The 142377-nt window shown below is 51.0% G+C and overlaps 1 protein-coding gene and 1 pseudogene across 2 annotated transcripts; one reads left to right on the top strand and one right to left on the bottom strand.

The window, feature by feature from the left end:
- Positions 1-5979: 5979 nt before the first annotated feature.
- LOC141580699 (glyceraldehyde-3-phosphate dehydrogenase pseudogene) lies at positions 5980-13492 on the bottom strand (annotated as a pseudogene).
- An 18863-nt stretch (positions 13493-32355) lies between these two features.
- Positions 32356-102710, top strand: SBK1 (SH3 domain binding kinase 1). 2 transcript variants are annotated; one of them, XM_039478432.2, is made up of 4 exons: positions 32356-33163; positions 95942-96174; positions 97840-98042; positions 98919-102710. In XM_039478432.2, exons 1-4 carry the CDS (start codon positions 33069-33071, stop codon positions 99762-99764), a joined length of 1377 nt encoding a protein of 458 aa, XP_039334366.1. In that variant the 5' UTR covers positions 32356-33068; the 3' UTR covers positions 99765-102710. The 2 variants fall into 2 exon arrangements, with proteins under 2 accessions (XP_039334366.1, XP_039334367.1); XM_039478433.2 differs by lacking the exon at positions 32356-33163 and adding an exon at positions 69757-70661.
- Positions 102711-142377: the final 39667 nt, after the last annotated feature.

The raw sequence follows: 142377 nt of genomic DNA, 5'->3' as shown, positions 1-142377 counted from the left end.
TTTATGCTGTTGACTTGCCCTTTCAATGGTAAGTCTGTCATTCCATGAGTTCTGATTTTCTTTTGCCTTTGTCAGCAGCATTTTAAAGTTTCCTTCATACATATTTTATGCATTTCTTGTTAAATCTATTCTTAGGTCTTTCATCTTTTGTGTTGCTATTGTAAATGGGGTCACTCCTTCCATTTCATCCCGTAAGTGGTTGGTGTTGATATAAATAAGGAAGCAATTGATTTCCTTTTTTTAAATCTCGGACCCAGCTAACTAACTGAATATTTTTATCATTTGTTTTGCAACAGATTTGCTTGGGTTTTCCAGGTATAAGGCTGTATCACTTGTAAATCATGTTCATTTTATCTCCCTTTTTCCATTTTCTTTTTAAAATTTTTTTTTAAAATGTATAGAATAGATATGGGGTCTTGCTCTGTTGCCCAGGCTGGTCTCAAACTTTTGACCTCAAAGGATCCTCCCATTTCAACCTCCCAAAGTGCCTACAGGCCTGAGCCCCAACACCTAGCCACTTTTTTTTTTTTAGATGGAGTCTCACTCTGTCACCTGGCTGGAATGCAGTGGTGCAATCTCGGCTCACTGCAACCTCCGCCTCCCGGGGTCAAGCAATTCTCTTGCCTCAGCCTCCTGAGTAGCTGGGATTACAGGCGGGCACCACCACGCCTGGCTAATTTTGTGTGTGTTTTTAGTAGAGATGGAGTTTCACCACCTTGAGCAGCCTGGTTTTCGAACTCCTGACCTTGTGATCCCCCTGCCTCGGCCTCCCAAAGTGCTGGGATTGCAGGCGTGATCCACCACTCCTGGCCCACACCTAGCCACTTTTTCCATTTCCCAGAGGTGAATAAAAATGGAAAGCTTCAGCCCTGCACATTCAGTGAGGAAGAAAAGGAGAGAAATGTGCATTTATTGTAGCACTTCCTATTACACATGTCCTTCTCTTCGCTGTCCCTCGATTGATTGATTGATTGATTGATTGATTGGCTGGTTGATTGATTTGACTGAGACAAGCTCTTGCTCTGTCACCCAGCCTGGAGCACAGTGGCAAAATTATAATTCTGCAACCTCTGGCTCCTGAGTTCAAGTGAGTCTCCCACCTCAGCCTCCCAAAGAGCTAGGACTTACAGGCATGTGCCACCACATCTGACTAATTTATATATATGTGTATATATAAATTTTAGTGTATATATATATATATATATATGTATATATACACTAAAATTAGTCTATATACATGGAGAGAGAGAGAGTGAGAGAGTGTGCAATGGCACAATCTCGACTCTTTACAACCTCTGCCTCCAGGTTCAGGCAATTCTTCCTCAGCCTCCCAAGCAGCTGGGATTGCAGGCACCGACCACCACGCCCAGATACTTTTTTGTATTTTTAGTAAAGAAGAGGTTTCGCCATGTTGGCCAGGGTAGTCTGGGACTCCTGATCTCAGATGATCCATCCGCCTCAGCCTCCCAAAGTGCTGGGATTACAGGCATGAGTCGCTGCGCCCGGTCCCACTCTTTTTACACAGTATTATTATCCCTGTCACTCTTCACACCCGGTGTGTTTCCTCTGGGAAGTTCTCCTTGATCTCTCAGCTCATGTGAGTCTGGCTGGCTGGTACTTCTCCATCGTGGAGATCACTCTGGTTCACGTAGCACTTTTGCGGGAGCCTGTGATTACTATGGGCCTCCCAAGGCTGAAGGCTGTAAAAGGGAAGAAAGGGCAGCACTTGTTTCCGGCCTGCCCAACATCCAACTCCCATTCAATTTCCTTTTGAAGTTTTCCTCCTCTCATCAAATACACTTAGAAGGCTGGGCGCCATGGCTTCTGTAATCCCAGCACTTTGGGAGGCCGAGGCAGGCAGATCACCTAAAGTCAGGAGTTCGAGACCAGCTTGGCCAACATGGTGAAACCCCGTCTCTACTAAAAATACAAAAATTAGCCAAGCACGGTGGTGGAAGTCTGTAGTCCCAACTACTTGGGAGGCTGAGGCAGCTAATTACTTGATCCTGGGAGGTGGAGATTGCAGTGAGCAGAGATCTCACCACAAATAAATAAATGAATAAATAAATACAGTTAGTAGGGATTGAAATCAAAGGCCTGCTATCCTCCAGCCAAGGGGAGGGGCATATGATCAAAACTAGGCCAGATAAATCCTCCCTTCTGGATTTTTTTTTTTTTTTTTTTTTTTTTTTTGAGGCAGAGTCTCATTCTGTCACCCAAGGTGGTGTGCAGTGGCGTGATCTCAGCTCACTGCAACCTCCGCCTCTGGGTTCAAGCGATTCTCCTGTCTCAGCCTCCCAAATAGCTGGGACTACAGGCACGTGCCACCATGCCCAGTTAATTTTTATATTTTTAGTAGAGATGGGGTTTCACCATATTGGTCAGGCTAGTCTCAAACTCCTGACCTCAGGTGATCTGCCTGCCTCAGCCTCCCAAAGTGCTGGGATTACAGGTGTGAGTCACTGGATCCGGCCAAAGTGTATCTTTTTAAAAAGTTTTTTAATAAAAATAAAAAAAAATAGAGACAGGGTCTTGCTTTGTTGCCCAGGCTGGTCTTGAACTTCTAGCCTCAAACAATCCTTTGACCTGAGCCTCCTAAAGTGCTGGGATTACAGGCATGAACCTCCATGCCCAGCCAACCAAAGTATATCTTAATTTATACACTCACCATTGTATTTTCAGTCTGTAGCCCCATGCCTGACATAGAATGCGTACTCAAAAAATATTGAATAAATAGAGCTGGGGGCAGTGGCTCGTGCCTGTAATCCCATCACTGTGGGAGGCCGAGGCGGGCAGATCACCTGAGGTCGATAGTTCAAGACCAGCCCGACCAACATGGGGAAACTGCATGTCTACTAAAATTTAAAAAAATACAAAATTAGCTGTGCGTGCTGGCAGACACCTGTAATCCTAGCTACTTGGGAGGCTGAGGCAGGAGAATTGCTTGAACCTGGGAGGCAGAAGTCGTGAGCTGAGATCGCGCCATTACACTCCAGCCTGGGCGACAAGAGTGAAACTCTATCTCAAAAAGTAAATAGATAAATAAAATTGATTGAATAAACAAATCTTGATTGAACAAACAATTGAATGACATGTCCCTATGGTCTGAATGTCTGCATCTCCCCCTGATTCATATTTTGAAATCCTAACTCCCAATGTGATGTTAGGAGGTGCAGTCTGGGAGGTGACGGGGTAATGGAAGTGGTGTTCGCGTGACTGGGATAAGTGCTCTTTTAAAAGAGGTCCCAGAAAACTGCCTTCCTTGCCTTTTCTGCCATGTGAGGGCACAGCTGGAAGGTCCCATGTAAGAAATAGAAAGCAGGCCCTCACCAGGCTGAACCTTCCAGCACCTTGATCTTGGACTTGCCAGCCTCCAGAGCTGTGAGCAATAAATTTCTGTTGTTTGTAAGCCACCTAGTTTATGTCCCCTTTTTTTTGGAGATGGAATCTTGCTCCATCGCCCAGGCTGGAGTGCAGTGGCGTGATCTCAGCTCACTGCAACCTCCACCTCCCAGGCTCAAGCTATTCTCCTGCCTTAGCCTCCCAAGTAGCTGAGATTACCGGCACCTATCACCACACCTGGCTAACTTTTTGTATTTTTAGTAGAGACAAGGTTTCACCATGTTGGCCAGGCTGGTCTCAAACTCCTGACCTCAGGTGATCAGCCTGCCTCGGCCTCCCAAAGTGGCGGGATTACAGGCCTGAGACACGGCGCCCAGCGTTTATGATCTCTTGTTATCGAAACGTGAATGGAATAAGGCACATGTTATGGTATTTAGTCTTCACAGCAATTCTCATAGGGCTCAGAATACTTCACTAACTTGTTGAAGGTCATCCATCTAGTAAGTGGCAGAGCCAGGATGCAAGACCAGCGTTCCTTCCATCATCCCATGCTGCCACAAAAAGTCCAATGTGCTAAGCCCTGTGCTAAGAGCTACGTGGAAAAATTACATCAATAAGAGCCAGCCACTGGTCTGGAGGAGTTACCACCAAAAGAGAAAAGTTGAAGAGCAGCCCAAGTTTGCCAAGATTTAAAGACCATCTCAGGACAATAACAGATGAGATGGCACGTACTTCAGTGCCAAATGTACTGCACTGGCAAACGTGGAGAAGAGAGAGATGCAATTTGGGCTGAACCCAATGGTCTTGGAAATCCTCAGAGACAAGGCAGAGTACAAACATCAGGAAAAGGTACGAGCACACAAATTCTCCGCGGGAGACCTTCGATTCAGACTCTGGTCAATCAGTGCACGGAAATGGATCTGACCGCAGGCAATTTGGGCTTTCAGCCTAGCTGCCTGCATGCCACAATGTTCGTCATGGGCTGAAATTCTCGAGACTTTTTTTCTTTTTAGAGAGAAAAGCAATTCCAGTTGGCTTTAACAAAACAGGGATCCACACTTGAGGCCAGGAGTTTGAGTCCAGACTGGAGAACATGGAGTAAACTCCATCTCTACTAAAAATACCAAAAAAAAACAAAAAAAAAATTAGCCTGGTGTGGGGGCACATGCCTGTAATCCCAGCTACTTGGGAGGCTAAGACAGGAGAATTGCTCGAACCTGGGAGACAGAGGTTTTGATGAGCCAAGATGGCGCCACTTCACTCCAGCCTGGGCAACACAGACTCCATCTAAAAAAAAAAAAACAAAAAGAAGAATAGGGGCCCTGAGCCTGGCACCACCCCTTGGAGCAGTCAGGAACCTTCCCAGTACATCATGACTGTCTCAGTCCATTCAGGTTGCTATGACAACATACACTGGGTATTTACCAACAACAGGTATCTATTGTTCATAGTTTTGGAGGCTGGGAAGTCCAACATCAAGGCACCGGGCGATTTGGTGTCTAGTGAAGGCCTGTTCCTCATAGATACGACCTTGTTACTGTGTCCTCACATGGAAGAAGTGGCAAACAGGCTCTCTCAAACCTTTTGTGTGTGTGTGTGTGTGTGTGTGTGTGTGTGTGTGTGTGACAAACCCTCACTCTGTTGCCCAGGCTGGAGTGCAGTGGCGAGATCTCAGCTCACTACAACCTCCGCCTCCCAGTTGAAAGGGTTCTCCTGCCTCAGCCTCCCAAGTAGTTGAGACTACAAGTGCCCACCACCACGGCCAGCTAATTTTTTTGTGTATTTTTAGTAGAAACGGGGTTTCGCCATGTTAGCCAGGATGGTCTGAATCTCCTGACCTCATGGTCTGTCCGCCTCGGCCTTCCAAAGTACCAAGATTACAGGCATGAGCCACCATGCCTGGCCACCTTGTTTTTGTTTTTGTTTTTGAGACAGGGTCTCACTCTGTCACCCAGGCTGGAGTGCAGTAGCGTGATCTCGGCTCACTACAGCCTCCACCTCCCAGGCTCAAACGATTCTCCTGCCTCAGCCTCCTGAGTAGCCAGCATTACAGGTGTGTGCCACTACGGTGAGGCAAATTTTTTGTATTTTTAGTAGAGACGGGGTTTCACCATGTTGGCCAGGCTGGTCTTGAACTCATGACCTCAAATGACCTACCCGCCTTGGCCTCCCAAAGTGCTGAGATTAAAGGGGTGAGCCACCATGCCCGGCCCCACTGCAGTCTTGACCTCCCAGGCTCAGGCCATCCTCCCACCTCTGCCTCCTGAGTAGCTGGGACTACAGGCATGCACCATCACACCCAGCTAATTTGTAGCGACAGGGTTTTGCTATGTTGCCCAGACTGACCTTGAACTCCTGGGCTCAAGCAATCCACTGCCTCAGCCTCCCAAAGTGCGGGGATTACAGGTGTGAGCCACCACACCAAGCCCAAACCTCTTTTATAAGGACCCGAATCCCATTCACAAGGGCAGAGCCCTCATGACCTAGTGACCTCCCAAAGGCCCCGACTCATAATGCTATCACCACAGGGGCTAGGTTTTAACATGTGAATTTTGGAGGGACACAAACATTCAGACCATAGCAATGACACCGCCTGTAGAAGACTTCTAGTAGATAGGTCCGGACTTGACTCAAATGCTAGTGTATGAGGTCTGCTGCAGAGAAACGGGCCAAGGCGAGGTCGTAGGTCCTCAGGTTGACAGTAATTGGAGGACTGTCTCCATCCTGCATCCTGTGTGAAGGATCAAGTTTCCACGCAGTCCGCCCTGAGCATTATCTTACACACATGACCCACTCTGAAAAACAGAGGCTGGCATGGGCACTCTCAGGACAGAACTGGTGGCAGGACCTGGGCTGAGCAAGATGGAGGGATGGTTAGAAATTGTCTTGCGTCCATGTGGTTCAGAGTTCAAGACGCGAGCCTGAGGAGGAAATCACTTGAAACCAGGAGGCAGGTTGCAGTGAGCCAAGATCATACCATTGCACTCCAGCCTGAGTAACAGAATGAGACTCCATCTCAAAACAAAAAAAATTCAAGATACCTGTCACTGTTACTGTCCCCGGCATAGTTTGTGACAATCAAGAGAAAAGCATTTGTGCTAATTTAATACTGTATCTATATTAAGAATGCTTTCAGCCGGGCGTGGTGGCTCAAGCCTGTAATCCCAGCACTTTGGGAGGCCGAGGCGGGTGGATCACAAGGTCGAGAGATCGAGACCATCCTGGTCAACATGGTGAAACCCCGTCTCTACTAAAAATACAAAAAATTAGGTGGGCGTGGTGGCGCGTGCCTGTAATCCCAGCTACTCAGGAGGCTGAGGCAGGAGAATTGCCTGAACCCAGGAGGCGGAGGTTGTGGTGAGCTGAGATCGCGCCATTGCACTCCAGCCTGGGTAATAAGAGTGAAACTCTGTCTCAAAAAAAAAAAAAAAAAAAATTAAGAATGCTTTCGCCGGGCGCGGTGGCTCAAGCCTGTAATCCCAGCACTTTGGGAGGCCGAGGCGGCTGGATCACGAGGTCAAGAGATCAAGACCATCCTGGTTAACATGGTGAAACCTCGTCTCTACTAAAAATACAAAAAATTAGCTGGGCATGGTGGCGCATGCCTGTAGTCCCAGCTACTCAGGAGGCAGAGGTTGCGGTGAGCTGAGATCGCACCATTGCACTCCAGCCTGGGTAACAAGAGTGAAACTCTGTCTCAAAAAAAAAAAAAAAAAAAGAATGCTTTCAGGGCAGGGCCTGGTGGCTCTCGCCTATAATCCCAACACTTTGGGAGGCTGAGGCAGGTGGATCACCTGAGGTCAACAGTTCGAGACCACTCTGACCAATATGGTGAAACCCTGTCTCTACTAAAAATACAAAAATTAGCAAGGTGTAGTGGCAGATGCCTGTAATTCCAGCTACTTGGGAGGCTGAGGCAGGAGAATCACTTGAATCCAGGAGGCGGAGGTTGCAGTGAGCCAAGGTCATGCCACTGCACTCCAGCCGGGGTGACAGAGCAAGACTCCATCTCAAAAAAAGAAAAGGAATGCATTCAGCAGCAAATAACAAAAGTCCAGAAGTCTAGATGTAGGTGGCTTTTGGGCATAGCCTGATCCAGGGGCTCCTACCATGTCCTGGGATTATTTTTATTTAAAAACAGAGATTTTTCTTGCTTAATAGTAAATAAATGATACTATATAGATACAGCTGCTTATGGTGCCATGGCATCTGTATGATTCTCTTAGCTTGTCCTCATGGTAGCAAAATGACTGCTGCAGTTTCAGGCATTGTGCTCACTTTTTTTTTTTTTTTTTTTTTTTTTTTTTGGTGAGACTAAGTTTTGCTCTCGTTGCCCAAGCTGGAGTGCAATGGTGCAATCTTGGCTCACTGCAACCTCCGCCTCCTGGGTTCAAGTGATTCTCCTGACTCAGCCTCCCAAGTGTTTGGGATTACAGCCGTGCACCACCACACCCAGCTAATTTTTTTATTTTTAGTAGAAATAGGGTTTCACCATGTTAGCCAGGCTGGTCTCGAACTCCTGACCTCAGGTGACCTGCCCGCCTCAGTCTCCCAAAGTTCTGGGATTACAGGCATGAGTCACCATACCCAGTAGTGTTCACATTCAAGTAGGAAGCAGAAGGAAAGAAATGATGCCAGCCACATCTGTCTCCTCTCCAGTTTTTTGTCGACCAAAGTCCAAGCTTTCCTGTAAACCTTGAACAGCCTTCTGCTCCTATCTTATTGACCAGGAAATACCACCTTGCTAAGCGTCAAGAGAGTCTGGGAAAGGGGAAATTTAGCTTTTCTAGACTCTATAGTGGCAACAGCAACAGAAAGGGAAGTGAGGAATGCCAAACAGTGCTGACCACAGGACACTTTGTTGTAAATATGGCAGGATCACATTTTTTGAGACGTGGATTTACATTTTATTTAATTTCCTGATTTTGAAAAACGTTTACTATTATTATTATTACTATTTGTAGAGACGGAGTCTTGCTATGTTGCCCAGACTGGTCTCAAATTTCTGGGCTCAAATGATCCTTCCACTTTGGCCTGCCAAAGTGCTGAGATTACAGGTGTGAGCCACCACGTCCAGCCTGATATTTTATTTTCTTTTTCCTTCCCAACTGTTTTTTTTTTTTTTTTTGGACGGAGTTTTGCTCTTGTTACCCAGGCTGGAGTGCAATGGCACGATCTCGGCTCACCGCAACCTCCGCCTCCTGGGTTCAGGCAATTCTCCTTCCTCAGCCTCCTGAGTAGCTGGGATTACAGGCACGCACCACCATGCCCAGCTAATGTTTTGTATTTTTAGTAGAGACGGGGTTTCACCATGTTGACCAGGATGGTCTCGATCTCTTGACCTCGTGATCCACCCGCCTCAGCCTCCCAAAGTGCTGGGATTACAGGCTTGAGCCACCGCGCCCGGCTCCAACTGTTAATTTAAAACCTGTCTTTGTCTCACATTCAGGAGAGAAATAGGAGAGGGTGAAAAGCAGGTAAAATCCATGAGTTTTGGACTTTTGTAACCCGATAGTTGTGATTTTTTTTTTTTTTTTTTTTTTTTTTTTTTTGAGATGGAGTTTCACTCTTGTTGCCCAGGCTGGAGTACAATGGCATGATCTCGCCCCACCATAACCTCCCCCTCCCAGGTTCAAGCAATTCTCCTGCCTCAGCCTCCTGAGTAGCTGGGACTACAGGCCCCACCACACCTGCTAATTTTGTATTAATCTTTTAAATAGAGACGGGGTTTCTCCATGTTGGTCAGGCTGGTCTCAAACTCCCGACCTCAGGTGATCTGCTCGTCTTGGCCCCCCAAAGTGATGGGATAACAGGTGTGAGCCACCGTGCCCAGGCTCCAATAGCTTAAGTCCTTATTGGAGAAAGATAAAGGCCAAAAATAGGGCTTGTCCCTTTCAGATGCCCCTGAAGAGGGGGAAAAGAAAAAGGTAGAGGGGAAGTAATGGGAAAAGAGAGAGAGAGAGTTTGGGAAATCTCAGATGGAGAAGCTCTGAACTCTACTTCTTGGGTAAAAACTGATGAGACCCCAGAGGGGCACTTGAGAAAGGTCAGAGCAGATGGGACCTGGCACAGCAGCTCACGTCTGTAATCCCAGACATTTGGGAAGCCAAGGCAGGAGGATCGCTTGAGCCCAGAAATTGGAGACCAGCCTGGGCAGCATGGCAAAACCCCATCTCTACAAAACAAACAAACAAAAAAAATACAAAAGTAAGCCAGACAAGGTGGCACATACCTCTCCCAGCTACTCAGGAGGCTGAAATAAGCGGATTGCTAGAACACAGGAGGTGGATGCTGCAGTGAGCCATGATACACCACTGCACTCCAGCTTAAGGAGTAGAGCCAGATCCTGTCACAAAAAAAAAAGAGCAGTGGGGAGACTGCTTCACACAATGCCTTGTTTCTTTGTGGGTACGAGAGTAGTTGAACATTCTCTGAGCCTTAAGCATGGTCCCGAGAGACCAAAATAGCTACACAGACAGAAACAAGGCAGCCTGTGTAAGCTGAGAGCCAGGAGGCTGCGGGGTGATGCCTCAGGCACACGTGCATGGACAGACACTGCCCACCATGGCTTGGCACTTCAAAAGTTACCAAGAAATATAAACGCTCACATAGAAAGGTGGAAGTGCCATCCTAACTTGCAGTAGAAATTATTCTGAGTGGCTGAGGATGGTGGCTTATGCCTGTAATCTCAGCACTTTGGGAGGCCAGGGCAGGTGGATCACCTGAGGTCAGGAGTTTGAGACCAGTCTGGCCAACATGGTGAAATCCCATCTCTACTAAAAATACAAAAATTAGCCGGGCATGGTGGCGTGTGCTTGTAATCTCAGCTACTTGGGAGGCTAAGGCAGGAGAATCACTTGGGAGGTGGAGGTTGCAGGGAATTGAGATTGCACCACTGCACTCCAACCTGGGCAACACAGCAAGACTCTGTCTGAAAAAAAAAAAAAAAAGAAAGAAAGAAAAGAAATTATGCTGACTTACGGAAAAAGTAAGAAAGTTCTTCATGCCTTCTAGAGTATGTGGTCTGAGATCACAGTCTGTGGCAGAGACCACCGGGTGCCTCTCCCAGCATTCTCTCCCTCCTCCTTAGGAATAAACTTTTACTTCTAGCTGGGCTCCCAGCCTCCCTTGCAACTAGGTGTCATCATGTGACTAAGCAGTGGCCAATACGATGTAAGCAAAATGGCTCTATGGGACTTGTAGGAAGTTGCCTTAAAAGGAAGGATCAGGCTGGGCACAGTGGCTCATGCCTATAATCCCAGCACTTTGGGAGGCTGAAACGGGTGGATCACCTGAGTGGAGTTCGAGACCAGCCTGACCAACACGGAGAAACCCCATCTCTACTACAAATAAAAAATTAGTAAGGCATGGTGGTGCATGCCTGTAATCCCAACTACTCAGGAGGCTGAGACAGGAGAATTGCTTGAACCTGGGAGGCGGAGGTTGCTGTGAGCCCAGATCACGCCATTGAACTCCAACCTGGGCAGCAGAGAGAGACTCCGCCTCAGAAAAAGAAAAAAAAAAAAAAACTGTAATAAAAAATAACAACTCTGGCTGGCAGTCTCCACCTGTAATCCCAGCACTTTGGGAGAGTGAGGCAGGTGGATCACAAGGTCAAGAGATCGAGACCATCCTGGCCAACATAGTGAAACCCCGTCTCTCCTAAAAACACAAAAATTAGCTGGGCATGGTGGTGCGCACCTGTAATCCCAGCTACTCAGGAGGCTGAGGCAGGAGAATCACTTGAACCCAGGAGGCACAGATTGCAGTGAGCCAAGATCATGCCACTACACTTTAGCCTGGTGACAGAGCAAGGCTTCATCTCCAAAAAAAAATTAGCTGGGCATGGTAGCACACACCTATAGTCCCAGCTACTCTGGAGGATGAGGTGGGAGGATCAACTGAGCCCAGGAGTTCAGGGCTGCAGTGAGCTATGATCACACCACTGCACTCCAGCCTGGACAACCGAGAAGACCCTGTCTCTAAAAAAATGAAATACAATACAATAAAATACAAACAAAAAAAAATACAGTAGAGCCACTCTTTACATAGCATTTGCATTGATTTAAGTTTTCTAAGTAACCTAGAGAGATTTAAAGTATACTGCATAGATTATTTTCAAATAATATACCATTTTATATGAAGACATGAACATCTGCCAGTTTTGATATGTGAGTTCCTGGAACCAATCCTCGTGGACACTGAGGAACAGCTACATCTCAGACTAGGAGGTTTGAACAAGGAGACAATGATTTTCTCACAATTGTGGAGACTAGATGTCCAAGATCAAGGCGTCAACAGGGTTGGTTTCTTCTGAGGCCTCTCTCCTTGGCTTATTGACGGTCTTTTTTTTTTTTTTTTTTTTTTTTGAGATGTAATCTGGCTCTGTCGCCCAGGCTGGAGTGCAATGGTGCGATCTCGGCTCGCTGCAACCTCCACCTCCCAGGTTCAAGCGATTCTCCTGCCTCAGCCTCCCGAGTAGCTGGAATTACAGGCACCTGCCACCACGCCTGGCTAATTTTTGTATTTTTAGTAGAGACGGGGTTTCACCATGTTGGTCAAACTGGTCTTGAACTCCTGACTTTGCGACCTGCCCACTTCAACCTCCCAAAGTGCTGGGATTACAAGCATAAGCCACCATGCCCAGCTGATGGTCATCTTTTTTTAAATTTCAATTTCTAAAAATTTTTTTTGGCTGAGTGCAGGGGATTTTATTGATGGTACACAACAAGGTGGGGCTCCGTAGGCCCCTCCCTCTTCAGGGGGTCTGCATGGAAACTGTGAGGAAGGAACATTCTCAGTGTGGTGGGGGACTGGAGTATGGCAGGGACCCCCCCCAGCAGTGAGGTTCTCTCTCTTCCCATTGTGCTCTTGTTGGGGCTGGTGGTCCGGGGGTCTTACCCCTTGGAGACCAGGTGGGACATGAAGTTCACCACCCCGTGGCTATAGCCAAATTCATTGCCATACCGGGAGATGGGCTTGGCAAAGTGGTCATTGAGGGCAGTGCTGGCTCCAGCATCGAAGGTGGAAGGGTGCATGTCGCTATTGAAGTTGGAGGAGACTACCTGGTGCCCCGTGTGGCCCAGGAAGTGAGGGGCTCTCCGATGCTGCTTCATCATCTTTTTTTTTTTTTTTTTTTTTTTTTTGAGGCAGAGTCTTGCTCTTGTCTCCCAGGCCGGAGTGCAGTGGCACAAACTCGGTTCACTGCAGCGTCTGCCTCCCGGGTTCAAGTGACTCTCTTGCCTCAGCCTCCCAAGAATCTGGGATTATAGGTGCCCGACACCATGCCCAGCTAATTTTTGTATTTTTAGTAGAGACGAGGTTTTGCCATGTTGGCCAGGCTGGTCTCAAACTCCTGACCTCGTGATCTGCCCGCCTCAGCCTCCTAAAGTGCTGGGATTACAGGCATGAGCCACCGCGCCCGGCCCATTCACCACCTTCTTGATCTCATTGTATTTGACAGGTTTTTCCTGAAGGCAGGTCAGGTCCACGACCAACACGTTGGCAGTAGGACACGGAAGGCCATGCAAGTGAGCTTCCCGATCAGGTCAGGGATGGCCTTGCCGGCAGCCTTAGCAGCACCAGCAGAGTCAGGGATGTCTTCTGGGTGCAGTGATGGTGTGGACTGTAGGCATGAGTCCTTCCACAATACCAAGCTGTCACGGATGACCCTGGGTGCTGAGCAGTTGGTGGTGCAGGAGGCATTGCGGAAGAACTTGAGGCTATTGTCATATTTCTTACGGTTCACGCCCATCACGAACATGGGGGCATCAGCAGAGGGGGCAGAGGGGATGATCCTTTTGACTACCGCCTGCAAGTGAGCCCCAGCCTTCCCCATGGCGATGAAGACGCTGGTGGACTCCACTATGTACTCAGCACCAGCATTGCCCCTGTTGATTTTGGAGGGATCGCGAGCCTGGAAGATGGTGATGGGATTTCCATTAATGACAAGCTTCTCATTCTCAGCCTTGACGGTGCCATGGAATTTGCTATGGGCAGAATCATAGTGAAACCTGTAGACCATGTAGTCGAGGTCAATGAAGGGGTCATTGATGGTAACAGTATCCACTTTAGCAGAGTTAAAAGCAGCCCCGGTGACCAGGTGCCCAATACGACCAAATTCATTGACTCCCATCTTCACCTTCGCCATGGTGTCTCAGGGATGCTAGAGAAGATGCAGCTGTCTGTCCAGTGGGAGGAGCAGAGAGCCAATTTTAAGAGACGGGCTCAGCCGGGCATGGTGGCTCACATCTGTAATCCCAGCACTTTGGGAGGCCAAGGCAGGTGGATCACCTGAGGTCAGGGTACAAGACCAGCCTTGTCAACACAGTGAAACCCCATCTTTACTAAAAATACAAAAATTAGCCGAGCATGGTGGCTCACGCCTGTAGTCTTAGCTACTCGGGAGGCTGAGGCAGGAGAATTGCTTGAACCTGGGAGGCGGAGGTTGCAGTGAGCTGAGATAGTGCCACTGTACTCCAGCGGGGGCAACAGAGTGAGACTCGGTCTCAAAAAAATAAAAGTGAGACAGGCTCTCATTGTGTTGCTAATGCTGGCCTCAAACTCCTGGCCTCGAGCAATCCTCCTGCCTTGGCCTCCCAAAGTGTTGGGATTATAGGTTTGAGCCGCCACAGTGGGCCTTAGATGGCCATCTTCTTCCTGTATCTTCATAGGGTCTTCCCTCTGTGTGTCTGTATTCTACTCTTCTTTTTTTTTTTTTCCTTTTTTTGAGACAGAGTCTTGCTCTGTCACCCAGGCTGGAGTGCAGTGGCACAATCTCGGCCATTGCAACCTCCACCTCCTGGATTCAAGCAATTCACCTGCCTCAGCCTTCCAAGTAGCTGGGATTACGGGCACTTGCCACCATGCCCAGCCAATTTTTTTCTTGAGACAGAGTTGCTCTGTCACCCAGGCTGGAGTGCAAACGTGTGATCTCGGCTCACTGCAACCTCCACCTCCCGGGTTCAAGTAATTGTCCTGTTTCAGCCTCCCAAGTAGCTGGGACTACAGGCACATGCCACCATGCCTGGCAATTTTTTTTTAGTAGAGATGGGGTTTCACCATATTGAGCAGGCTGGTCTCAAACTCCTGACCTCAGGTGATCGTCCACTTTGGCCTCCCAAAGTGCTGGAATTATAGTCGTGAGCTACCATACTCGGTGGCAGTCCGGCTAATTCTTGTATTTTTCGTAGAGACAGGATTTCACCATGTTGCCCAGGCTAGTCTTGAGCTCCTGACCTCAAGCGATCCACCTGCCTCAGCCTCCCAAAGTGCTGAGATTACAGACGTGAGCCACCACACCTGGCCCTAATCTCCTTTTCTTAAGAGGACACCAGTGATATTGGATAGGGACCCGCCCTAATGACCTCATTTTCACTTAATTACCTCTTTAAAGACCCTATCTCCAGACACAGTCACATTCTGAGGCACTGGGAATTAGGACTTCAACATATGCCTTCAGAGGGGGACACATTCCAGCCCATAATACACACTCGTTAGCAGGAGTCAGGCCTACCCTGCCGCAGCTCTGGATACACCCCCCCTCCCCCTCCCCCGCCGCCCTTTCTCAGCCTGTTTCCCCTTTACAAACCAGGGGCTCCCACTGACGGTGATCATGGCTGCTGTTGCGCACTGTGCTTCGTGAAAGTTCCTTCCGGGGCTGATGTTTAGCTAAATTTAGGGCCAATCTGTCCCCATCGTGGGCTTGGTGGAGCTGAAGAAGGGTGTGGGTGGACTTACAGAGAGATGGCTCCAGGCCCGAAGGTTCCCCTCCTCCGGCTTTGCTAAAGGTCTCCCTTCCTCTCCTGTGATGAGGCTCAGGCCCTCCTCTGGCCTCCGATGGTCATCCAGGCTGCACTTGGAGGAGCCGTGCACAAGGCCTGTTCCCAAGGCCAGCCTCTGCCTGGTGGCCCCAATGCCAGTCTGCCCTGGACCTCAGCAAAGGGATGAGTTTACATTTGACAAAGGACAGTGCTAGGTGCCTTTCACGGTTAGCTCGATAACCCCCATTTTGTGAATGGAGAAACTGAGGCAGGGTCGGGCACTGTGGCTCACACCTGTAATCCCAGCACTTTGGGAGGCTGAGGCAGGCAGATCACTTGAGATCAGGAGTTTGAGACCAGCCTGGCCAACACAGTGAAACCCCATCTCTACTAGAAATACAAAATTTAACCAGGTGTGGCAGCAGGTGCCTGTAATCCAAGCTACTCAGGAGGCTGTGGCAGGAGAATCACTTGAACCTGGGAGGCAGAGGCTGCAGGGAGCTGAGATCATGCCACTGCACTTCAGACCGGACGACAGAGTGAGATTCTGTCTCAAAAAGAAAACGAAAAAGAAACTGGGGGCTGCATGCGATGGCTCAAGCCTGTAATCCCAGCACTTCGGGAGGCCAGGGTGGGCAGATCATGAGGACGCAAGATCGAGACCATCCTGACCAACATGGTGAAACCCGGTCTCTGCTAAAAATACAAAAATTAGCTGGGCATGGTGGCGCCTGCCTGTAATCCCAGCTTTTTGGGAGGCTGAGGCAGGAGAATCGCTTGAACCAGGAAGTTTGAGGTTGCAGTGAGCCGAGATTGCACCGCTGTACTCTAGCCTGGTGACAGAGCGAGACTCTGTCTCGGAAAAGAAAGAAGAAAGAAAGAAAAGAAAAGAAAAAAAGAAAGAGAAAAGAAAAGAAAAGGAAAGGGAAAGAAAATAAAGGAAAGAGAAAAGAAAGAAAGAAACTGGGGTAAATACCCACACTTACACCTGCCCTTCGATCCCAGCCACTCCCACCTTCTCAGGAACTTCTCATTTCTGTATCTCAATCACTTTCAATTGCGTCCATCTCATTAATGTTTTTTTAATTTACTTATGATTTGTAGAGATGTGGGGTTGGGGGGGTTGTCTCCCTATGTTGCCCAGGCTGGTCTTGAACTCCTGGACTTTCAAGCGATCCGCCTGCCTCGGCCTCCCAAAGTGCTGGGATTACAGGGGTGAGCCACTGTGCTTGGTCAAGAATTCTGTATATTAGGTAGAATAGCCCTTCATTTGTGATATGAATTGCAAATATTTTTTCCTAGTTCGTCATTTTCCTTTTGACTCTATTGAGGTGAAGGAGACGTATGCTCTTAGTACATTTCTGATGGCTCGTGCAGACTGGTACCACTCCCATGATTGACAATTTGGCATTATCTATCAAAACTGCAAATGCATTTATCCTTTGACTCAGCCATCTCATTTCTGGGAATTTTTTTTCCTGATCAGATAGCTCATATTTTCTTTTCTTTCCCTTTTTTTTCTTTTTTGAGACAGAGTCTCACACTGTTGCCTGGGCTGGAGTGCAATGGTGTGATCTCAGCTCACTGCAACCCCTGCCTCCCAGATTCAAGCGATTTTCCTGCCTCAGCCTCCCAAGTAGCTGAGACTGCAGACACATGCCACCATGCCCGGGTACTTTTTTGTATTTTCAATAGAGACAGGGTTTCACTATGTTGACAGGGTTTTACTAGCCACTATGGCTAGGCTGGTTGCGAACTCCTGACCTGATGATCCACCTGCCTCGGTCTCCCAAAGTGCGGGGATTACAGGCATGAGCCACTGCGCCTGGCCTCTTTTTTCTTTTATTTGTTTTTTCTGAACACTTCTGCTGCTTGAGAAGAATGAAAATGTGTGTGTGTGTGCTCGTGCGTGCATATGTGTGTGTCCTTGTGTGTGCATGCGTGTGTGCCTGTATGCATGTGTGCACGTGCACATGTGCGCATGTGTGTGCACACATGTGTGCGTGCGTGTGCATGTGTTGCTTGGTATTGTTGACTTTCTTTGTAGAAGGTTGGAAACAGCCTAGGAAATCAATAGGAAACTGATGAAACAAACTATGGTAAATCCATAAAATGGAATATTTTGTTGCCATAACATAATGAAGAAAGCTTCTATGTACTGTAATGAAAAGAGTTCTAGGATATACCGTCAAGTGTAAAAAGCAAGGAGCTGGTCAAGTGGATCTCACTTGTAATTCCAGCACTTCTGGAGGTCGAGGCGAGCAGATTGCTTGAGCCCAGGAGTTTCAGACCAGCCTGGGTAACATGGCAAAACCCATCTGTCCAAAAAATACAAAAATACAAAAAAATTAGTCCCAGCTACTTGGGAGGCTGAGGTGAAAGGATTACTTGAGCCCGAGAGTTCAAGGCTGCAGTGAGCCATGATTGTACTACTGCACTCCAGCCTAGGTGACAGTGAGACCCTGCCTCAAAAGAAAGAAAGAACTATGTAATGTAATGCCGCTGCCTCCATTTGCATGCCTACTCAGACACAATGCCAAAGCAGGGTCTCCCAACCAGGGCAATTTTGCCCACCAAGGGATGTTAGGCAACATCCAGAAGCAATTTTTAAAACTAGGGATCGGGTGGGTGCAGTGGCTCATGCGTATAATCCCACCACTTTGGGAGACCGAGACGGGCAGATCACCTGATGTCAAGAGTTCGAGACCAGCCTGACCAACACGGAGACAACCCATCTCTACTAAAAATACAAAAATGAGCTGGATATGGTGGCTTGTGCCTGTAGTCCCAGCTACTTAGGAGACTGAGACAGTAGAATAGCTTGAACCTGGGAGGCGGAAGTTGCAGTGAGCCAAGACGGCGCCATCGCACTCCAGCCTGGGTGACAGACCAAGACTCTGCCTAAAAAAAAAAAAAAAAAAAATCTAGGGATGGGGTGCTACTAGCGTCTAGTGAGTGAAGGCCAGGAAGGCTGCTAATACCCTAGAAAGCACAGGACAGCCCACTATGACCCAGCATCATCCAGCCCAAATGTCGACAGTGACAAAGTAAAGAGACCCTGGATGAGGATTGTCTCTGACATCAATGTTAAATCCAGTGGACTTTTGTTTTGAAGTCTTCACTTTGTTTTGAAGTCTTCATTGATCGTGGCCTCTCAAGGAGCATTCAGCGTCATCGACTCTCCTTCCTTCACGCAAAGCCGAATCCTGTGACTTCTGTGATGCTGGCTCTCCTTCCTTCATCCACTTTGTGGGCTCATTCCCCTAAGTGGCAGTTAAATATCGGAGCTCCTCGAGGCGGGTCCTACGTTCTCTTTTTGCCTCAGTCCACACTGACCCCCATAGATTCCACCCACTTTGACTTTGTATTTTGTTTGTTTCAATAGAGATGGGGTTTCGCCATGTTGCCCAGGCTGGTCTCAAACTCCTGGCCTCAAGCAATCCTCCAGCCTCCGCCTCCCAAAGTGCTGGGATTGTAAGTGTGAGGCAACCAACCCAGCCACACCTTGGACTTTGGTTACCATCTCTACACCAATGAGTCCCGCATTATATCCACAGCCCAAACCTCACCTTGGAGTCAATTTCATACATCTGACTTCCTGCTCCACAATCTCCCCTAGATATTTCCAAGGCCCCTGGGGCTCATCAGGAGGACAGGCTTGACTTCAGGGCCCTCCATACCCAATCCTCTTTTGGTGTCCCTATTTCAGCGACTGGAAAAACCATCCATCTAGATCCACAAGCAAGAAGCCTAGAAGTCAGCCAGGCGCGGTGGCTCATGCGTATAATGCCAGCACTTTGGGAGGCCGAGGCAGGCAGACTACTTGAGGCCAGGAGTTCATAACCAGCCTGACCAACATGGTGAAACCCCATATCTACTAAAAATACAAATAAATTAGCCAGGCATGGTGGTGGGCGCCTGTAATCCCAGCTACTGCGGAGGCTGAGGCAAGAGAGTCACTCGAACCCAGGAGGCAGAAGTTGCAGTGAGCTGAGATCGCACCACTGCACTCCAGGCTGAGCAACAGAGTGAGACTCCATCTCAAAACAAACAAACAAAAAAAACCCATAAAAATTTTGCTTTTTGTGAGCCACTGCACCCAGCCATAATAGCCCTTAGATTCTTGAGTAACACAGAACTGAAGAAATTGAGTGGAAGTTACTGTTGCAACCTAGGGAAGGAGGGTCACAGGTAAAGGCGCAGAACGTGCAAAGAACCTTTAGCAATGAGGGAAGATGAGTATCGTTCCCCACATACTTACTGGCGTGTTTGTTTGTTTTGAGATGGAGTCTTGGTCTGTCATTAGACTGGAGTACAATGACACGATCTTGGCTCACTGCAACCTCCAACTCCCTGGTTCAAGCGATTCTCCTGCCTTAGCCTCCTGAATAGCCTGTAATCCCAGTGGCTGGTCTTGAACTCCTGGGCTCAAGCAATCCTTTCACCTCAGTCTTCCAAAGTGCTGGGACTACAGATGTGAGCCCAGCCTGCTCTTTTTCCTATTGGGTTCACAGTCCTTTTCTTTCTGATTTGCGAGAGCTAATTTTGGTTTATGGATATTACCCCTAATCTGTCCTTTGCATCACATACTTTTAAAATCATTCGCTACTTGTGTTTATTTTGCATATGTTAGTTTTTGCTGCATAGACAATTTTCTATATTTTTCTACTCAATTTTTTTTTTTTTTTTTTTTTGAGACAGAATCTCACTCTGTTGCCCAGGTTGGAGTGCAGTGATGTGATCTCAGCTCACTGCAATGTTCACCTCACGAGTAAAAGTGAATCTCCTGCCTCAGCCTCCTGAGTAGCTGGGATAACAGGCGCCCGCCACCATGCCTGGCAAATTTTTGTATTTTAGTAGGGATGGGGTTTCACCATGCTGGCCAGGCTGGTCTCAAACGCCTGACCTCAAGTGATCTGTCCGCCTCGGCCTCCCAAAGTGCTGGGATTACAGGCGTGAGCCACCATGCCCAGAGCTTTTGCAGTCAAATCTATGATTTCTGAACTTGGATTCTCACCTGGAAAAGCCTTTTGCATTGAGGTTTTTTTTTTTTTTTTTTATCATTTACATTTTATTCCAATTCTTCTATAACTTTATTTTTAACTTTGAAATCTCTGATCCATCTGTTGTTTCTGAGGGTTTAAAGAGTAAGGTATCTAGTAACTGAGAATATAGCTTTATATTTCTCAAAGACTATTCAATAGCTTGTCTTTTCCTCACTAACTGGCTTTGTTTTGTATTTTGTTTTAGAGACAAGGTCTTGCTCTGTCACCCAGGCTGGAGTGCACTGGTACTGGAGCTCAGTGCAGCCTCAAACTCTTGGGCTCAAGCAATCCTCCCGCTTCAGCCTCTGGAGTAGCTGGGACTACAGGTACATGCCACCATGCCCAGCTACTTTAAAAAATTTTTTTTTATTTTTTAACATTTATTTATTTATTTATTTAGAGACGGAGTTTTGCTCTTATTACCCAGGCTGGAGTGCAATGGCACGATCTCGGCTCACCGCAACTTCCACCTCCTGGGTTCAAGTGATTCTCCTGCCTCAGCCTTCCTAGTGGCTGGAATTACAGGCATGTGCTACCACATTCGACTAATTTTGTATTTTTAGTAGAGACAGGATTTCTTCATGTTGGTCAGGTTGGCCTCGAACTCCCGACCTCAGGTGATCCACCCACCTCTGCCTCCCAAAGTGCTGGGATTATAGGTATGAGCCACCGTGCCTGGCCTTTTTTTTTTTTTTTTTTGAGACGGAGTTTCGCTCTTGTTACCCAGGCTGGAGTGCAATGGCACGATCTCGGCTCACCGCAACCTCCGCCTCCTGGGTTCAGGCAATTCTCCTGCCTCAGCCTCCTGAGTAGCTGGGATTACAGGCACGCGCCACCATGCCCAGCTAATGTTTTGTATTTTTAGTAGAGATGGGGTTTCACCATGTTGACCAGGATGGTCTCGATCTCTTGACCTCGTGATCCACCCGCCTCGGCCTCCCAAAGTGCTGGGATTACAGGCTTGAGCCACCGCGCCCGGCCGTGCCTGGCCTTTTAAATTTTTTAGAGACCAGGTTTTGCCATGTTGCCCAGGCGAGTCTCAAACTCCTGGGCTCAATTGGTCCTCTGGTCTTGGCCGCGAAAATGCTGGGGTTACAGATGTGAGCGCCACACCTGGCCCTTCTCATGATTTGACATGCCCGGTGTCAGGTATTAACTTCAAATCTACCCCTTTCATAATCACCTTTGCAATGCTGAGGCTGTAACTGTGCAAACCACTGTAGCCACTCCCTGCTAGACTCTGTCCGGGGGGGGTGCTAGACGTGGACTTCAAGGCTCAGGGCGTGAGGACACCAGAGTCCTTCCTGTTCCAGTGACCCTGGGGCAATGGTGATGCTACTGGGTGACTTGGGGGACTTCAGCCCTCCCACCACTTACTCTTCTGTCCCCCCACCCCCCGCCAAGTATTCCCAACAAGCATACTCTAAGACAGGCGTGGCGGCTCACACCTGTCATCCCGGAACTTTGGGACCCCAAGGCGGATGGATCACCTGAGGTCAGGAGTTCAAGACCAGCCTGGCCAACATGTTGAAACCCTGTCTCTACTAAAAAAATACAAAAGTTAGCTGAGCATGGTGGCAGTTGCCTGTAATTCCAGTTACTAAGGAGGCTGAGGCAGGAGACTCACTTAAACCCAGGAGACAGAAGTTGCAGTGAGCTGAGATCGCGCCACTGCACTGCAGCCTGGGCAACAGAGTGATACTCTGTCTCAAAAATAATAACAATAAAATAAAATAAACATACCTGGAGTGAAACAGCACATCTGTCTGCCAATGCTGCCTTGAAACAAACTCCTCAGCTCTCCTCTTCCCCTTCCAATCAGATTGCCATCCTAAACACATCTACAGAGAAATTCTGAAACAAATCTTGCTCTCTCTAATGAGAGCTGAAGCTGGGCATGGGGGCTCACACCTGCAATCTCATCACTCTGGGAGGCTGAGGCAGGAGGAGATCACCTGAGCCTAGGAGTTCAAGACAACCTTGGGCAACATAAGGAGACTCCCATCTCTGTGAAAAAGTAAAATAAAATAAAAAATAAAAAAATGAAGGAGAGCTGACAACGGCCTAAGAGGGCTGATCTCACATATCTCACCTTGCTGAGATCTGCACACAGCTTGCCCAAGCCTCCAAGTATGCTGACCCTAAGATGGCACTCCCAGCCCCTGCTTCCTCCTCCCCACCACACTCCTCTCCAGAATAAGGACCCAGACCAGGGGGCAGAGTCCCCTGTGGCTAGGGACTGACTCTGCTGGGCTAGGCATATGAGGCCACCAGGGAGCCACCATAGTTGTTTAACCAGCTCCATCTCAACACAGGGCCACGTGGCTGGGACAGATCTCTTGCCGGCCTTTGATGGAACGGCTGCAGTGCGTGGGAGAGGGATTCTACCTGCTGTGCGTGTGATCCCCAAGGACAGACCAAGGGCCAGGAGGTGGAAGGTACAGGGAACCTGTGATGGTTAATATTGAGTGTCAACTTGATTGGGTTGAAGGATGCAAAATACTGTTCCCAGGTGTGTCTGTGAGGGTGTTGCCAAAGGAGATGAACATTCGAGTCAGTGGATTGGGAGAGACAGAACCCCCGCCTCCATCTGGGTGGGCACCATGTAATCAGCTACCAGGGCAGCTAGGATAAACGCAGACGGAGGGACATGGAAGGACTGGACTGGCTGAGCCTTCTGGCCTCCATCTCTCTCCCGTGCTGGGTGCTTCCTGTCTTTGAACATCTCTTGGACAGAGCAGTTGTTTGCCAGGGGCTCTCAAGCCTTTGGCCACAGACTGAAGGCTGCGCTATGGGCTCCCCTTTTGAAGTTTTGACATGCAGACTGGCTTCCTGACTCCTCAGCTTCACTTGTTATCGTGTGAGTTAATTCTCCTAATAAACTCCCCTTCAAACATTCATCTATTTTATTAGTTCTGTCCCTTTAGAGAACTCGGATTAATAAAGAGCCCTTTTAATTGCCTGCAGCTCTGTGGGAGGTAGTGAGTTTCCCATCGGTGTTCCTTTCCCTGGACTGCTCTTCCCACAAGGATTTGCAGAGCTCGCTACTCATCCCCTTCAGGTCTATGCCGCTCAAGTGTTGCTTTAACAGCGAGGCCATCTGCGGCCACCCACCTAACATCGCAGACCTCCCGCTCCATCGTCTTTTGCCCCACTTTCTTCATCACTTATCATGACCATCCACTTTTATTAATTTATCTTTTTCTCCCCTCCTTCCTTCTTTCCTTCCTTCCTTCTCTCTCTCTCTCTCTTTCTTTCTTCACGAAATCTCACTCTGTCGCCCACACTGGAGTGCAGTGGTGCAATCTCAGCTCACTGCAACCTCTGCCTCTCGGATTCAAGCAATTCTTCTGCCTCAGCCTCCTGAGTAGCTGGGATTACAGAGGCATACTACCACACCTGGCCAATTTTTGTATTTGTAGTAGAGTTGGGGTTTTAACACGTTGGCAGGCTGATCTTGAACTCCCAGCCTCAAGTGATCCTCCTCCTGCCTCAGCCTCCTAAATGGCTGAGATTACTAGCATAAGCCACCACATCTGGCCCATTTTTATTAATTTATCTTATTTATTATCTGTCTCTGGCCACAAAAATATAACTCCACAAAGACAGCGACTTAGATCAGTTTTGTTCATTCCCGAATTCTCTGTGTCTAGAATATAAGTGCACATAGTAGGTACTGTAAATATCTTTTTCATCATCATTTCATAGCTACAGAAACTGAGGTGCATAGAGGTGAAATTACCGGCTTTTGCAGCACCTCTGAGTTTTCAATTCTAGGCCTTCTGTGCCCTTAACCCTGCACTACATTGTGGCTGGAAAATGCTTATTGTAGCACTGTGTGTAATAGAAGCAAGCTGTAAACAGCCGCTTTTCCCATCAATAGGGTAGTAGTTAAACAAATCACAATACCACATATCCTGTAATTGCCTATAAAAGCAACCTATAAATGAATTAAGCAGATCTATATGGAAAATACCCTCCCAAGTAGTCAGGGTTCAGACATGCACCAGCTAATTTTTTGTATTTAGTAGAGATGGGGTTTCACCTCGTTGGTCGGGCTGGTCTGGAACTCCTGACTTCAGGTGATCCACCCGCCTTGGCCTCCCAAAGTGCTGGAATTACAGGTGTGAGCCACCGTTCCTGGCTGCAACATTCTGATAAGCTTTAATTCAAATAAGACTTCTAGGAAACCAGGGGCCCAGTGAGGTGCTCATGCCTGTAATCCTAGCACTTTGGGAGGCCGAGTTGGGTGAATTGCCTGAGTTCAGGAGTTCAAGACCAGCCTGGGTAACGTGGTGAAATCCCATCTCTACTAAAATATACAAAAAAGTAGCCAGACATGGTGACTTGTGCCTGTGGTCCCGGCTACTTGGGAGGCTGAGGCATGAGAATCGCTGGAATCTCGGAGGTAGAGATTGCAGTGAGCCGAGATCACACCACTGCACTCCAGCCTGGGCGACAGAGCAAGACACTCTCAGAAAATAATAGCAATAATAATAATTGGGCATGAATGATGATGTGTTCCTGCAGTCCCAGCTACTCAGGAGGCTGAGGCATGAGGATCTCTTGAGCCCGGGAATTCAAGTTTGCACTGAGCTGTGATCTCGCCACTGCACTCTTGCCTGAGCGACAGAGAGAGACCTTGTCTCAAAAAAAACAGAAAAAGCAGGCCGGGCACGGTGGCTCAAACCTGTAATCCCAGCACTTTGGGAGGCCGAGGCGGGTGGATCACGAGGTCGAGAGTTCGAGACCATCCTGGTCGACATGGTAAAACCCTATCTCTACTAAAAATACAAAAAATCAGCTGGGCATGGTGGCGCGTGCCTGTAATCCCAGCTACTCAGGAGGCTGAGGCAGGAGAATTGCCTGAACCCAGGAGGCGGAGGTTGCAGTGAGCCGAGATCGTGCCATTGCACTCCAGCCTGGGTAACAAGAGCGAAACTCCGTCTCAAAAAATAAATAAAAAAACAAACAAACAAACAAAAAACAGAAAAACCAACACAACAACAAAAAGCATCATCTTCTCTCATGGCAAATCTGAAATAAAACTTGGCATTTGTTCTTAAGTAATTACTTTTTTTTTTTTTTAAGATGGAGACATGTTGGCTTTAACATCCACAATGAACACAAATGGGTTGTTGTCCAAAAAAAAAAAAAAAAAAAAAGATGGAGACTCACTCCGTCACCAGGCTGGAGTGCAGTGGTGTGACTTCGGCTCACTGCAACCTCCACCTCCCAGGTTCAAGCAGTTCTCCCACCTCAGCCTCCCGAGTAGCTGAGACTGCAGGTGCAGGCCACGCCCAGCTAATTTTTAGTAGAGACGGGGTTTCACTGTTTTGGCCAGGATGGTCTCAATCTCTTGACCTTGTGATCCGCCCACCTCGGCCTCCCAAAGTGCTAGGATAACAGGTGTGCGTCACTACGTCCAGCCTGCTCTTGAGTAATTTCTGAGAAGGCTGGTTTGAGCCACAGTGATGTGGGCCTCTTTGTTATGGCAGCTTCCCTGTACCCAACTTAATACAAAAGGAAGGGCCATTTTCCCTTACCTTCACTGGACAGAGAACTCCCACAGCAGGGAGCCTTTCCTCTCCAGCCTGCCTGGACCCCACATCCACTGCCAGGCATTGGCCTGACCCGGAGTGTACATGCAGCCATTACTGAACTTGAAGTGGGAGTTAGTTATGTCCACACTGTCCTCTCCCTTAGTCTAGGAGCATGTCAGATTCTCTCCCAGGGGTTCACTCGGGTCTTTAGTGAAGGATTTTGAAAAACACCAGCCATGCTTGGGCATGACAAAGGGGAAGGAGTTTTGTGCCAGCCTCAAAAGCCCCTGGAAGGCAGGGCACAGTGGCTCAAGCTTGTAATTCCAGCACTTTGGGAGGCCAAGGCAGGTGGATCACTTTAAGTCAGGAGTTCAAGATCAGCCTGGGCAACAGGACAAAACCCCGTCTCTACTAAAAATACAAAAATTCGCTAGGCATAGTTGCAGATGCCTGTAATCTCAGCTGCTTGGGAGGCTGAGGCAGTAGATACGCTTGAACCTGGGAGGCGGAGGTTGCAGTGAGCCGAGATCTCACGGCTGCACTCCAGCCTGCCTCAAAACAAAACAGAAAAGCCCCTGAGGGAGAGAACCACCCAAGGAGATGGTCTGGGACCTTCGCCTGACTAGTCACTGTGTTCGAGGGGCCTCCTAAGCATTTCACATGCTATGGCTCATAGAATTCTCCCAATGATCCCATGAGGTGGGTATTTGGAACTCTCATCTCCCCAGCAGCCATGGGAATAAAGGGAAATATACACATGAATTGGCCCAGTGCAGTGGCTCATATCTACCCAGCATTTTGGGAGGCCAAAGGAAGATCATTTCAGGCCAGGAGTTTGAGACCAACCTAGGCAACACAGCGAGACCCTATCTCTACAAAAAAAAAAACAAAAAACAAAAAAAAATTAAATTACCTGAGCCGGGCATGGTGGCTCACGCTTGTAATTCCAGCACTTTAGGAGGCTGAGGCAGGCAGATCACCTGAGGTCGGGAGCTCAGAATGAGCCTGATCAACATGGAGAAATGCCATCTCTACTTAAAAAATACAAAATTAGCCAGGCGTGGTGGGGCATGCCTGTAATACCAGCTACTCGGGAGGCTCAGGAAGAAGAATTACTTGAACCCAAGAGACGGAGGTTGTAGTGAGCCAAGATCTTGCCATTGCACTCCAGCCTGGGCAACAAGAGTGAAACTCCATCTCAGAACTGAAAATATGTAATAAATTACCCAGGCAAAGTGATGCACACCTGTGGTACTCACTACTTAGGAGGCTGAGGCAGAAGGATTGCTTGAACCCAGGGATTCGAGGCTGCAGTGAACTAAGGTCATGTCACTCTGTATTCCAGCCTAGGTGACAGAGCAAACTCTGCCTCTTAAAAAAAAAAAAAAAAGAGAGAGAGAGAGAGAGAGAGAGAGAGGTGCAGTGGTTCACTCTTAAAAAAAAAAAAAAAAAGAGAGAGAGAGAGAGAGAGAGAGGTGCAGCACTTTGGGAAGCCGAGGCAGGCGGATCACCTGAGGTCAGGTCGAGACCAGCCTGACTAACATGGAGAAACTCCATCTCTACTAAAAATACAAAAAAAAAAAAAAAAAGCCGGGCATGGTGGCACATGCCTGTAATCCCAGCTACTCAGGAGGCTGAGGCTGGAGAATTGCTTGAACCCGGGCAACGGAGGTTGTGGTGAGCCAAAGTTACACCATTGCACTCCAGCCTGGGCAACAACAGCAAAACTCCGACTAAAAAAAAAAAAAAAAAGAAAGAAAGAAAAGATAGGAATAGCTTTAGCTAGGCCCGCACAGTAACTGGAATTGAATATGCAATCCCAGCTATTAGGGAGGCTAACGCTGCAGGATCGCTTAAGGCCAGAAGTTTGAAACTGAACCAGCCTGGGCAACATAGCAAGACCCCATCTCTCTATATAAATAAAGATAGATAGATAAATAAAGATCAAGATAGGCCGGGCGCGGTGGCTCAAGCCTGTAATCCCAGCACTTTGGGAGGCTGAGGCGGGTGGATCACGAGGTCAAGAGATCAAGACCATCCTGGTCAACATGGTGAAACCCCGTCTCTACTAAAGATACAAAAAATTAGCTGGGCATGGTGGCACGTGCCTGTAATCCCAGCTACTCAGGAGGCTGAGGCAGGAGAATTGCTTGAACCCAGGAGGCGGAGGTTGCAGTGAGCCGAGATCACGCCATTGCACTCCAGCCTGGGTAACAAGAGCGAAACTCCATCTCAAAAAGAAAAAAAAAAAAAAAAATCAAGATAAAAACAGGAAGGGCCCTGCATGGACCAGTAGTGACAATGTGTTGTGAACTGAAGGAACTGACGAAGAGGATTCACTCAGCCCTCCACCCAGCTGCGTGCACATCTGGAAAACCAAGGCTCACAGATCTTCACTGCTGGAGGGGACTCAAGCCAGGTCTGCCCCACTGTGAAGTCCACATCCCAAAAGCTCTTTGTCTGATGTCTACCGGGCCCTGGGTGGGCAGAGCAAATGAAGCCTGGCAGATGCCATTCTCTGAGCCCTGGGTCCTGGGTTCTAGACAGCTACAGTGCTAGGTGAGGGCCCCAGCAGACAGGTCCTCTAAACGGCCTGAGCATTTCCAGCCACCCAGGGGTGGGCCCCGGCTTCATCAGGAAGGGCGTGGGTCCACCAAGAAGCAGGCAGGGCCTCCTCAAGGTGGAGGTATCTCAGGCTTCTTCCATTTCTGGAGACTCATCGTGTGTTTGAAACATTAAAAAAATACCAAAAACAGCTGCTGCTTGGAATTCTTAGTTGGTCGGAAAAAAAAAATACCAAAAACAGCATTATGAAAACCACGGTGTATCTTAAATGTTTTCATCTGCCTCATGAACACTCTTGTTTTGGTTTGATTTGGTTGGTTGGTTGGTTTGAGATGGAGTTGAGCTCTGTCGCCCAGGCTGGAGTGCAGTAGCATGACTTTGGCTCACTGCAACCTCTGCCTCCCGGGTTCAAGCGATTCTCCTAGCTCAGCCTCCCAAGTAGCTGGGACTTCAGGTGCCTGCCACCATGCCCAGCTAATTTTTGTATTTTTGGTAAAGACGGGGTTTCACCATGTTGCCCAGGCTGTTCTCGAACTCCTGATCTCAGGCGATCCACCTGCCTTGGCCTCCCAAAGTGCTGGGATTACAGGCATGAGCCACCAAGCCTGGCCAAGTCTACATACGAGGTTCTTCAGGAATGTGGGGACCGGGCCAGATTCTCCTAACTCCTCAAGACAGGTCTGTGAGCCAGATCTGTAACCAGGAGGATGAGCAGGGCTGACCCTGAGTGGTGAGAGGAAAACTCCCCCGCACCCTAAAGCAGCAGAGCCAAGGGCTACAGGCCTGGCTCTGGCACCAGAAGTTTGTGACATGGCCCTCTGGCCTTTGGTATGGCCCATAGATCTGGCTCGGGGGCCAGGAGGGACTGGGGAAGGCAGGAGGAACCCCTCTGGGAGGGGTGGCCAATGGCTGAGATAGAAGGGGTCAGACTCTCCAAGATGTTAGGGGCAGCGTCTGGAGCCTCAGGCTGACTCTAATCCTCCTTCCTTATGCTGTCATCAGAAGAGAGTGGGGTTGGGAGAGGGAAAGGTGGAGTCTCAGGCTCTTGTGAGCTGCGTCTGAGCCTTCACCCGCTACCTCCAGCCGAAGAGCCAGGCCCAGTCACCCAAACAGGAGGCAGACGCAGCTTCACAGCCACTAAGAATTAAGACCTATTGATTTTCCCCATTAGCCAGAGAACGCCATCAAAGTGCATTAAAACCAGGCAAAGCGGCAGCACCATGAATAATTAACATCTGCAAATGACAACCCCATGGGGCTAGGGGGAGGCGGAAAGGGGCTTCTAGAGGCCTGGGGCATCCTGACCCCTTCTGACCCCCACCCCAGGGAGCCATCGTCTAGGCTGCCCTGCCCTCCCTGCCTTTTGTCCCCTCTCATTCCTTGTGCTCTCCTTAAAGAAACGCCGAGTCCACAGCGCAGCCAGCGACCTAAGCTGATGCTGGAGCAGGGAGGATAGAGCACTGAGACAAGAGTCAGGGGTGGCAGCTTGGCTGTGTGTCACTGTGTGACCTCAGCAAAGGTGCTGCCTCTTTCTGGGTTCATTCACCGCCTCTGTGCAGCGCAGCGATTGGCCCAGCGGGCCTCTTGCTTAGTCTCTGAGCAAGAGAGACAGTGACCCCCAAAGTTACACAGCAGGTCCGTAGCAGAGTCTGTGTCGCTGGGGCATCTTCCCTAGTCCAGTCTATGGGAGCCTTTTGCGGCAATCAGAAAAAAAGCACCCCCTTTGGGTAGACCAAGTGGAAAAGGCCACATCTTTGAGTGGACCGATTTGAAAACGAATGCACACCCTCTGAATAGATCAATTAGAAAAAAAGCACTCTTCTAGGGAGACTAATTTTTCCTTTTTTTTCCTTTTTCTTGAGATAGAGTCTCATTCTGTTACCCAAGCTGCAGTGCAGTGGTGTAATCTCAGCTCACCGCAACCTCCATCTCCGGGGTTCAGGCGATTCTTCTGCCTCAGCCTCCCGAGTAGCTGGGATTACAGGTGTGTGCCACCACGCCCAGCTAATATTTGCATTTTTAGTAGAGACAGAGTTTCACCAGGTTGGCCAGGCTGGTCTTGAACTCCTCAGGCAATCCACCCTCCTTGGCCTCCCAAAGTGCTGGGATTACACGTGTGAGCAACAGTGTTTCACCTGAGGGGACTAATTTTTTAAAGGCCCCCTCCAGACTAATCAATAAGGAAAAAGCACTCTTTTGGGTGGACCAATAAGAAAAAGGCAACTCCCCATGCTGTCACAGTTGAAAATTGCAAGTCTTGGCAGAGCAGAGGTAGGGCTGGATACCAGCCCCACAACCATCTCTCCCCTCCCCTCCCCTCTCCCCAACTCCCCACCGTCTCCTATCTTCCAGGGTGTCCTTGTGCAGTATGTACCACCTAAACAACTGTACATGGCCACTCTGTTCCCAGCCACCCCCTTCTCTGGGCCAAGGAGGCCCAGACCCGTTCTTCCAGCCACGTATATCGATGGCTCCTTCCAAGCCTTTCTGTGTCCCCACCACCAAACTCCTCAGCCCTCAGCTGACCCGAGTTCCCACTTCCGTTTTCCTCCCACCCACCCTACCTCCTCAGAGCCCTGGGTGGGCAGCTCTGGAACAGTCCCTCCTGCACCTCCAGCTGCCTCACCTCTGCCTTCTGGCTGCCTTGCAGAGCCCCGTCCATACCGTCCATGCCTCAGAGGCTTCGCGTACTCTATTCTCTCTGCCGGTAATGCCTCCTCTCTTGAGCTACCTGGAAAACTCGACTCACTCTTCAAGGCCCAGCTTAAAGATCTCTGCTTCTCACTCTCCTCCTCACACGCCAGCTAGTTCTTGCCTCTGGGCTTCTGTACCTCTTCCTAGAATGTTCTCCCTCCAGATCTGGCTGGTTCCTCCTCCTTCTTCCTCCTCCTCCTCCTCGTCCTCATCCTGTGGGTTTCGGCTCCAGTGTTCCCTCCTTGGGAGGTGTTCCCTGAACACCCCATATAACTACCTCCCCATCAGCCTCTGTCACATGTCCCTGTTTTATTTTTTTCATAGCACTTTGGACAATCTGAAAGTATTCTCCCTTTGTTTATGGGTGCTTCCAGAGCCGCTGTGAATGGCGGTGCGTGTTGTCAATTGCAGAGGTGAGTGGGTTGAAACCCAGCCTGGGTCAACACGACAAGCTGGTGCTGGGGCTGTACCTGCTTGGAGGGAAGCACCTTTCCCTAATGCACGTGATGGCACTATGCAAGCAAGCTGCAGCCCTGCCGGTGTCACCTCCTGCAGTGACACGCAAAACCCACCAGAGGAATGGCACCTGCCCACTTCACTGCTTCGTGCTCATGCCCAGCCCAGTGCCTGGCACCATGCAGGTGCTCAGTAAACGTTTCCAAGCCTGGTGCAATGGCATGCACCTGTAATCCCAGCTACTTGGGAGGCTGAGAAGGGAGGATCACTTGAGCCCAGGAGTTTGAGATCCGCCTGGGCAGCATAGCGAGACCCTATCTCAAAAAAAAAAAAAAAAATCAGGCAAACAAATTCTATTCTGATTCTCCCACTCCCATCCTCCTCCCATACTCCTCAATGAAGTACGCTAGGCGCTGTGGCTGCTTCATCGCTGGGTCTCACTGAAGCCAACCCCAGAACTGGGCTCAGGGTTGGCAAAGGTGACTTTTAAGGGAACATGGGAGGACCCAGGGAGTTGAGGGGTGAGTGTGAATTTGGGAGCCCTGAGGATGCTCCCTGAAGCTCTGAGCCTTGTCTATCCCAAAGACACTTCCCTGAGCCCCCAGGGTCCCCCCCCTCCAAGGCCCCCCAGCTCCCTGGAGGTGTGCATGAAGGAGTCAGGTGGTCCACACACTCCCAAACCCCTGGAGCCCAGCTCGGCACAGAGACTCTTGGGAAGGAGGTGGCACTGAGGGTCCTGCTGCGACAGCTAGGCTCATAGCGGGGGTGGGATCAAGGCACCACCCTTCCCTCTGCTCCCCAAAGCCACTTTGCCAGGCTGCCTGGCCGTACCCGCCCGCCCCGCCAGCCTCCCCAGCTCTGGCAGGGAAGGAGTTAACCTCCAGCCTTCTCAGTGTGAATGTGGAGCTATTAATACCCACAGCCCAGCCAGTCTGCCAGAGAAGCCACTGGAGCTGGGGAGAGCAGGGAGCCGGGGAAGCCGCCAGTCGCAGCTGAGCCGGAACCGGGACTCCAGGGGTCAAAACTTTTCACGAGGACGACGTGGGCACCGTGCCAGCCTCACCTGACCCTTGCCCATCTTTCAGCTGCAGGTCCCAACCCTCTCTCCTGGAGGCCACCCGTGCCACCCACCCCAGCCGACAACAAACTTTCTTTAGGAAGCCACCTCTGCGGCCGTGCTGGCTGGACAGGGAGGAGCAGACGACTGGACAGACAGGGGGGCTGGGGTACAGGACACTGTAAGCCTGTCCTCCCAGGCCTGCCTCTGACAGACAGCCACAGAGTGGGCAGCTGGGAGGCCTCGGGCTCCACAGGGGCAGTGGGGGGCCCTGCCGAACCTCCGTCCACCCGCCAGCCACCTTGGAGTCCAGGAAGCTGGACACTGCTTCCCAGGGCCCAGCCTTGTGGCTGGAACATCCTCGGGTCAAGACAGGAGCCCCTCCCCAGACAGAGCCCCCTCGGCTCCTCCACCCACCGAGGCGACGGGCAACCTTAGCGAGAAGGCACAGGTGGCGGGCGGGCAGGTGCGGAGCCCCGAAGCCGACGGGCTGCTGACCCTGGAGCGCCCTGGCTCAGGGACTTCTGCCCAGGCTGGGGACGATGCTGTGGAAGCCACCCCCGGCCACCCCTGCCCTGTCCTGGAGCTGCCTCCGGCCTGGCCCATGGGCTGCGGAGTCAATGATGTACCGGCCTTCTGCTTCATCTGCTTCCACAGGGAGGAGGAGGAGGAGCTGCTGGAAGAAGTCCCGCTGCGGAGGTCAGTGCCCGTGGGTGGCCAGTGGGTGGGCAGCGGGTGGGCACAGCGCTCGACCTGGGGTGCCTCTGGGCCTGGCAGTCTTGCTTTAAGTCTATCTCTCTGTCCACTGCTTACCACCCACTGCCACTTCCTGCTTCAGGATCTCAGATCTCTTACCTGGTTGTTGCCACAGCCTCCTCCCTATCTCTCCCACCCTGGCCCCAGAGTGGCTTTCCCATCCTCTCCCACAGTGAGCATGTCCCCCACCTGCTCAGAGCCCTCCATGGCTCCCACCTCCCGGGAGATGAAGTTGACACTCTGCTGGGCATTCAAGGCCTGTGTGATCGGGGCCGACACTCTCCACTTCATCTCACTCTGTTCCCCTATATGCACCTCCAGTGAAACTGCCCAGACTTCTCTTCCCCAGTTCTCCTCCATCCAGGCCCAACTGCAACGCTTCCTCCTTCAGGAAGCCCTCCTGGATGTCCCTGTCCCACCCCAATCTGAGAGCCACCTTTCCATCCTGCACTGCAGTGGCAGCTAACAGGTGTTCCATCTTTGTTGAATTCATAAGTGAAAATGTGTGCATGTGTATTTGCTCGTGTGTGTGTGTGTGTGTGTGTGTGTAAAAGAGAGAGGGAGAGAGAAAATGAAGGTTTGTGAGGCTGCCTGACGGGGTATTGGGGGCGAGTGTGTGTGACTGCGAGCGTGTGTACGTATTTGTGGGTGCAAGTGCGAGTTCTGCATACCTATGTGGAGGGAAGGGCTGTGCCGTGAACCCCCAGTGGGAGTGCGTGCCCTAGAGACCATTGTTCCTTTAGCCAGCTCTCCCCACCCCCACCTGCAGGGAAACCCAGGCTCCAGCCAAGTGCATTATCCAAGCCGTGACCACAGGCTCTGGGAGTGATCTGCAGGGGAGACAGGGGTCACCTCTGCTCTGGCCCTGCCTGCCCGTGCCTCCATCACTGCCTGAGTCAGCACTGCCCTGCCCTGGGTCAGGAGAGGCGAGGCATGAGCCAAGCCAGGTTTCCCCTCCAGGATGCTTGGAAGATGAGAGGGCCGGGGGTGGACTCCTGCAGCCTATGCCGGGTTCCTCCCTGACTCTCTCTGTTGGACCCTGGGTCCACAGTTCCCGCTCCATGGGCCTCTGTCTTCTCATCTGTGAAATGGGAGGATGTTCTCTACTATGGTTGTCAGTTTAACATTCAACACAGAGACTGGCCACCCACAGATGGCCAGGGCCTGGGCTGGGGACTGGAACCCAGCTCACAGGGTCACTGCCTGCTAGGAGAGACAGAGGAGAAGACAGGTCAGTTCCGCACAGAGAAGTGGGCATCTTGATGGGCATGGGTGCAGAGTGCCTAGGAAATCAGCAGGGAAAGATGGACCATCTCCACCCACAGGAGCCATCAGAGGCCACCAGGTCTGTCTTAACATCCAAGTGCCCTCCCAGGGCCGAGAGAGGCTGAGGAAAGGGCATCACAGGCAGCGGGAACGGCAGGAGCAACGGCTCGGTGCACACAAGAAATGAAGTGTGGACGGTGCGGGTGTGGCTGGCAGGAACGGGGCCAGATCACCGAGGGCCTGGATGCCGGGCCGGGGACCTGACCCATAGGTGCTGGAGCAAGCAACGGGGAGGGCTCGAGGCAAAACAGGGGCAAGTGAGGAGAAGCAAGAGGATAATAGGTGCCGAGGGCATCTCAAACTCCAAAGCCACAGACTCATGATAGAAACCCATGTTCACAGTGGACGCTCAAAATGCTTGTTGAATGAATAAATGAATGAACGAACAAACGAATATGACATTGAAAGATAGGGCATCAGGCTGGGTATGCTGCCTCACACCTGTAACCCCAGCCAAGGCAGGTGGATTGCTTGAGCTCAGGAGTTTGAGACCAGCCTGGGCAACATAGTGAGATCACCATCTATACACACACACACACACACACACACACACACACACACACCCCAATTAGCCAGGCATGGTGGCATGTACCTGTAGTCCCAGCTACTCCAGAGGCTGAAGCAAGAGGATCCCTTGAGCTCAGTATTTCGAGGCTGCACTGAGCTATGATCGTGCCCCTGCACTCCAGCCTAGGCGACAGGTGAGACCCTGTCTCAAAAAAGAGAGAGAGACAGAGAGAGAGGGCATGGGAATAATCTGAGTTGATTGTTAAAACATACCACACTCCCAGGCTCTGCCTTGATTTTGCAGCTTCAGGTCTTAGGATGGATGTGTGATGTTGATCAGTTTCCTCCTAGTGAATAATTTAAGCAAAGCAGCATTTGGGAAGCCCCAGAAAGAGACAGGCACAGCCCCCAGGGTTGGCAGCCGTGAAATCCTGCCCCCTCCTCCCTCATCCCTTCATCTCCCACCTCTGATTCTGGGGACTCTCTGTAGGGCACGTGTCTGCCTTCTTTTCTGGGAGTATGGTAGCCTATGTTTGCAGGAGCTGGTCTCTTTTCTAGCCGGTGGGTTCTGGCCCTTTAAGACCTGGGAGGGGATAGGGCCAGGCTGGGCAGAGACAGTGACCACAGGTGCCAGGTGGTGAAGCTAAAAATACTGAGTGATGCGTCCGCCCAGGCTGCGGGAGCCAGTGCTGGCTGGGGAGGGTGGGGCGGAAGGCGCTGGAGTGTTTCTTTGCTGCTGGAGGAGGGGCAGTGGGGCAGTGGGGCTGGGTGGGGTCACCTTGGGGGCTTAGAGGAATCTGTGGCTGCCCCCGCCCAACCCCACCGCGCCTCTCCCAGCCTTGCTCCAGCCCCTGGAAGGCTCCAGGATTCACTCCTAGAATAGCCAGCCGGCTGCCACGTTTAGCAGCCCTGGGCAGGCTAATTCTGGTGCATCCCGCTTCTGTGTGATCCTGGGGAAGTCACTTCTTCTCATTGGGTATCTGTAAAATTAAAGAATTGGACTTTCTCAGGCATTTGTAGGGAAAGAAAGGCAACAAATGGGGGCAGGCCAGTTCACTCCTTTGTGGATTCAGTACATTTCCCCTGGGGACTGGATGCTGAGTCCACTGCACGAATGTGACACAGCCACGTCCCTGGAGGGGCTCGTAGCCTAGCGAAGACAAAACAACACATCCTGCAACAGACAGTGCCACAGGCTATACTAAAGGTGTGAGCACCGTGCCCTCGGCTTCTGTTGTGGGACGATGCCAGAGACAGCCCCACAGAAAACACATCTGCATTTGATGAAAATTTGTCAGCAAACTCATCACCCACAGTGATGTTCACCAGCCACCTACATATGGTTTTTTGATGTATTAATTAAGGTGAGGTAAGCTGTTGGAATAAATAAGCTTGGCGATCATAATGGCTCAACACAGAAAAGACTTATGTTCTGGGTGTGTGTTGCGGGGGTGGTGATGGAAGAGACTCTGCTCCATGTGATCTTTCAGGGATCCAGGTTCCTCTCATCTCGTGACTCCATCATCACCCACAACCACTGCATGCAGCTTACAGATGAAGAAAAAGAGTGGGGAATCACACATGAGGTTTTTATGAACCAAAGCTGGAAGTGGTCTCCTTCATTTCTGCCCACAAGCACTGGCCAGAACAGCTCTTTGCAAGAAAAGCTGGGAAACGCAGTCCAGTCTACATGAAAGCATCCAGCACATAAGAGATGCTCAATGTGCTCATTTATTCACTCACTCAGTAAATTTCGTTGCATACCTTTCGTGGGCTAGCACCAGAAACTGGACTGAAAATACCATTCCTGCCCTCAAGGGGTTTATGTCTAAAGAGGGAGTCAAACAAAACACAAGTGAACAGATCAGATCATCAAGATTCAAAACCCACTGTGAAGGCAATTACCAGGGATGGTGGAGACAGCTGCTTTGCCTACGGTAAACAGAGAGGTACGGACAGACGGACGTTTCATCTGAGACCTAGAGAATGAGAAGGAGCCAGCAGTGGAGAGAGGGGTGGTAACAGCAGCTCAGGCAAAGCAAACTGAGAGCAACGGGTAGGCAGAAGCACAAGGAGGGCGAGGGATAACGCGTCTGTGTGGCCGAGGCAGAGCAAATGACAGGGACAGTGACAAGAAGAGGGCCAGGAGGTACAGGAACAGCTAGGCCACGCAGGCCTTGGCATCCATGACGAGGAGAATGGATTTCGTTCCAGATGGACTTGGGAAGCCTTTGAGAGCTCTTCAATGGGGGAAGTTGTAGAATATGATTGACGTTTTAAAGGATATTTCAGGCTATGCTCGGGAGAATCCGCGGTGATGGGCCAGAACCGACAGAGGACGCCAATGTGGAGGTCACGGTGGTGGGCGGCTTTGGGGACAGGGAAGTCGGAAAGTGCTTTCTGAACATATTTGGGAGACTGGGCACAGTGGTTCATGCCTGTAATCCCAGCACTTTGGGGCACCAAGTTGGGAGGATGGCCTGAGCCCACGACGTCCAGACCAGCCTGGGCAACAGAATGAGACCCTGTCCCTACAAAAGCAACATTTAAAAATTAGCCAGGCATGGTGCCATGGGCCTGTAGTCCCAGCTACTCAGGAGGCTGAGGTGGGAGGATCGCTTGAACCCAGAAGTCTGAGGCTGCAGTGAGCTGTGATCATGTCACTGCACTTCAGTCTAGGTGACACAGCAAAACCCTGTCTCTAAATAAATAAATAAAAGCAAACATTGGCGATAAATCCACAGCATTTTCTGGTGGGTTAGAGGAAGAAGGGAATCCCGGGTGAATCTGGGCTTTGGGGATTGCAGAGATGCATGGATGATGGGCAGATTCGAGGTAGGGAAGAGGCTTGGTGAGAAGAACATCAAGAATCCTGGCCAGGCGCACTGGCTTATGCCTGTAATCCCAGCACTTTGGGAGACAGAGGCAGGAAGATCACTTGAGGTCAGGAGTTTGAGACCAGCCTGGCCAAACTGGTGAAGCCTTGTCTCTACTAAAAATACAAAAATTAGCCAGGCATGGTGGCACACAGCTGTAGTCCCAGCTACTAGGGAGGCTGAGGCAGGAAAATCGCTTGAACCCGGGAAGCAGAGGTTGCAGTGAGCGGAGATTGCGCCGCTGCATTCCAGCCTGGGCAACAGAGTGAGACTCCATCTCAAAAAAAAAAAATACTGCCACGGATAGAAGCAGGTGAGGTGTGCCAATGAAGATGTCAAGAGAGGACTTCGTAATGAGAGTCTGGCATTCAGAAGAGGAACCTCTCGTCATTGGCAAAAACATGGCATTGTGAGCCATGAGATCACTCGGGAGAGAGGGGAGGGAAAAGGCTACAGGGCGGGGCCCTGAGGACTCCACGGTATTGAGAGCATGTGGAGGAGAAGCCAGTGAGGGAGGCAGAGAAGGAGCAGCTGGGAAAGTGGGAGGGAAACTGAGAGCATGTTCAGTCACAGAAACCAGGGAAGTGTCGGGAGGAGAGGGGGCGTGGTCCACCAGCTTCAAAGATGGGAACAGTCCAGAGAAACGAGGTTAGATTCAGCTGCCAGATGCATTGGCGCACACATGCAATCCCAGCGCTTCGGGAGGCTGAGGCAGGAGGATTGCTTGAACCCAGGAGTTCGAGACCAGCCAGGGCAGCATAGGGAGATCCCATCTCTACAAAAAGTGAGAAAAGAAAATAGGGCTGGTGTGGTGGCTCACACCTGTAATCCCAGCACTTGAGGAGGCAGAGGCAGGAGGATCACTTAAGGCCAGGAGTTTGAGAACAGCCTGGGCAACATAATAAGACCCTATCTCTATTAAAAGAAAAAGAAAGAAAGAAAGAAAAGAAAAAAACTGGACATCGTGGCGCATGTCTGTAGTTCCAGTTACTCAGGAGGCTGAGGTGGGACGGTTGCTTGAGCTTGGGAGGTTAAGGCTACAGCGAGCCATGATGGTACCACTGCACTCCAGTCTGGGAGGCAGAGCGAGACTCTGTCTCATAAATAAGTAAATACATAGCCAGGTATGGCGGCCTGCACCCATAGTCCTAGCTACTCGGGAGGAGGCTAAGATGGGAGGATTGCTTGAGCCCAGGAGTTCAAAGTTACAGTGACTGCACCACTGCACTCCAGCCCGGGCAACAGAGGAAGACTCTATCTCTAAAAAATACAAAAATAAACATTAAAAACATAAATAATTTTTTTTAATGATTAGATTTAGTGATACAGAGGTCGAGAGCGACTTCGATAAGAAAGCATCATGAGATCGGGCATGGTGGCTCACACCTGCAATCCCAGCACTTTGGGAGGTGGAGGCAGGCGGATCACTTGAGGTCAGGAGTTCGAGACCAGCCTGGCCAACATGATGAAACCCCGTCTCTGCTAAAAATACAAAAATTAGCCCACCATGGTGGTGCATACCTGTAATCGCAGCTACTTTGAAGGCTGAGGCAGGAGAATTGCTTGAACCTGGGAGGTGGAAGTTGCAGTGAACCAAGATCACACCACTGCACACAGCGAGACTTTGTCTCAATTAAAAAAAAAAAATGCATCATGAAGCAGTGGAAATAAAATCAGGTTTGATGCAGTTAGAGAAGGTAGATTAACACACACATGTAGCTTCTCCATATCCTAAAGCCCCATTGAAAGGATAGTGAGTGGCCGGGCTCGGTGGCTCAAGCCTGTAATCCCAGCACTTTGGGAGGCCGAGGCGGGTGGATCACGAGGTCGAGAGATCGAGACCATCTTGGTCAACATAGTGAAACCCCGTCTCTACTAAAAATACAAAAAACTAGCTGGGCGTGGTGGCGTGTGCCTGTAATCCCAGCTACTCAGGAGGCTGAGGCAGGAGAATTGCCTGAACCCAGGAGGCGGAGGTTACGGTGAGCCGAGATCGCGCCATTGCACTCCAGCCTGGGTAACGAGAGCGAAACTCCGTCTCAAAAAAAAAAAAAAAAAAAAAAAAAAAGAAAGGATAGTGAGGCTTGGTGAAGTGGCTCATGATTGTAATCCAACACCTTGGAAGGCTGAGGCAGGAGGATCACTGGAGCCCAGGAGTTCAACACCAGCCTGGGCAACATAGCAAGACAACATTGCACTTCTGGGCTATAGAGCGAGACCCTGCTGAAAAAAAAAAAGGGGGATGTGATGAGACATCTGAGATGCTACTGCCTTGCTGGAGGGAGTAGCATCTCCCTGTCTCTACAAAAAATTTTTGAAAATTCACTGGGTGTAGTGGCACGTGCTGGTAGTCCCAGCTACTGAGGAGGCTGAGGTGGGAGGATTGCCTGAGCCCAGGAGTTTAAGGCTGCAGTGAGCTATGATTATAGCACTGTACTCCAGCCTAGGTGACAGAGGGAGACCCTCTCTCTTAAAAAAAAAAAAGGATAGTGAGAGGATTTTTTTTTTTTTTTTTTGAGACAGAGGCTCGCTCTGTCGGCCAGGCAGGAGCGCAGTGGTGCGATCTTGGCTCACTGCAACCTCCACCTCCCAGGTTCAAACACTTCTGCCTCAGCCTCTCAAGTAGCTGAGACTACAGGCGCACACTGCAATGCCTGGCTAATTATTTTATATATTTAGTAGAGACGGGTTTTCACCGTGTTGCCTGGGCTGATTTCAAACTCCTGAGCTCAGGCAGTCTACCCACCTTGGCCTCCCAAAGTGCTAGGATTAATAGGCGTGAGCCACCACGCCTGGCTGTGAGTGATTTTTTTTTTTTTTTTTTTTTTGTGAGGCAGAGTCTTGCTCAGTCGCCCAGGCTGGAGTGCAATGACTATCTCTGCTCACTGCAACCTCCACCTCCTGGGTTCAAGCGATTCTCCCACCTCAGCCTCCTAAGTAGCTGGGATTAGGCACCCGCCATCATGTCCAGCTAATTTTTGTATTTTTGTAGAGATGTGGTTTCACCACGTTGGCCATGCTGGTCTCAAACTCCTGACCTCAGGTGATCCACCCGCCTCGGCCTCCCAAAGTGCTGGAATTACAGGCGTGAGCCACCACGCTTGGCTTGTGAATGGATTTTTTAAAGGTGTGCACATCAGTCTTTTATTGCTTCTGTAACAAACTGGCATAAACTTAGTTGCCTAAAACCAAACGAATTAATTTTATAGTTTTATATGTTAGAACTGACCCAGGTCTCACTGAGCTGAAATCAACGTGTTGACAGGACCGCTCTAGGCAGCTCTTCCTGGAAGGACTTTCTGGATGCTACAGGGAGCATTTCTTTGACTTTTCTAGCTTCCAGAGGGTACCTGCATGCCTTGCCCCATGGCCTCCTCCCTCCAGCAAGGCAGTAGCATCTCAGATGTCTCATCACATCCCTTTTTTTTTTTTCAGCAGGGTCTTGCTCTATAGCCCAGGCAGAAGTGCAATGGGCCAATCAGGCTTGCTGCAGCCTTGACCTCCTGGGCTCAAGTGGTCCTCCCACCTCCAGCTGCCAAGTCGCTGGGACTACAGACATGCGCCACCACACCCCAGCTAATTTTTACTTTTTATGAAGATTGGCGAGAGTTGGGACGGGAGTCTCACAATGTGGCCAAGGCTGGTCTCCAGCTCCTGCACTTAAATGATCCTCCTGCCTCGGTTTCCCGAAGTGCTGGGATTACAGCCATGAGCCACTGTTGGTGACCACATCACTTTCTCTGACCACACCTGGGAAAGGTTTTCACAATTCATGTGATTAGATTGAGCTCACCTGAATTATCCAGACTAATCTCCCCTGCTCAAGGTTCTTAACCTTAATCACATTTGCAAAGTCCCTTTGGCCACGGAAGGTAACATGTTCACCGCTCTGGAGATTAGGACGTGGACATTTGCAGGGGGCCGTTGTTCTGCCTAATGCAGCATGAAGCAGCAAGAGTGAATCAATTGAGTAAGGAGAACATAGCAACACTATTTTGGAATCTGGAAGGTAAATGAACGCTTGGTTAAAAACGGACTTAGCAAGCTGAGGAATTTGCACTTTAAGTGAACTGGGGTTACGACAGGCCACAGAGCATAATTCACACCACAAAATCCCCCAAAGGTGCCGGCATTAATAGCCTAAGTACCTCTGGAAATGAGAGTAAAGCTGGGGCTGAACCCCAGGAGGACTGGGGTAAGAAGGGCTTAAATCCTCAAATGTCCTTGAGGCCAGGTGCAGTGGCTCATGCCTGTAATCTCAGCACTTTGGGAGGCTGAACTGGGAGAATCGCTTGAGGCCAGGAGTTCAAGACCAGCCTGAGCCACAGAGCAAGACCTTGTCTCTAAAAAAATGAAAAATTGGCGGGGGCACAGTGGCTCATACCTGTAATCCCAGCTCTTTAGGAGACCAAAATGGGCAGATCACCTGAGGTCAAAAGTTCAAGACCAGTCTGACCAACTTGGTGAAACCCCATCTCTACTAAAATACAAAAGTAGCCGGGCATGGTGGCACACGCCTGTAATCCCAGCTACTGGGGAGTCTGAGGGAGGAGAGAATCACTTGAATTCGGTAGGTGGAGGTTGCTGTGAGCCAAGATCATGCAATTGCACTCCAGCCTGGGCAACAAGGGCAAAATTCCATTTTGGAAAAAAAAAATTAAAAATTAACGAGCCGCCGGGCACGGTGGCTCAAGCCTGTAATCCCAGCACTTTGGGAGGCCGAGGCGGGTGGATCACAAGGTCAAGAGATCGAGACCATCCTGGTCAACATGGTGAAACCCCGTCTCTACTAAAAATACAAAACATTAGCTGGGCATGGTGGCGCGTGCCTGTAATCCCAGCTACTCAGGAGGCTGAGGCAGGAGCATTGCCTGAACCCAGGAGGTGGAGGTTGCGGTGAGCCGAGATCGCGCCATTGCACTCCAGCCTGGGTAACAAGAGCGAAACTCCGTCTCAAAAAAAAAAAAAAAAAATTAACGAGCCATAGTGGTATGTACCTGTAGTCCCAGCTACTTGGGAGGCCGAGGCAGGAGGATCCCTTGATCCTAGAAGTTTGAGACCAGCCTGGGCAACATAGTGAGATCCTATCTACAAAACAGTTTTGTTCTGTTCATTCCTGGAGGTCCCTCCCCCTGGCAAATAGCATCTAGCTTTTGTTTCATAGTTGTAGTGTATTTTCTTAAATATCTAAATACAGTAGTAAGAGTTCTGCGGGTTTTTTGGGTTTGGTTCTTGTTTAGAGACAGAGTTTCACTCTGTTGACTAGGCTGGAGTACAGTGCTGGGATCATGGCTCACTGTAGCCTCCACCTCCAGGGCTTAAGCAATCCCCCCACCTCAGCTTCCTGAGCAGTTGGGACCATAGGCGTGTGCACCTGGCTAATTTAAAAAAAAAAATTTTTTTTTTTTTTTTCTAAAGACAGGGTCTCTATTTTGCCCAGAAATCAAGACTATTGGCCGGGCGTGGTTGCTCACACCTATAATCCCAGCACTTTGGGAGGGTGAGGCGGGGGGATCACCTGAGGTCAGGAATTTGAGACCAGCCTGGTCAACATGGCAAAACTCTGTTTCTACTCAAAATACAAAAATTACCCGGGCGTGGTGGCACATGCCTGTAATCCCAGCTACTTGGGAGGCTGAGACAGGAGAATCACTTGAACCCGGGTGGCGGAGGTCACAGTGAGCCAAGATCGTGCCACTGCACTCCAGCCTGGGCAACAGAGCGAGACTCCATCTCAAAAAGAAAAGAAAAAAGAAAGCAAAGAAGGGGGAAAAAGCTAGGCAGCGACTTTGATGTCGATCCAGTAGTCTTGCCCAACCCATGGAGGAGCTCAAGAGCAAACATCGCCCAGGAGAGGAGCCCTAAGTTGGACAGAAATGACCAGGCCCAGTGTCCCCACTGTCCCCACTGTTCTCAGTCATTGGCTGGAGCTGCCCAACAAGACCTTAGTCTTGGCTCAAATGCCGTGGCAGATCTCAAAGCCACCGTAGGTGAAGGCGGTCAGCCAACTGCAATCCTCAAAGTCAAAGAGCAGGTGCTTTCTTGAAGGGAGAACCAAGCAGGCACCTCCATGACTACTACAGATGGGAAACAGGAAAGAAAGGGCACAGAGATTAGATGACCCGTGCAGGCATCTCGCATTTGCACAAAGGAGCGCTAGAAAGACAGTAGAGGCGAAGAAATAGTTAATGAAATGTTTCCAATATTTCTTAGAACTGAAGGGCCTGAGTTTCCTGATTAAAAGTCTATGGATTGACCACCCAAAGGATAAAAATAAGCCAGGCACAGTGGCTCACACCTGTAATCCCAGCACTAAGGGAGGCCGAGGCAGGAGGATCGCTTGAGATCAAGAGTTTGAAACCAGCTTGGCCTATATGGTGAAACCCCCGTCTCTATTAAAAACACAAAAAAATTAGCCAGACATGGTGGCACGCGCCTGTAGTCTCAGCTACTCTGGAGGCTGAAACACGAGAATCACTTGAACCCGGGAAGTGTAGGTTGCAGTGAGCCGAGATTGCACCACTGCACTACAGCCTGGGCAACAGATGGAGACTCTGTCTCAAACAAACAACAACAAAGGATAAAAAAAAGACCCATGCCAAAGCCAATCGTCAGTAAATTTCAGAACACAGGGACAAGAAGAAAATTCTCCAAAATTATATAGAGTATCAATAATCATAATGGCACCAGACTTCTCCACAGCCATCCTGGAAACCAGAAGACAGTGGAACTATGTTTTCAAAAGTAGAAAAGAAAATTATTTTCAGCCTAGAATTATTATTATTATTTTTTTGAGACAGAGTCTTGCTCTATTGCCAAGCTGGGGTGCAGTGACATAGTCTCAGCTCACTGCAACCTCCGCCACCTGGGTTCAAGCGATTCCACTGCCTCAGCCTCCGGAGTAGCTGGGACCACAGGCGTGCGCCACCACACCCAGCTAATTTGTGTTTGTTTGTCTGCTTGTTTGTATCTTAGTACGGATGAGTTTTCACCATGTTGGTCAGGAAGGTCTCGATCTCCTGACCTCGTGATTGACCCGCCTTGGTCTCCCAAAGTGCTGGGATTACAGACGTGAGCCACTGTGCCTGGCCTTTTTTTTTTTTTTTTTTTTTTAAAGATGGGTTTTGCTCTGTCACCCAGGCTACAGTGCAGTGGCACAATCGTGTCTCACTGCAGTCTCAACCTCCTGGACCCAAGTGTCCTCCTATCTCAGCTTCCTGGGTAGCTGGGACCACAGGCATGTGCGACCATACCTGGCTAATTTTTAAATTTTTGTAGAAACAGGGTTTTGCCATGTTTTCCAGGCTGGTCTTGAACTCTTGGATCAAGTGATCCTCCCATCTTGGCCTCCCTAAGTGCTGGGATTTGAGGCATGAGCCACCATGCCCAGACTCAGCATAGAATTCAATATTTAGCAAAACACGTTCATATTTGCAAAGCTCCTCTGCAGTCTTTCTTAAGAAAGCTACTGGAGGATGTACCCCAGTAAATAAAGGAGTGAACCAAGTAAAACAAGAAATAGTAAACAACAAAAACAAGAAAGAGTAAGACCTGGGTCAGGCACGGTGGCTCACGCCTGTAATCCCAGCACTTTGGGAGGCTGAGGCGGGCGGATCACCTGATGTCAGGAGTTTCAGACCAGCCTGGCCAACACGGTGAAACCCTGTCTCTACCAAAAAAAAAAAAAGAAAAAAAATTTGCTGGGCGTGGGTGGCACATGCCTGTAATCCCAACTACTCAGGAGGCTGAGACAGGAGAATCACTTTAATCTGGGAAGCAGAGGTTGCAGTGAACCAAGATCACGCCACTGCACTCCAGGCTGGGTGACAGAGTGAGATTGTCTCAAAAAAAAAAAAAAAAAAAAAAAAAGAGTAACACCTGGACTCCAGGAAACAGAAATTGAACATAAGAGAGAAGAGAAGGAAATCTCCCAGATGAGAGCAAAAGGGCGATCCCAGCACAGCTTCTCTGGACAGCAGGCCTAGACGGCAAGCAGCTCACACTGAAATAAGTCAGAAGTTTCTAAAAGAGAGTTCTTCAAGGAGATGAAATTGATAAAATACCTAATGCCTTTGAATTTTCGAGACATTGACACAAGTAGCAGAGAATATGGGTTGAATGATATATAAACACATAGGTAAACAGGTACTTCCTCTCTAAAAAATGTTATCAAACCCAAGAAAACCAAAACTTTCGTGCAGAGAAGGGAAAGAAAGGGCTGGGCACGGTGGCTCATGCCTGTAATCCCAACACTTTGGGAGGCCGAAGAAGGTGGATCACCTGAGGTCAGGAGTTCGAAACCAGCCTGGCCAACACAGTGAAACCCCGTCTCTGCTAAAAGTGCAAAAATTAGCCGGCTGTGGTGGCAGGTGCCTGTAATCTCAGCTACTCGGGAGGCTGAGGCAGGAGAATTGCTGGAACCAGGAGGTGGCAGTGAGCCAAGATGACGCCATTGCTCTCCAGCCTGGGTGACAACTGCGAGACTCCTTCTCAAAAAGAAAAAGAAAGAAACAAAAAGGGAAAGAAATTAAAATGAACATTTCTGCCCTGCAAAAGACATAGCCAAGAGAACGTGAAGAGAAGCCATAGAATGGCAGAAAATACCACGTGTTCCTTGGTATTTACCCAAATAAGCTGAAACCTTATGCCCACAAAAACCTGCACATGAATGTTTGCTTGTTTTATTTGACTGCAGTAAGAACACTTAACATGAGATTTGTCCTCTTAACATATTTTAAAATGTACAATACATGGTTGTTTTATTGGAGACATGGTCTTACTGGGTACAATCAGAGCTCACTGCAGCCTCCATCTCCTGGGTTCAAGAGATCCTCCCACCTCGGCCTCCAGAGTAGCTGGGATTCCAGATGTGTGCCACCACATCTGGCTAATTTTTAAATGTTTTGGAGAGACGGGGTCTCTACGTTATCCAGGCTGATCTCGAACTCCTGGGCTCAAGCAGTCCTCCAGCTTCCGCCTCCCAAAGTGCTGGGATTACAGGCATGAGCCACTGCACCCGGCCTGTTGTCGAACATTTTTCAAGCTTAATAGTAGTAAACAGTTGTAAGTATAGATCACATTTTTCTGATCCATTCAACCCATTTGAATGGGTTTCTACATTTGGCTATTGTGAATATTGTCGTAATGAACACAGGAGTACTCATATCATTTTGAGATTTTTTTTTTCTTTTTTTAAAGACAGGGTCTCTTGAACTCATGGCCTCAAGAAATCCCCCCACTTTGAACTCCCAAAATGCTGGATTAAAGGTGTGAGCCACCATACCTGGCCTCTCTTTCAGATTTTTTCTTTTCCTTTTTTTTTTTTTTTTTTTTGAGACGGAGTTTTTCTTGTTCCCCAGGCTGGAGTGCGATGGGGCAATCTCAGCTCACTGCAACTTCTACCTCCCAAGTTCAAGCAATTCTCCTGCCCCAGACTCCCAAATAGCTGGGATTACAGGCACCCCCTCCATGCCCAGCTAATTCTTGTATTTTTAGTAAAGACGAGGTTTCATCATGTTGGCCAGGCTAGTCTCGAACTCACGACCTCAGGTGATCTGCTCACCTCAGCCTCCCAAAGTGTTGGGATTAGAAGTGTGAGCCATCACGCTCACACTCAGTCATAAGTTGTCTTTTCCCTATGTAGATTGTTTGTTTGTTTGTTTTTCTAAGCAGAAGTTTTTAACTTTGTTATAGTCCCACTTGCTTATTTCTTTCTTTCTTTCTTTCTTTTTTTTTTTTTTTTTTTTTGTAGAAATGGGGTTTTGCTGCATTGCCCAGGCTGGTCTTGAACTCCTGAGCTCAAGCAGTCCACCCACCTCTGCCTCCCATGGTGCTGGGATTCCAGGCGAGAGCCCCTGTGCCCAGCCCCACTTGTCTATTCTTGCTTTTGTTGCCTGTGTTTTTGGTGTCATATCTGCATATGAATATTCATATCAGCTTTATTCATAATTGCCAAAACTTGTAAGAAACCACAATATCAATGCCCTTCCATAGGTACATCCATACAATGGAATATGCAGTGATAAAATGAGCCATCAAACCACCCAAAAGACGTGGAGGAACCTTAGATGTGTATCACTACGTGAAAAAAGCAAGTCTGGAAAGTACTGTCTGACTCCAGGAATATGACATTCTAGAACAGCCAAAACTAAAGAGACAGTAAAAAGATCGGTGGTTGCCAGGGACCTGGCGGGAGAGAGGGAGGGATGAAGAGCTGGAGCACGGTGGATTTTTAAGGCAGTGAAACTATTCTGTATGATACCGAGAGGGTGCCCCTAAACGTGTATTTGTTAAACCCCATGGAATTCTACAATACAAAGAGTGAGCCCCGGTGATGTAACATACAAACTTTAGTTAGTAACCATGTGTCTACCTTGGTTCATTTATTTTAACAAGTGCACCACACCGATACAAGATATTAGTGGTGGGAGAAATTTGGTGGGAGTAGAGGAAGTATACTATAAAACGGAAAGTCTCTTTCTTGGTCATTCAAACATGTTCTGCTCAGGCAGACAGCAGTGGCTCACGCCTGTAATCCTAACCCTGTGAGAGGCCAAAGCAGCAAGAGCACCTGAGGTCAGGAGTTCGAGACCAGCCTGGCCAACATGGCGAAACCCCCATCTCTACTAAAAACGCAAAAAAAAATTAGCCAGGCGAGGTGGTGGGTGCCTGTCCCATCTACTTGGGAGGCTGAGGCAAGAGAATCGCTTGAACCCAGGAGGCAGAGGTTGCAGTGAGCTGAGATTCCTGCCACTGCACTCCAGCCTGGGCGACAGAGCGAGACTCCATCTAAAAAAAAAATAAAACAAATATGTTCTGCTCAATTGTTCTGTAAGCCTAAAACTGCTCTAAAATGTAAAGCCTATTATAGGAAGAAAGAGAAAGGAGTCACAGCCTTCCACACAGAGCTGTAAATAAGGCTTCCACAATATGTAAACATTTCCAGTCTTACCAATGTTATGATGCCACTGTAATGTGAGTGGGACAGGATGTGGGAGTGGGAGGGAGAGGGAGTGGAGGGACATAAGGAGCTAAATCCTCTTCCCCCAAAGTGGGAGGTTGGTAGGGAATGCCTAAAACTGGAAAAGAAGCAATGTAAACATGTTATGTAGGAAACGCGGAGGTAAAAATGACTAATCACGAGCTAAAAGAGTTGAGATGGTTGTCCTTATGAAGTGGGAAATGGGGCCGGGCGTGGTGGCTCACGCTGTAACCCCAGCACTATGGGAGGCCGAGGCAGGAGGATCTCTTGAGGCCTCAAGTTTGAGACCAGCCTGGGCAATACAGTGAGACCCCCTCATCTCGACAACAAATTACAAATTAGCCAAGCGTGGGGCTTGTGCCTGTGGTCCCAGCTACACAGGAGGCTGAGGCAGGAGGATCACTACAGTGAACCGTGATTACACCAACGAACTCCAGCCTCCGTAACAGAGCGAGACCCCATCTCTTAAAAAAAAAAAAAAAAAAAGTGAAAGGCCAGGCGCAGTGGCCCACACCTGTAATCCCACACTTTGGGAGGCTGAGGTGGGCGGACCACCTGAGGCTGGGAGTTCAAGACCAGCCTGACCAACATGGAGAAACCCCCATCTCCACCAACAATACAAAATTAGCCAGATGCGGTGGTGCGTGCCTGTAATCCCAGCTATTTGGGAGGCTGAGGCTGGAGAATTGCTTTTACCTTGGGAGGTGGAGGTTGCAATGAGCTGAGATCGTGCCATTGCACTCTAGCCTGGGCAACAAGAGTGAAACTAACAAAACTCAAAAAAACAAAGCCAGTGAGAAATGGGGGTGAGGCTGCCCCCGTGTGTTGATTCTAAGCAATGGGCATATCTAACGAATAAAAATTAAAAGTATATTTACTCTATGTATATAAGAAATGCAGAGATAATAAGAACAAATGAAAGAGACCGGAAGTTGCAGAGCAGAGAGGAGGAAGCCAATTCCATCAAGAAGCTTTGTTCAGGGGCTCAGAAATGGCTCAACATGTGGGTCAGGAGGAGACGCCAGAGTCTCGAAGCCCATGAGAAAGTCCTGGAAAAGGAATGGGGGCTCTGGCGCAGTGGCTCATGTCTGTAATTCCAGCACTTTGGGAGGCCAAAGTAGGTGAATCGCTAGAGCCCAGGAGTTCACGACCGGTCTTGGCAGCATGACGAAACCCCGAGTCTATAAAAAAAATAAGAAAATTAGTCAACCATGGTGGATGCCTGTAGTACCAGCTACTCGGGAGGCTGAGGTGGGAGGATTGCTCAAGTCCAGGAGTGCGAGGCTGCGGAGAGCTACGATTGCCCCACTGCACTCTAGCACTCCAGCCTGGGTGACAGAGGAAGACCCTGTCTCAAAAAAGAAAGAAAGAACGAACGAACGAGGGGGATGGAGCCGGGAGGAAGGGAATCTCCGAAGAAACGGGATCCTTGCAGCCTCTCGTGGGGAAGGTCCTTCTGCCACTGAAGCGATGGAAGAGGAGGAGGAGGAGGGAGGCTGGAGGAGGGCTGTGGTTTGACGGCGGAGGCAGTGGAAATGTATCTGATCCATCTGTTTCCTTGGCGAAGTGGGAGCCACGGTTTGTTTGAGGAGAGAGGAGGAGGTGGGAAGTCATCCCAGACCTTGCTACAGAGTGGGCTCCACAGACAGCGGCGTCTGCACCCCTGGTGGCTGGCAGGTGGACGTGAGGAATCTCAGGCCTCACCATGACCCCTAGGAGACTCACAGGCGAATTACAGTTTCAGAAGCTGCTCAGACAGGGCAGTAGAAAGCAAGTGGAGCCGGGCACGGTGGCTCAAGCCTGTAATCCCAGCACTTTGGGAGGCCGAGGCGGGTGGATCACGAGGTCAAGAGATCGAGACCATCCTGGTCAACATGGTGAAACCCCGTCTCTACTAAAAAATACAAAAAATCAGCTGGGCATGGTGGTGTGTGCCTGTAATCCCAGCTACTCAGGAGGCTGAGGCAGGAGAATTGCCTGAACCCAGGAGGCGGAGGTTGCGGTGAGCCGAGATCGCGCCATTGCACTCCAGCCTGGGTAACAAGAGCGAAACTCCGTCTCAAAAAAAAAAAAAAAAAAAAAAAATTGAAAGCAAGTGGAAAGCCTAGCGGGGGCGGGGGTTGGGGGCGCCATGCAGACTGACCGTCCGAGACCCGTGTCCCTGAACGAGAAAGGGCACCGGCAGCTCCGGGTGACCCTCCGGGGCAGTGCTGGTTTACTTGGTGCAGGCGAAGAGCAGATGCCTGGCGAGCGATGTGCCCAGTGAGCGATCCACCTACCTTGGCCTCCCAAAGTGCTGGAATTACAGACATAAGCCACTGTGCCAGCGCCCCCATTCCTTTTCCAGGACTTTCTCATGGGCTTCGAGACTTCCAGGCCAGTCCTACAGCAGGACAGGTGGGCATGGGAGTGGGCGTGTTTTCCAGGAGGCCATCCTGGTGGTGGCAGAAGGGGGCTTCGGGGTAGTGAGAAAGTGCTGCAGGCAGTGGATTGAAGTTGATGCCTGCAGGTACCAGGGCAAGCGAGAAGAGGATGGAGGGGTAGAGCAGAGAGGGAAGTGCCTGAAGCAGTGAACTCAGAGTGGGTGAGATGTGGGGTCATTACGCAGGCTGGGGTGTGGGCCTGGGAGCACTGACCACAGCCTTGCAGAGGAGAGGGTGGAAGGCGACGGGAGGAGGTCAGTGAGCTGAGAGGCTGCTGAGAGCTACTCTGTCCTCTGAGGTTTGTACCCCACAAACCTAAAGATGGTGAGAGGAGACAGATTCATTTGCTCTGGGGTGTGGCTGGGACTTTTCAAAGCTCTCTGGAGTTTGAGAACCACGGGGTGAACATAGAGACAGATTTAAAAAAAAAAAAGACAATAGGGAGTAGCAAGAAGGCACCCTAAGGCGGGAAAATGTAGCTCATGCCTGTAATCCCAGTGCTTTTGGAGGCCCAGATGGGAAGATTGCTTGAGATCAGGAGTTCGAGACCAGCCTGGGCAATACAGTGAGACCCTCATCTCTACAAAAATTAAATTAGCCGGGTGTGGTAGTGCTCGCCTGCAGTCCTGAGGCGAGAGGATCGCATGAGCCCAGGAGGTAGAGGCTGCAGGGAGCCATGATCAAACCAACCACTGCCCTCTAGCCTGGGCGACAGTGAGACTTTCTCCAAAATAAAAATTTACAAATGTTACTCTGGGACTGGTACAGACCATGGAGCCTGAATCAGGCACAAGGGCCTCGAGCGGACCAGCTGGGTAGAGGATTCATGTCCTGGGTTGTGGGCGAGCAGAAGCTGGAAATGTCGTGTTCTTCCTCCCGAGAACCAGAGCGAGCGCGCGCCGCGGTCTCTCGGATCGTCCCGCACTGCGGCGGAACGGCCACTAGAGGGCGCGCGGTGCTCACACATGCGGACGGGCCCGGCGGGCGGCGGATTCCTCCGACAACTTTTCTGTTCAAAGATCCAATTGGAGACCCCTGAGCTTGGCCCCAGACCCGCTACGCCCAGGCCATGTAGCCTCGGCCAGGTTACACAAAAGCTCTGTGACCCGGTTTGGGCAGCACAGCGACAGGTCTGACCTTCTTAGGTGGTTGGAGGATGCAGGAGAGGCCACGGCCTCCGACTCTCTCGGTTCCTCCCGCAGGCCAATCCCCTCTCCCCGCGCCCCCAAAGCCCTGTCCTGCCCGGGTCAGATGCTGGTCCCGGTCCGGTCCCGGGAGAGAGACTGAGGTTGACTTCTGGGGCGGGGGAGAATAGGGGGAGGTAGGCGGTCTCTAGGACAGGGAAAGAGAGGAGGCAGCCACCTCCCCCACCCTCACCCCCGCCCCACTCGACCCCGCCTTTGTTTTAGACCCTGCTCTGTCACCCAGGTTGGAGTGCAGTGTCCCGATCGCGGCTCACTGCATCCTCAGTGACCCTCCTGCCTCAGCCTTCTGAGTAGCTGGGACTACAGGCAGATGCCACCACGCCCAAGAAATTTTTTATTTATTTATTTATTTATTTATTTATTTATTCATTTATTCTTTTAGACAGCCTCACTCCATCACCCAGGCTTGAGTTCAATGGTGCAATCTCAGCTCACTACAACCTCCGCCGCCGGGGGCTCAAGTGATTCTCATGCCTCAGGCTTCCAAGTAGCTGGTACTTCAGGTGCGTCCCACCACGCCCAGCTAATTTTTTTGTATTTTTAGTAGAGACGGGGGTTTTACCAGGTTGGCCAGGCTGGTCTCGAACTCATGATCTCAGGTGATCCACCTGCCTCAGCCTCCCAAAGTGCTAGGATTCCAGGTGTAAGCCACCGAACCCGTACCTATATTTATTTTTACTTTATTTCTTTTTTGAGGCAGGGTCTTGCTTCATTGCCCAGGCTGGAGTGCAGGGGTGCATTCATAACTCATTGCAGCTTCAATCTCCTGGCCTCAAGAGATCCTCCCGCCTCAGCTTCTCAAGTAGCTGGGATCACAGATGCATATTATCATGGCCAGCTTGAAATTCTATTTTTTTTTTTTTTTTTTTTTTTTTTTTTTTTTTTGGAGACAGAGTCTCACTTAGTTGCCCAGGCTGGAGTGCAATTGTGCAATCTTGGCTCACTGCATCCCTGGTTCAATCCGTCCTCGTGCCTTAGCCTCCCAAGTAGATGGGATTACAGGCGTGTGCCACTATAGCTGGCTAATTTTTGTATTTTTATTAGAGATGGGTTTTTGCCATGTTGGCCAGGCTGGTCTCGAACTCCTGGCTTCAAGCAATCCACCCGCCTCAGCTTCCAAAGCGCTGGGATTACAGGGTGAACCACCTCGCCCGGCCCAAGTTTGAAATTCTTTTTTTTTTTTTTTTTTTTTGAGACAGAGTTTCGCTCTTGTTACCCAGGCTGGAGTGCAATGGCACGATCTCGGCTCACTGCAACCTCCGCCTCCTGGGTTCAGGCGATTCTCCTGCCTCAGCCTCCTGAGTAGCTGGGATTACAGGCACGCGCCACTACGCCCAGCTAGTTTTTTGTATTTTTAGTAGAGACGGGGTTTCACCATGTTGACCAGGATGGTCTCGATCTCTTGACCTCGTGATCCACCCGCCTCAGCCTCCTAAAGTGCTGGGATGACAGGCTTGAGCCACCACGCCCAGCCGGTTTGAAATTCTTAATAATTTCATCTTTGGATTTGTAAGTGGGGTCTGCTGGGCCAGTGGAGTGTGTCCAGGACTGCAGCCTCCACCTCATACCACGCATGATCAGACCCTGACCACTCCTGTAGAAAGATTCTCAGCCAACCACTCCCCCTGACAACAGTCACTACTGCTGCCCTTTGTCCCCAGCCAGGGGTCTGGGTGAGGGCAGGGTTGGTGTCAGGTGTGCATCAAGGTGGCCCCAGGCACCTGTGAGGTCTTCATGTGCCCCACTAACTTTCCTGTGCCCAAGGGAGCATGACATTAAAAAGGAAATAAGGCCAAGGATGATGGCTCACACCTGTAATCCCAACACTTTGGGAGGCCAAGGTGGGGAGATCACTTGAGGTCAGGAGTTCAAGACCAGCCTGACCAACATGGTGAAACCCTGTCTCTACTAAAAATACAGAAATTAGCCAGGTGTGGTGGTACGCACCTGTAATCCCAGCTACTCAGGAAGCTGAGGCAGGAGAATTGCTTGAATGCAGGAGGTAGAGGTTGCAGTGAGCCGAGATGGAGCCATTGCATTCCAGCCTGGGCGACAGAGTGAGACTCCATCTCAAAAAAAAAAAAAAGGAAATAAAACACACCACTACACAGTCAAGCACAGTGGCTCATGCCTGTGGTCCCAGCACTTTGGGAAGCTGAGGTGGGAGGATCGTTTGAGCCTCAAAGTTCGAGGCTGCAGTGAGGTATGACGGTGCCACTGCACTCCAGCCAGAGTAAGGCCTGGCCTCTAAACAGCCAACAGAGCAAGATCTGGTCTCTAAAAAACCAATCTCCACCCCGCCCCCCCAAAAAAACCCACTATCATAGACAGGGAGAGAGAGAGACGGGAGAAAGGAAAAAGCTTTTGCTTCTGCTTTCGGAATAAGAGGCCCCTCGTTTAGATTTCTGTCGTGGCCACAGGGTCAAGTTCTTACACCTGGAAAATTGCTAGTGCTCCATCATGGGAGTGTGGTTATTTAGGAGCCTGTGATTAGAGAGAAACGGGGCAAGCAAGACAAGCCTGGGAGCCCAGGGGACGAGTGGTGGCCTTCGAGGTGACTGATGCCAGGCCTGGAGACCGCAGTCCCCTGCCCTCCCCAGGGCCCTGCCTCCAGGGTCTGCACTGAGGGTAGTGGGCTGGGGATGAGCCCCTTCCTCCCTGGACCTCAGTTGTCCCACTGTGCACGGGGAGCCAGCTGGCCTCCAGCAGGGACAGCGGGCGAGGACATCTGTGTGAACTGAAGCACAGGGGGACATGTAGGGAGCAGCGATGGTCCCTGACCTGCCAGAGATTGCCATGGCCTCAGGCAGTCTTCCTGCCTTGGGCTCTCAAAATGCTGGGATTATAGGCATGAGCCACCATGCCCAGCCCAGGACTCCATTTTTACCTCCATCCCTTTAGATGGCCAAAGGGGATCCAGCTTTAACCCCATAAGGATGGCTGACAAGGGATGGGGCATCAGTGGTGACTTCAGGCCCAGGTGTCAATATCCTCTATGGACCTACTGTGAGGCCCTGACCTTAACTTCATTTTTATTTTATTTCTGATTTTTTTTTTTTTTTTTTTTTTGAGACAGGATCTCACTCTGTCGCCCAGGCTGGAGTGCAATGGCACAATCTCGGCTCACTGCAACCTCCGCTTCCCAGGTTCAAGTCATTCTCCTGCCTCAGCCTCCCAAGTAACTGGGACTACACCCAGCTAATTTTTGTATTTGTGGTAGAGACAGGGTTTTGCCATGTTGCCCAGGCTGGTCTCGAACTCCTGACCTCAAGCGATCCGCCTGCCTCGGCCTCCCAAAGTGCTGGGATTACAAGCGTGACCCACTGTGCCGAACCCCTGACTACAACTTCAAACCAGACTTGTGAGGTAGCTACAGGTCTTGGTAGTGACCTCAGTAGCCTCAGACCCCAGTGGTGACCTTGGTGGCCTCAGACCTTGGTGGTGTCCTCAGACAGACAGACCCTGGTGACCCCAGGGAGGCACCTGGCATCTCATTCCCCCTCCCTCACTCCTGGCTGAGCCTCCGTCTCTCCCCAGCCACTAGGATTTGAGCCATCCCTCTGGATCCACTTAATTAGCCAAGCTCATTAACTCCCACAAGACTTCTCCGCCCCTCCTAATTAACTGACATAATTAGGGCTTGCAGGCCCCGCTCCTCCCAACCCCCTCCTGCTCCTCCGGGCCCGGCTCAGCCAAGCCTCCCTCAGCCTGGGAATGGAGCCAGGTGTGGTCTGGGCCCCTCTAGCACCCAGGCCTCCACCCTGTGTCCCTCCCAGAGTCCCGAGTCCCGGAGCACCACCTTTCCCAGGCAGCAATTCAGAGGCAGGAGTGGAAATGGGGACGGGAGGTGGATGGAGAGCAGGATGGAATCAGGATAAAATGGAATCGGGTGGGAGGAGGAGGTGAGGCTGGCAGTTGACGGGCGGGCTGGGTGGCCGAGTGGTTAGGGCCTGGCCTCAGGAGCCCTCGTGGGTTCCAGTCCCAGCGAAGGTGTGCACTTCCGCAAACGTCTCAGCCTCTCTGTGTTCCTGATAGATGATGCTAGCGTCCACACCGCTGGGGTGGTGGAGAGGTTTAAATGAGTTCATTTGTGTAAAAGGCTTAGAACTCAGCCTGGCACAAATCTGTGCTTGTTAAATAAGTGGGTGAACATGAACAGAGGCCCCCTGAGGGTGAGGAGCTGGAGGAGAAAAGGTAACAGCCAGGGGGGCACCCCAGGCAGGCTTGGTGGGGGGGCGGGAGTTGCCACAAATGGACCGGGCTGGGAAGAGCCCTGGCCTGGGAGAAGTTAAAGGGGTAAGAAGTGGGCTGGAAGAACTCAGGCCTCAGTATCCTGTTCCTCCTCCAGGGGGTGGAAGAAGCTAGCCTTGTTGGTTCATTACTTATGCCCTCTGTGCCTCAGTTTCCTCATCTGGGGGATGGCCCTAGCCTTGTGAAAGTACCTGGCATATCCCAGATGCCTGATCAAAATCCAGACTCATCTCTGAGATGGGAGGTGACCCAAAAAAGCATTCGGAGGAAGGTGACCTTCACCTCCCCTGGGACCCAAGCAAGGAATGTTCACTGTGCAGGCAGCAGGCCGGATGCAGGTTAGACACCAGGCGGGACTTACCAGAGTTAAGGGGTGCAAGATCTCAGGGGAAAGGAGGAAGAGGTGTCTAAGCTTCTGGGTGGGCTCTGGGGAGAGATGAAGGGACACTCATACTGAGGGGAAGGGGAGAAGGGGCCTGAGCACCGGCCGGCTCTCAGCTAGCTCAACTCCTGATCAGCCCTCAGATCTCGGTGACCATGCCTTCCTCTGGGAAGCCCCTGACCTTTGTCTCTCCTTGGTACCCGGGTCTTGGTAGGAATTTTACATTTACTGACATGATTACTGCAGTGTCTCCCTCACTGGGCTGGGAGCTCCTAAAGGTGAGGACTGAGCTTTTAGTCCACCTTTTTCTTTCTTTCTTTCTTTTTTTTTTTTTTTTTTAAGAGTGTTTCCCTCCTGTTGCCCAAACTGGAGTGCAAGGACACGATCTCAGCTCACTGCAACCTCTGCCTCCCAGGTTCAAGCGATTCTCCTGCCTCAGCCTCAGCCTCAGCCTCCCAAGTAGGGGCGTGTGCCACTATGCCTGGCTAATTTTTTATATTTGTAGTAGAAATGGGGTTTCACCATGTTGGCCAGGCTGGTCTTGAACTCTTGACCTTAGGTGATCTGCCCGCCTCTGCCTCCCAAAGTTCTGGGATTACAGGCGTGACTACTGCACCCAGCCGAGCCAACCCTTTTATCCCGTGGTCTTCACCTTAAAGGTGCCGGGGGAACAAGTGTGAATGAATGAGTGAAGGAGGGAGGGAGGAAGGAAGGAAGGAAGGCAGGCAGGCAGGCAAGCATGCCTTGGCCCAGAGGTTCCTAGAGCAGCCCGGGCACCTACGAACCCACCCAGCTCTTCACATGGCCCCAAGAACAACCATTCTTTGAGGGCAGGCGCTGGACTCTGAGGGCCCAAACCCCTGATCTGGAGCAGGCCGAGCTTCCTCTGAGAATCCCCAGCACACCCGGGAGTGCTGAGGAAATATAGTGACATTGTGGGACAGAAGAGATGGTATTTAATTACTCCCGCATTTTTAAGCGCTTTTTTCCTTTTCTTTTTGTAATTTTAGATTCAGGGGCTACACGTGCAGGTTTGCTACACAGGTGTATTGCGTGGCACAAGTTTGTGCTTCTATCGACCCCATCACCCAAATAGTGAACATAGTACCTAATAGGTACTATGTTCTACTAATAGGTAGTTTAAACACTTTAGAGGCTGGGCAAGTGGCTCACGCCTGTAATTCCAGCACGTGTGAGACTGAGGCGGGCAGGTCACTTGAGGTCACTGAGTTCGAGACCAGCCTGGCCAACATGGTGAAACCCTATCTCTACGGTTTTTTGTTTGTTTGTTTTTTGTTTTTTTAGACAGAATTTCACTCTCTTTCACCCAGGTTGGAGTTAAGTAGCACAATCTCAGCTCAGTGCAACCTCCACCCACCCCTGGGTTCAAGCGATTCTCCTGCCTCAGCCCCCCAAGTAGCTGGCACCTACCACCATGCCCAACTAATTTTTGTATTTTTAGTAGAGACGCAGTTTGGCCATGTTGGCCAGGCTGGTCTCGAACTCCTGACCTCAGGTGATTCTTCCACCTTAACCTCCCAAAGTGCTGGGATTACAGGCAGGAGCCACCACCTGCTTGGGAAGCTGAGGCATGAGAATCACTCGAACTTGGAAGATAGAGGTTGCAGGTCAAGGTTATTATGCCACTGCCCTCTAGCCTTGGCGACAGAGCAAGCTTCTGTCTAAACAAAAACAAAAACAAACAAACAAAAAAAACTTTAGAAGCCCACATTTACACATAATGTAAAGAATTTGGGGTTGTAAGTGACAGAGACCCAAGTTCAACTGGCTTAAGCACAGCAAGGACTTGATTGGGTCATGTAACCGAAAAGTTCAAGATTTCAGGCATGGCTAGATCAAGGGGATCAAATGATGACAAGGATTCTCTGTTTACCTTCCTTGGCTCTTCGGTCTGCTGTGTTGGCCTCCTGCTCTAAGCGGTTCCCCCTGCTCATGGCAACTCCAGGCTTACATCCTTTTCAGCACTGTAGAAAGACAGCTTCTATCCTACTGGCCTGGCTCGGGGAACAGACCAATCTCCAAAATGATCGCTAAGGCCGTGGGGATGTTAGACACTGATCAAAGGGGGCTGGGTCCCAAGTCCCTCCCTAGAGTCCAACAGGTGAATGCCACCATCAGAACCCCTAATGGGTAGGGAAGGATGTATCAGAGAATGTGGGTTCCCAGAGGAAACTGGGGTTCTGTTACCAGGTGGAGGTCAGATGCTATGTAACAGAGGAATACGTGGGCATCACGGCAGACCCAGCCAGGCACCGTTCTGAGTGCTAGAAATTGGTGGCAGACACGCCAGCGCCCTCATCTCTTTTCCCCGGGGCCTTCTCTTGCCCAAGCCCGCTCTGCTGGCATCCAGAGCACTGCCTCCCCTTCTCCCCGCTGCCCCGGCAGCTCTCCCGAATGACTGACAGGTGGAGTATCAATACCCCAGCTCCTTTGCCTTTGGATGCAGTAACCCTGAGCAGTGTGTTGTATCCTGTCTCTGTGAGTTCCCCGGTGGGGTTCACCTCCAGTTGCCCAGGGTGGTGACTGAGTTGGTAAATACACCGCTTGTCACTGTCTTCCTGTCTCGCCCCTCCCCCCATCCCCCACCACCCCGGTCATCACTACTCACTCCACTATCTGTGATCACCGACCAAACAAACTACTTGTTCTAGAATCTGTTTCTGAGAAACCCAAACTAGGACATCATTAAAGCCAGCCCCCTAGGGATGTGTTCCAGACAGCGCTTGTTTCCTGCCAAATATCTACAGTTCCTAGGGCTGGCTTTGGCGACCCATGCCTGTGAAGGAGCTGGGGCCCAGCCAGCTCTGAGAATCCTGTCTCCGTTCTGGAAATTCCAGGGGACGCCCCTGCTCCCCCAGCACACACCCCCATGGGCATGGGCAGGGTCGGGACCCATCAGACTCTTGCTGCACAGCTTCCAGGGGCAATGGCCTCATTGCAGCCCTAACAAGCCCAGCACCCAGAGCCATCGTGAGCAGGAGATCAGGGTGGCGAGGATCAGGGGGCCAAACTTGCTGCCTAAGCCTAGCGCTTCTCAGAGTGTGAGAGAGGAGGGCATTTCCGAGTGTCCTCAGGCCAGGCTTTAGAAAACACAAATGGGCCGGGCACAGTGGTTCATGCCTGTAATCCCAGCACTTCCGGAGGCCACGGCGGGTGGATCAGTTGAGGTCAGGAGTTCGAGAAAACAGAATCACATCGTGGAAAGGTTCTTTTTCCTTCTTCTTTTTCTCTTCCTTGTTTTTAAGACCCCATTTTAAAACACTTCCATGGAATAGTTTTTAATTATTTTGGAAAAAGTGAAAGAATTTACACAAAACTGCAGACTATGCATACCCGCGGCTATCATAGAAACAATGTCAACATTTCATCACATTTGTGTCCGATTTTTTTTCTTTTTAGAGATGGGGTCTCGCTTTGTCGCCCAGGCTGGAGTGCAGTGCCACGGTCATAGCTCACTGCAGCCCCGACTTCACGAGCCTCAGTAATCCTGCCTCAGCCTACCGAGTAGCTGGAACTACAGGTGTGTGCCACCATATCTGGCTACATTTTGTATTTTTTGTAGAGACAGAGGTCTTACCATGTTGGCCAGGCTAATCTGGAACTCCTGGCCTCAAGTAATTCTCCTCCTCAGCCTCCCAAAGTACTGGGATTATAGGTGTGAGCCACTGCACCTGGCCCTGGTGTCAGATTTTCTTTTTTTTTTTTTTTTTTGAGACGGAGTTTCGCTCTTGTTACCCAGGCTGGAGTGCAATGGCGCGATCTCGGCTCACTGCAACCTCCGCCTCCTGCGTTCAGGCAATTCTCCTGCCTCAGCCTCCTGAGTAGCTGGGATTACAGGCACGTGCCACCATGCCTAGCTAATTTTTTGTATTTTTAGTAGAGACGGGGTTTCACCATGTTGACCAGGATGGTCTCGATCTCTCGACCTCGTGATCCACCCGCCTCGGCCTCCCAAAGTGCTGGGATTACAGGCTTGAGCCACCGCGCCCGGCCGGTGTCAGATATTTTTAACTTTAAAAAAGACAAAGCAGCCGGGCGCAGTGGCTCACGCCTATAATCCCAGCACTTTGGGAGGCCGAGGCAGACAGATCACAAGGTCAGGAGTTCAAGACCAGACTCGCCAACACGGTGAAACCCCATCTCTACTAGAAAATACAAAAATTAGCTGGGCATGGTGGCTTGTGCCTGTAATCCCAGCTATTTGGGAGCCTGAGGTAGGAGAATTGCTTGAACCGGGACCCAGGAGTTGGATATTGCAATGAGCCAAGATCATGCCACTGCATTCTAGCCTGGGCTACAGAGCAAGACTTCATCTCAAAAAAAAAAGAGAGAGAAAGCATGGCAGATAAAGATGAATTCCTATTATACTCGCCCACCATCCCCAGAGACAACCACTCTCATGATTTTAGGGTTGTTCTTCTCATTACTTTTATTTTCTGTAGAGACAGCACCCCACTGTCGCCCAGGCTGGCGTCAAGCGGATCCTCCTGTCTCAGCCTTCCAAAGTGTTGGCGAGAACCGCCTCATGCGGACCTACAGCTGTTCTTCTCACATGGAATTGGCACACTTTCAGCTGCAAAAAAGCCAGAATTCCCAACTCAAAGTGGCTCCAAGTTCAAGTGGCTCAGCAGCTCCGCGATGTCCCAAAGAAGCAAGTTCTTTCCCTGGGCACCGTCACACTGTGTTTCCCTTTGTCAGTGGCTTCCTGCTGGCCGTGGCCACAGAGTTGCATTTCGGAGTGGCAGTGGAGAGCTCATCAGTGCTCGCGCTGGGACACTGTTTCTCACTGCAGAACGTACACTCCAAAAAGGGAAGGAGAGATTCCAGGATCTATCATCACCTCCAGTGCTGCGCGTCCCGGGCGCCTGTGCCATCTTCCATCCGATCCATCTCGAGTTCCGGCGGACCTCTTGGTTTTCCTATCAGCAATAATTTGGCCTGTGTCTTCCAGTGGTCTTGGGGAGGGGTTCGCCTCTACAAAGCACCATTGTGCCTGGCACAGTGGCTCACACTTGGAGTCCCAGCTACTCAGGAGGCTGAGGCGGGAGGATCTCTTGAGCTCAGGAGTTCAAAACCAACCTGGGAAACATAGCGAGACCCCTTCTTAAAAAAAAAAAAAAAAAAAAAAAAATCACAGGCCAATTGCAGTGGCTCATGCCTGTAATCCCAGCCCTTTGGGAGGTGAAGGCTGGTGGATCACCTGAGGTCAGGATTTTGAGACCACCCTGGCCAACATGGTGAAACCCTATCTCTTCTAAAAATACGAAAATTATCCGGGCATGATGGCACATGTCTGTAATCCCAGCTAGTCGGGAGGCTGAGGCAGAAGAATTGCTTGAACTCGGGAAATGGAGGTTGCAATGAGCCAAGATTGCACCACTGCACTCCAGCCTGGGCGACAGGGCGAGACTCCATCTGGAAAAAAAATAATAAAGAAAACCCATAAATGCTGACCAACAAGCCAGGAATGCCTTTTCCCTCTCATGACCGGAGACACGAGGAATCAAGAGCATCGCAGGACATGCTGGGGAAATCCCCAAATGCCATCAGTTTCCCAAAGCATGGAGTCTGTCAGTATGACCAGCGGGACTCTGGCTCACACCTGTAATCCCAACACTTTGGGAGTCTCAGGAGGGAGGATCGCTTAAGCCCAGGAGTTCAAGACCAGCCTGGGCAACATAGCAAGACCCTGTCTCTATTTTAAAAAAATTAAATATAGGCCGGGCGCGGTGGCTCAAGCCTGTAATCCCAGCACTTTGGGAAGCCGAGGCAGGTGGATCACGAGGTCAAGAGATCGAGACCATCCTGGTCAACATGGTGAAACCCCGTCTCTACTAAAAATACAAAAAATTAGCTGGGCATGGTGGCGGATGCCTGTAATCCCAGCTACTCAGGAGGCTGAGGCAGGAGAATTGCCTGAACCCAGGAGGCGGAGGTTGCGGTGAGCCGAGATCGCGCCATTGCACTCCAGCCTGGGTAACAAGAGCGAAACTCCGTCTCAAAAAAAAAAAAAAATTAAATATATGGCCAATACTATTAATAGATGACTTTCAGTGCAGCTAGTAGAGCTACCCAAACTCATACAGTTTAAAATGTTACAATGTATAGATTCTAGAGAACAGGAAAAGACTCTTGAAGTTCTTTCCCTGTTTCCTCCCAAAGCAGCAGAAGCTTCTGACACATCAGTGACTATAAAATGCAGCCTAGGCCGGGCGCGGTGGCTCAAGCCTGTAATCCCAGCACTTTGGGAGGCCGAGGCGGGTGGATCACAAGGTCAAGAGATCGAGACCAACCTTGGTCAACAAGGTGAAACCCCGTCTCTACTAAAAATACAAAAATTAGCTGGGCATGGTGGTGCATGCCTGTAATCCCAGCTACTCAGGAGGCTGAGACAGGAGAATTGCCTGAACCCAGGAGGCGGAGGTTGCGGTGAGCCGAGATCGCGCCATTGCACTCCAGCCTGGGTAACAAGAGCGAAACTCTGTCTCAAAAAAAAAAAAAAAAAAAAAAAAATGCAGCCTAAGGAAGGGGCATAATCATCAAAAGTCCCTGGGGTCCTTGGACTCAAGTGTCTCCTTGCACAGGGAGCGACTAACTGCCGAGGAGGACAAAGAGGTGTCATCATCGAAGAGGCTGTGGGCTCTGAGCAGAGGAAATCTGAATGGAGATCCCTATTTTCCTGTGTTTCTTCTGTGTTGCTAAGAAAACCGCGGCCAGGCAGGACACAGTGGCTCACGCCTGTAATCCCAACATTGTGGGAGGCTGAGACAGGAGAACTACTTGAGAGTTCGAGGCTGCAGTGAGTTATGATTGTGCCACTGCACTCCAGCCTGGACCGCAGAGCGAGACCCTGTCTCAAAAATAAAATTAGGCCAGGCACAGTGGCTCATGCCTGTAATACCAGCACTTTGTGAGGCTGGGGCCAGCGGATCACCTGAGGTCAGGAGTTCAAGACCAGCCTGGTCAACATGGCAAAACCCTGTCTCTTATTAGCTGGGCGTGGTGGCAGGCACCCATAGTCCTAGCTGCTCAGGAGGCTGAGGCAGGAGAACTGCTTGAAGCTGGGAGGCAAAGGTTGCAGTGAGCTGAGATTGTACCATTGCACTCCAGCCTGGGGGACAAGAGTGAGACTCCTTGAACCCCACCTCCCAAAAAAAAGAGTGAGACTCCATCTCAAAATAAATACAAATTAAATTAAATTAAATTAGAAAAGAAGAGAGACCGGGCACAGTGGCTCACGCCTGTCATCCCACCACTTTGGGAGGCCAAGGTGGGCAGATCACGAGGTCAGGAGTTTGAGACCAGCCTGTCCAACATGGTGAAACTCCGTCTCTACTATTAAAAAAAAATTAGCTGGGTATGGTGGTGGGTGCCTGTAGTCCTACCTACTTGGGAGGCTGAGGCAGGAGAATCGCTTGAACCCGGGAGGCAGAGGTTGCAGTAAGCGGAGATTGTGCCATTGCACTTCAGCCTGGGTGACAGAGCAAGACTGAATCGCAAAAAGAAAATAAAAGAAAATCATGGACAAGTTTTATCTTTTTTTTTTTTTTTTTTTTTTTGAGACGGAGTTTCGCTCTTGTTACCCAGGCTGGAGTGCAATGGCACGAACTCGGCTCACCACAACCTCCGCCTCCTGGGTTCAGGCAATTCTCCTGCCTCAGCCTCCTGAGTAGCTGGGATTACAGGCACGCGCCACCATGCCCAGCTAATTTTTAGTATTTTTAGTAGAGACGGGGTTTCACCATGTTGACTAGGATGGTCTCAATCTCTTGACCTCGTGATCCACCCGCCTCGGCCTCCCAAAGTGCTGGGATTACAGGCTTGAGCCACTGCGCCCGGCCCCAAGTTTTATCTTTATGTTCTGCTATCCATCAAGACCCTCTCTGGAGAGGTGGCCCCTTTGAGCTGGCAGGAATGGCTTATCCCTAGGTGTCAAGGACAAAGGACTGCAGCATTACAGGCTGGCACTTTTTTTTCGAGCAAGTTTCACTTCATCACTCAGACTGGAGTGCAATGTTGCAATCTTGGCTCATTGCAACCTCTGCCTCTCCAGTTCAAGCGATTCTTGCACCTCAGCTTCCCAAGTAGCCGGGATTACAGGTTTCCGCCACCATGCCCAGCTAATTTTTGTATTTTTAGTAGAGATGGAGTTTCACCATGTTAGCCCAGGCTGGTCTTGAACTCCTGACCTCAGGTGATCCACCCACCTTGGCCTCCCAAAGTCACCACTTCTGTTTGTCTCTTCAGATGTGTTGTGTTGGTTCCAAAGCAGGCAAGGTGGGCCAGGTGTGCAAACGATTTATTGAGGAAAACCCTTGGGAGGGAACAGGAGGGAGGGAAGAAGAGGAGGCTGGGAAGATCATCAGACCATCCTCGACCTAACGCGTGGAAGAGAGAGACAGAAGGAAGGACGATGGGATAGGAAGAGTCTTGGACTGAAGTGCCGTGAGAAAGTTTCTACAAAGTCAAAGGGGAGTCCTTGATCCCAAGCTGCCCATTCGAGGAGTCCTGTGTCTCCACAAGCAGATACGCCTTCATTCTTTGGCTGGGATCGGCTCGTGGGAAGCAACCCGGAGCCTCCTCTGTGAACCACAGATGGATTTCACAGCTGCTGCCCTTGGTCAATGACTTTTCCTGAAGTCAGAGGTCTGAGTGGCACATTTTCAGGGCTGCCACATTCATTCCTTGCACTGCTCAGCTCTACCATGGATCCTGTGAGCCTCTTTCTACGGGAAAACTTTGAAGAGAGAGATTAGTAAAACACGCTAGAGGCCCCGCCCACTTGCTGCAATTATCCAGAGGCCATAACCAGCACTGGTTCTTTCTTTCTTCACTATCCATTCTAAATTATCCACAGCTGCGTGGATCACGATGTCAAGAGTTCGAGACCAGCCTAGCCAATATGGTGAAACCCCATCTCTACTAAAAATACACAAATCGGCTGAGCATGGTGGTGCGCGCCTGTGGTCCCAGCTGCTCTGGAGGCTGAGGCAGGAGAATCACTTGAACCCAGGAGGCAGAGGTTATAGTGAGCTGCGATAGCACCACTGCATTCCAGCCTGGGCAACATAGACTCCATCTCAAAAAAAAAAAGTAAAATAAAATTATTCACACTCTCCACTGTCAGCTTGGCAGGTCTTGATGGGTTACCTGGTGATGTGACCCAACCCTTCAGTCCTGAGGGACCTAAATTATTGGTTATTGTAACCAGTGGATCACTAGAATCCCACATATTCCTCCTTGTTCTCCCGCTGTAAAAGCAGGCCTGCCCTCTTTGCTGACCAGGGTCAGTTAGTCCAGGTATGATGGTGCCTTCTCTTCCCACCTGCTGGTCACATAACACATGAAGTCTAAAGTTTCCTGGCAGTGGCCATAGCTTAAATTTAATGGGTTCCATGCTGTGTCCCCTGGCTAGAGTGTACCCTCTTTGGGGACCAGGACTTCCCACCCTGTAGAGCCAGGAGGGAGTCGGGACAGGGACTTGATTACCTACAATGCATCCTGGCAAACCTTTACTAACTGCACTTCGGGTAATTAAAGCCCCAGATGAGGAATCGGGGCAGGTTCTGCAGAAGGTGGCCCTGAACTGGGCAACCCTTGATAACTGTGACTAGGGGCACTGCAAGGCTTGCTTCGACGACTCCCCTCACTAGATCTCTTTCCTCCTCTGTAAAAAGAGGAAAGTGCTCTCTAAGTGCTAATGTCCTGAAACTCAGCTTTTAGACACAGGAAGATGTGTGCTTCCTGCTTTCTCCCTCTCCAGCCCCCTCTTCTGCATACCCAATAACTTAAATCCCTCTATTAGGTTATTTACGGCACTATGGCCTTGGAGAGGATTAGAATAAAGTTAGGGTGAAATCTGAAACTCCTCCATATTGGCAGGACAGGGAGTGTGGGAGAGGAAGGGAAGATGCAGAGGAGTTCTCTTAGAAGAGAACTTGTTTGGAAAACAAGGAAGAAGGGAAAGTTCTTCTAGACGGAGGAAACCTGTCTAGAGGACAAAGCATGAGGATATCAAAAGCAGATGTCAGGCTGGATTTGGTGGCTCATGCCTGTAATCCCAGCACTTTGGGAGGCTGAGGCCAGCCCTGAGGTCAGGAGTTCAAGATCCACTTGGCCAACATGGCGAAACCCCATCTCTCCTAAAAATACAAAAACTAGCTGGGTGTGATGGTGCGTGCCTATAATCTCAGTTACTCGGGAGGCCGAGGCAGGAGAATCACTTGAACCCAGGAGGCAGAGGCTATGGTGATCTGAGATGGCACCATTGCACTCCAGCCTGGGCATTAAGAGCCAAACTCCATCTCAAAAAACAACAACAAAAAAAAAAAAAAAAAAGAAAGAAAGAAAAAGAAAAGAAAAGAAAAAGAAAAGAAAAGAGAGGGCAGACGTCAGGGCTGGAGCAGGGGCTCACATCTGCAATCCCAGCACTTTGGGAGGCTGAGGTGGGTGGAAGGCTTGAGCTCAGGAGTTGGAGACCAGCCTGAGCAATACGGTAAAACCCCATCTCTACAAAAAATACAAAAATTAGCTGAGTATGTTGGTGCACACCTGTAGTCCTAGTTACTTAGGAGGCTGAGGCAGGAGGATCACTTGATGCCAGGAGGTCAAGGTTATAGTGAGCCATGATGACACCACTGCACTCCAACCTTGGTGACAAAGTGAGACCTTGTCTCAAAAAAAAAAAAAAAAAAAGAGAGAGGCAGATGTCCTAGAATAGTGTGGCTGAGGTCAAGGCTGAATGGAGAAGAGAGGTCCTCTGTAGGGGAATGGAGAGCAGGTGCTAAAGTTTAAGGGCTTTGAACGCCAGGATCAGGTTAGACTTTACCCTGATGGTACACAGGAAGTCCACAGCAGTTTTATGTAAGACAGCAACCGAACCCCATTTGTATTTACAGAGCTGATGATCCCAAAGGACTTAGATTCTTGAACGCCCGACCTCAGGTGATCCACCCACCTTGGCCTCCAAAGCGCTTGGATTACAGGCATGAGCCACCCACCACGCCTGGCCAGGACTTAGATTCTAGAAAAAAGACAACTGCCAGGCGTGGTGGCTCACACCTGTAATCCCAGCACTTGCGGAGGTGGAGATGGGTGGATCACCTCATGTCAGGAGTTTGAGACCATCCTGGCCAACATGGTGAAACCCTGTCTCTACTAAAAATACAAAAATTAGCTGGGTATGGTGGCATACGCCGGTAGTCCCAGCTACTCAGGAGGCTGAGCCAGGAGAATCACTTGAACCCGGGAGGCAGAGGTTGCAGCAATCCAAGATGGAGCCATTGCACTCCAGCCTGGGCAGTAGAGCGAGACTCCGTCTTTAAAAAAAAAAGAAGAAAGAAAGAAAGAAAGAAAGAGAAAGAAAGAAAGAAAGAGAAAAACAATCTAGACAGAGGCAGGAAGTAAACAAGTTAGGAACCGAAACAGTATTTTCAATGGTAGGGCTGCCAACCTATGGCCTGGGGACCAGATTTGTCTCCAAAGTGTGTTTCATTTGGCCCATTCAGTATTTCCGAATTTGGGGAATTCGTTTCAAACATTTAAAAGTTGGAAGATTTCATGTTAGGATATGGATTTCCTGCTTCTCTTTGAATATCATCCACCCACGCGCAGCCCACGACATCTCCAGTTCCCCTCTTCTCCACCCTCCCTATCACTTTACACGCGACCCCAGTGGCTCAGGTCTGTGCCTGTAGGAACTTGAGTTCGCAATTCCTGGCTCCAAAAGCTCTGGAAATAGTAGGAGTGGTTGAAAGGATTACGCTAGGTTGAGAAAACAGCCTGATCAAAAACTTGGAAGAAACAGAGAAGACGTCCTATTTGGGGGCTTTCTCACTAGGGAAAGAGTGAGCTGCAGGGAGGAGAAAGAATAGGACCTGGCAGGACGGGCTGTCCCGGTCTCATCTCTGTCCTCATCCACCCACTTCACCCAGGCCACCAATTTCCGGTTATCAAAGAGACAATGCAACATCCTTTACACCTGCTGCTACCTCTGCCTAGAATCTCCTTTCTTCCTTTCTATCTGGCGAGCAGTTCCTCCCAGCTGCACTCCTGGACCAGTCACTGCCTATTTGCAGCAGGGATCGCAAAGGCGACCTCAGTTGGATAGGGTACCCCCCGCCACCACCAAGTTTATGACCTCTTCCCTAAGAAGACTGTGGGTTCTCTGAGGTCTCGCTGGAAATAGGATGCATGGATGGATGGATGCGCAGGCAGGCAGGCGGAGAAACAGACGGACGCATGGATGAGTGAATGCATATCCGAATGCAGAACCTGGACTTGTTTTCCCTCCTTGAAACAGACACAGGCTCCGCCCCACAAGCACAGACCGGGACAGTCTGGGGCAGTCTGGTCCCGCAGGGGCCAGGAAGCTGGACCAGGTGACCCTCTCAGACTCCCTCGAGCCCTCTGTAACCTCGTTCTCGCCCCCTCGTGGGCTCTGACCTAGAAAAGGCGGGGGGCGGGGGGCAGGTGGGAGCCAGCTCGGGAGCCACCGGCGCTAGGACCCAGCGCGGCCGGAAGGGGGTTGGGGCGCCGCGCCGGGAGAATCTGCGCCCCGCGGCGCGCGGCGGGTGAGCGCGAGGGCGCGAGGGCGCGCGCCGAGCGGGGCGGACAAAGGGGCGGGCGGCGGCGCGCGAGCCGGAGGGCGGAGCCGCGGGCCGGGCGGGCAGGTGCGCGCGGGCTGGAGGGCGGAGCCGCGATGCCGCGATGGAGCGCAGCCCGGGCGGGCGCCGGGGCCGGGGCCCGAGCACCAGGCGGAGCGCGAGCCGGAGCCGCAGCCGGAGCCCGGGCCAGGCCGGGGGCCGGGAGCGCAGGGCCGGGCTGCTCGTAGCGGCGGCGACCGAGCCCCCCAGCGGCTGAGGGGCTTCTTCCCAGCGGCCGCCAGTGGCCGGGACCCAGCAAGCCCCGGTAGCCGAGGAGCGCGGGGAGCCCCCCTCCACATCCAGGATCCAGCGAACCTCGGGAAAGAGGGGGCCCTCCTGGATCCGACACGGAGCGACTGCCCTTCGGGGAAAGCGGAGACTTCCTCGGTATTTAGAAGACAGCGAGCCCCCTACGGCATCGCGAGGACTCCCCCTCCTCAGTCTGGGCCCCCCCAAGACCTAGAACGCAGTGCCCCCCAGGCCGATTGCGGAAACCCCCTCCCAATATCCGGTCATTACAACTCCACACCTCAAGACAAGAAGACCCAGCTCTGAACGCCCCTAGATCAGGGGATCCCAATCCCCCCAACTCCGGTACACAGAAATCCCAAATCTAGGCAGCCGGAGACAGCAAGAGACACCCTCACCAGCAGGAAGCCTCGGGGACGCCCCCCAAAGCTCCAGGACTGGGGCAACTGAGCCGCTGGCGGCACCGCACGCACCCCGGTTCATGGTGGTGGCGCCCTGAGCCCCCGGGGCCGGGCGAACGAAGACCGCGACGGCGCCCAGGCCCCCTGCCGCGGCGTCCCCGCGGCCCCAGCCCAGGTAAGCAGGGCCCAGGTGTGGGGCGGCAGGTGAGTGGCCACCGAGGTCCCCGTAGCCCTGCAGGTGGGGAAGGAAGTATCGGGTTGCGCGCTCCCCGCTCCCCAGCGTCGCCATGGAGCCGAGGCTGAAGGACGTCTCTTTGTGTCTCGCTTGGAGGAGCCGCCCCCTCCTCTTCTCCCTTCCCCCACCCCACTCCCTAGCCTCGAGACTTGGTCGCAGCTCCCCAGCCCCACGGGGGAGTGGTGGTGGAGCCCCTTATGCCATGGAGAGGTGGGAAGAGGGCGGAGAGTCCCCCCCAAAAGCTGCGAGCCTGGAGGTTGGACCCCAGGTCCTTGGAGTGTGTATACCCCTCCCCCATGGCCAAGCTGAGCTTCTAATGAAGTCTACCCCCCAAGGGGAAAATTTGGGGGTGCCTACAGGTGAGGGGGGCCGCCTTATGTGGCCCTGGGTGATCGCTGGGGTTTTGGGTGTGTGTCTTTGTCTGTGAGAGCGCAGGGAAGGGGTGTGTTTGAGAGAATGAATGGGAATCTCATCTTCCCTGTGGCTCCGCTGCCCGACCCCAGGCCTCACTGGGGTCCTCACCTAGATCATACTTAGTACTCCCTGTGGGACAAGGAGGGAGTAAGCATCCCCCAAAGTGAGGTGCTAGTTTCTGGAGAGGAGAGGTAGTCTAGATGAAGAAGCCATTTCAGGTCAGGGCACCGTTATGTCCCCATTTGTCCCAGGGACAGCAAAGCCAAGTCCTTCCCTTCCCCTCCTAACCTGGAAAACACCCAGATTAAACCTAGGGTTGGCTCCATGTGTCTCAGACAACCAAGGGCCAATTCCAGGGTCTCACTGTGGCTTTCCAGGTGGTATACACGGCCATACCCCAGCCTGGCCTGGCAGACATTGTACCCTGAAATCCTGAATCAGAGATTCTGCGAAGGGGCTGGACTGCATGGAAGGAACACACTCTGGGCTGCCAGGGATTCCCCCAGTCTCTTCTCTCTGAGCCTTCTGCCGGCAAGCAGTGATGCTGGACCCATTTGATAGGTGCACAAACTGAGGCTCAGTAAGGCGAGACCCAGGGTACAGCTGGCCCTGCCAGTAGTTCCTTCATTTATTCATTCAACAAATCTTTCACCAGTGTCTGTGATGGACCACACACTGGAGTCAGGGTCGTTTTCCCCACTTCCCATCTCCTTTCCTGAAGTCTCCTGATCATCAGACCCCTGGGCATGTCCTATGGGGCTGATGAGGTGGACCTGGCCAGGTCCAGCTGACCGATTCTTGACCCCACATCTGAAGTACCTGATCCCTGCCCTGTTGCAGCCTTGGGAGGGCTGAGCCTGAGTGGCTGACTCCTCATCTCCCTCCTTCCCAGCACCAAGTGTCTCCACCCCCGCCTGCTGCTGGCACTGACCCAAGGGCGAGAATGTGACCAGCAGAAGAGGGTGGGGGGGGGCGCTTGGTGCGGGCAGACCTCTGGCAGCCCCTCCTGCCAATTTCAGGACAGTTGAGGCAGCTACCTTCAGCACAGACTGCAGGGGAACCAGATGCCCTGAAGACTGGGTGACCTTGGGCAAGCATGTGGCACTTCCCAGCGATAATGACAGAGAATGAGCCTCTCTGCAGCTGGAAAGGCAGATGAAGATCACAGTTGGGCAGGAGAAACATCCAGGTTTGCTGTACCCATTACCAAAAAAGTTCATTTCCCCTCACTGGGGGTTCCCAGAAGCCCAGGGCTTTGTCACACCTCCCACAGGCAAGGCAGTGGAACCAGAGGTTGAAGAGCAGCACTTTGAGTCACTGTGACCAGGGAAAACCGTGATGAGCCCAGAGGAGGATAAGGAGCAAGACATCCCCTCCTCACTAACCTGCAGTAGCTCCCCATTGAGTTTAGAATCAAGTTGCGGAGTCCAGACAATCATAGCTCCTGCAGCCTGGCCCGAAACCACCTCTCCTAACCCGTCTCCTCCGTGTCCTCTAATTGTCTCCCTCCATCACGTGCTCTTCCCCTGACCTGAAAAGCCCCACTCTAGGATGGCTCTGGAGCAGTTTTCTGCCTCCACCTCCCTTTTTGAGCTGACCTGAGCTGGCACGTAGTAGAGAGCTGAATTTGATTGGTTGGTGGCTTGGTGGCTTGGAGGTAGTGGCGTGTGTCTACATGTGCAGCGAGAGTTTGTCTCCACATCTAGACTCAGCTCCAGGAGACAGGAAGCAGGTCTGTCTTGTCCACACTGCATCAGCATTGTCTAATTCGGAGCCCAGCATATGGTAGGGCACGTGCTGTAAAACACAGCCCATAGACAATTTTTGTTGGTCTAGTGTATTTTACATGTTTGCCTTTGTTGTGAGTGCTAAAAAAAGGGGAGGGTATTTCACGTACAAACGCTGATTTTTGGATCTTCTTGAAAAATCAGATGATGTGGCAACCCCAGGCTACAGAGGGAGAATGACCCCCTTCTTCAGACAGGGCCCATGCCTTCTGGTCCACCCCCAGGCAGCCCATTCACTCCCTCAGGTCACCTCCTGGCCCCCGATGCTGGCATCTGGGTTTGAACTCTTGTAGCCCAGGCTGGAGTACAATGGCGAGATCTTGGCTCACTGCAACCTCTGCCCGCTAGGTTCAAGCGATTCTCCTGACTCAGCCTCCCAAGTAGCTGAGATTACAGGTCACCGTACCCTGCAAATTTTTGTATTTTTAGTAGGAAGGGGGTTTCACCATGTTAGCCAGGCTGGTCTCGAACTCCTGAATCAGGTGATCCACCTGCCTGGGCCTCCCAAAGTGCTGGGATTATAGGTGTGAGCCACCACACCAGCCCGAAAAATCTTTGTTCGGTGTGCAACCTGCATCTGTATGCATTCCATACTCATGGGTGTTCCCTCCCACCCGCATGATCAAGTTAGAACATGCACAGAGCGGGGTCCATCCAGGGTCTTAAGGGTTACATGATGAAGTGAGCCTGAACTTCTCCAGCCGGGTTCCACTTTCCATTCTTGACCCCGTCTTGCACCCTGACCCTTGAACTAGTGACATCCAGCAACCAAAAACCTGTTTTCTCTGTCCCACTTGTCCCATATTTCCCAGTGACCGCAAACCTGAGTCCTTCCCTTCCCCTCCTGACCTGGTTCTAGGCGCAAGTCTTGCTCAGGACTCTTGGGGCAGGGCTGCTGTCCAGGGTTCCATTCACTCCTCTGTCCAGAAAGGAATTGGATGAAAGCTTCTTGCAGTTGTAAGTTTCTTCCTTCTAACTTTCTGGACTAAGTCCAAGCCAGTCTAAGTTTTGGTCTGGCAGGAGAGCTGGGGGCCTAGATATAGGAGTTCTCAAAAATCTGGGCTGGGTGCAGTGGCTCACTTTGGGAGGCCAAAGCAGGAGGATCATTTGCAGTCAGGAGTTCGAGACCAGCCTGGCCAACATGGTGACACCCCATCTCTCCTAAACATACAAAACAATTAGCCAGGCACGGTGGCATATGCCTGTACTCCCAGCTACTAGGGAGGCTGAGGCAGTAGACTTGCTTGAACCCGGGAGATGGAGGTTGCACTGAGCCGAGATTGTGCCACTGCACTCCAGCCTGGGTGACAAAGTGAGACTCCATCTCAAAAAAAAAAAAAAAAAAGAAAGGAAAGGAAAAAAGAAATCAACATTTTCTTTTTTTTTTTTTTTTTTTTTGAGACGGAGTTTCGCTCATGTTACCCAGGCTGGAGTGCAATGGCACAATCTCGGCTCACCGCAACCTCCGCCTCCTGGGCTCAGGCAATTCTCCTGCCTCAGCCTCCTGAGTAGCTGGGATTACAGGCACGCACCACCATGCCCAGCTAATTTTTTGTATTTTTAGTAGAGACGGGGTTTCACCATGTTGACCAGGATGGTCTCGATCTCTCGACCTCGTGATCCACCCGCCTCGGCCTCCCAAAGTGCTGAGATGACAGGCTTGAGCCACCGCGCCTGGCTGAAATCGACATTTTCTAAACAGAAATGAAACTGATGGGCATTGTGGAGTGGCTGGGCCAGGGGCCAACGGCAGGCCTTTGCCACTGGGCGTGACTCTAGAAGGGAGTGCACCCTCTTCCTGGACACAGGTCTCCAGCAGCCTGAGGTCAAAGGAGATGGCAGAGTACCATGTGGAGAGCTCAGGCTCTGAACTCTGCTTGGGCTTGTACCTCACTGAGCTGCTGTGTGACCTTTAGCAAGGCACTTACCCTCTCTGGGCCTCAACACCCTTGTCTATAAAACAGGGATAATACCATCTTGTAGGAACATCAGGGGTATTAAGCAGGCTAAAGAATGAAAGGGACCTAGGACAGGGTACCCCATATCAAAAGTGCTCACTAACTATTGGCCCCGATTAAATGGCGCATCGGCAGGTGGTGACTGAGCCTCTGCAGTTATGCTTCCTTGGGAGCTGGGCTAGGGAGGCAGAGGCTTCTGGTTCTGTCGCTGAGAAAGGGAAGGGGTCTTTGGGAGGCAGTAGCCCGTTGTGCCATGGAGCTTGGCCCTGCCCCGGGTGGGGGTGAGGGTGGAGGCCCTTCTGAGCCTCTCCTAGCATCCTGCCTGAGGGCCGGAACATGGGGGCCGTGGGCTGGCCATGGTTCTGTGGTTAAAGCCCTCTTCCTTCCCAGCCTCTGCTTTCTTCATGAGTGACCTGCGGTGCCTTCTGCTGGAGAGTTTCCTAGAGTCTTTCTGCCCCAGGAGGATGGGCCCCAGGCCAAAGTCTTCCCCAAAGCACTCCGCCCTTCTCCCCCTATCCTGTTCCCCCTTTCAGGTCTCAGGAAGTGGTAGCCACTAGGCCTGGAAGTCCCCTCTCCTTCCCAGCCACCCTTCCTTCGCCCCACCATTGCTTGGCCACACCTGGAGAGAGGACAGGTCCACCTCAGCCCCACCTTGGGAAATCACGTAACCTCAGGGTTGGAAAGGAAGCAGTGGAACATCTCTCAGTGTCACGTGCTCAGTGCTGGACAGCGTTTTCTCATTTCGCCCTGAGGACAGGACCACATTAACCCCAGAGCCAGGATTCCCCACCCACCACCCCGGCTCTGAGGTCCCCCAAAGGTTTATGTGAAGCCAGCATCTGAGTGCCTGAGTTCGAAGCCCACCTCCACCATTTTCTGGCCGCATGACCTTGGGCAGGTCAGTTACCTCCTGGGCCTCAGTTTCCTCTGACGTAGAATAGAGATAATAGCTGCCACTTGTGAGGATTGTGTGGCTCTGTTACAGGTGAAACGCTTGAGCGGGGCCTGCTGCTTAAGCGTTGGCTCTGTCCTGCCCTGCTGGGGTATGCAAATGAGCCGGTCCAGGCCTGGAACCCACGGTGACCTCCCACTGCACCAGCACTCCTTCCCCGTGGCTTCAGGGGACCACCGAAGGGGCTGAGGCTGTTCCAACTGGAAGATAGGGCAGGGGTGGGGCTGAAGGGGACCGTCCTCCTCTTCCTCCTGATCTGGGCTGAGAGAGGCTGCACATGCTGGGCCCCCACTGCCTCCAGGGCAGCTTTTCTGGGTCTGCTAGGGTGCCCCACCGTCGCAGGAAGGGACTTAACCTACCTGTGAGTATAAGGCTTGTGACTTTCTGAGCCAGGGCTTGAGGCCTTGCAGGGAGGAGACTTTTCCACCTTGGGAGCTCAGGTGCCTGCCAGCCCTGACCCTAAGTCTCCAGGAGGCACAATGGGGCCTGCAGTTAACACAGCCAAGTGATAAAAAGCACAATCCCTAGACCCAGCTGTGTGACCTTGGACAAGGTGCTTAATCTCTTTATGCCCCGGGTCCCTCATCTATAAAAAAGGGGGATGATATTAGTACCTGCCTCTTAGGGTCATTGTGAGGAATAAGAGAGTGAGTGTAAAGTGCCGTGAGTGGCACCCTGTACCACTGAGGGCTTGCTCTTCATGTGAGTCCTCTAAGCCCCGAGCAGAAAGGGAAAGTTAGCCCCATCTTTACAGATGGGAAAACTGGAGGTATATGGGTGAAGGTGTTTTCTCAAGGTTCTGTAGCTGGGATTTAGGGAAGAGTCTGCCTCCATTGATACCATTCAACACGTGGTCCACAAGCCAAGGTCAGACAAATGGACCCAATGGAACCTCGCCCAGGCTCCAGGGCTAGACTTCCTGCCCGCGCTTCTGCTCACGCAGGGCCAGGGCAGTGAGAGCTGTGCCAGGGAGGAATCTGTAGCTCTGCCCCAGGCCTTCCCCAGAAGCCTCCAAGCCCCCCACCCCCTCCTCAGCCCTACTCCAAGGGCAACGTGGGACGCGGCCACAGCTGGCCTCAGAGTCTCCAAGTCTGGCCAGGTCGGGTTCATGCTGTCACTCTTCGCCTCCCCAGGCCTGACATGAGGGTTGGCTTCAGGAAGGGTTTGTTCAGTGCATCCCACTGGGGTTTGGAGGGCATCGCCCTTGGCGTGGAAGCCGGGTCCCTGCCATGGCTTCGGAGGCCCCAGATGACAATGGCCATCCTTTCTCAGCTCTGCTCTCATCTCCTGCCTTTCATTTCCCTATCCCTGTGCACACAGCAGGTCCCACCCCTGGGACTCCACACGGTGCCCTCTGCCAGGATAGCCCACCTGCCACAGCGCCGATGTGCGTGTAGCCTTCTCCGTGGGCTGGCCTCCCACCCACTATTCCCTTGCCTCTTTGCCTGTTCTGCTGTTCCTTGAGGACTTCTCACTGTCTGACACACATCTCCTGCTCATCTTTGTCACTGTGTGCCTCCAAAGTAGAATATAAGCTCTTTGAGGGCAGGACTGTTTGTTTGGTTCATGAATGTATTCCAGATTCAAAAATAGTACCAAGCACATAGTAGGTGCTCAACAAATACTTACTGAATATTTTGGAGCCAGATAGATACTCTCTATGTGACTTCTTAGCTCTGTGACACAGGACACATCACTTAAGCCTCCTGTCTTTTTTTTCTTCTTCTTTTTCTTTTTTGAGATGAGATCTTACTCTGTTACCCAGGCTGGAGTGCAGTGGTGCCATCACAGCTCAGGGAAGTTTTGACCTTAGAGGCTCAAGTGATCCCCCTGCTTCGGCCTCCTGACTGGAGTGTGCCATTATGCCCTGCTCATTTTTTTTATTTTTTGTAGAAATGGGGCCTCGCTGTGTTGGCCAGACTCGTCTTGTATTCCTAGGCTCAAGCCATCTGCCCACATTAGCCTCCCAAAGTGCCGGCATTGCAGGTGTGAGCCACTGTGCCTGGCCAAACTTCCTATCTCAGAGTCTCAGTTTCCTGAGCTGTAAAGGATGTAAGGGGAATAATAATAGCTTCTCCTGAGATTGTCGTGAGGTTGAAATGAGTCAATATATATACAGTGCTTATACTTTCAGTGGCTCATAAATGTTGGCTATTACTAATAATACCCTAACCCGCACCATTATTTTATTATCTCACTTTACTGAGGATGGGGAAATGGGGCCACAGAGACAGTAAGTGGCAGATCCAAAGCTTCCAGGCTAGAAAAGGTGGCGAATGCCTGAACCAGGACCGCAGGCTCCTAGGCTGGGCTGCGGCTTCGGTCCCATCCCCCTGTAGGAGCTCAGGGAGGGGAAGGAGGTGAAGGCTGCAGCTGGAGAAGGGCCCATCTCTTCTGGGGCCTCTGCTCACCCAGCCATCCCTCCGGAGACCACCACTTGTCCATCGGTAGACATTCAGCCCAGTCCCCTTGCCTGTCAGCCAGTGGTGGGCACCCACCATGCCCAGCAGCCTCCACTCCTGTTGATACCCCTGAGTGTTGGGCCACTCACCTCACCCAGGCAGCAGGCTGGGAAGACCTCCCCAGCTCATACCTCATCCTGTACCCCTGGGGGCTGCCCCAGGCTCCGTGCCCTCAAGTAGCCAGGAGGATAAGACCCAGGGCACCCGCCTCCCACAGTGCCTTGCTGGGGAGGGCAGGAGAGGCTGGAGAGCCTGTTCCAACTCTGGGCACCAGCTGCAGGCAGGCAGCGTCACAGGCTATTAATAGCCACCAAAGATGTGCCCCGAGAAGGGGCGGACTGTGCACCAGCCGGGAGGGGAGGCTGAGGCAGAGGCTGGAGCCAGACAGGAGCTCAGCCCTAGGAACCCCAGGCTGCCCCTGCTGGGGAGGGCAGTGTGAGGAAGAAGGTCCAAGTGTCTGCAGCTTGATCTCGGGAAAGTCTGGACTCTTCCTCCCAAGCTCCTCATGGGGCGTGGAGGAGCAGGGTCAGGTGATCCCTACAGTCCCTTCTGGCTTGAGCGGGTTCCGGGGTGAGATTCAGCAGAGCCAAATGCCCTCCATCTACAGAACAGAAAAGCAAGGCACAGTGAGAGGACGGCCTTCCCCAGGCTCACCTGGAGAGTCAACGACAGAACCAAGGTCCAGGACCGTCTGACCAGCAACTTTTTTTTTTTTAATTTTTTAAAAATGTTTTATGTTTTATTTTATTTTATTTTATTTATTCTTTTTTTAAGACGGGGTTTCACCATGTTGGTCAGGCTGGTCTTGAACTCCCGACCTCAGGAGATCCACCCGCCTTGGCCTCCAAAGTGCTTGAAATACAGGCGTGAGCCACCACGCCCGGCGACCAGCAACTTCTTACTGACTCCCGCTTTGAGCCCCAGCCTTTTAAATGAGCATGCTCAGCCCCATTTTGCTGATGGGCAAACTGAGGCTTAGGCAGGTGGCACAAACTGCCCAAGGTCACACAGCTAAGAAAGGATGAAGCCAGGATTTATACCCCAAAGGGAAAACAAAGGGGATTTGAGAATATTCTCCTCCTCCTTCTCCTCTTCCTCCTCCTCCTCCTCCTCTTCCTCCTCCTCCTCCTCCTCCTCCTCTTCCTCCTCCTCCTCCTCCTCCTCCTCTTCCTCCTCCTCCTTCTCCTCCTCATCCTCCTCCTCCTCCTTCTCCTCTTCCTCCTCCTCCTCCTCCTCTTCCTTCTCCTTCTCCTCCTTCTCCTCTTCCTTCTCCTTCTCCTCTTCCTCCTCCTCCTCCTCCTCCTCCTCTTCCTCCTCCTCCTCCTCCTCCTCTTCCTCCTCCTCCTCCTCCTCCTCCTCTTCCTCCTCCTCCTTCTCTTCCTCATCCTCCTCCTCTTCCCTGTGAGCCAAAATAGAACACTTGCTGGGGTCTGTATTTGTGTTGAGGGCCAAGGGGAGGGAGATGCCTTATCTAGAGGCTTGTGGGCTCCCAGGAGCCCTGTCCCTGCTGCTGTGTATGGAAGTATGCATGTGCCGCATGGGACATTTCTCAAGGGAGAGGGTCCTGAGACTCATAGTGCCACTTGAAGGCAGAACTACTAACTTAGCTCATTTCACCCACTGGACAACTGGAGAGAAGGAAGGGCCGGCCAGGGCTCTCTGGGACCAACAGCAGAGGCCGGAATCTTTCCAGTCATCTCCCTAGCCTGGCTTGGGTGCCCCTACCCTCTGGCAGAGAAAAGGAAAGTCTATGAGTGAACAGATTTCTTTCTTTTTTCTTTTTTCTTTTTCTTTTCTTTTCTTTTCTTTTATGTTTTTTGAGACGGAGTTTCGCTCTTGTTACCCAGGCTGGAGTGCAATGGCGCGATCTCGGCTCACCGCAACTTCCGCCTCCTGGGTTCAGGCAATTCTCCTGCCTCAGCCTCCTGAGTAGCTGGGATCCCAGGCACGCGCCACCATGCCCAGCTAATGAGTGAACAGATTTCTGCACTGGAGTAAACAAATCCGAAGGTCGGGGACATTCTTCAGGGAAGGTGTTACAAGGCAGAGAGCCAGGCTGGTACACCTACCCTGGGACATAGAGGGAGGGCTCCGCTTTGGGCAGGGTGTGAAGGGGGCTCCCAGATGCCCCCACCTTCCTGAGCATGGGCTGCCCTACTGTGGGAATTCAGGGGCCAGTTGTTCTCTGCTGGCTCTTCTCTGGAGGGCCAGGCAGGTGGGCAGGCAGGTGCAACCCTCCCTGGCAATTCCTCTGGCATTGTCTGGTCCCCTGGTTCCTTTTACTCCCTAGACCCAACCGGATTGTACCTAGTAGGAAGTTTCATGTCTACCCTACCTCTTTTACCCAGTTCCTGCCGTGTTTCCAGAGGTTCATTCATTCATTCAACAAATATTTACTAAGTGCCTTCTATACGCCAGTCACATGTTAGCTGCTGGGGGATACAGCAGTGAACAAGACCAGAGAGCAAAATTCTTGTCTTCCAGCTGCTTAAGTTCTAGTGAGGAAAAGAGACAGTCATAATAGATATCAGAAGTCAGTACATTATATAATAAATGAGAAAGTGATACATCCTACCAGGAAAAAAATAGAGCAGGGGATGGGGGGCCGGGAGTGCAGTAGGGCAACCCTGGTTGAGAAGGTGTCATCTGAACAGAATTTGCAGGAAACGAGCTATGCTGTGGCTGTCTAGGGGAAGATCTGTCCAGGCAGAGGGACTTGTCCCCAGACAGGGGGCTGGTGTGTTCAGGGAACAGTAGGGGGACCAGCGTGTTGAGCAGAGGGAGGGAGGAGATGGGCCAGAGGGTAAATGGAGAGCCATGGTCAGGACTATGGAACACGCTGAGAGCCCGTAGAGGCTGCTGAGCCTGGGAGTAAGGGGATGCTCCCTGGCGGCTGTGTCAAGAATGGGCTTGGAGGCAGGAACCAGTTAGGAGGTTACTGTGGCAGCTGGGAGGGGACCGATAATGGACAGGTGGGAGTGAGTGGAGAGTGACCAGAGTGGGTGCTGAGGTGGCTAAGCACCTTGCTAGTGTCTAGTGTTGATTCTAGAGTTATTTTGTACCAATACAAACCAATGAGAAATCTGTTCTTACCATTTCTTTTCTCTTTTTCTTCTTCTTCTTTTCTTTTTTTTTTTTTAAGACAGGGTCTTGCTCTGTTACCCAGACTGGAGTGCCATGGTGCAATCATAGCTCACTGCAGCCTCGAACTCCTGGGTTCAATAAATCCTTCCACTTCAGTCTCCTGAGTAGCTGGAAATACAGACACACGCCACCACTCTTGCATGCTCTTCAAAAAATTTTGTAGAGACGGGATTCTACCATGTTGCCCAGTCTGGTCTCGAACTCCTTGGCTCAAGTGATCCTCCCATGTTGGCCTCCCAAAGTGCTGGGATTACAGGCATGAGCTACCACACCCAATCTTTCCCCCATAGCAAGGTAGCATATTAACTTCCTGGGACTGTCTGGCCATGTCCCAAAGTGACACTGAGACCAAGAGAGGGTGAGGGGGGCTAGTGACAGCTGCTGTGTTTCACCAAGAAGCATCCCCTTCCTATGTGGCTGGGAGAGGTTCAGTGCCACAGCTCTGTGGGGTGGGATGGGGGCTACTGGGCAGTCTCCAGAAATTCCAAACACACTCACCCTTTAACCTCGCAAGCCTGTTTCTAGATTTTCTCATACGGATTCACATGCACATGGCAAAATGACTTCTGTACAAGGCTACTCATTATTTATAGTGATAGCAAAATGTTAGTCACAACCAAAGTGTCTGTCATTCAGAGGTTGGTCAAATGAATGGCAGTACATTCATATCTGCCTTTCCAGCCCTGGGGGCCTGGGTTTCAATTCTGCGGCAGTTCCTCCCTACCTGGCTCCTTATCCTCCTGGAGCCTCCCCCCAGCCTCACACTTAATGCTGGACAGGCCAGGGTGCTGTCCACGCCTGTGGTGCTGAAGACAGTGGGGCTGTAGAGAGGCCTGGCGCAGTAAACCAGAGACTGAGAATAGAGCAGCGGGCCGTTCAGGGTTGCTTAACCCCTCTGATCCTCAGTGTCCTTATCTGTAAAATGGGGCTGCCATGAAGATTGATTGACAGCAGCAATGTAAAGCCTGAGCACACTGAGAAAATAATTTTTTTTTTCTTTTATTGAGACAGAGACTCACTGTTAACCAGGCTAGGGTGCAGTGGCACCATCTCAGCTCACTGCATTTTCCACCTCCCGGGTTCAAGTGATCCTCCCACCTCAGGCTCCCAAATAAGTGGGATTACAGCCATGTACTAGCATGCCTGGCTAATTTTTGGATTTTTAGTAGAGATGGGGTTTCGCCATGCTGACCAGGCTGGTCTCAAACTCCTGACCTCAAGTGATCCACCCACCTTGGCCTCCCAAGGTGCTGGAATTTCAGGCATGAGCCAACATGTCCAGCCAATAAATGGTAATTTTTACTCTGTCATTTTAGAGATGGTGAAGCATAGTGGTTAAGCTTTTGGACACTGGAGTGATGATGCCTGGATTTGAATCTTGGCTCTGCCACCTATTGGATGGATGATCTTGAACAAGTGTCGTGACCAATGTGTGCCTCAGTTTCCACATCTGTGAATTGGGGTTAATAATAGTCCCCATATCATAGGACATTGTGGGGATTAGATGAGTTCATTTACATGAGGCACTTGGCACATGACAGGGGTTCCCTCAGTGTCAGCTATTTATCATCACTGTCCTCCCCGTTGGCATTGTCAACCTGTTCTAGCACCCCCAGCCTCTTTGTTCATAGCGGCCGCTGTTACTCACAGCCACCCCCATCTGTACTGCACTGTGCTGGGGTTGGGGCTGCTGAAGGAAGACAGCACCTTGCCCTGCAGATGCCCTGGCTTCTAGCCCAGCCCTGCCACTGACTTCCTATGTAACTTTAGGCAAATTGCTGTTCCCTTCTGGCCATCGGTCTCTGTGCCTGTAAAATGGGGCTAATGATACTTTGCACAGGCCCTTGGGAAAAATAGCTATGTGCCTACAGGGTCACATTCAGGAAAGCCAAGATATAAAAAGTTACAAATTCCCAAACACATAGAGAATTATTCACCCAGCGTTTGTCACACCCTGGCTAAGTGCTGGGAATAGTGAGATGATGAAGGCATAGGGCCTGCTTTCAAGGAGCTCTTGGGTTTCTTGCTGGGTTGTTAATCCCTTCAATTCAGGCGCCAGCTCCTGATTTAGGAAGCCACCCCGATCCCCAGTGCCAGGGCCCTCCTTGGAAATGTTGGAGCGCTGACCATTACCATCCTGGCCTTACGGTTATCTGTGTTCATGTTTTATCCGCCTCTCTGATTTGTGGGCTCATAGCCACTTGTCTATTGCATTGCTCTAATATACGCACCCCATGCCAACACCCCACCCCGTGCCTGAGCCCGAGTAGCTCGCAAGTTACATAAACTCAACTCAAACCAGCTGAATTAAGCCAAAAAGGAAGTATATTGATTCATGAAACAAATGTTCAGGAGTATAATTGGCTTTAGGCATGCCTGGCCCCAGAACTCAAAGTCATTGGAAATCTCTCCACCATTCTCTCCTCTCTGCTTCTATCTTTGTTGCTTTATTCTCAATCGGGCTCTTCCTTTCCCCCATGATGGAAAAGCCAGCTCACAGCAGTGGCACAGCTGTGTCCTGCAGCTTTGCAGCCCAGGGTGAGAGGGTCCCTCTTTCCTGATGGCTACAGCAACAGTCCTAGGGCTAGATCTCAGTGGGTCACGTTTGATCACTTGTTCATCTCTGAGCAAGTCACAGTGACGTGGCAGATGGAATCCATCTGCTGATTGCCCAGGCCCTCTGTGCAAAACCATGGTGGAGACATCCGTTCTAAACTTCATGGGCAGAAAGAGAGAAGGCTGTTACCACAGGAAACTGATGGTGGAACAGAAAACTCCACGTTCCCATTCAATAATTTACTGAAAATATGTCAGCAAGGCAAGGACTGAGTCAAATCTTGTTTTAAAACAATTTATCTGACCATGTATATAAGAAAGATCAGGGCCAGGCCTGGGGGCTCAGGCCTGTAATCCCAGCACTTTGGGAGGCCAAGGCAGGTGGATCACTTGAGGTCAGGAGTTCAAGACCAGCCTGGCCAATATGGTGAAATCCTACCTCTACTAAAATACAAAAATTAGCCCGGTGTGGTGGCAGGTGCCTATAATCCCAGCTACTTGGGAGGCTGAGGCAGGAGAAGCGCTTGAACCCAGGAGGTAGAGGTTGAAGTGAGCCAAGATTGCGCCACTGTACTCCAACATGGGTGACTGAGTGAGACTCTCTCAAAAGAAAGAAAAAAAAAAATTGGGGCCAGGTGTGGTGGCTCACGCCTATAATTCCAGCACTAAGTCAGGTGGATCACCTGAGGTCAGAAGTTTGAGACCAGTGTGGCCAACATGGTGAAACCCTGTCTCTACTAAAAATACAAAATTAGCTGGGTGTGGTAGCACGCACCTGTAATCCCAGCTACTTGGGAGGCTGAAGCACAAGAATCACTTGAACCTGGGAGGTGCAGGTTATAGTGAGCTGAGATTGCACCACTTGCACTCTAGCCTGGGCGACGAGAGAAACTCCGTCTCCCCCCGCCAAAAAAAAAAAAAAAAAAATAGATCAGGGAGCAGGGAGAAACCTAGAGGCAAGTGAGGGGTCATATGGAGGTGCAGAGTTGGTTCAGTCCTTCAGGCTAAGGGAATTCAGCTCTGGCCCCCTTGCCTTACAGAGAAGTGAAGTGAAGCAAGTGAGAGAGGTCAGAGGTGTCTGGGGCCTGAATTTCCGCCATATGCTGCTTTTTTCACAGGGACTTTTAATAATAATACTAACCTAGAAGTAAGGTGACCCACCTAGGAACAATCCTCCTGTCCATCCTTCCTTCCAGGCCAGCACCTTGTTAAGGACACCCTTGGAGTCTGTCCATGCTGGGGACATAACACAAGTCCAGTGGCCTGAGGGAGAAGACCTGGGCATGGGGACAGAGAATCCCTTGGGATCCCAGCATGAGAGTCAGAAAGGCCTTCCTGGCATCACTTGGTACAACCTCGAGCCCCTGACTGCATCCCCAGCAGATGAGCATCTAGCCTCGCTTCTCCACCCCCGCTCCCGTGAGCACAACGCACTTTCATCCTGCTGCTGCTTTTGAGTCGAAGTCTGCCTGGGTCTGCCTTCAGAGTCTTGGAAAACAGTGCATTTGAGCATGGGATCTGAAGCCCAAAAGCCTGAGTTCAAATCCCAGCACTGCTGATCACGAGCTCTTGGGCAGGTCACTCAGCCCATCCTCAGTGTCATTAGTCCATTTTGTGCTGCTATAACAGAAGAAATACCCTAGATGGCACAATTCGTAATGAACGGAAATTTTTTTTGCAGCTCTGGAGGCTGGGAAGTCCAAGATCAAGGCACCAGCATCTGGTGAGGGTCTTCTTGCCATATCATCCCACAGCAAGAGGGCAAGAGAGAGAGGGAGCCGAAAGAGGGCCAGACATCCTTTTATGAGGAATCCACTTTTGCAGTAACAGCGTTAATTCATTAACAAGGACAGAGCTCTCATGGTCTAATCACCTCTTAAAGAACGCACCTCAAGCCTGGTGCAGTGGCTCATTGCAACCTCAACCTCCTTGGTTGAAGTGATTCTCCTGCCTCAGCCTCCCGAGTAGCTGGGATTACAGGCACACACCACCACGCCCAGCTAATTTTTGCATTTTTAGTAGGGACATGGTTTCACCCTGTTGACCAGGCTGGTCTCAAACTCCTGACCTCAAGTGATCCTCCTGCCTTGGCCTCCCAAAGTACTGGGATTACAGGTGTGAGCCACCATGTTTTTTTTTTTTTTTTTCGAGACAGGGTCTTACTCTGTTGAGACCTCCCAAGCTCAAGTGATCCTTTCACCTCACCCTCCCAAGTATCTGGGACTACAGGCAAGTCCCACCATGCCTAACTAATTTTTTTTCTTTCTTTCTTTCTTTTTTTTTTTTGAGACGGAGTTTCACTCTTGTTACCCAGGCTGGAGTGCAATGGCGCGATCTCGGCTCACCACAACCTCCACCTCCTGGCTTCAGGCAATTCTCCTGCCTCAGCCTCCTGAGTAGCTGGGATTACAGGCACGCACAACTAACTTTTTTTATTTCTTTGTAGAGACGAAAGTCTCACTGTGTTACCCAGACTGATCTTGAACTCCTGGGCTCAAGCAATCCACCTGCCTTTGGCCTCCCGATCCAGCTTCTGGGATTGCAGACACAAGCCATCGTGCCTAGTGTTCTTTGGTGTGTGTGTGTGTGTGTGTGTGTGTGTGTGTGTGTGTTGTTTTATTTTGTTTTGTTTTTATTTTATTTTGCCATTATCCCCTCTAATCTTGTATCCCATGTTTTGTTTTTGATTGATAGAGATGGGATCCTTGCTCTGTTGTCCAGGCTGGAATACAGTGGTGTTATCATGCCTCACTGCAGCCTCAAACTCCTGGCCTCAAGCAGTCCTCCCGCCTCAGCCTCCCAAAGTGATGGGACTACAAGTGCCATCACATGCAGCCCCAGATCTGAGCTCCTCTGCTCACTTGCTGCATAACCTTTGAATTGGGGTAGTGCCAGCTGCTGTAACAAACAAGCCCCCATATCCCAGCAGCTGAGCATGATGGAAGTTTCCTGGTGGCTCACACAATGCAGGTGGGCAGTCCTCCCCAGCAGGAGGCCTTTCACACAGTGACCTGGGGACCCAGATGCCTCCTCTCTTTTGGCTCCACCATCTTCTGGGGTTTTGGAGTCCTCTGCATCAAACCAGCCGCAGAAGAAGAGAGCACAGATGAACCTTCCCCGATCCTTTGAAGCCCCAGGCTGGCAGCGACACACATACCACTTCTGTGCACATTCCAGTGGGGAGCCGGTCACATGGCCGGCCTGGAGCAAGGCAGGCTGAGAAACGTGGTTCCCTGCTGGATGGCCGCTCTCCAGCCCGACTTTGTAGTATAGGAGAGGACACACACATTGCTGAGGCACAGTTGGCTGTCTGTTTGATAACTGTGGGCAAATCATCCGCCTCTTGGGCCTCTTTTGTTGTCTGTTAAATAGAAGACATCACTCGGTTGAGGTGATGGCTGGACAGCCATGTACATTCACTAAAATCATTCAGTGGTGCACTCGATAAAGGAGTTTGGTGCTGTGTAAGTGCTACCTCAATTAAGCTGTTTTTGTCAAAATAGGAATTCAAGCCGGACATGGTGGTGCACGCCTGTGGTCCTAGCTACTTGGGAGGCTGAGGCAGGAAGATCATTTGAGCCAGGGGGTTCAAGACCACCCTAGGCAAAATGAGGAAACCTTGTCTCAAGCAAATGCAAATGCTTTAGAAAATAAAATAATAGAAAGCACCTCCCCCCAGGGGTCTTGTGAGGACTTAGCGAAATTTTTCCAAGTTGGCCGTACCACGTAGGTCTGTGGATGTGCACATGTGTGCATGCGTGTCTGTGTGTGTACGCTTGTGCATCCGTGTGTGTGTGTGTGTGTGTGTGTGTGTGTGTGTGTGTGTGTGTATGAGGTGGGGGGAGGGGAACAAGGACTCCAAAGTAGGCCTGAGCCAGACGATGAGTTGGGTGTTGTTTCATAAGGGTGTTGCCAGCTCAAGCCGACCGCCAGCAGGAAATGGTGGGCGGCTCAGTCTTGCTTCTTGCTTGGGAAACCCTCCCCCACCATGGTGGCCCTCCCAGCATGTGGCAGAGCCGTGACTGCTGCCATGAAGTCCGGGGGGACCCCCACCCACCCTCAGCAATACAGATGGCAGATGGAGACCTCCCTTGAGGCCGGTGAGGACACACCCTTGAGGCGCGAGGCGGGTGCGCCTTTCCCCCACCCTCTTGAGTATGGGTGGAGGCGGCGCTGACTGCCTAGCATGAACAGAGGTCAGAGAGGCGTCTGCTGCCTGGTGCTGGCAGGTTCACAGCCATCACGTCCACAGCTCCTCCTTCAACGGGGGGCAGGGATGACCAATGACAAAATACTCTGAGGGTCGAGTTCCCACCGAGACTCGGCCCTCTGCTGGGCCGCAGTTTCCCCACCCGGCTGGAGAATCTGGGTGTGGTGTTCCCAACATCCTGCCTTGGGAAAGCACAGGGATGAAAGCTACCAGCTTTGGAGCCAGCACCAATACTAGCTGTGTGACCTTGGACAAGTTGTCTAGTCTCTGTGCCTGTTCCCTCACCTCAAAAGCCAGTGCCTCAGCTCACCTGTAATCCAGCCCTTTGAGAGGCCAAGGCGGGAGGATCGCTTGAGGCCAAGAATTGGAGACCAGCCAGGGCAACAAAATGAGACCCTTTTTAAGTGGAGCTCTCAGTAATGCCTGTTTCATAGTTGTGAAGGTTAAGTGCGTTGGTCCTGAGGACAGCCAGGCAGGTGCTAGGACCTGTGTGAATACTGGTGCTGTTGTTACTGACGTTGTTACTGTTATTTCTTCACTGTAGGGATGGGGAAGCAGAGGCCCAGAGCAGTGCTGTGACTTGCTCAAGGTCACCCAGCAAAAAAAGTGGCACACGTTAGGATCAAGGCCAAGCCTCAAGGCCCGAGGTATCTCCATTGCTCCCCCCGTGCCTCCGAAGCCACGTGTGTTGGAACTGGGTCAGAGGCGGTGTGTACCTGGCAGATGACGCAGCGGCAGGGATGGGCGCGTGGATTAATTCCTTGTCTCCTGCTGACACCTTGTGGAGAACAGGCCTGAAGGGAGAGGGAAGTGTAGAGGGAAAAGAAGTGGGGGCAGTAGAGGGACCCTCAAAGCTGACCCTGCAAACCAGGAAGGGAATGCCGGAGAGGGGTGAATCCGATTGAGCCTCTGTCCCTGGGGAGCTCTTGATTTGTTAATGGGACAGACAGGGACACAGCTGAGACCACCCCCAAAGTATTCAACAGGGGCCCTGAGGGAGGGACAGGTGGCCTCTATGAATCTTGGCATTCAGCAGAGGCAGGACTCAGCCCATGTAGGGGCAACAGGGAAGTCTTCCTGGAGGAGGTAGACCTGACTATAAGGAGGCACAGCGGAGAGGTAGAACAGGCAGGAGAGACTGTTCAGGAATCGAGGAGCAGATGGGATAGGAGACATTAAAGCCTTAGAGAAGTAAGGGGTGGTGGCTTGGCAGGAGGATCACTTGAGGATAGGAGTTTAAAAGCAGCCTGGGCAACATAGTGAGATTCCCATCTCTAAACATAAAAAATCTAAAAAAATGAGCTGTGTACCGTGACGCATATCTGCAGTCCTAGCTACTTGTGAGGCTGAGATGGGAGGACTGCCTGAGCCCAGGAGTTCAAGGCCACAATGAGCTAGGATTTGCACTCCAGCCTGAGCAACAGAGCAAGATCCTGTTTCAAAAAAAAAAAGAAGAAGAAGAAGAAGAAACTAAAATAAATAAGTTCATTAAATAAAGCCCTAGAGAAGCAGTGTGGGGTAGTGATTAGAGCATGGGCTGAACCTGACAGTGGTGGGCACACATGGGGCCCAAACTGAGTGCACTGGGCTGTGTCCCTGATTCAGCCCCGCCCTTCCCAGGGTGACTCTGAGGCCCAGAGAGCACAGATGAGCCAGGCACCCCATCCCTGGGTATGGGACGGAGGGAGGGCTTATAGCCACTGGCGGCTGCCCATTAAGCTCCCAGGGGACACAGAACAGCCTGAGGTGGCCTGGCAGGGCCAAAGCCCAAGGCGGGAGGATTGCACACGTGTGGACGCGTGTGCTGCAAGCACGTGGACCGCCCACCTTGGCAGCCCTTGGGGACTCCACACGTATCAGGAAAAGTAGGTCAGGGGAGCAGCCCAGCGTCTCCCTGGTGGGCGTGGGGAGGAGTTCGAGGCAAAGAGGGCTGTGTGCTCATCAGAGCCCCTCGGGTACAAACCCACAGTCCACACAGAGGGGACCCAAGGACGCAGCTGGCCCGAGGAGGCCCCCACAGAAGCAGCCTTGCCTCGCCCTGCTGGTGTCGTGGCGGCTACCTCGGTTTTCTAACTCGGAAGCCTCATCACCCAGGTGGTGGGTGGACATTTCCCAGGGGTTGGAAGAGGAGATTTTTTCCAAGCCTGAGACCAGGGAAAGACCGTCATGCAGAGATGTCACCCCACGGAAGCCCAGCTGGTGGCTGCAGGAAAGACCCAGTGCTGCCCCGCCCAGAGCTGGGACTTCATGGAGAGACAGTGGCAGGTGGCATGTCTTCGTTTGGGTCAGCACGCTAGGGTAGAGAGGAAGGGCAGCCGGGACCGAGTTCTCTGGGCCCAGCCCCGTTCCTACCTCTGGAGGAGGGGACTGTGGAATGGGCAGGGCCTGGGCACCTGTTTAGGTGGAAATGAGCTAGGAAAGAAAAGTCGATTGCTGAGGAGGAAGGTCCTGTTAGAACAGGGGCCAGGGCCGGGCGCGGTGGCTCAAGCTTGTAATCCCAGCACTTTGGGAGGCCGAGGCGGGTGGGTCACGAGATCGAGAGATCGAGACCATCCTGGTCAACATGGTGAAACCCCGTCTCTACTAAAAATACAAAAAATTAGCCGGGCATGGTGGCACGTGCCTGTAATCCCAGCTACTCAGGAGGCTGAGGCAGGAGAATTGCCTGAACCCAGGAGGCGGAGGTTGCGGTGAGCCGAGATCGCGCCATTGCGCTCCAGCCTGGGTAACAAGAGCGAAACTCCGTCTCAAAAAAAAAAAAAAGAACAGGGGCCAGGAGGCTAGGTGCGGTGGCTCATGCCTGTAATCCCAGCACTTTAGGAGGCCAAGGCAGGAGGATCGCTTGAGCCCAGGAGTTCAAGACCGGCTTGGGCAATATAGTGAGTCCCCATCTCTACAAAAAATAAAATGTGAAAAAGATTAGCTGGGCATGGTGGCACACGCCTGTGGTCCCACCCCAGGAGGCTGGGGTGGAAGGATTGCTTGAGCCCAGGAGTTGGAGGCTTCAGTGAGCCATGTGCGCACCACTGCACTCCAGCCTGGGCAACAGAGTGAGACCCTGTTTAAAAATAATAATAAAATTTTTAAAACAACAGGGGTGGCTGGGTGTGGTGGCTCACATCTGTAATCCCAGTACTCTGGAGGATTGCTTGAGGTCAGGAGTTCAACATGGTGAAACCCCATCTCTACAAAAAATGCAGAATTAGCCAGGAGTGGTCCCAGCTACTCAGGAAGCTGAGATGGGAGGATTGCCTGAGTCCAGGAGGTGGAGTTGCAGTGAACTGAGATCATGCCACCGCACTCCAGCCTGGGTGACAAAGCGAGACCCTGTCTCAAAAAAAATAGATAGATAGATAGAGGAAATGGGCTGGTTCATGAATGGAGGGAGGCAGGAGGCTGGGGAGACGGGGCTGAGAGCAGGCTGTGGGGTGGGGAGGGGAGGGCTCCTTCCTCCCCAGCCAGCTGAGAGGACGGTGCAGATGGAGCTCCGTTTGGGGCTGGGTGGGAGGCCAGGAAGTTCTCTCCTGATGTTCCTCCTCTCCGTGTGAAGTGGGAGGCTGGGTCGTGCCGAGAGTGAAGGGGAAGGCAGAGGAGGAGGAGAGGCTGGGGCCTGGAAGGGAGCTGCTGGGCCAGGTGAAGATGCAGGGCCCGGGGAGTGCTTCCAGCCTCCAGCCATGCCCACCCGCCCTTGCTCAGCCAGAGAGAAAGCAGTGATGATGATGGGGATAACACAGCAACCCCAGGCACCTATAGAGCACGCCAGGCTTCACACAGGTTAACTTATTTAACCCTCGCAACAACCCATAGGGAGAAGGCACTGTTGTTATTATATTTATATAGGGTCTCACTTGTCATCTGGGCTGGAGTACAGTGGAGTGAGCATATCTCACTGCAGCCTCGAATTCCTGGTTCGAGCGATTCTCTTGCCTCTGCCTCCTGAGTAGCTGGGACTACAGGTGCATGCCACCACACCCGGCTAACATCTTCTTTGATTTTTTATTTTTGTATTTTTGTGGAGACATGGTTTTGCACGGGCTGGTCTCACACTCCTGGCCTCAAGCAGTCCTCTTGCCTTGGCCTCCCAGAGTGTGGGATCAGAGACATGAGCCACCTTTCCTGGCCCGATACACTATTATTATATCCTTTGTATAGATGAGGAAACTGAGGCACAGAGAGATGAGGTAACTTGCCCAAGGACATCCAGTAGCAAGTGACAGTTGGACTCAGACCCAGGCTGCCTGGCTCTACGTCTGTGCCTTCTCCCAGATGGAGCTGTGGTCCCTGTTCTTCAGGGTGCGGGGGTGCTTAGGGGCAGGCTAGGGACTCTGGAGTGACACGTCTGGGATTAGAGGAAAAGGGGCCAGGTGTGGTGGCTCACACCTGTAATCCCAGCACTTTGGGAAGCCGAGTTGGGTGCATCACCTGAGGTCAGGAGTTCAAGACCAGCCCAGTCAACATGATGAAAACCCATCTCTACTAAAAAATACAAAAATAAGCTAGGTGTGATGGCAGGTGCCTGTAATCCCAGCTACTCAGGAGGCTGAGGTGGGAGAATCACTTGAACCTGGGAGGTAGAGGTTGGAGTAGTGAGCTGAGATCGCGCCACTGCACTCTAGCAGTGACAAGGGCGACACTCTGTTCCCCTCTCCCCAAAAAGAGATATTTGAAAAAAAAAAAAGAGGGAGAAGGGGGTGCAAGGAGGGCAGAGGGAGGCTGCAGCAGGAAGCAGGTGCCCAGGGGCGGCTTCTAAAGGAGCAGCCCTGGCCTCTCCTGCTGGTGCACACGCAGACACATACTCATGTGTGTCTGTACCTGCAAAAGGCTCGTCCCCCTAGTCTCTCCCTTCCCATTTACAAATGAGAAATGCACGCTCAGAAGACAGAGGCACGGAGGGACGGGGTTTTAGAAAGGGGCAAAAGGGGCGAGGCGCAGTGGCTCATGCCTGTAATCCCTGCACTTTAGGAGGCCAAAGCACGTGGATCACCAGGTCAGGAGTTCGAGAACAGCCTGGCCAACATGGTGAAACCTCATCTCTACTAAAAGTACAAAAATTAGCCGAGCGCAGTGCCGGGTGCCTGTAATCCCAGCCAGTGGGGAGGCTGAAGCAGGAGAATCGCTTGAACCCGGGAAGTGGACGTTGCAGTGAGCTGAGATCTCACCACTGCATTCCTGCCTGGTGACAGAGCAAGACTCCATCTCAAAAGAAATAAAAAATAAAAAAGAGACAAAAAGAATCTTTGGGGTAATGGATGTGTTCATGGTCTCTATGGCAGGGATGTATATGTATGTCAGAATCGTCACACCGTACACTCAAATATGTGTAGTTTTTTGTACACCAAACATATCTCAATAAAACTAGGAAAATGGCATAAGGGGAAATAAGAAATGAAGGCCACAGACACAGAATTAGTTCACTGTCACCCATGTGACAAGGCAGGTCTCAGCCCAGTGTGCTGGCTCACGCTGTAGTCCCAGCACTTTGGGAGGCTGAGGTGGAAGGATCGCTTTATCCCAGGACTTCAACCAGCCTGGAAAAACATAGCAAGACCCCATCTCTACAAAACATTTCAACATTAGCCAGAGGTGGTGGTGCATGCCTGCAGTCCCAGCTACTCAGGAGGTCGAGGCAGAAGGATCCCTTGAGCCCAGGAGTTCAAGGCTCCAGTGAGCTATGATCACTCTACTGCACTCCAGCCTGGGTGACAGAGCAATACCCTATCTCAAAACAAATACAATTTTTTTCTTTATTTGAGACTGAGTCTGGCTCTGTCACCCAGGCTGGAGTGCAGCGGCACAATCTCTGCTCACCGCAGCCTCTCCTTCCAGGGTTCAAGCAGTTCTCCTGCCTCAACCTCCTGAGTAGCTGAGATTACAGGTGTGCACCACCATGCCCAGCTAATTTTTGTATTTTTAGTAGAGACAGGGTTTTGCCGCCGGGCGTGATGGCTCATGCCTGTAATCCAAGCACTTTGGAGGCCAAGGCGGGCGGATCACCTGAGGTCGGGAGTTCAAGACCAGCCTGACCAACATGGTGAAACCCCGTCTTTAAACAAAAAAAAGAGAGAGAGAGACAGGGTTTCGCCATGCTGACCAGTCTGGTCTTGAACTCCTGACCTCAAGTGATCTGCCTGCCTCGGCCTCCCAAAGTGCTAGGATTACAGGTGTGAGCCACTGTGTCCAGCCTAAACATACTTTTTTAAAAGTCAGGTCTCCCGCCCCAGCTCTGGACTGCACCCCTGCATCTCTGTGCCTCCCTCGAACCCACAGCCAATCCACTTCGGGACAGACTCAGTAGCTATGAGGGGTGTGTCCAGGAAGATCATCTCAGCTTTTGTGGATGTTGAAGGGGTCAGTCAGGCTGGGAATGGGAGTCGGGGCTGGGTCTTTGGGAACAGGTGCCCTATCTTTGTGTCTGGGCGGGGCTTGGGGGAGACCCTGGGACACAGCTGTAGTGTATGCTCCTGAGTCAGGTGGTGCTGTCATCTGCAGTGGGGGAGGCACTGCCAGGCTGTGCTGAGGTGTGGCCGTGTGTGTGTTGGTATGGTGTGGCCCATCTGTACCATCCTGCCGGTTTGGCCTAAGACCGCGTGGCCGAGATACGTGATGGTGCAGTCGGGGTCCTCAGACTTCTTGGTCCCCATGCCCTGCCATATGGACAGCCCATAATAAACAATTGGCGTGACCACTGTGTCTACTGCCCCTGTCCCCCGGTGTGTAAGCCCCATGGGGGCAGGGAGTCCTAGACGTTTGCTCAGTGCAGTGTCCTCCAGGCCTTGGAGAGTCCTGGGGAACAGCAGGTGCTTCATCAATACTCGTGAATAAGCCAGGCATGGTGGCTCATACCAGTAATCCCAGTGCTTTGGGTGACTGAGGCGGGAGGATCACTTGAGGCCAGGAGTTCTAGACCAGCCTGGGCAACATAGTGAGACCCCCAACTCTACAAAAATAAAAATAAAAAACCAGCCAGGCCCGAAAGGGGCAGCAAACTACCAAGACACACGTTTACCTGTGTGAGAAACCTGTACATCCTGCACATGTACCCCAGAACTAAAAATTAAAAATAAATAAATAAAATTAGCCAGGCGTGGTGGCGCATGCCTGTAGTCCAACCTACCCAGGAAGCCGAGGTGGGAGGATAGCTTAAGCCTGGGAGGTGGAGGCTGCAGTGAGCCATGATCCGCACCAATGCACTCAAGCCTGGGTGATAGAGCGAGGCCCCATCTCTGAAATAAAAATAAAACAGGCCGGGTGCAGTAGTTCATACCTGTAATCCCAGCACTTTGGGAGGGCCAGGCAGAGGGATCACTTGAGGCCAGGATTTCGAGACCAGCCTGGGCCACATAGTGAGACCCCCCTCTTTACAATCAAAACAAAACCAGTGCTTGTGAATGGCAGTACCCGTGTGAACTCAGTATCTGGCTGTGTCTGTGTGACATAAATACAGGGCGTTGCCTGACACTGTGTGTGGGTGGCAGCATGAGGCAGAGGGGCCGGTGCCACCAAGGGCAGGGCCAAGCGGAGACTGTCTTGGGGGAGCTGACTCAAGCCTGGCCCCTGAAGCTTTGGGGAAGGCGACACAACCAAGATGCTTGTCGCCCCCTTGTGGTTATCTTGGGCCTGGCGGCCGGGCCCAGCCTCAAGTTTTCTGAGCGCTGTGGAGGACGGAGGGGCTGGAGGAGATGACCCTTGCCTGATGTCACACTTCATGCTCACCCCCCCCCACCCCTGACCAAACAGGGAGAAGATGAGCGTGGGCTGCCCAGAGCCTGAGCCGCCCCGCTCCCTGCCCTGCTGTGGGCCGGGGACTGCCCCAGGACCTGGGGCAGGCGTGCCCCTTCTCACTGAAGACATGCAGGCCCTGACCCTCCGCACACTGGCCGCCAGCGATGTCACCAAGCATTACGAACTAGTCCGGGAGCTGGGCAAAGGCACCTACGGGAAGGTTGATTTGGTGGTCTACAAGGGCACAGGTGAGTGCAGGCTGGCAGTGCTGGGAGGTCGGGGTGGCGGGACATGGCCTTCCAGCTGGGCCACTGCTCTCTGATGCTCTGTGGGGACTGGGAGGCAGGATCACGGGCCAGATGGAGAGGATGAGGCCTGCAGCAGCCAGGGAGAAGGAGACTGGGCAGACGGGGCCAGGGAGGAATAGGGACAGAGTGGTCAGGCTGCAGTGTGGGCTGCTGTGGGGCCATCTGGGGTGCCTTTGACACAGCCAAGGGGCTGTGCCAGGGGCCTCTGGAGAGGGCAGGGCTGGTGTCTGTGTCTGGGCATCACCAGTGTCTGAGGGATGGCTCCCCCCAGGTAGGTGGACAGAGAGTGAGGGCAGTTCCTCGAGAACAGGGTGCCACACTTAGTGGGTGGTGGAAGGGCCTGCGGGATCAGTATGGCCATTACCGTCTCTCGGGGGGACAGTGAGACCCAGGCCGATGCAGCCACATAGCCAAGGCCATGCAGCTTCAGAAGCCATGAACTAAAACGAGACCCCAGGAGTCATCTTCAGAGCCTTTTCGCTTAGTCACTGAACTTGATACCTCCCCCACACTGTAGGTCACAGCCATGCCACCCAGCCAGCCAGGGGCAGGGGCTGCGTGAGCTCCCACAATTGCACACGCCTGGGTCCAGGGGCTCTGTGTCAACTGAAGGCAGCAGAAGGAGCACCCAACATGGGGTCACCCGACCTTTGTTACTTGTTTGCTGTGTGACCTTGCACAAGTGACTTCACCTGTCTGTGCTTCGGTGTCCTACTCTGTAAAATAGGGTAACGTTAGTGCTTACCTCATAGGGTCATAATAACGTGTGAGTTGTGAATGTGCAGTGCTGAAGGCAGGGCCTGTGATGCGTAAATGCTCCATGGACACATGTGTACACCACACAGCTATGCACCAGATGGGCACAGATGCTTACCCAGGCGCAGCGTTGTGGGCACGTGCCTTGACGTGTCTCATTTCTTATTCATTCATCCATTTAACAAGACTGGAAGCCGGGCGTGGTGGCTCAAGCCTGTAATCCCAGCACTTTGGGAGGCTGAGGCGGGTGGATCACGAGGTCGAGAGATCGAGACCATCCTGGTCAACATGGTGAAACCCTGTCTCTACTAAAAATACAAAAAAAAACTAGCTGGGCGTGGTGATGCGTGCCTGTAATCCCAGCTACTTAGGAGGCTGAGGCAGGAGAATTGCCTGAGCCCAGGAGGCGGAGGTTGCAGTGAGCCGAGATCGCGCCATTGCACTCCAGCCTGGGTAACAAGAGCGAAACTCCGTCTCAAAAAAAAAAAAAAAAAAAAAAAAAAAAAAGACTGGAAGTTCAGCGAGACCGGGTCTAGCTGGGGTAGACCAACAAGATAAATAAGGATATAACAAACAGGACAAAATGAGAGAGGTGGAGGGTGCCACAGGCCCCCTTGCCCCAGCCTCCTGGAGGGCTGCAGACTGGGTGTAGAAGGCCCAGGTTGAACCTGCCTCCATGGCCTTGGGAAGCCCTTTCCTCTTCCTGGGTCTGCTCCCTATCCATAAGATGAGGACAGTCATGCCATCTGGGGACCCCGTTGTGCCTTGTTCTGGAGACAGGCAAGGGTACATCCAGCACAGAGGCACTGGGAGAGGGGGCTTCACCCCTGTTGCTGTGGCTCCCATCAGGCACAAAAATGGCACTGAAGTTTGTGAACAAGAGCAAAACCAAGCTGAAGAACTTCCTGCGGGAGGTGAGCATCACCAACAGCCTCTCCTCCAGCCCCTTCATCATCAAGGTTTTTGACGTTGTCTTTGAGACAGAGGACTGCTACGTCTTTGCCCAGGAGTACGCACCTGCTGGGGACCTGTTTGACATCATCCCTCCCCAGGTACCCGGGATGGTGGCATAGGGTGGGGAGAGGGTCTTCAGGGTCCCCAGAGTGTGAGATAGGCGTGGAGTCAGACCATTTAGTCAGCAAGTATTTATTGGGCGCCTGCCATATGTCAGTTACCATTCCGGGAGCTGGGATGCGCAGTGAGGCAGATAAAAGTCCCTGTTCTAGTGGGAAACTGACACTCGCAGTGAGCCAGATACAGCAGATGGAGATGAGCACCTGAAAGGGGACAGTGAGAATGAAGGGATGAAGCCCCACTGCGCCTTCTCCTGGGGCTGGACAAGAGGAGAGGTGTGGGATCCACCCGGGAAGGAGGCCTCAGAGGAAGTGACAGTGGAGCCAGCAGGGTGGGGGAGGACTCCAGGCACTGGCTTTAAATCTGCTCTGCCACATGCTGGCTGAGTGGTGAGACCTTCGGAGCAGGTCCTCCCTCTTTGCTGAGCATCTACTACCTCCCAGAATCTGGAGACACAGATGCAGGGACACAGTAGGGAACAAGACAGGAAGCTCGGGGAACCCAGTTCTAGTTGGGGGAGACACACCAGATTAAATATCTAGCAGGCAGGGCAAACTGAGAGCAGCTGGAGGGCACGGCAGACCTCTTCATCAGCCTCCTCCTGGAGAGCCATGTGTCCCTTCTGGAGCCCCAGGGCCCCCATGGGAGAAGCGGGCATAATAGCCACTTTGCAGAAGGCTCGGATGAGACAGCGAGAGAAAGGGAGGTCTGCAGCACCGGGGCGCAGCAGGCGCGCATGTGCGCTGTCACTGCCGAAACCACCCCGCTAGAGGGAGCTGGAGGGGAGGGCGGCGGGGCGGGCACGGGAGATCTGGAAAGCGAGCGCGGCTCCCCCCACCCCCGGCCGCCCGCAGGTGGGGCTCCCCGAGGACACGGTGAAGCGCTGCGTGCAGCAGCTGGGCCTGGCGCTGGACTTCATGCACGGGCGGCAGCTGGTGCACCGCGACATCAAGCCCGAGAACGTGCTGCTGTTCGACCGCGAGTGCCGCCGCGTGAAGCTGGCCGACTTCGGCATGACGCGCCGCGTGGGCTGCCGCGTCAAGCGCGTGAGCGGCACCATCCCCTACACGGCGCCCGAGGTGTGCCAGGCGGGCCGCGCCGACGGCCTGGCGGTGGACACGGGCGTGGACGTGTGGGCCTTCGGCGTGCTCATCTTCTGCGTGCTCACCGGCAACTTCCCGTGGGAGGCGGCCTCGGGCGCCGACGCCTTCTTCGAGGAGTTCGTGCGCTGGCAGCGGGGCCGCCTGCCGGGGCTGCCATCGCAGTGGCGCCGCTTCACCGAGCCCGCGCTGCGCATGTTCCAGCGCCTGCTGGCCCTAGAGCCCGAGCGCCGCGGCCCGGCCAAGGAGGTGTTCCGCTTCCTCAAGCACGAGCTCACGTCCGAGCTGCGCCGCCGGCCCTCGCACCGGGCGCGCAAGCCGCCTGGGGACCGCCCGCCCGCCGCCGGGCCACTGCGACTCGAGGCGCCCGGGCCGCTCAAGCGGACAGTGCTGACCGAGAGCGGCAGCGGCTCCCGGCCCACGCCCCCCGCCGTCGGGGCGGTGCCCGTGCCCGTGCCGGTGCCGGTACCTGTGCCGGTGCCCGTGCCGGTGCCCGAGCCCGGCCTGGCTCCCCCGGGGCCCCCCGGCCGGACCGACGGCCGCGCGGACAAGAGCAAAGGGCAGGTGGTGCTGGCTACGGCCATCGAGATCTGCGTCTGAGCCGCCCCCGCCGCCCTCGGACCGGGGAACCCCCCGGGGCCGCCCCAAGCCGGTGCCCGGTACAGCGGTGGGGAATGGAGCCGCCTCGCCGCGGGGCAGGGGGCGAAGCGGTAGACTAGGCGGGACGCGGCCGGGCGCCTGGTCCGTCCCAGCAGGCTGGTGAGGGGGCCACCAGAGACCCCTGGCGCGGCCTGGGCGGGGACTTCACCCAGAGGAGCCAAGCCCCACAGACCCGAGAATTCGGAGCCCCCCAACACACACACACACACACACACACACACACACACACACACACACACGCCAGGAGCAAGGGAGCTCTCGGGCCGCACTTCCAGAAACCGCCATGAGCCCTGGAACCCTGGACTCGTTGCTCCTGGCCCTCCATACCCCCTGGCAGATCATCCTGCGGTCCCACCCCAGTTCCCCTCCTCCTGGCCGTCCCACTCTGCCCCCTCCCTACCCTGGGCACAGAAAGGGACTGAAGTGTTGGGTAGAGAGGGGGCCTACGGCCCCTGGGCACTGGCTGGGATCAGGGCAGTGAGCGGAGGGCAGCTGTGCCCTGCCCTTCTGGAGGCTGGAGGGGAGAGGCAAGCCCCTGGAAAATGTAGCAAATGTCTGGATGTCGCATAAGTGCGTGTATGTGCAGGACAGCCCCCAAGGAGCTAGTGACTCCTGCACACCCCCATTGCACGGATGAAATCACAGCCCAGGAGGGAGGGCAGCTTGGCACTCGCTGAGAAGCAGAGCTCTCTCCCCTCCCTCCCCCCTCTCCTCCCCCCAACCACAAGGATTTGTCCTGACAACTTCTGGGGATAGAAGGGCTCACAGGGCAGGGATCTCAGCTGCCCCGGCATCCTTAAGGCAGGGGAGTGAATGCGAAGCTGAGGGCAGGGCCCAGCTCTCCCTGCCAGCCGCACCTTCCCAGGCCCAAGGACCTCCACCGGGTCCTCCCAGCCCTGGCTGCCCCAGCCTAGACATAGTAGCTTGGGCTTCCGGCAGGTGGCAAGGTGGTTCATGCTGGAAATTTCTCCTGGGTTTCTGCTGGGGTCAAACATGCCAGCCTCCAAGACCCCATCCTGACGTCTCCCACGTTTCTGGGACTGGAGTGTGCAGGGTGTAGGAGCTGCACGTGAGTGTGAGAAGGGGGCCCGTGGACTCGATGGGGCAGGTGTGTGACTAGGTGTGTGCGTAGGGTGCAGAGCCATGGGTGTCGCCCTATTCGTTCAGTGACTATGAGTCCAGACAGTTCAGCAGCCCCACCCACCCTGGTCCCCCCAAGCAGCTGTCCCAGTGGCCCAGGCCTGCCTTGCACCACACCCCTCAGGGAATCCAGCAAGGAGCCCCCTGCAGGTTGGTTCTGGCCCCCAGGCAGCAAAACAGAGATGACAGGACCCCCACCTCCTCCAGTGCTCCCTCCTGACCCCCTGCCCTCTCTGTGGAGGCCTGGGACCCCTGCAATAAGCTCCACACGGGCAAGGCTGTCCCTGTGCCTTGCAATGCCCCACCCTCTGCCCCAGGTCACCCCTGCCAGGGTCCCTCCTGGGGTTCTGGGCCATTCAAGGGGCTCTTTGATGGGCCAGGCCGGCCAGAGTGAACTCTGAGCACTTTCTGGCTGGAGCCCCCACCTCTGCACTCCCCACTCATTCCCACCTTGAAAAAGGGCTATAGGTCCCATGCCCTGCCCGGGTCCAGTTTACAAACAGTGTGGGGTTGTCCCAGGGCCTGGCCCCGCTCTCTCCGCTGTGCCCACTCCTCTCCAGACCCCACCTCCCCAGTGGGTACGGGCCCTCCACATGCCAGGTAAGTAGCAAACCCCCCTCCAAGGGCCAGGTCTCAGAGAAGGCCCGTCACTGCCCCCGGCCCACCTGGAGCCCATCCGGGCTGCCTCTCCCAGCCGTGACTTCTCCTTTTGCCTTAGGCCTCGCGACATCCTGATCTCTCCTGCAATAACAAGGAATCGAGATTCCACAGTAGACGTCCCTTGCCGTGCGCTCTCTCTCTCTCTCTGTCTCTCTCTCTCTCTCTCTCTCTTTCTGTCTCTCTCTCTCTCTGTTAAGATCCTGTTCAGGAGTTTCCCCTGCCATCGTAGTATCTAGTATGTTAGAGTTGGGAGGGACCGTAGTTACGTAGCCCAGCCTCCTCATTCCCAGAGGCACCCAGAGGGCCAGCCACCAGCCTGACCCCAAAGCAGAACCGGAACACCAGGTTGAGGCCCTGCTGCTGCCACCTCTGCTGGTCGGGCTGGGACCCTTTTGCCCCTTAGGAGAGGTGTTGGTCACAGATGTTTACCTCAGTTTATGTCACTGTCGAAGAAACAAAAATAATAGCAAAAAATAATACTGTAGACATGAAGACTTAGAAGACAAAAAAAAAAAAAAAAAAACCACACACACACACACACACACACACACACAAAATCTCCCTGTTGCGATTCTTCTGTGAAGGTACAGTGTGTATGTGTGTGTATGTGTGTGTGTGCGTGTGTGTGCGTGTCTCCGTCCTACCCCGGGCAGGCCGGGGCATCCCGACCCCTGTCCCAGCCCCTGTGTCCCCCACACTGCCCCTGTCCTTCGGTGCTTCCCAGAGACCCCTCTGAGCTGGCCTGTGGGGTGCGGGAAGCCCCCTGGGTGGGAGGCAGGGCCACAGGTCGACCAGAGGGTCTCCACCAGGCCCTCTGAACAGAGCCGTACGGCTGCCCAGTGTTCCCTGAGTCCACGCTGTGGCCAGTGGGACAGTCCTGGTGGCTGGCATCAGCGTCCATGCCTGGCTCAGGGCCTGGGGCAGGGTCCCGGCCCCAGAGCCCCAGACCCTCATGTCTTGCCACCCTTCCCCCATGTGTTTGTAAATATTCTGGCATCCTTTGGCCCTGAGAAGGTTTTTAAATGTGTTATTTACTTCTCTAAACATGACGATTGCTATAAAATAAACAAAAGTTTAGAAAAATGACCACTGGGTGGCTGTCTTTTCTCAGCTTCGGTGTGGAGAGGGCAGTGGGGCTGGGGGGGCGGGACACACAGCTACTCTAGAAACTGAAAACTTGGGCCAGGCATGGTGGCTCACACCTGTAATTCAGGCACTTTGGGAGGCCAAGGCAGGCAGATCAGCTGAGGTCAGGAGTTCAAGACCAGCCTGGCCAACATGGTGAAATCTTGTCTCCACTAAAAACACAAAATTAGCTGGGCATGGTGGCACACACCTGTAATCCCAGCCACTAAGGCAGGAGAATCACTTGAACCCAGAAGGCAGAGGTTGCAATGAGCTGAGATTGCGCCATTGTATTCCAATGAAACTCCCACTCAAAAAACTTGACCTTGACGTAGGCTGTAGGCCTCCTATGACCACTCGGAGCTCAAGGCGAGGGTTACAGGACCCAGATTCTGGGACAACGGGCAGGCAGTTGTCCCTTGCCTGCAGTTCAGTTTGTATATGGCCTGGGTAGGAAACAGAAGCAAAAATCCAGAGGGACGTGGCAGGGCAGTTCACCACTAAATGCCTTTTTACTGAGCACTTTTTGTGTACCTGGCTTCCTGCTGGGGGCTGGGGACATGGCACTGAGCAGGACAGACAGAGCCCCTGCCCTCGGGCAGCTGGCAATCTAATGATGCAGGCAGACATCACCCAAACAGCAGGCTGGCCGAGGCGAGAGCATGGAACTGGGAGACTCATTGAGTTTGCAGGAGCCCCTACATGCTCCCTGAAGACAAGTCCAGAGGATTTGAAGTTCTCTGGCACGGCAGGGGGCAGGAGGAAGCTGAGTGGGCCAGTCGTGGGTGTAGACTCCAGCAACAGGCAAGATGGATGTTCTGAAGGAGGGGGAGCTTCAGTGGGCTGTAGGGAGTTTCATGATTCAACACTCATTCAAACAAATGTTTGCTAATTACCTGCTACTGTCAACAGAGCAGCTCTGTTGGCTCTGCCTTAGAATATAGGCACATCCCAGGGCAACATTGCCCTCTGGACACAGTCTCCCTCCCTGGCCTAGGGCAGGAGCCTCCTCTCCCAAGCCTCTACAGGCTCTTCTTTTTTTTTTTAAGAGTTGGGGGCTCGCTCTGTTGCCCACCCTGGAGTACAATGGCATAATCATAGCTCACTTGCAGCCTCAATCTCCTGGGCTCAAACGATCCTCCCACCTCAGCTTCCCAAGTAGCTGGGACTACAGGCATGTGCCATTGCTCTGAGCCATTTTATTTTTATTGTTCCTTTTTGTAGAGACAGAGTCTCACTATGTTGACCAGGCTGGTCTCCACCTTCTGGGCTCAAGTGATCCTCCTGCTTTGGCCTCCCCAGATGCTGGGACTATAGGTATGAGCCACTGTGTGCGGCCAGGCAGATTTTTTCCCGAACATGTGTCACTGTGTTCAGAACCCTACAATGGCTTCCTGTGCTACCCACAATCAAAGCTGCCATGCTTAGAGCGGTCTCCAAAGTCCCACGAGCTGAGAGGTCACAGGAGACCTAGAGCCAATGTCAAGGTCAAGTTTCAGCCCCGGCACATTCTAGCCTCATCCCTGCCATCCCCTGTACTACCTGCCAAGGTCACCTCGGGACCATCACCTCCAACTTGGACTCTCCTAGGGCTCCCTCCCGCCCTTCCTTCAGTCAGGGTCAGAGCAAATTTCTTGAGCAGCCTCGATGGAGAAAAGCCCCCTTAGCCTGCCCCGCTGCACACTGAGCACCTGCCACCACCTGCAGCACCATGTATCTGTGTGTTACCCATGTCTCCCCACCAGAACGGAAGTTCCATAAGAGCAGAGGCAGTGTTTGGCAAACTGCTACTTCCCTGCAGCCCCCACGCCTGGGACGGGGCCTGGTGCCGTGATGGGAGCTCCGTAACAACTTGTCACATGAATGCAAGCATCCCCGGTACTATTTTGGGGCCAAGGAAATAGCAATAAACAAGACACAAGTCCCTACAATCCCTATCACATATCCTGAAACTCACTTTCTTTGTCTTTCCTTTATTTTTTGTGAGACAGAGTCTCACTGTATCACCCAGGCTGGAATGCAGTGGTGAGATCTCAGCTCACTACAACCTCCACCTCCAGGATCAAGCCATTCTCCTCCCTCAGCCTCCCGAGTAGCTGGGATTACCGGCGCACACCACCACACCCAGCTAATTTTTGTATTTTTAGTAGAGACGGGGTTTCACCGTGTTGGCCAGGCAGGTCTCGACCTCCTGACCTCAAATGGTTCCGCCCACCTTGGCCTACCGAAGTGCTGGGATTATAGGCAGGAGCCAACACACCAGTCCCCGCTGAGATTTACTTTCTAAAACGGGGGTCCGTAGCCCCTTGACAGTCTGTTAAGAACCAGGCCGCACAGCAGGTGAGTGGCACGTGAGCTTCTTTATGTGTATTCACACCTGCATTACTGCCCAAGCTCTGCCTCCTGTCGGATCAGCGGCAGCATTAGATTCTCACAGGAGAGCGAACCCTATCGTGAACGGCGCATTCAAGTATGAGAATCTAATGGCTGATGATCTGTGACTGTCTCCCATCACCCTCAGATGGGACTGTCTAGTTCCAGGAAAACAAGCTCGGGGCTCCCTTGATTCTACATTATGGTGACTTGTATAATTATTTCATCATATATTACAACGTAATAATAATAGAAATACAGGCCAGGCGCGGTGGCTCATGCCTGTAATCCCAGCACTTGGGAGGCTGAGGCGGGTGGATCACCTGAGGTCAGGAGTTTGAGACCAGCCTGGCCAATATCTTGAAATCCCATCTCTAGTAAAAATACAAAAACTAGCCAGGCATGGTGGTGCTTGCCTGTAGTCCCAGCTACTTGGAAAGCTGAGGCAGGAGAATTGCTTGAACTTGGGGAGGCGGAGGTTGCGGTGAGCCGAGATCGCGCCACTGCACTCCAGCCTGGGCTACAAGAGCGAAACTCCGTCTCAAAAAAGAAAAAAGAAAAGAAATACAGTGCACAATTAATGTAATGCGTTTGAATCATCCCGAAACCATCCCTCCACCCCCATCCTCACTTGACTTCGCCTCACCCCACCCCCCATCTGTGCAAAAATTGTCCCTGGTGCCAAAAAGGTTGGGGACTGCTTTTCTTTTTTTTTTTTTTTTTTTTTTTTTTTTTTTGAGACGGAGTTTCACTCTTGTTACCCAGGCTGGAGTGCAATGGCGCGATCTCGGCTCACCGCAACCTCCGCCTCCTGGGTTCAAGCAAATTCTCCTGCCTCAGCTTTTGTATTTTTAGTAGAGACGGGGTTTCACCATGATGACCAGGATGGTCTCGATCTCTCGACCTCGTGATCCACCCGCCTCGGCCTCCCAAAGTGCTGGGATTACAGGCTTGAGCCACCGCGCCCGGCCTGGGGACTGCTTTTCTACAGAGAAAACCAGACATTGTGTAAGTTACATGATTATCTAGGAAATGATGGGGTGGACAGAGAGAAAAAGAGAATGAAGACAGAAAGAACAGAAGCCCCAACAGGGCAGGATGGACTCCTACCCAAGCATTTGATTTGGGAGAAGTTAAAGAAAGTCTCTTTCAAAACGTCTGCCACTTCTCTGCCGTAAGGGTGCTGTCCACTTTAATGGATTCTTAAGGGGTGAAGGAGAAATCTACAGACGCAAAAGAGCATCACTGGTTCCCCAGGTTGGTGGACAGATATCACCTCTTCAGAACCCCCACTGAGCCAGAGAGCGGCAGGACTTGTCACTAGGGGGCCTGGGCTTTCGGCAGCCATGGCCTCTCTCTCCACCACTCCCTGACGCCACTGCTGAATTCTCTTGGGCAATACCAGGCATCCTTCCCGTTACAAAGCTTTGGTTCTGCCACACTGGTGGCTTGACTGGAAGGGCTTCTAATCTCACCCACACGCCACAACAGAACTAGCCCTGTCCCGGTCGCCCCTTCTGTCCTTTAATTGAGCCTTGGTTGCCTCCCCTCATCATGGCACATTCCTTCTTGAGGGTGCTAGTATCCTGTCCATAGTCTTCCATCCAGACTAATCAGTCCATCAAAAAGGTTCCAATAACATTAAACTTCAAAGCCGGCGTGGTGGCTCACTCCTGTAACCCCAGCATTTTGGGAGGCAGAAGCGGGGGGATCACTAGGTCAGGAGTTCGAGAGTAGCCTGGCCAACATGGGGAAAGCCGGTCTCTACTACAAAAATTAGCCGGGTGTGGTGGCAGGGGCCTGTAATTCCAGCTATTGGGGAGGCTGAGCCAGAAGAATCACTTGAACCCAGGAGGCGGAGGTTGCGGTGAGCTGAGATCACACTGTGGCACTCCAGCCCGGGCAACAAGAAGGAAACTCCATCTCAGAAAATTAACATGAAATTAAATAGAATGAACATGAAACTTTGGAAGGAAAGGGAGTTGGGTCTTGATTCCTTTTTTCCCAAGATGCTCCTTGAGGCTTATGCGAATTTTCCCAACTCCTCACCAGTCACAGCTAAGCAAGCAAAGGCAAGGGCCATTGGAAGGGGTAACAGCAAAGACCCCGGGACACCCTTCTCATGGCGCCATAGATGACTACTCAACTTACAGTCAGGCCACCGCAGGAGAGTCACCAAACAGCATCTCTCCCTCTCAAAAATGTCAACACCTATTCACCCACTTAGTGTCTGGTTTAGGGTGGAAATGTGGGTGTAAGATAAGTAATTTGGAGGTACTTACTGGTAACCGAGGGGAGGAAACTGTTCTTTACCCAGCCTTGGGTTACTGGAGCGATGGGGCGATGGACGAAAAGAGAGATTTTGCCAGGCATGGTGGCTCACGCCTATAATCCCAGCACTTTGGGAGGCCGAGGTGGGTGGATCAAGAGGTCAGGAGTTCGAGACCAGCCTGGCCAACATGGTGAAACCCCGTCCCTACTAAAAAATATATATATATATATACAAAAATTAGCCAGGCACATTGGTGGGTGCCTGTAATCCCGGCTACTCAGGAGGCTGAGGTAGGAGAATTGCTTGAACCTGGGAGGTGGAGGTTGCAGTGAGCCGAGATCACTCCATTGCACTTTATCTCTAGCCTGGGCAACAGAACAAGAATCCATTTTAAAAAAAAGAAAAAGAAAGAAAGAAAAGAAAACATAAGTTTTGATTTGGAGGCAAAAAAGAACAGAAAGGAAACAATGGCTCCAGAGGCCAAGAGCAGCCGGGGACAGCCAGACAGCGGGCGGAGCATGGTGAACTCAGGAGACGGGAAGCCCCATCCTGGGACTCCTCAGAGGCATCATGGAGGGGGCTTGATTTTCCTTTTCCAAAATATGTTTATTTATTATGATTATTGAGACGGAGTTTCGCTCTTCTTACCCAGGCTGGAGTACAGAAGCCTGCTGCTCTCCGCTCACTGAACCTCCACCTCCCAGGTTTAAGCGATTCTTTCTCAGCCTCCCAAGTAGCTGGCATTACAGGTGCCCACCATTATGCCCAGCTAATTTTTGTGCTTTTAGTAGAGACAGGGTTTCCCCATGTTGGCCAGGCTGTTCTCAAACACCTGACCTCAGGTGATCCACCTGCCTTGGCCTCCCAAAGGGCTGAGATTACAGGCGTGAGCTACCGCGCCCAGCTGGAAATTATTTACATGATGAAAAATTTCAGAACTTCAGTAGAATGGGCAGCTTCACATTAATGCCATTTCGGTAGTGACTTATATCAGTCTACATACTTTCCAAGAATGTCACTATCTCTAAGAAACAATCCTTATCATCCGGAACTACGTTGGTGCCTCCATATTCTGGGAGAAGGACTTTATCTCCACCTGTCACGCTAACTGGTTGAATCTTACCACCCCTTCCTTTAGAACGCAATCCAACAGCTACTACTGCTGCCTGCAATACTTTTCCTTGAGATTTTTCTGAAAGCGTCATGCCTCCTTTGGTTATAGCTTCACCAGCACTCCTTTCAACTAATACTCTGCCAAAGAGTGGAAGAAACTTTCTAAAAGCTTGTCCTGCCATGACTTCCTCCACAGCAGACTCGGACTCTGCTCTCATGCAGTGCCACAAGGAGAGACCACCTGTTTTTTTGTTGTTTGTTTGTTTGAGATGGAGTCTCACTCTGTCGCCAGGCTGCACTGCAGTGGTGTGATCTCAGCTCACTGTAACCTCTGTCTCCCAGTTCAAGCAATTCTCTTACCTCAGCCTCCTGAGTAGCTAGGATTACAGGCATGTGCCACCACGCCCAGCTAACTGTTGTATTTTTAGTAGAGACGAGGTTTCACCATGTTGGCCAGGATGGTCTTGATCTCCTGACCTCGTGATCTGCCCACCTCACCTCCCAAAGTGCTGGGATTACAGGTGTGAGCCACCACACCTGGCCTTTATTATTATTATTATTATTATTTTTTTTTTTTTTTTTTTTTTTTTTTTTTGAGACGGAGTTTCGCTCTTGTTACCCAGGCTGAAGTGCAATGGCGCGATCTCGGCTCACCGCAACCTCCGCCTCCTGGGTTCAGGCAATTCTCCTGCCGCAGCCTCCTGAGTAGCTGGAATTACAGGCACGTGCCACCATGCCCAGCTAATTTTTTGTATTTTTAGTAGAGACGGGGTTTCACCATGTTGACCAGGATGGTCTCGATCTCTTGACCTCGTGATCCGCCCGCCTCAGCCTCCCAAAATGCTGGGATTACAGGCTTGAGCCACCGCGCCTGGCTATTATTATTTTTTTAAAGACAAAGTCAGGCTGGGCGTGGTGGCTCATGCCTGTAATCCAAGCACTTTGGAGGCTAAGGTGGGCAGATCACCTGAGGTCGGGAGTTCAAGACCAGCCTGACCAACATGGTGAAACCTCGTCTTTAAAAAATAATAAAAATTAATTAAAAATTAATTAATTTAAAAAATTAAAAATTAAAAAATTTAAAAAAAGACAAAGTCTCACTCTGTCACCCAGGCTGGAGTGCAGTGGCAATGATCATAGCTCACTGAAGCCTCAAACTCCTGGATTCAAACAATCCTCCTGTTGCTAGAAAGGGGTCCCAATCCAGACCCCCAAAGAGAATTCTTGGACCTGATGCAAGAAAGAATTCAGAGTCCATAGAGTACAATGAAAACAAGTTTATTAAGAAAATAAAGGAAAGGCTGGACGAGGTGGCTCACGCCTGTAATCCCAGCACTTTGGGAGGCAAAGGCTGTGGATCACTTGAGGTCAGGAGTTCGAGACCAGCCCTGGCAATATGATGAAACCCTACCTCTACTGAAAATACAAAAATTAGCCGGATGTGGTGGCACACACCTGTAATCACAGCTACTGGGGAAGCTGAGGCACAAGAATCACTTGAACCCAGGAGGCAGTTTGCAGTGAGCAGAGATGGTGCCTCTGCACTACGGCCTGGAGGCAGAGAGAGACTCCATCTCAAAAAATAAATAATTTTTTTTTAAAAAGTAAAGGAATAAGAGAATGGCTACTTCATAAGCAGAGCAGTGGTATAGGCTGCTCAACTGAGTATACTTACAGTTATTCCTTGATCAGATGCTAAACAAGGAATGGATTATTCATGAGTTTTCTGGGAAAGGGGCAGGCAATTCCTAGAACTGAGAATTCCTCCTCTTTTTAGAGCCTATAGCGTAACTTCCTGACATTGCCATGGCATCTGTGAACTGACAGGAGGTTGACGCATCATTATTAGCATATAACGAGCAGTCAGGACAACCAGAGGTCCCTTTCATGACCACCTTGGTTTTGGTGGGTTTTGGCCAGCTTCTTTACCACAGGCTGTTTGCTGTTGTTTGGGTTTGTTTTTGAGACAGAGTTTTGCTCTTGTTGCCCAGGCTGGAGTGCAGTGGCACAATCTCGGCTTACTGCAACCTCCACCTCCCGGGTTCAAGCAATTCTCCTGCCGCAGCCTTCTGAGTGCAGGCGTGCGCCACCATGCCCCGCTAATTTTGTATTTTTTTCAGTAGAGACGGAGTTTCTCCATGTTGATCAGGCTGGTCTTGAACTCCCGACCTCAGTTGATCCACCTGCCTTGGCCTCCCAAAATGCTGGGATTACTAGGCATGAGCCATTGTGCCCGGCCTATAAGCTGTTTTATCACCAAGGTCTTTACGACCTGTATCTTGTATCGACCTCCTGTGTCACCCTGTGACTTAGAATGCCTTAATCTCCTGGGAACGCAGCCAAGCAGGTCTCAGCCTTATTTTACCCAGCCCCTATTCAAGATGGAGTCTCTCTGGTTCAAATGCTTCTGACACTCCTGCCTCAGGCTTTCAAACAGCTGGGACTGTAGGCACACACCACACCACCACACCTGGCTAATGTCTTAATTTTTATTTTGTAGAGACAGGGTCTTGCAATGTTGCCCAGGCTAGTCTCAAACTCCTGGCCTCAAGCAATCCTCCCACTACAGCCTTGCAGAGTGCTGGGATTACAGCATGAGCCACCATGCCAGGCCTTGATTTTTCTTAGCATGTGGGCTTAAGTCATTCAATGCTGATGTTAAAGGAAAATGGTGTCGTGCGTGGTAGCTCACACCTGTAATCCTAACACTTTGGGAGGCCTATCACCTGAGGTCAGGAGTTCAAGACCAGCCTGGCCAACATGGTGAAACCCCGTGTGTACTAAAAATACAAAATTTAGCCAGGGACGGTAGCTCGTGCCTGTAATCCCAGCACTTTGGGATGCCGAGATGGGTGGATCACTTGAGGTCAGGGGTTTGAGACCAGCCTGGACAACATGGCGAAACCCCATCCCTACTAAAAACTACAAAAATCAGCTGGGCACAGTAGTGGGTACCTGTAGTCCCAGCTACTCAGGAGGCTGAGACAGGAGAATTGCTTGAAACCAGGTGGCGGAGGTTGTAGTGTGAGCTGAGGTCATGCCACTGCACTCCAGACTGGGTGACAGAGTGAGACTGCGTCCCAAAAAATAATAAATTTTTTAAAAGGAAAATGGGAGATGATTGTAGAAGGTAGAGGATTTGGAGTGACAGTTCATTTCAATGGTAATAAGGACCACAAGATGCTAAGAGTAATGGGATGCGCGGCCATCTGCTGTTTTTGCCTGTTCAGCATCCAGTCATCCTTCTTTGCGTGATGACACCCCGAGCTTCCTTTGGACCGACCCTTCCTTGGGCGGAGGCTGACCCCACCCCTCGCGCTGTGTGGTGGTCACATGTCCCAGGTCTAGCCAATCAGCACATCCCATCTCCGAGCCGCCGCTGCAGGTTTCTAGCCGAAGCTAGGCTGCTCCCGGCCTCCTACACCTGTTACGGGAGAAAGTGTTTTCTTTTCCCTGGAGTTGCTAAGCATGTGGGGTGTAAGGCTGGACCTGCTGGTGGCTGCCTTTGCCACCGCCTGGGGAGATTCTGGCCAGGCATGAAGCCCGCACAGAGGAAATGAAGCAGGGCCAGATGAGGAGAGATGAATTATAACTGTATCATATGAGTATTAGGATCTGTGTCTGAAATTAGATCCACATGGCTTTCTCTTTCTCTTTTTCTTTTTTTCTCACTGTGTCACCCAGGCTGGAGTGCAGTGGCTCGATCCCAGCTCACTGCAACCTCCGCCTCCCGGGTTCAAGCGATTTTACTGCCTCAGCCTCCCAAGTAGTAGCTGGGATTACAGGCATGTGCCACCATGCCCGGCTATTTTTATTTATTTATTTATTTATTTTTTGGAGACGGAGTTTTTGCTCTCGTTACCCAGGCTGAAGTGCAATGGCGCGATCTCGGCTCACCGTAACCTCCGCCTCCTGGGTTCAGGCAATTCTCCTGCCTCAGCCTCCTGAGTAGCTGGGATTACAGGCACGCGCCACCATGCCCACCTAATTTTTTTTATTTTTAGTAGAGACGGGGTTTCACCATGTTGGCCAGGCTGGTCTTGAACTTCTGATCTCATGTGATCTGCCCTCCTTGACTTCCCAAAGTGCTGGGATTACAGGCATGAACCCACTACCCAGCCCAAGTGGCTTTTTCGGTTACATGAGCCAACATATTCTCATAAGTCCATGCAAGTTTGGTGTCTGTTATTTGCAAATAAAGGAGTTCTGATTGGTTCCCAGTGAAACCTCATCTGTAAGACTCCTCAGCCACCAGTATCCACGGGGCTTGCCCTATAACAGCTTCTGTGCAACCAGTAGCCTTGAACACAGGAAGCCACTGAGCCCTTCTGCGACTAGACGCACCCCTCTGAGGCTGAGATTACTAGTGTATTCATTGGAACCGGTTTGGTCTCAGTGACTGAAAACCCAACCCAAACTGGTTCATCTGGAAAGGAAAAGTCAGCTTGGCACAGTAGCTCATGCCGGTAGTTCCAGCACTTTGGGAGGCCCAGGCGGGTGAATCAATTTCAATCAATTACCAGAGTAATTGACTGAAAGGGGGTGTTCTCCAGTGGGAAATCAGATAAGGTGTACATTATTTGACCTTAACTCTTCACCCTTCCCCCTACCCATGCCCTTGGACATGCAGCTTTGTAGTGCCTTCTCCTCACGGGCAGGATGACCGGCCCTGCTTCTTTTTTCTTGTTTGAGACAGAGTCTTGCGCTGTTGCCCAGGCTGGAGTGCAATGGTACGATCTCAGCTCACTGCAACCTCCACCTCCTGGGTTCAAGCGATTCTCCGGCCTCAGCTTCCCAAGTAGCTGGGATTACACTGCCCTCAGCTAATTTTTGTATTTTTAGTAGAGACGGGGTTTCACCATGTTGGTCAGGCTGGTCTTGAACTCCTGACCTCAGGTCATCAGCCCGCCTTGGCCTCCCAGAGTGCAGGGATTACAGGCGTGAGCCATCGTGCCCTGCCCTGCCTCTTGCATCTAGAATCAAATGTGGGGCTTGTGCATTGTGGGTGTCAGTCTCTCACCTTCTTCGTCATTGTGAGACCAAATCTGGGTGAGTCCATTATGGTATGTCCGCTCTATGGAGCAGAGGTGAGTTAATCCAGTGTGTTAGGACATTCTTGCATTGCCGTAAAGAAATACCTGGGCTGGGTACACTGGCTCATGCCTGTAATCCCAGCACTTTGGGAGGTGGGAGGATTGCTTGAGCCCAGGAGTTCAAGACTAACCTGGACAACATAACCAGACTTCATCTCTATTAAAAATAATAATAATAGGCCGGGTGCGGTGGCTCACTCCTGTAATCCCAGCACTTTCAGAGGCCGAGGCAGGCAAATCAGGAGGTCAATAGATCAAGACCAGCCTGGCCAACATGGTGAAACCCTGTCTCTACTAAAAACACAAAAATTAGCTGGGCACGGTGACATGCACCTGTAGTCCAGCTACTTGGGAGGCCGAGGCAGGAGAATCGTTTGAACCTGGGAGGCAGAGGTTGCAGTGAGCCAAGATCACACCACTGCACTCCAGCCTGGCAACAGAGCGAGACTCCATTTCACAAAATAATACTAATAATTTTTTTAAAAACAGAATGGCCCTCCACTTCACTGGCAAGGGTGAGGGGGCCTCCTGTCATCTCCAAATCATAGGACTTTCCCCACCAGCCATAGCTGATCATTTTACCACTTACAGCCTCTCCTGGAGGGTTACAATTGAGATGAGAACCAATCAATATCTGCTATAATTAAAAATATGAGAACTTCAGAGTTGTGGGGCAGCTGTGTTTAGTTGAAAGCCTAGAGAGGCAGAGAGAGTCCATGTGTTTGTTACTTACGGTAATGCTGGCTGCTGGAACAAATAAAGCCCCAAATCTCTGTGGCTTAACATCACAGAAGTTTATTGCCAACTCAGATAACAGTCTAAGGCAGATCTGCTACATGGCGATTCAGGGACCGCTACCTCACGGTTCTGCTCTCTCTCGGGGCCTTGGCTGGTAGATGACAGCAAACAATGCAGAGGAGAAGACAGATCCATGATTTTAGCCATCTCAGCCCCAGTCATGGAGCTGTGTCATTTCCACCCACATTTCATTAGCAAGAACCAGTCACACAACCACACCTAACAGCAAGGAAGCCTGGGACATGTGCGCCCAGGAAGGGAAGGAATCAGTTTCTTAGCAGAGGAGAAAGGGAAGAGAAGAGAAGGAAAGAGAAGGAAAAGAGAGAGAGGGAGGGAAAAAAGAAAAAGAGAACTAATGAGCTCACAGAAGAAAGAGAGGCCAGGCACAGTGGCACACATCAGTAATTCTAAGGCCTTGGGAGCGGAAGCCAAGGCAGGTGAATCACTTGAGGCCAAGAGTTCAAGACCAGCCCAGGCAGCGTAGTGGGACCCTATCTCTACAAGAATATTATTATTATTAAATAAAAGAAAGGGGGCCGGGCGCGGTGGCTCACGCCTGTAATCCCAGCACTTTGGGAGGCCGAGGCGGGTGGATCACAAGGTCAAGAGATCGAGACCATCCCGGTCAACATAGTGAAACTCCGTCTCTACTAAAAATACAAAAAATTAGCTGGGCATGGTGGCGCGTGCCTGTAATCCCAGCTACTCAGGAGGCTGAGGCAGGAGAATTGCCTGAACCCAGGAGGCGGAGGTTGCGGTGAGCCGAGATCGCGCCATTGCACTCCAGCCTGGGTAACAAGAGCGAAACTCTGTCTCAAAAAAAAAAAAAAAAGAAAGAAAGAAAAAGAAAGGGAAGAGACAGCCATGAAGATAACTAGCTGAGGCCAGGCACAGTGGCTCAGGCCTATAATCCCAGTACTTTGGGAGGCTGAGGTGGGCAGATTGCTTGAGGTCAGCAGTTCCAGAACAGACTGGCCTACATATGAAACCTCATCTCTACTAAAAATGCAAAAATTGCCCAGGCATGGTGGGGCATACCTGTCATCCCAGCTACTCGGGAGGCTGAGGCAGGAGAATCACTTGAATCTGGGAGGCAGAGGCTGCCGTGAGCCATTGCACTCCAGCCTGGGCAACAGAGCGAGACCCTGTCTCAAAAAAAAAAAAAAAAAAAAACCCACCAAAAAACATCACCTGGCTTGTTAAAACACAGATTCCTGGACCCCACCCAGAATTTGATTCAGGTCGGGAGTGGGGCCTATTAAGATGCATTTCTAGCAAGTTCCCAGGTGATACTCATGCTTCTGGTCCCAAACCACACTGTGAAATGCCAGTTCCAGATTAGAAGATCCCAAAGAGATACTGGAGCCAACCACAATGTACAAACCTGATTGGGTCCTGTTGGAAACAGATGCTCGGTGCTGCAAAGAAAAATCAGCACTGGGACGAAGGATCTTTCAGCAACGCAATTTTTACTTCTTACACTGCAGGAAGGGTACTCTCACTAGCCATCTTGCCACGAGAGTACAAAGAAAAAAGGAAGACACACAGATTTATTCCTTACACATTTGGAGTCGTCCTTACTGCTGTGTCTGATCTCCGTTGGCTGGAGCCAGACCTCACAATCTAAACTAAAACCTGATTGGCTAACAACTTAAAACTTTTCTAAACAGGTAAAAGCAATGGAGAGCTGGGACATGCCTGTGAGCACGTCCAGCACAGATATCTTGGTTAAAGTACAAGGACATAGAATGTACTATGTGCCTGTAAGCATGGCATGTCTAACAGCTACATAGGATAGGGCTTAACAAAGTTATTAGCACACTTATTCTTTAACAGGAAAACTTTAAAAAGGAACTTTTTTACTTCCCACAAGGTCCTGATTTGGAAATTAAACATCTTTAAAGTTCATTTAGGAAGTAATTGGGTTCATTTGGCCGGGCACGGTGGCTCAAGCCTGTAATCCCAGCACTTTGGGAGGCCGAGGCGGGTGGATCACGAGGTCGAGAGATCGAGACCATCCTGGTCAACATGGTGAAACCCCGTCTCTACTAAAAGTGCAAAAAATTAGCTGGGCATGGTGGCACGTGCCTGTAATCCCAGCTACTCAGGAGGCTGAGGCAGGAGAATTGCCTGAGCCCAGGAGGCGGAGGTTGCAGTGAGCTGAGATCGCGCCATTGCACTCCAGCCTGGGTAACAAGGGCGAAACTCCGTCTCAAAAAAAAAAAAAAAAGTCTTTATTTTTAGGAGATTCACACTGAAGTCATTAGGGGTCAAGTGTCATGATATCTACAGCTAACTTTTATTTCATTTATTTATTATTATTACTATTATTATTATTTTAGAGACAGCTTCTTGCTCTGTCACGCAGGCTGGAGTGCAGTGGCATGACTGTAGCTCACTGCAGCTTCATACTCCTCAGATCAAGCAATCCCCCTACCTCAGCCTCTCCAATAGGTGGGACTATAGGCCTACACCACCATGCCTGACTTACAACTAACTTTTAAATGCTGGCCAGGCATAGTGGCTGATGCCTGGAATCCCAGCACTTTGGGAGGCCAAGGCAGGTGGATCACTTGCGGTCAGGAGTTCAAGACCAGCTTGGCCAACATGACACCCAACACCCCGTTTCTACAAAAATATACAAAAAATTAGCTGGGCATGGTGGCAGATGCCTGTAATTCCAGCTACTCAGAAGGCTGAGGCAGGAGAATCACTTGAACCCAAGAGGCGGAGGTTGCAGTGAGCCGAGATCATTTCACTGCACTCCAGCCTGAGTGATAGAGTGAAACTCCCTCTCAAAAAAATAAATGTTTCAGCAAAATACACACATGCACACAGACAAAGAAAATATGACAAAATGGTTATTATTGAATTTCGGGACAGGTGTATGAGTGACCATTATACCACTTTTTCAACTTCTCTATGTTCGGATGTTTTAAATATTAAAGCTAAGGGCTGGATATGGTAGCTCATGCTTGTAATCACAGCACTTTGAAGGGCTAAGGTGGGAGCATAGCCTGAGCCCAGGAGTTTGAGACTGCAGTCAGCTATGGTCGCACCACTGCACTCCAGCCTGGGCAACAGAGCAAGACCCTGTCTCAAAAAAATGAAGTAAATGAAATAAGTAAAATGAAATAAATGTAAAATGAAATCAAAGTAAAATGAAATAAATCTGGGGTGGGTGTGGGGGATGGACTAGAGCATCACTGCCTAATTGAACAAGCAGGAGGCTGCCATGGGATGAGGCCAGGCTCAACTGTCAGCCCCTCTGGGTCATTCTAAGGACTTTGGATTCTATACTGAATGCATGAGGAAACCCTTGAAGACCTTAAGCAGAGAGTGACATGATCTAATTTTTTTTTTTTAATCTGTAGCTTTCTTTTTCTTTTTTGAGACAGAGTCTCGCTCTGTCACCCAGGCTGGAGTGCAGTGATGAAATCTCAGCTCAACAAAACCTCTGCCTCCCAGGTTCAAGCGATTCTCCTGCTTCAGCCTCCTGAGTAGCTGGGATTACAGGCACGTGCCACCACTCCCGGCTAATTTTTGTATTTTTAGTAGAGAAGGGGTTTCACCATGTTGGTCAGGTTGGTCTCAAACTTCTGACCTTGTGTTCCGCCTGCCTGGCCTCCCAAAGTGCTGGGATTACAGGTGTGAGCCACCATGCCCGGCTTTTGTGTGTGCGTTGTTTTTTTTTTTTTTTTTTTTGAGATGGGGTCTTGCTAAGTTGCCCAGGCTGGTTTCAAACTCCTGGGCTCAAGTGATTCTCCTGATCCAGCCTCCTGAGTAGCTTGGATTACAGGTGAGTGCCACCACATCCAGCTAATTTTTGTATTTTTAGTAAAGATGGGGTTTCATCATGTTGGCCAGGCTGGTCTCAAACTCCTGATCTCAAGTGATCCACTCATCTTGGCTTCCTAAAGTTTGGCGATTACAGGCGTGAGCCGCTGTGCCCAGCCAACTGTACATTTTCAAATAACTCAGAGTATAATTGAATTGTTTGTAACACAAAGGCTAAATGCTTGATGTAATGGATCCCCATTTACCCTGATGTGATTATTATGCATTGCACGCCTGTATTAAAACATCACACCAGGCGCAGTGGCTGACGCCTGTAATCCCAGCACTTTGGGAGGCCGAGGCAGGTGGATCACCTGAGGTCAGGAGTTTGAGATCAACCTAGCCAACATGGCAAAACTCTGTCTCTACCACAAATATGAAAATTAGCTGGGTGTGGTGATGGGTGCCTGTAATCCCAGATACTCAGGAGGCTGAGGCATGAGAATTGCTTGAACCTGGGATAAGGAGCTTGCAGAAAGCCGAGATAATGCCATTGCACTCCAGCCTGGGGGACAAGAGCCAAACTCCATCTCAAAAAAAAAATAAATAAATAAAACATCTCATGTGCCCATACATATATACCCCTACTATGTACCCACAAAAATTAAAAAATGAAAACATCATCCTTTTGATGCTTGGCCACATGGAGGACATAGCAAATGGTTCCTGGCCAAGCACAAGAGAGCCACTGATATCTGCACCAGGAAAGGATAATCGTCCAGTTATAACCAGAGGCAGCCTCTGGTGTCAATAGCTGATTGTTCTGAACAAGCCCAGATTCTTTGCTTCCCCAAAGCTGTGTGAAATTGAAAAACTCAGAACCATTGACAAGTAATAATCACAATACAGATGCCAAGGCACCACCTAGAGCAAGGAAACCAGATTCCCTTGGCACCAGGATCAAGTCCAAGATCCCAGGGGATTCTTTGTTTTATATATATATAGAGAGAGAGAGAGATGAATTCTCGCTCTGTCGCCCAGGGTGGAGTGCAATGGCACAATCTCAGCTCACTGCAACCTCCACCTCCCAGATTCAACAATTCTCCTGCCTCAGCCTCCTAAGTAGCTGGGATTACAGGCACCCGCCACCATGCCTGGTTAATTCTGTATTTTTAGTAGAGACAAGGTTTCACCATGTTGGCCGGGCTAGTCTCAAACTCCCGGTCTCTGATGATCTCCCCACCTCAACCTCCCAAAGTGCTGGGATTACAGGTGTGAGCCACCGCACACAGTCCAAGGGGGTTCTTGATCACAGCCAGGCAGAGTCTGCAGTCCCCAGGTGGTGAGTTCCAGCAGGCCTGTGACAGATGGGCTCCAGGGTCCCTGAGCACAAGGCTCCAAAGCCATGTGGTCATACTCTGGACCTCTTAAGAGTGTAGACAGATCCTGGCTCAGGGGAACCCAGGTCAAAGAAACCTGCCCTCTTGAAGTCTGGGGATCTCTTACTTCTTTTCTTTTGACAAATTGACTTCTCTGGTGAGATTATATAAATATATATATATATATATATATATATATATATATATATATATTTTTTTTTTTTTTTTTTTTTTAAGACGAGGTTTCACCATATTGGTCAGGTTGGTCTCGAACTCCTGACCTCAGGTGATCTGCCCACCTCAGCCTCCCAAAGTGTTGGGATTACAGGCGTGAGCCACTGCGCCCGGCTTCTCTGTTGATATCAATGACCCATATGCATAGAAAAGAAGTAAAATAAAAGTGGCCTGGTACAGTGGCTCATGCTTATAATCCCAACACTTTGGGGGGCCAATGCAGGAAGACTACTTAAAGTCAGGAAGTTCAAGACCAGCCTGGGCAACATGGCGAGACCCTGTCTCTACTAAAATAAAAAATTAGGCTGGGTGTGGTGGCTCATGCCCGTAGTCCCAGCTACTTGGGAGATGGAGGGGGAAAAATCACTTGAGCCTGGGAGGCAGAGATTGCAGTAAACAGAAATCATATCACTGCACTCTAGCTTGGGCCACAGAGTAACACTCTACCTTAAAAACAAACAAACAAAAAACAGGAGGCATGGTGGCATGCACCTGTAGTCCTAGCTACTCAGGAGGCTGGGGTGGGAGAATCACTTGAGCCCAGGAGTTTGAGCCATGTTGCAGTAAGCCATGATCAGGCCACTGCATTCCAACCTGGGTGACAGAGTGAGACCCCTGTCTCAAAAAAAAAAAAAGGATTTTATAAAAAGTACAGGAAAGACAGCGGTGTATTACGCCTGTAATCCCAGCACTTTGGGAGGCCAAAGTGGATGGATCACCTGAGGTCGGGAGTTCAAGACCAGCCTGGCCAACATGGTGAAACCCCGTCTCTACCAAAAATACAAAAATTAGTTGGGTGTGGTGGCGGACATCTGTAATCCCAGCTACTCGGGAGGCTGTGGCAGGACAATCACTTGGACCCAGGATGCAGAGGTTGCAGTGAGCCAAGATCCTGCCAATGCACTCCAGCCTGGGCATCAGAGCGAGACTCTGTCTCAAAAAAGAAAACAAAGAAGTAAGTAAAAGTCATCTCAGATCCTGTTACCCTGAAATAGCCACCATTCATTCGGTGACCGCCCTTCAAGTATTTCCTTATGAAAACAAACACCCACGAACACACACATAGATGTACATCAGTGGGTCAGAACCCATGAGCATCGGTCATCACAGGCAGCCTTCTTCCTTCTCTTGACTTACTTCCCAACCCCACCCCCACACTGGATCCCTCCCTAGTGTCAACTGAAGAGCAATGCGGTCTTCCTCCATCTGAGAGATTTTCCTTCTTATAAAAGGTTGCAGCCTGCTGGCTGGGAAGCATAGCCTCCATAGAGACAAAAAGCAGGCATTTCAAGGGAGGGAAGAGTGAAAGAGTAAACGTAAGCCAAATGGGCTGGCTAAGTATACATATGCATTGGTCTGTTCTTGCATTGCTATAAGAAAATACTTGAGGCTGGGCGCTGTGGCTCATGCCTATAATCCCAGCACTTTGGGAGGCCGAAGAGGGTGGATCATGAGGTCAAAAGATCAAAACCGTCCTGGCCAACATGGTGAAACTCGGTCTCTACTAAAAATACAAAAAATTAGCTGGGTGTGGTGGTGGATGCTTGTAGTCCCAGTTGCTCAGAAGAGCTGTAGTCCCAGGCTGAGGCAGGAGAATCACTTGAACCCGGGAGACAGAGGTTCTCCCAGATCACACCACTGCACTCCAGCCTGGTGACACAGAAAAAAAAAAAAAAAAAAAACTTGAGACTAGGTAATTTATTTTTTAAAAAGAGGTCAGGCCAGGCATGGTGGCTCACCCCTGTAATCCCAGCACTTTGGGAGGCCAAGGCGGGCAGATTGCCTGAGCTCAGGAGTTCGAGACCAGCCTGGGCAGCATGATAAAAACCCTATCTCTACTAAAAAAGCACACACACAAAATTAGCCAGGCGTGGTTGGCAGGCGCCTGTAATCTCAGCTACTTGGGAGGCTGAGGCAGGAGAATTGCTGAGGCAAGAGGTTGCCGTGAGCAGAGATCATGCCACTGCACTCCAGCCTGGGCAACAGAGTCAGACTCCATCTTTAAAAATAATAATAAAAAGGCCGGGCGCGGTGGCTCAAGCCTGTAATCCCAGCACTTTGGGAGGCCGAGGCAGGTGGATCACGAGGTCAAGAGATCGAGACCATCCTGGTCAACATGGTGAAACCCCGTCTCTACTAAAAATACAAAAAATTAGCTGGGCATGGTGGTGCGTGCCTGTAATCCCAGCTACTCAGGAGGCTGAGGCAGGAGAATTGCCTGAACCCAGGAGGCGGAGGTTGCGGTGAGCCGAGATCGCGCCATTGCACTCCAGCCTGGGTAACAAGAGCGAAACTCCGTCTCAAAAAAAAAAATAATAATAATAATAATAATAATAATAATAATAAAAAGAGGTTGAATTAGCTTACAGTTCAGCAGGCTGTACAAGCATGGTGCTGACATCTGCTCCGCTGCTGGGGAGGCTTCAGGGAGCTTTTGCTCATGGTGGGAGGTAAAGTGGGAGCAGACACATCACATCGAGAAAGCAGGAGCAAGCGGGCGGGGAAGGCGCCGCACACCTTCCAACAACCACTTCTCACGTGAACTCAAGCACTACCCGAGGACAGCACTCAGTCACTCCACCCCCACGTCCCAAACACCTCCCACCAGGCCCGACCCCCAACACTGGGGATTACATTTCCATAGGAGATGAGGGCAGGGACAAATATCCAAACTATATGGGATACTTAATAGGTGAGAGGAGGAGCTGTGAGTATTCATGAAGGAGAGGGCACACACATACTCAGTAAACAAACATGCATTCATGTTCGCTCTGGGCTGGAGACTTAACATGTAAGTGCATTACAATGAGACCTTGGATGTCAGAAGGCAGGTAAAGCAGAGGGCAGGACAGCGTCTGCAAACCCACCAGAACCAGTCCACGTCAGTAGCCTCCTGTCAGGAGAAAGTTACTGAAATCAGGCCAGGAACGGGGGCTCACGCCTGTAATCCCAGCACTTTGGGAGGCTGAGGTGGGCAGATCACCTTAGCTCAGGAGTTCGAGACCAGCCTGGCCAACGTGGTGAAACCCCATCTCTACTAAAAATACAAAAATTATCTGGGCATGGTGTCTGGCACCTGTAATCCCAGCTACTTGGGAGGCTGAGGCAGGAGAATCACTTGAACTCAGGAGGCGGAGGTTGCAGTGAGCCAAGATCAAGCCACTGCATTCCAGCCTGGGTGACAGAGTGAGACTCTGTCTCAAAAAAAAAAGAAAAAAAAAAGTTACTGAAATCAGTCTCTTGTCCAAGCAATGCTGTGGTTATGGCTTATGGAATGGGGAAGGCTGTCTGTCAGTCACCGTCTGGTGGTCCAGTTGCACCAAGGCCACTGCTACCAGAGAAAAAGAAATCCCTCATGGTGGTTAGGGCATAGTTTATTCTTTCAGTGTGGAACTGCATGACTCAACCTTTGCCTCGCATGTTATGATTTGGTATCTTATTGCCACAAAGAGTCCATTCTGTCAATCTTATTCTTTTTTTTTGTTTTGTGTATTTGTCTTGGTTTTGAGGCAGGGTCTTGCTCTGTCACCCACGCTGGATGCAGAGGTACGATCCCTCCTCACTGCAGCCTTGACCTCCCAAGCTCAAACAGTCCTCCCACCTCAGCTTCCCGACTAGCTGGGACTAGAGGCACGTGCCACCACGCCCTGCTGCATTTTTAAAACTTTTCGTAGAGATAGAATCTCACTATGTTGCCCGGGCTGGCCTCAAACTCCTGGCCTCAAGCAGTCTTCCACCTCAGCCTCCCAAAGTGTTGGGATTACAGGGATGAGCCATGGTGCGTGGCCCCATCAGTATTAGGAGCTCTAGTTCAACACTGGTGACCAGAGCTAACAATTCGTCTTCCCTCTCATACCTTTTTTACTCTGGATCATATCCAAGCATATATATTCATGGAAAGAGGGTTGCTTTTGTTTTATAAAACTGGAATCTTATTATGTATCTCTCTCCAATTTACCTGCTTCCTGTGAGAACATTAGATGATCCCAGTCAATAGAATGAGACCTCGTCTTTCCAAAAAAATTAGCCAGGCCGAGGCAGACATATCACTTGAGGTCAGGAGTTCAAGACCAGCCCGGCCAGTGTGGTAAGACCCTGTCTCTATTAAAAATACAAGAAAATAGCCAGTGTTGGGGCGCATGCCTGTAATCCTAGCTACTCGGGGGGCTGAGGCAGGAGAATCGCGTGAACCCAGGAGGCAGAGGTTGCAGTGAGCCAAGATCATGCCACTGCACTTCAGGCTATGTGACAGGGTGAGATTCATCTCAAAAAAAAAAAAAAAAAAGAGAGAGGGAGAGAGAGAGTATCTCTTGAGACCTTGCAAAAAAATTTTCTTGTTGGATCTTATCCGACTGATTTCTGCAAAGCCCGCTGGGTTTGCATTTTCTGCAGCAGTATATGAGTATGCTCTTCAATGTTTGCTAGCCTGATGGGTATGAAGCGCCACCTCATTGGTCTTTCAGTTTGTGTTTCCCTGGTTACTAATGAGGCTGAACATCTTTGCTTATCTATTTGCTCGCTCCTCCGCGAATTGCCTGCGTTTCCTCCTCTTTGCCGTCTCTCTTTCGTCCTGTTTGTCGTTTTGCTGCCAGTCTGCAAGGCCTGTCTATGCACCGCAAGTAGAGGCTGTTCATTTGCCATATTGGTGAATCCAAGTCACCCTTTACCTTTGCGGAGGATCTCTTCCCGTAACTGTTTCCTCCAATTTTAACAAAGATTCATCTCAAAGATTCTTGGTGATTTCCGGGCTGCTTTTATTGGTTTACAATGCTTCCGGCAGGACACGGTGGGTCACACCTGCAATCCCAGCACTTTGGGAGGCCGAGGTGGGCTGATCGCCTGAGGTCAGGAGTTCGAGCCCAGTCTGGCCAACATGGTGAAACCCCTTCACTACTAAAAATACAAAAATTAGCTGGGCGTGGTGGAGCACGCCTGTCATCCCAACTACTCGGGAGGCTGAGGCAGGAGAATCACTTGAACCTGGGAGGTGGAGGTTACAGTGAGCTAAAATGGCACCATTGCACTCTAGCCTGGGCAACAAAGTAAGACTCCATCTCAAAAGACACAAAAACAAAAATTTTCCACAATGCCCACATTATATATATAGTTTCCTATATTGTATTTTTTTTTTTTTTTTTTTTTTGAGACGGAGTTTCGCTCTTGTTACCCAGGCTGGAGTGCAATGGCGCGATCTCGGCTCACCACAACCTCCGCCTCCTGGGTTCAGGAAATTCTCCTGCCTCAGCCTCCTGAGTAGCTGGGATTACAGGCACGCACCACCATGCCCAGCTAATTTTTTATATTTTTAGTAGAGACGGGGTTTCACCATGTTGACCAGGATGGTCTCAATCTTTCGACCTCGTGATCCACCCGCCACAGCCTCCCAAAGTGCTGGGATTACAGGCTTGAGCCACCGCGCCCGGCCTCCTAAATTGTATTCTAAAACTGTATATTTTTTTAGACAGTCTCGCTCTGTCACCCAGGCTAGAGAGCAGTGGCACCATCTCGGCTCACTGCAGCCTCCACCTTTCAGGTTCAATCGACTCTCCTGCCTCAGCCTCCCAAGTAGATTACAGATGCCCACCACCACGCCCAGCTAATTTTTCTATTTTTAGCAGAGGCAGGGTTTCACTATGTTGGCCAGGCTGGTCTCAAACTCCTGACCTCAGGTGATCCGCCAGCCTCAGCCTACCAGAGTGCTGGGATTACAGGCATAAGCCACCGCACCCGGCCTGCTGTATTTATTAGATTTTCATAGGAAAGTCATGCATGCGGCCTTCATTAAAAAAATCCGAGTTTCTATCTTTTTCTATAACCTAAACTAGGTAACATTGGAATTCTCATTATTGGTATCACTTCATCTGACGATCTGCTACACTCAGCTTTGAAACTGTCAGGGGTTCATGCCTTTACAAACAAATTTTGTTCACACAAAACGGCATGTAACATACATGTAAGTTAGGAGGCACAGAATGAAGACCCCAGGGCTGAGTTAAGGTACGTTTCTAACTTACTCTTCATGTCACCAAGGTTCAGCTGGGCTAAAAGGGCAAGGGAGAGGGGACAGCCATCGCCTCTTCCTAACAGCTGTTTTCTGGTGTCAACACTGAGGAGTAGGCCAGACATTGTCACCATATGTTACTTGCAAGGAGGTGAGACCCTGAAGAGCAATTGGTGGTTTTCTCTGCTTTCCTCTTTTTCTCTTCTTTGTAATAAAAACATGCTCACATTTAAACTCCTGCCATTTTATTGAGTGGATTTGAAACTGTGTAGGCAGAAGAGAAACAGACTCTGGCGGATGGGGTGGAACAGACGAGGGTTTGAAGCCCAGCTCTGCCCCCAGAGTGGCTTTGGGTGACTGGGAGGCCAAGGCGGGTGGATCATGAGGTCAATAGATCAAGACCATCCTGGTTAACATGGTGAAACCCCGTCTGTACTAAAAATACAAAAAAAAAATTAGCTGGACGTGGTGGCGCGTGCCTGTAATCCCAGCTACTCAGGAGGCTGAGGCAGGAGAATTGCCTGAACCCAGGAGGCGGAGGTTGCGGTGAGCCGAGATCGTGCCATTGCACTCCAGCCTGGGTAACAAGAGCGAAACTCCGTCTCAAAAAAAAAAAAAAAAACAGAAAGACCCCAGAGCAGATATTCCATAAACATGTTTCCTCCTCGGCCCTCCCCACCACCCCTCACAGAGGAGGGCTGCATTTTGTTGCTGGGCAAGGTGGAGCCAGAGCAGATTCTTGAGGACGGGAGTGGCCAAGAGCCAGTAAAGCGCATAGGATGGACTCTGCCGGGGTGTGGATGTGAGATGAACCTGTTACAGATGGGGAAACTGAGGCAAAGGGAGGCGAAATTACTTGCCCAAGGTCACACAGCTAACAGGGCTAGAACCGGAACCCAGCTTGTTCTGACTCCAGGCCTCCAGCCACAGAGTCTACCCCTCCACCCCCAGAATCTGGGAGACACCAGCAGCCCTCCACAGCCCACTGCACCGCCAGCTGCTTGGGAGGGATGCGTGTCACCCCCGTGTCCTGGCACCTTCCGTACCTGCCCCCGCATGAGTCACCCACCAGAGCAGAGTGAACACCCAGCTCCCCGGGGGGAGGCCTCCGGGTGAGTGCGTTTCAGGTCCCCGTCTTAGTCACCGCTTCTCTCGGTTCCCACCCCTCCCCCAGCGGCCGGCAGCGCCTCCAGTCGGCTCAGACCCAAACGTGTGGCGGGGCTGGGACGACAGGGAAGGGCCAAGTCCTGATCCTGAGGTGTCGCCGGGTGGCCGGGGAGGGGGGTGACACTAGCCCTGTAACGGCCACGGGCTTTCCCCCTGAGGAAAGCGGAGAACTGGCTGGCGGTCGCTGCGGCCACCGCCGGTGCTCACTTCCAGGCCCTGCCCTAAGCCCTCTGCATCTGCTAAGACGTCTTATCCTCACCAAAGCTCCGGAGCTCTGTTTTACAGACGGGGCAGCTGAGACTCAGAGAGGGAGAGTGACTTGCCCAAGGTCACAGAGCCAGCAAAGGACCGGGCAGGCAGTAAACTCAGGCAGCCTGTGCAGACTCATCACGCAAGCCTGCCCTCCATGACCGGTGCGCCTGTGCCAACCTCGTCCCAAGGGCCAGGCAAGGTGCCGTCCTGCCTGAGTCTTCTTTTTTTTTTTTTTTTTTTAAGATGGGATCTTGCTGTGTGACCCAGGCTGCAGTGCAGTGGTGCTCCATGGCTCCCCTGCAGCCTCTGACTCCTGCCTGCCCTGAGTCCTGAGCCTTCAGCCCAGTCCAGCCAGAGCCCCTGAGAATGGTGAGCACAGAGAAGGGAAGTTACTTGCCCAAGGTCACACAGCTAGTACGGCTGGAACTGGAATCCAGGTCTTTCCGACTCCGGGCCACCACCCTCTGAGGAAGGAGTGGGTGGGCACCAACTCTGCCCACCACCGGGGAGCCTACGCTGGGCACTGCACCAGCTCCAGCCCCACAACTCCCTGCAACCCTTCCAGGGTGCCAGGCTGCTCACCTCCGGGCCTGTATAGGCAGTTCCCTCTGCTTGGGACCTTTTCCCGTCTCTCAACTGGAACTACCCTTTCTGTACTACTTCAGGGGGCAGTGTCACCTCCTCCAGGAAGCCCTCTGGGATGTGCCCCTATAGAGCCCTACGCTTAAAGCTCCCAGGTGTGAATCCCAAATTTGCCATTTGTTTCCTGTGACCATAGGCAAATGGCTGAACTTGTCTGAGCCTCTGTTTACTCATCTATAAAATGGGGCCAATGATAGCTCAGGGGGTTGTGGTGGGGATGAAGAAATGAGCAGGGCTACCGACGTGCTTATAACACAGCCTGGCCCACCGTAAACGCTCAGTAACCTCGGCTCTTTATCGCATTGATCACGCTGGGTTGTAACTGTCAGTGTCCATCCAGCAACTCACTGCCATGCTTGTCCTCAGAGCCCACCCACAGGGCCTGCCCCAGAGGCCGTCTCAACGTACATCCTGTTCGTTGAATGAAAGACCTGGAGCTGGGTGCAGGGGCTCATGCCTGGAATCCCAACTCTTTGGGAGGCCAAGGTGGGAGGAGACTTTGAGACCAGGAGTTTAAGACCAGCCTGGGCAACAGAGCAAGATCCCATCACTACAAAATTTTTTAAATGAGCCGAGAATGGTTCTGTGCGCTTGTGGTCCCCAGCCTACTCGAGAGGCTGAGGGAGGAGGATCGCTTGAGCCTAGGAGCTTGAGGCTACGGTGAGCCATGATGGCGCCACTGCACTCTAGTCTGGGCCACAAAGCAAGACCCTGTCTAAAAAACAAAGAAAGGGCTGGGTACGGTGGCTCATGCCTGTAATTCCAGCACTTTGGGAGGCCGAGACGGGTGGATCACTTGAGGTCAGGAGTTCGAGACCAGCCTGGCCAACATGGTGAAGCCCCATGTCTACTAATAATACAAAAATTAGCCAGGCATGGTGGTGCATGCTTGTAATCTCAGCTACTTCATGAGGCTGAGCCAGGAGAATCGCCTGAACTCGGGAGGCGGAGGTTGCGGTGAGCCAAGATCACACCACTGTACTCCAGCCTAGGCAACAGAGCAAGACTATCTCAAAAAAATAGTAATAACAATAAACACCTTTATTGTTATAAAGGGCTGAGTTCAGCAGCTCACGCCTATAATCACAGCACTTTGGGAGGCTGAAGCAGGTGGATCACCTGAGGTCAGGAGTTTGCGACCAGCCTGGCCAACATGGTGAAACCCTATCTCTACCAAAAATACAAAAATTACTGGGGCGTGGTGGTGCTCGCCTGTAATTCCAGCTGCTCTGGAGGCTGAGGCAGGGAAACACCTTGAACCTGGGAGCCTGCCGTGAGCTGAGATCGCACCACTGCACTTCAGCCTGGGCGACAGAGCAGGACTCCATCCCAAACAAACAAACAAACACAAATGAACAAAAACTCCCGTGCTGATCAGTAGTGGGACTGCACTTGTGAATAGTCACCGCACTCCAACCTCGGCAACATAGCAAGACCTGTGTCTAAAAAATAATTTTTTAATGAAAGAAAAATAAAAGGGCCAGGTGTAGTAGCTCACACCTGTAATCCTAGCACTTTGGGAGGCAGAGAAAGGAGGATCCCTTAAGCCCAGGAGTTCAAGACCAGCCTTGTCAAGAAAATGAGACCCCATCTCTTCGAAACAATTTTTAACAATTAGCCGGGTGTGGTGGCACATGCCTGTAGTCCTAGCTACTCAGGTGGCTAAGGCCGATGGAGCCTTTGAGCCCAAGAGTTCAAGGCTGCGGCAGTGAGCCATGATCACGCCACTGCACTCCAGCCTGGGTAGCAAAGTGAGACCTTATCTCTTAAAAACAAATTTTAAAATAAAAGAAAAAGGCAGAGTGCGGTGGCTTATGCCTGTAATCCCAGAACTTTGGGAGGCCAAGGCGAGCAGATCACCTGAGGTCAGGAGTTTGAGACCAGCCTGGTCAATATGGAGAAACCCCATCTCTACTAACAGTACAAAATTAGCTGGGTCATGGTGGCGCATGCCTGGAATCCCAGCTACTGGGGAGGCCGAGGCAGGAGAATCATTTGAACCTGGGAGGCAGAAGTTGGGGTGAGCTGAGTTCTTATTGTACTCCAGCCTGGGCAATAGGAACTTAACCTCTGTCTCTAAAGAAAGAAAGAAAAGAAAAAAGATAAATAAATAAAGTGATACTTATAAAGTACCTAGGACAGGGCTAGGCCACAGTCAATGCTGTAGAAGTCTCGGTAAACGGGAACAAGTGGAAAGTGATCCCTTCAAGTGCCAGCACGTCTTTCCGCGTTCCGGCAGCTCTCACCTCCCGCTGCCAGTGACTTCAGAGTCTGCATCGAAAGAAGCACTTCCTGGGCGCCTGCACTGAACATTCAAGTCCTCCCTGCTAATGCCCCAGTATCTGGGCACAGGGTGTCAGGAGCCACGCCAGGCACTCAACACGGAGCAAACAGACAAGGCTCAGGGCCCCAGAGTGGAAGAAAACAGCATAACCCTGTATTGTATTGTATTGTATTGTATTGTATTGTATTGTATTGTATTGTATTGTATTTATTGTATTATATTCGTTTTTTGAGACAGAGTTTTGATCTTGTTGGAATGCAGTGGTGCGATCTCAGCTCACTGCAATCTCTGCTTCCTGGCTCAAGCAATTCTCCTGCCTCAGTGTCCCGAGTAGCTGGGATTACAGGCACACGCCACCACGCCCAGCTAATTTTTGTATTTTTAGTAGAGACAGGGTTTCACTATGTTGGCCAGGCTGGCCTCCAACTCCTGACCTCAGGTGATCTGCCTGCCTTGGCCTCCCACAGTGCTGGGATTACAGGCGTGGTCTTTTCTTCTTTTTTTGAGATAGAGTCTCCCTCTGTCACCCAGGCTGAAGTGAAATGGCTCACTCCTCAACCCCCTAGGCCCAAGTGATCCTCCCTCCTCAGCCTCCCGAGTAGCTGGGACTACATGTGTGCACCACCACACCCAGCTAATTTCTTTATTTTTTGTAGAGATGGGATCTCACTATGTTGCCCAGGCTGGTCTTGAACTCCTGGACTCAGGTGATCCTCCTGCCTTGACCTCCCAAGGTGCTGGGATTACAGCTGTGAGCCACTGCACCCAGCCCAAATATTATTATTATTTTTTTGTGTGTGTGTGTGTGAGATGAAGTCTTGATCTGTCACCTAGGCTGGAGTGCAGTGGCACGATCGTGGCTCACTGCAACCTCTGCCTCCTGGGTTCAAGCGATTCTCCTGCCTCAGTCTCCTGAGTAGCTGGAATTACAGGTGCAAGCCACCAAGCCCAGCTAATTTGTTTGTGTTTTTAGTGGAGACGGGGTTTCACCATGTTGGCCAGGCTGGTCTCGAACATCTGACCTTGTGATCTGCCTGCCTCAGCCTCCCAAAGTGCTGGGATTATAGGCATGAGCCAACGCACCCGGCTATAATCTTCTTTACTCCAACCTTCACCAGCTCTGACATCGAGACATATCGGAGTAAATTCAGTCCAAATGGGTGAGTTTTTTTTTCATTTGCACTGAAGATTCCAAGCCCCAGCCATTCTCTGAGATCTGTCCTGGTGTTCTTTCTTCTGCTTCACTTGCCATGGGAAAGCCTCAGCCCCCAGGCCACAGGGTGGGAGGTGGGGGGAGGGGAGAGAGTTTGGACAGAGCTGGGTGGCTGATGTGCTGCTCCCCGCACCTCCCACCTGCAGGAGCGCTGCGGTTTCTCTTGCAGCTTGGAGGCTTTCTTCTTCATTTCTGCTGTTGCTAAGGCTTCTCAGGCCTCCCGCTCCACGCCTACTTGGGACCAGTCATCAGCTACAAGGTCACGTCCTCCCAGCTACCTTCTGTATCCCCATCAGAGCCTGCAGAAACTCCATACAATACCCCATCACCCCCCTCCGGCCCTGTGCTCCTCAGGCCCCCTGGGTAGGTGGGTCAGACAAAATACAGGGCATTCAGTTAAATTTGAATTTCAGATAACCAACAAATAAGGTTTTGTTTTGTTTTTTGAGATGGAGTCTTGCTCTGTCGTCCAGGCTGGAGTACAGTGGCACAGTCTCAGCTCACTGCAACCTCTGCCTCTCGGGTTCAAGCGATTCTCCTGCCTCAGCCTCCCGAGCAGCTGGGACTACAGGCACCCTCCGCCACGCCCAGCTACTTTTTGTACTTTTAGTAGAGATGGGATTTCACCATGTTGGCCAGGCTGGTCTCGAACTCCTGACCTTGTGATCTGCCTGCTTTGACCTCCCAAAGTGCTGGGGTTATAGGCGTGAGTCACCGTGCCCGGCTAACCAACAAATAGTGTCTTAGTGGCCAGGTGCAGTGGCTCCTGCCTCTAACCCCAACACTTTGGGAAGCCAAGGTGGATAATCCCTTGAGGCCAGGTATTCAAGACCAGCCTGGGCCATATAGCAAGACCCACATCGCTAGAAAAATTTTTTTAATTAGCTGGGTGTAGTGGTACACATCTGTAGTCCCAGCTACTTGAGAGGCTGAGGCCAGAGAATCGCTTGAGCCCAGGAGGTCAAGGGTAGAGTGAGCCGTATTCATGCCACTTCACTCCAGCCGGGGCAACAGAGCAAGACCCCATCTCTAAAATCATAATAAAATGTTTTAGTATAAGTATGACCCAGAAATTGCATCCCACATTTTTATCTGCCAAATCGGGCAGCCCAACTTACGGAGCTGGATTTTTTCTGTAAAGACCCAACCCAACAACTCCCGTTAGGCAGGGGGGTGCCAATCTGCCTCTCCCTCAAAACACCCCAAGCTCTCCAAGGCTGCCCTTCCTCTGTATTTCCTTCCCTTCCATCTGCGTCTTCCCCCCGCCCCCCCCCTTCCTTCCCCCTGGACTGTCCTCAAGGAAGGGTAGGGAGGGCAACTGCCACCCAGCCTCCAGGACCAGACCCTCCCTCGGGTTCCCTTTCCAGCTCACCATATCTCCCCTCTCGCTGGCAGGAGAAACGTCACTCTCCCGCTTGGCCCCCGGGTCCTCTGTGCCTCACACCTGGCACACAGGCCTTTGAACTGGCAGTTTGGGTCCTCCGTCTCCGTACCCAGCTGCTTTTGTGGGGTGGGGGTGGTAGGAAACAGAACACATTGTTTACCATTTTAAATCACATCTGCCCGATGCAAATCTCCATGCCAGCCCTCAAAGCCCCCCATCACCTCCTTTGAACTCTTACAACCTGCCCATTTCACAGCAGAGGAGACTGAGCCTCACATGGACAAAGGTCTTGCCCCAGGTCCCACTGCTGGCGAGGGATGGGCTGCGAGGGTCTCTTTACAGGGCCCCAGGGCTGCCCAGGGAAGCCACCGCCTTCTCGGAGACTTAGGGTCCCTGTAGGGCTGGCAGTGAGGGGCTGAGCTACTGAGGCTCCAGCGGCCTGAACCCGGGAGTCTTTTAACATGTAAGCTGGAGCTGCCGCTGCCTAGTGAATGAAGCCTCATCCCACCCACAGCTGGGGGGGCCTCGCGTGACATTTCCTCTTCGGGGATCAGCCACCGCCGTGTGGGGGTGACAGAAAGGAAGGAAGAGAAGGCCCCGTCTCTCCTACGAGAATTCAGAGGGACCTGACAGCTCGAGGTGGCCAGACAGACTTATGCACAAAGGACTCGGGAACAGAGAAGCCTGTCTCCTATCCAGTGCCGCCACTCACCACCGTCCTGCGCAACTCATTTCATGGCCTCAAGCCCCAATTTCCTCATCCAAAAAACTGGGTCAACAGTCACAGGGCTGAAAAAAGTATTAAGAATGAAATTTACAGCCAGGTGTGATGGCTTACACTAGTAATCCCAGCATTTTGGGAGGCCAAAGCACCAGAACCATTTGAGGCCAGGAGTTCAAGACAAGCCAGGGTAACACAGCAAGACCCCCGTCTCTACTAAAAAAAAAAAAAAAAAAAAAAAAAAAAAAAAGTGGGGGCCTTAAATGATAAAAATAAATGACTCACATTTATTTAGTGTATATTATATGCCAGACACTGCTGTAGGTGCTTTGCGTAGCACATTAAGTTATTGAATCTGCGGTGGGTACAGTGGCTCACGCTTGTAATCCCAGCACTTTGGGAGGCCGCAGCAGGCAGATCATTTTAGGCTAGGAGTTCAAGACCAGCTTGGCCAACATGGCGAAACCGTGTCTCTACACAAAATACAAAAATTAGCCAGGTGTGGTGGCTCACGCCTGTGGTCCCAGCTTCTCAGGAGGCTGAGGCAGGAGAATCACTTGAACCCAGGAGGTGGAGGTTGCAGTGAGCTAAGATCACACCACTGCACTCCAGCCTGGGCAATAGAATGAATAACACCCTGTCTGGAAAAAAAAAATTATACAATCTTCCCAACAAGCCTATGAGGTGAGCACTATTATATCCCCACTTTATTGCTGAAGAAACTGAGGCAGCAGGATAAAGTCACTTGTGAAAGGTGAAAGTTCACACGGCCACTGAGTCCGTATTCTAATTTTTTTTTTTTTTTTTTTTTTGGAGACAGAGTCTTGCTCTGTTGCCCAGACTGGAGTGCAGTGGTGCAATCTCAGTTCACTGCAACCTCCACCTCCTGGGTTCAAGTGATTCTCCTGCCTCAGCCTCCTGAGTAGCTGGATTACAGGCACCCACCACCACACCCGGCTAATTTTTGTATTTTTAGTAGAGACAGGGTTTCTCCATGTTAGCCAGGCTGGTCTGGAACTCCTGGCCTCAAGTGATCTGCCTGCCTCAGCCTCCCAAAGTGCTGGGATTACAGGCATGAGCCACTGAGCCCAGCCCAGTATTCTAACTGTGTTAACTACCACAGCTTAGATGTAGAACACACGGCACAGAATTGCTCAATAAATTGGTGGCGCCAACTAAAATGTCCCCATGAATAGACAGCAGTTAGCAGAATGGACCAGCAAATCCAGAAACAGGCCAAGGGAATTTGCATAAGATAAGGCACCTTTCCAGGTGAGTGGGGAAAATATGGATTATGATGCAACAAATTGGCCTTGGGACAAAGTTAAGCCATCTGAAAAAAAAAAATAAAAATGAAGATTCAGAGCTCACACCTTATGCCAGGATAAATTACATTCATGTTTTAAATGAGGCCACACACAGTGGCTCATGCCTGTAACTGCAGCACTTTGGAAGGCTGAGGGGGGAGGATCGCTTGAACCCAGGAGTTTAAGACCAGCCTGGGCAATATATCAAGACCCTATGACTACAAAAAGTAATTTTAAATCAGCTGAGCATGGTGTCATTGCAGTCCCAGCTACTAGGGAGGCTGAGGTGGGAGGATCACTTGAGCCAGGGAGGTCAAGGCTACAGTGAGCCATGACGGTGCCACTGCACTCCAGCCCGGCTGATAGAACAAGACCCCGTCTCAAAAAAAAATAAGTAGAAAGAAAAAAAAGATGTAAACATTAGCAATAAGATAGCAACAATACTAAAATAAACCATGTCAGAATTTTTTTTTTAATCTCAGAATGGGAAATCCTAACACAAAACCAGTATGTATAAAACAAAAGATTGATAAACTCAGTCAGGCACAGTGGTTCATGCCTGTAATCCCAGCACTTTGGGACACTAAGGTGGGCGGATCCCTTGAGGTCAGGAGTTCCAGACCAGCCTGGCCAACACAGCGAAACAGTCTCTACTAAAAATAGAAAAATTAGCCGGGCATGGTGGTGGGCCCCTGCAATCCCAGCTACTTAGGAGGCTGAGGCAGGAGAATCGCATGAACCCAGGAGGCAGAAGTTGTAGCAAGCCGAGATCACGCCACTGCTGCACACCAGTCTGGTTGACAAAGCGAAACTGTCTTCAGAAAAAAAAAAAAAAAAAGATGATAAACTCAACTGTGTAATAAGAAACTCCTCGGGTCAAAAGCCCTGCTGAGTATAAACGATATTAAATGCCAAGTGTGACTTTTTGAAGATCCATCAAGTTGCACACTTCTGATTTCACACCGTGTGGAGCATGTTACACTTCAGAAACAAGTTTTTTTTGTTTTGTTTTTTTGTTTTGAGACGGAGTTTCACTCTTGTTACCCAGGCTGGAGTGCAATGGCGCGATCTCAGCTCACCGCCTCCCGGGTTCAGGCAATTCTCCTGCCTCAGCCTCCTGAGTAGCTGGGATTACAGACTCGTGCCGCTACGCCCAGCTAATTTTTTGTATTTTTAGTAGAGACGGGGTTTCACCATGTTGACCAGGATGGTCTCGATCTCTTGACCTCGTGATCCACCCGCCTCGGCCTCCCAAAGTGCTGGGATTACAGGCTTGAGCCACCGCGCCCGGCCTCAGAAACAAGTTTTTAAAAATCAGTGACAAACGGGCAAAATACAGCTGCTTCTCATAAAATAAATAAAAGACAAATGACTCAAAAAAATGTCAATGGACGTGAACAGATGGATCACAGAGAAAGAGAAACAACACAAACAAATAAAAATATGCTCATCTATTTTTCATAATAAAAGAAATGCAAATTAAGACTACAGTAAGACTGTAATCTTGGCTGGGCTCAGTGGCTCACCCCTGTAATCCCAGCACTTTGGGAGGTCGAGATGGGCGGATCACCTGATGTCAGGAGTTTAAGACCAGTCTGGCCAACATGGTGAAACACCATCTTTACTGAAAATACAAAAGTAGCCAGGCATGGTGGCGGGCACCTGTAATCCTAGCTACTCAGGAGGCTGAGGCAGGAGAATTGCTTGAACACGGGAGACGGAGGTTGCAGTGAGCTGAGATCATGCCACTGCGCTCCAGCACGGGCGAGAGAGCAAGACTCCGTTTCAAAAAAAAAAAAAGACCCTAATCTTTACCCAAACGTTTGGCAAAAGATTAAGGAGTTTGATAGCACGCTGAGCTGTCAAGGGTGTGGGGGGAAACAGGCACTATGCGCCACCTCTTGTGGGGCCGTCAACCGCTCCCTTCCCCCGAAGGGGAATTTGGCAATGTCTATCAAAATCACACATGCACATTCACTTTGACCAAGTGACTCTTCTTCAGGGGATTCATTATACAGAAGTCCTCCCACACAGGCTAAATGACTTACGCATAAGATTATTCATTGCAGCTTTTGGGGGATAAACTATTAAAACAATCTAAATGTCTATCACGAGATAGCTATTTAAAGTCCATCCACACAACAGCATACCATGGAGCTATTTACAAAGAATGCAGTGGGCCAGGTGCAGTAGTCATGCCTCTAATCCCAGCACTTTGAGAGGCTGATGTGGGCGGATCCCGAGGTCAGGGGTTCGAGACCAGCCTGGCCAATATGGTGAAATATCATCTCTACTAAAAACTACAAAAGTTAGCCGGACATGGTGGCGCGTGCCTGTAATCCCACTACTCGGGAGACTGAAGCAGGAGACTCGCTTGAACCCGGGAGGCAGAGGTTGCAGTGAGCTGAGGTCACTGTTACTGCACTCCAGCTTGGGTGACAGAGTGAGACTCCTCCTCCACAACAAAAAAATAATGCACCGGCCAAGTGCAGTGTCTCACTTCTGTAATCCCATCACTTTGGAAGGCTGAGGGGGGCAGATACTTTGAATTCAGAAGTTCAAGACAAGCCTGAGCAACATGGTGAGACTCGCCCCGACCTCTACAAAAAATACAAAAATTAGCTGGGCATGGTGGCAGGCACTTGTAATCCCAGCTACTCAGGAGGCTGAGGTGGGAGGATCACCTGAGCCCGGGAGGCAGAGGTTGCAGTGAGCCAAGATTGTGCCATTGCACTCTAGCCTGGGTAACAAAGTGAAACAGAGTTTAAGACCAGCCTGGCCAACATGGGGAAACCCCATCTCTACTAAAAATACAAATGGTAGGCTGGGCGCGGTGGCTCAAGCCTGTAATCCCAGCACTTTGGGAGGCCGAGGCGGGTGGATCACGAGGTCAAGAGATCGAGACCATCCTGGTCAACATGGTGAAACCCCGTCTCTACTAAAAATACAAAAATTAGCTGGGCGTGGTGGCGCGTGCCTGTAATCCCAGCTACTCAGGAGGCTGAGGCAGGAGAATTGCCTGAACCCGGGAGGCGGAGGTTGCGGTGAGCCAAGATCACACCATTGCACTCCAGCCTAGGTAACAAGCGAAACTCCATCTCCAAAAAAAAAAAAAAAAATTTAAATCACCTTGTATCTCATAAATGCAAGCAATTATAATTTTTCTATCAAAAATAATATTAATTTAAAACTTTTTAATTCTTACCGATATCATACCTAATTTTTTTAAAAAAAAATAAAAAATCATAGGCCGGTGAGGTGGCTAACGCTTGTAACCCCAACTCTTTGGGAGGCCAAGGTAGGTGGATTGCCTGAGGTCAGGAGTTTGAGACTAGCCTGCCCAACATGGTGAAACCCCATCTCTATTAAAAATACAAAAATAAAGCCGGGCATGGTGGCTCACTCCCGTAATCCAAGTACTTTGAAGGCCAAGGCGGGTGGATAACCTGAGGTTGGGAGTTCAAGACCAGCCTGATCAACATGGTGAAACCCCATCTTAAAAATAAAAAAAATACAAAAATAAGCCAGGCATAGTGAATTGTGCCTGTAGTCCCAGCTACTCAAGAGGCTGAGGCAGGAGAATCACTTGAACCCAGGAGGCAGAGGTTGTAGTGAACCAAAATTGCCCCACTGCACTCCAGCCTGGGTGACAGGATGAGACTCATCTCAAGAAATAAAAATTAAAATTAAAATATAAAAAATCCATCCTAAAATAAGAAGACTTATCTCCTGATTTCAATATGTGTTGCGAAGCTACAGTAATCAAAACAGTGTGGTACTTGGCATAAAGACAGAGATACAAACCAATGGAATAGGATAGGGAGCCCAGAAACACATCCTCACAGTTTTAACTTTTTTTTTTTTTTTTTTTTGAGATGGAGTCTTGCTCTGTCGCCCAGACTGGAGTAAAGTGGCTCAATCTCAGCTCACTGCAACCTCCGCCTCCTGGGTTCAAGTGATTCTCCTGCCTTAGTCTCCTGAGTAGCTGGGATTCAAGGTGCCCACCACCACACCTGGCTAATTTTTGTATTTTTAGTAGAGACGGGGTTTCACCCTATTAGTCTGACTGGTCTCAAACTCCTGACCTTGTGAACCACCCACCTGAGCTCCCAAAGTGCTGGGATTACAGGTGTGAGCCACCCACACCCGGCCCACATTTTTTATTTTATTTTATTTTATTTATTTTTTGGTAAAAGGTCTTGCTCTGTTGTCCAGGCTGGTACACAGTGGTGTGACTGTAGCTCACTGTAGCTCAAACTCCTGTGATCAAGCCATCCTCCCAACTCATCTCCCAAGTACTGAAACTAGATGTGGGCGTCACCACATCTGGCTATTTTTTTTTTTTTTTTTTTTTGAGACGGAGTTTCGCTCTTGTTACCCAGGCTGGAGTGCAATGGCGCGGTCTCGGCTCACCACAACCTCCGCCTCCTGGGTTCAGGAAATTCTCCTGCCTCAGCCTCCTGAGTAGCTGGGATTACAGGCATGTGCCACCATGCCCAGCTAATTTTTTTTTTTTTTTTTTTTTTTAGAATAAAGAAGAGGAAGAAAGAGAAAGAGGAAGAGGGAGAGACGATGGGGGTATTGCTTTATTGCCCGGACTAGAATGCAGTCTAAATATGGGTATGCCTATAATTGTCTTTAATAATGGAGACGTGAAAGAAAATGAGGGAAGAGAATAGCAAACAAGGAGCCAACCAAGATTTCTTTTAAACTTCTAAGTTGATATGATGTGGTACTGATAAGAGTGTATATTTTGTATATTTAAAGTGGAGAGTTCTATAAATGTTAATTACATTTACTTGTTCCAGATCTGAGTTCAAGTCCTGAATATCGTTGTTAATTTTCTGTCTCATTGATCTGTCTAATATTAATGTTGAAGTCTCCCACTATTATTGTGTGGGAGTCTAAGTCTCTTTATGTCTTGTATGTCTGCGTATTCCTGTATTGGGTGCGTATATATTTAGGATCTTTAGCTCTTCTTGTTGTTGCATTGATCCTTTTATCATTATATAATGTCCTTCTTTGCTTCTTTTGATCTTTGTTGCTTAATTGTAACTTCTGCTTTTTATTTATTTATTTTAGCTCTCTAGTTGGTTGGTAAATCTTTCTCCATCCCTTGTTTGGAGTCTTTGTGTATCCTTGAATGTGAGATGGATCTGGATGCAACATACTGATGGGTCTTAGTTTTTTATTCAAATTGCCTGTCTTTGGATTGGGGGATTTAGTCAATTTAAATTTAGAATTAATAATAATATATGTGAGTTTAATACTGCCATTAGCTGGCTATTTTGTCCATTAGTTGATGTATATTCTTCATTATATTGATGCTCTTTTTGATAATTTTTTTAGAAAGGCTGATACTGTTTGTTCCTTTCATATGTGTAGTGGTTCTTTCAGAAGCTCTTGTAAAGCAGGCCTGGTGGTGATGAAATCTCTGAGTACTTGCTTATTCACAAAAAACTTTATTTTTCCTTCACTTGTGAAGTTTAGTTTGGCTGGATGTGAAATTCTGGGTTGAAAGTTATTTTCTTTAAGGATGTTGAATATTGGCCCCCACTCTCTTCTGGCTTGTAGGGTTTCTGCTGAGAGATCTGCTGTAAGTCTGATAGGCTTCCCTTTGTGGGTAACCTGACCTTTCTCTCTGGCTGCCCTTAGTATTTTCTCCTTCATTTCAACCCTGGTGAATCTGACGATTATGTGCCTTGGAGTTGCTCTTCTTGAGGAATATCTTTGTGGTGTTCTCTGTATTACCTGGAGTTGAATATTATCCTGCCTTACTAGGCTGGGAAAATTTTCCTGAATAATATCCTGAAGCATATTTTCCAGCTTGGATTCATTCTCTTCGTCACATTCAGGTACACCTATCAAGCGTAGATTAGGTCTTTTCACATAGTCCCATATTTCTTGGAGACTTTGCTCGTTCCTTTTTATCCTTTTTCCTCTAATCTTGTCTTCTTGTTTTATTTCATTGAGTTGGTCTTCGACCTCTGATATCCTTTCTTCTGCTTGATCAATTCGGCTGTTAAAACTTGTGCATACTTCACGAAGTTCTCCTATTGTGTTTTTCAGCTCCATCAATTCACTTATATTCCTCTCTAAATTGTGTATTCTTATTAACATTTCGTCAAATCTTTTTTCGAAGTTCTTAGTTGCTTTAGATTGGGTTAAAACAAGTTCTTTTAATTCACAGAAGTTTCTCATTATCCACATTTTGAAGCCTGCTTCTGTAATTGGAACACACTCATTCTCCATCAAGCCTTGTTTCGTTGCTGATGAGGAACTGTGATCCCCTGCTGAGGAAGAGGCGTTCTGATCTTGGGTATTTTCAGCCTTTTTTGGCCGTTCTCCTCCCCTCGTTATAAATTTATCCATCTGTGGTCTTTGAATTCACCGTCTTTGTAATTAGGTTTCTGAGTGGACGTCCAACTTACTGATTCTCAGCGCCGAAATCTGAGCAACCCACTGCGCCGACCAAATCAGCGGCGTCAAGATTGATGGTGCCCTTCCGACTCTGCACCAAGAACCGTCGCTCAAAGGCGCCGGCAAAACCGCCTCGCCGGTCGCAAGAGTCGCGCTGGCGACCCGTGGGGCTCCTCTGCTGGGAATCTCCTGGTGCGTGAGCAACAAGAATTCATGTGAAGGTGTGGCGTCCTCTCATTCTTTGCGCTTTCAGTGGGAGCTACAATCCCGAGCTGTTAGTGATCAGCCATCTTGGATCTCTCTCTCCGCCCAGCTAATTTTTTGTATTTTTAGTAGAGACGGGGTTTCACCATGTTGAACAGGATGGTCTTGATCTCTCGACCTCGTGATCCACCCGCCTTGGCCTCCCAAAGTGCTGGGATTACAGGCTTGAGCCACCGCGCCCGGCCCCATTTTTTTTTTTTTTTTTTTTTTTTTTAAGTACAGACCTAGTCTCACTAAGTTGCCCAGGCTAGTCTCAAACTCCTGGCCTCAAGGGATTCTTCCACCTCTGCCTCCCAAAGTGCTGGGATTACAGGCGTGAACCACCATGCCTGGCCCGCCTCACATTTCATATTCTTTGGCAAGGGTGCCAAGACCATTCAGTGGTGGAAACAGCAGTATGTATCTTCAACAAATGGTGTTAAGAATACTGAATATTCACACACGAAAGAATGCAGTTGCACCCTTATTGTACACCATATACAAATATTAATTCAAACTTTAAAGACTTAAATATAAGACCGAAAACTATAAAACTCCCAGAAAAAAAAAATATAGGGAAACAGCTTCATGTCACTGAACTTGGCGTGAGCTTAGATAGGATACCAAGAAAGGCACAGGCAGCCAGGCACAGTGGCTCACGCCTGTCATCCCAGCACTTTGGGAACCTGAGGCAGGCGGATCAGTTGAGGTCAGGAGTTTGAGACCAGCCTGGCCAACATGGAGAAACCCTGTCTCTACTGAAAATACAAAAATTAGGCTGAGTGTGGCGACTCACGCCTGTAATCCCAGCACTTTGGGAGGCCAAGGCAGGTAGATCACGTGGTCAAGAGATGGAGACCATCCTGGCCAACATGGAGAAACCCCACCTCTAGTAAAAAGACAAACATTAGCCAGGCATGGTGGCACACTCCTGTAGTCCCAACTACTCCAGAGG

Source organism: Saimiri boliviensis, chromosome 12 (genome assembly GCF_048565385.1).
Source record: "Saimiri boliviensis isolate mSaiBol1 chromosome 12, mSaiBol1.pri, whole genome shotgun sequence".
Classification (NCBI taxonomy): Eukaryota; Metazoa; Chordata; class Mammalia; order Primates; family Cebidae; genus Saimiri; species Saimiri boliviensis.
Note: the sequence above shows the minus strand (reverse complement) of the source record. Positions and strands in the feature narration are given on the sequence as shown.

Coding starts and splice junctions, on each gene's coding strand:
- SBK1 (XM_039478432.2), top strand. CDS start 33,069: ATGGGCTGCGGAGTCAATGATGTACCGGCCTTCTGCTTCATCTGCTTC. Junction 33,164..95,941: donor GAAGAAGTCCCGCTGCGGAG/GTCAGTGCCCGT, acceptor CTGACCAAACAG/GGAGAAGATGAGCGTGGGCT. Junction 96,175..97,839: donor GGTGGTCTACAAGGGCACAG/GTGAGTGCAGGC, acceptor GGCTCCCATCAG/GCACAAAAATGGCACTGAAG.